At 40.6% G+C, this 144179-nt stretch overlaps 2 protein-coding genes and 1 pseudogene across 6 annotated transcripts; 2 read left to right on the top strand and 1 right to left on the bottom strand.

Moving 5' to 3' along the window:
- Window positions 1-17913: 17913 nt before the first annotated feature.
- On the top strand, window positions 17914-36780 carry BLOC1S6 (biogenesis of lysosomal organelles complex 1 subunit 6). Of its 5 annotated transcripts, none has more exons than XM_063089728.1 (6): window positions 17914-18073; window positions 21326-21467; window positions 31599-31686; window positions 33465-33551; window positions 33968-34090; window positions 34549-36780. In XM_063089728.1, exons 1-5 carry the CDS (start codon window positions 17992-17994, stop codon window positions 34085-34087), a joined length of 519 nt encoding a protein of 172 aa, XP_062945798.1. In that variant the 5' UTR covers window positions 17914-17991; the 3' UTR covers window positions 34088-34090; window positions 34549-36780. The 5 variants fall into 5 exon arrangements, with proteins under 5 accessions (XP_062945798.1, XP_062945799.1, XP_062945797.1 ...); XM_063089729.1 differs by having other exon boundaries at window positions 33968-34101; window positions 36544-36780; XM_063089727.1 differs by having other exon boundaries at window positions 33968-34101.
- On the bottom strand, window positions 23370-25140 carry LOC134371721 (tigger transposable element-derived protein 1-like; annotated as a pseudogene).
- Window positions 36781-56472: 19692 nt separating the features above from the next.
- On the top strand, window positions 56473-114360 carry SQOR (sulfide quinone oxidoreductase). Its single transcript, XM_063091108.1, has 10 exons — window positions 56473-56747; window positions 80513-80763; window positions 83121-83291; window positions 88864-88917; window positions 92149-92343; window positions 94560-94769; window positions 106090-106273; window positions 112564-112631; window positions 112912-113090; window positions 114089-114360. The coding sequence occupies exons 2-10, from the start codon at window positions 80530-80532 to the stop codon at window positions 114144-114146; spliced, it is 1353 nt and encodes a 450-aa protein (XP_062947178.1). The 5' UTR covers window positions 56473-56747; window positions 80513-80529; the 3' UTR covers window positions 114147-114360.
- Window positions 114361-144179: the final 29819 nt, after the last annotated feature.

Genomic DNA, 144179 nt, shown 5'->3' with positions numbered 1-144179 from the left:
TCCAACCTTCAGTCAGAGTTCAACCAGAGAGTATTTCCTACTGGTTCTCTTTCTATATATTTAGAGATTTATTGCACAGAACTGGCTTATATGATTGTGGCAGCTGGCAAGGCACACTGGAAGATCAGTTTGGGACTCGTAGACGCCAGCAGAAGCTGTTATCCACAGAAGAATTTCTCCTTCTGCAGAGAACCCTCAGTTCTGCCCTTAAAACTTTTCAACTGATTGAATCAGGCCCACCCAGATTATGTAGGAAAATCTCCCTTACTTAACAACAACTGATTATGGATTTAATTCATATCTACAAAATACCTTCACTGAAACACCTAAATGAGCGTTTGATTGAATAACTGGGGACTATAGCCCAGCCAAATTGACACATAAAACTGACAATCATACTCTATGAGTATACGATCATATTTCCTATAGGATTTTGATTTTACGTACTGGCTTAACTAGTAACTAAAATGTAACTGATGGGAACTGGATGCTTCTCGGGGGTATTTTTGTTTCATGATGAACTCGTAAAGAACCAAAAGAATGAAACAATCACGAATAAAAATAGCTAAGGTATGTGTGAGTTGGGGTGGGGTAGGGGTGGGATTGAACACCTCTACCTATTCAAAAGGCCAGGCCTACCCACAGGCGTGGCCACTCTTTCTCATTCCTTCAGTCTCCTGGGATATCAACCATTCCTGATCTTTCATTTTATCTTCACATGTTCCTCCACCACCCCCACTAACATACCTACCTAACACCTCTCCACCAGCACCTCCAGGTTTCTTTCCACGAACATACCTTGAGATCACCTAAGATATCTACATTTGGGTTTCCCCCACCCCCACAACCCTGTGCATATATTTATGGACCACACTTTTCTCCTATGTTTAATCTGTCTCCTATAAAGGTCTTGATCATATTACTCATTCATTTTTCCATCAAATATTTATGTAGGGCATTGGCAGTTGGTGCATATAAAATAAACAGATTCAATTCCTAGTCCGAAGGACCTTAACTTCTAGTGCAAGGGACAGAATGAAATAAGCACAGGACACAGAGAAAGGAGCAGTTGTGTTCTGATTTGGGGATTTGGGAAAGCTGAGCAGAGATCTTCAGTTGGTACTTGAAAGTTAAGAAGAATTTTGATGGATAGGTGAGTGTTTCCAGTTAAGTGAACTACATGAGAAAATGCGGGAGTCCTGAAGATGCAGGAGTAGTTGAGAGCCTGCTCATGGGTTTGGATGTAGAATGTAGATGGTTGGATAGTCACATTTGGGGTACCAGGTTATCACTTATATTTAAATGAGTCTGAAGCCCACTGATAATTAGAAGAGAATAAGGCTTAGGACAGACTTAGAAGAGGTGGTTGAAAAGGTACAAGGTCAGAGAATACAACACCCCAAATCGAGGGGAGGATATTATGAATTATGTTGGTTCCATAGAGAGAGGCCTAATGGCTTGTGACCCAGTGTTCAGCTTTCTGTTTTGTTAGGCTACTCCTTTTTGAGTCCTTTGGCTAGAGAAAGCAGGCATTTCTTGTTTTTGTTTGTTAGCACAGTCTTCTCCAGCACACAGTCTGAGATATCTTTTTAAAGTTTTCAATCAATTTATTGAGGTATAATTTACATGCAATAAAATGTGCTCATTTCAAATGTACAGTTCTGTACATTTTGAAAAAATGCATGAAATCATGTACCTATGATCACAAGACATAGAACTTTTCAAACATCAAAAAGTTTCCTTATTTAAGATGTTAACACTACCCAAAGCAATCTACAGATTCAATGTGATCCCTTTCAAAATCTTAATGTTTTTTGCAGAAACAGGAAAAGCCTTAAGGGAGCCCAGATAGCCAAAACAATCTTGAAAAAGAAGAACAAAGTTGGAGGTCTCACACTTCCCAATTTGAAAACTTACTACAAAATTATGATAATCAACACAGTGTGGCTCTGGCATAAAGACAGACACATAGACCAATGGACTGGGATAGAGACCCCAGAAATAGTCTCATATATATGGTAAAACGATTTTTGACAGGAGTGTAAAGACCATTCAGTGGGAAAAGGACAGTATTTTTCAACAAATGATGTCGGGAAAACTAGATATCCACATGCAAAAAAAAAAAAAAAAAAAAAAAGTCAGACTCTTGCCTTATACCATATACAAAAAATTAAATTGAAATGGATCAAAGACTTAAGTGTAAGACCTAAAACTATAAAACTCATAGATGAAAACATAGGGGAAAAGCTTCATGACATTAGGTTTAGCAATGATTTCTTGGATGTAACTCCAAAAGCATAGACAACAAAAGAAAAAATAGATAAATTGGATTTCATCAAAATTAAAAACTTTTGTGTACAAAGGACACTATCAGCAGAGTGGAAAGGTGACCCAGGTAATGAGAAAATATTTGCAAATCATTATCTATCTATCTATCTATCTATCTATCTATCTATCTATCTATCTATCTATCTATCTATCTATCTATTTGTGGGCCATGGAAACCACAGTGCCGCACTGATGCATGCCCCACCTGCAAATCATATATCTGATAAGATACTGATAGCCAGAATATATAAAGAACTTCCACAATTCAGCAACAACAAAAAAACCAAACAACCCAGTTGAAAAATTGGGCAAAGGACTTGTATGACATTTCTCCAAAGAAGGTATACAAATGACCAATAAGCACATGAAAAGGTGATCAACATCACTAATCATTAGGAAAATGCAAACAAAACCACGAGGTGATACCACTTCATACCCATTAGGATAGCTGTTATCAAAAAAGCACAAAATAATGTGTTGGCAAAGATGTGTAGAAATTGCAACTGTTGTGCACTGGCTGTAGGAATGTTAAAAGGTACAGTTGCTGTGGAAAATGGTGTGGTGATTCCTCAAAAAATTAAACATGGAATTACCATGTGATCCAGCTGTTCCACTTCTGATTATATACCCCAAACAAATGAAAGTAGGGACTTGAACAGATATTTTTACATCCATGTTCATAGCAGCATTATTCACGGTAGCCAGGAGGAGGAAGCAACCCAAGTGTCCGTTGATGGATGAATGAATAAACAAAATGTGGCACATACATACTGTAGAATATTATTCAGCCTTAAAAAAAAAAGGAAATTCTGACACATGCTACAACATTGATGAACCTTAAGCACATCACACTAAGGAAAATAAGCCAATCACAAAAGGACAGATATTGTGTGATTCCACTTATATCTCGTAGTTAGAGCAGTCAAAATCATAGAGACAGAAAGTAGAAAGGTGCTATAAGGGGCTAGGGAGAGAGGTGATGGTGACTTATTGTTTAATGGGTACAGAGTTTTAGTTGGGGAAGATGAAAAAGTTCTGAAGACGGATGGCAGTGATGGTTGCACAGCAACCACAAAATGGTATACCTACAAATGGTTAGGATGGTAAATTTTATTATGTTATGTGTACTTTACCACAGTAAAAAAACTTTTAAAAACCCAGAAAGTTTCGTTGTGCCTCTGATTAGTCAACCCCCTTTCCTGCAAGCCCAGGCAACCGTTGATCTACTTTCTATTACTGTAGATTAGTTTTGTCAGTTCTAGAGCTTCTTGTATATGAAATCATACAGAATGCACTCTTTTGTGTCTGTCTGCTTTTGTTAAGCATGATGAATTGGAGATTTTTCCATGTTCTGTATACTAGTAATTTGATCCTTTTTATGTTGTATTGTATTCCATTGTTTGAACAGATTTCAGTTTACCTGTTCTCCTCTTGGTGGATATTTGGGTTGTTTCTAGCTTTGGAGTATGCCTCCTCTTAAGGAATATATCTAACTTCTATAGCAATTAGGGCTACCAGTTTATTTCTAGCACAGGAGAGGTGAAGGATAAAAAGAATAAATTATGAAAGAGGTATTGGAGATCACCTAGTCCCACTAATAATTCAAGCCTTAAAATTTGGTTAATACAAAGAATATGGAATAAACAGGGAGGACTAGAAATTTCTCCTTAAGTTTTTCCTGTGGGTTGACCTTCCCATTCCCTGCCCTCTCCCCTAAATAGGAGGGAAAACAGCTACTCTTGAAAGTTTGGGGCAAATAGCATTTGAAAGAGAGAGAAATCTAAACAGATGAGTTGCCTTGTTATTTGGAGTCACTATTGGCTGTGACAATCTGAATTGTTTCTTATTTCTGACACAAGTCAGAAATGTGAATCCCATTGTAAGACCCAAATAACTTTGAAGGAGTCCTTGCTGGGGGAGGCAAGGCCATCCTATTGGGAGAGAACTGGACCCCATCTGGCCAGGGGCACCTGGTGATAAAGCCAATGGGGAGAGAACACTGATTCTCTCTCTACCCTCCCAATCATTCTCTCTCTTCTAATTCTTATTCAGCAGCTATCTTGTTCCAACTGTATCTACTTTTTTCTTTCTTACTTTTCCCTTTCCCAATTTTCTAGCATACTTCTGTGAGTGAAGTGAATGTTCATTTTTTAAATGTAATTTTTTGAAACAAACACCCACTGATTCTGTGGCAAGACTGCTAGTTGCCTTCCGACATCCACTCTCCCCTTCTTCCCAATACCTGTGTATATGGCTGTTCAGTGAAGACTGCATCTCCCAGTCTCCCCTGCAGGTAAGTGGGGCATGTGACTACGTTCTGGCCAATAGGATTTGAGTGGAAGTGATATGCACAATTCCAGGTCATGGCATGGGGAGGGTGTGTTCTCCCTCTCCAACCCTATGCCTCCATTGTGCTGCCTGACATGCAGACATGTTGGAGCCCTCTGGGAGCATACAGATGAGGACAACACTCAAGGGATGACAGAGCTACAAGCTACAAGGAGCCTGTGTCCTTGTGTGGAGAGATGGGCTTCTTTCATTTCCTTATAGGTATTGTTCCTGAAAGTATCCTCCAATAAACCTGCATGAAAATCTTTGCCTCAGGATCTGTTTCCTGGGGAATCCCATATAGGACAGTTGGTCCCACACTGTCCTAGCAATGACAGATCACTGGCTGGCTAGCAGTGAGGATCCCTTCACTGGTAGTAGGTGGAATACTGATAATACCTGGAATACTGCAGCTGTGCAATTGTTAAAACATTCACTGGGGCTGAACTGGAATAGAGCACTAGTGAAGGTGAATGCACTACAAGTTGTAATAACTCAAAAGTCTTTGAGATGTTTAGGGGAATTGGTAATTATAAGGACCACGGAGTTGAGTGGCTCTTGCTATATACTACTGAAGCACTGGAGAAAAAATAATGAAAGACTGAGGACAACCTCCAATTCAAGATGAAATGTGAAAGCCAGAGGGCCTCCTTGGCAGCATAAAAGTAGATTCTCAAATATTTTGCAGCCAGATGACAGCAAAATTTGAAGATCAGGCTCAGGACTGTAATACTGTAGCAGCAAAGCTCCATAGAATAGAGAATTCTCAGCCTTGTCAAGTCTATTATATTGAGGTCAAGGTCTTGATTGGGAGGGAGTGGGAACCTGAAACTGGGTAAATCTGGGTTGATGAACTTGAAAATCTTGAATAGTCAGGTTCTCCTGGACACTCTGGGCCTAAAGACGGAGCCCACTTCTTCCTGTTAAAGGGCAATGGTCCACTTAAGATGATGCAGAGGCCTTTGTCTTATAAGACAACATGCACCACTCCCCATAATCAAACCTCATCTGTCCATGCCAGACTAACTACTAGGATGAAGAAACAATATAACAGTAGTACATCCCTTAGCTACTAACGAAGGAAATGGACTACATGCTAAAGGAGCTGCAGGATCTAGCCAACATGTATTGGCAGGAGCTGGGAGAGCATATATGGGAGATCAGTGGGGGTGAGATATAAGGTTGGATAAAGAAGAATTTATGGATAAGGGAGCACTTTTCTACAATGCAAGGTTGAACACTAGGAAATAGTATGAACTTATTGCAGGGATGGTTTTTGTAAGAAGCTTTGAAAAAGTGCAATAGAAAATTCAGACTGCTTTGGAAGACAGTAAAGGATTAAAAGGCTCAGAGATATGTGCTTTCTAGAGTGAATATATCATATAAGTCTGGAACCCCCCCCCCCCCAATGACTATGTTTTGTGGAAGAATCTAGAAAATACTACATTTTCTTACAGTGATAAGGAAAGTGCTGGTAAAAGATGCACCAGAATCACTGAGAAACCCACCGGTTACTATCTTCTGTAGGCCAGCACCACAGAAATGAGATAAGCTGTTATAAAATTGGGCTCCCTGATAGCCATGGGGATGATAGAACCCTAAAGTAATAGAGATCAGGTAGTAGCACTTAAACCATCAGATGCAAAGTGGGTGCAATTATAAGCAGAAAAGACAAAGTGTCCTTCAGAGGAGTCTGACACAGAGAGCACTATGGAGATGATTAAGAGGTCATGGGTCTGGGCCGAGCCCGTGGCGCACTTGGTAGAGTGCTGCGCTGAGAGCGCAGCGACGCTCCCGCCGCGGGTTCGGATCCTATATAGGACTGACCAGTGCACTCACTGGCTGAGTGCCCGTCACGAAAAAACGACAAAAAAAAAAAAAAAAAAAAAAAAAAAAAAAAAAAAAAAAGAGGTCATGGGTCTAGGGGCAAGAGAATGAACGACCAATAAGAGTTTGATTATTGCTCAATTTGTAAAATAAAAAGAAATTGAGAATGAATGATCAGGAGGATGAGGGAAACTGCTCAAATAAAAAGTCATGGTCCTTTGCCCAATTTCTGTATTTGAGCCAGTTTTCAGATCCAGAGCTGAATGAGTGAAGTCTGCTGTTCCAGATGTATCCTTGCCAGAAAAGATTAGCATGGTCTCAGGTGTAAATTGTTGTCCTAATGAATACACTCATTTCTATCCTGGTAAGAAAGGACAGAAAGAATCAGTTTGCATTCATGTGGGAATGAACACAGTAATTATACATTTATGCTCTTGCCCTAGGGCCATATGAACTTTTTCATCCTTTGATATAATAGAGTAGAAAGGGACCTGGGCCATCTGGAGATGCAGAATATCTCATTGGTCTATTATATTTACGACTTCATTAGACTGGATGAGCAAGAAGTCACCAGGATGTTTGTGGCCTTCGAAAAACAACAGTGCTCCAGAGGATAAACCCTATGACAATTCAGTGTCCCATGACATCAGTGAAGATTTTAGAGGTCTAGTGGTCTGGGTATGCCAGGATATCCCCTCAAAGGACAAATTATTGAATTTGTACCTCCCATCACTAAGAAGGAAGCACAACATGTGGTAGATCTCTTTGGGTTCTGGAAGCAGCATATACCACACTCCAACCTACTTAATAAGTAAGTAACATGGAAGACTTCACAGAACAGAACATGGCTCTGCAGCAGGTTCAGCCTGGGGTGCAAGTAGCACTGTTGCTTGGGCCTTAAGATCCAAAAGACTATGCTATTGGAGGTGTCAGAGGTGGGAAAAGATGCCTTGTGCAGTTTATGGTAAGCCCTAATAGGAGAATTATCATGTAGACCCTTCTGGAATAAGGCCCATCATCTGCACAATATTTATAAATTTTGAAAAAATCAGCTCCTGGTATGCTACTGGGCCTTGATAGACATAGAGGATCTGATTATGTGACATCATGTGTCTAGAACTGTCCATTATGAACTGGGTTCTGGGTTCTGTAAGACCCACCAAGTCATAAGGTCAGGTGGGCCTCACAGCAACCAAAGTAATTTGGAAGTTCTGCATCTGGATTGGGTACAAGCAGGGTCAGAGGGCACAAGCAGGTAGTCCAGAACCCAGTTACATTTACAAATGTTGCTACTTTATGGTTTTAGCCAAAGTTGCCTGGGTAAAAAGACACCAGCAAAACTTTCCCTTAGTAATGTTCTAACTAGAAAGACAGAAATTATTCTGAGTATTTGAAACAAAGACTTTATTATAGGAAATTGTTAAATATAGGTGATGGAAGAACCAAAAAAATCAAGTGAATGGTGAGGCAATCCAGAGATTAGCAATGATAGGCAGCCACTTTCCCCTTGGCTGGAGAGGAGATGGTGTTCCTGGAACCCAGGGGTTGGGGTTACCTGGTTTGCCAGGATTGGAATATGATTTTAGTCTTTATAGCTGGCTTTGGGGAAAAGGGATTCTGGTTTCTGTGACCCACCTTGGGAAGGAGGAATTTATAGTTTCGGTGGTTTTTCTTAGGGGAGAATGAGGCTGAGAGACAGGAGGGCAGGAGAAAGTAAGAGGAAAACTTTGCTTTTGCTGCTGCTTCTGAGGCCTTGACTTTGGTATTGCTTTTCTGAGCCCCAAAACCATATACCTAGGTGTGTGGTAGGTTTGTGTAAGTACACTCTATGATGTTCCCACAACAAAATTGACACATTTCTCAGAATGTATCTGTGTTATGACTGTACTAGGTTTATGATGAAATATAGACAGACTATATCTCTTTATTAAGTAAATTGCATTAAAGTCTATTTTTTTTCTTGGGAACAAATAGTAGAGACTTTTTTGAAATCTTAGAAGGAAAAATGACATTCTCAAATCTTTAGCTGTTAACAAAAATTAATGCCTTTAAATATGCTCTTTCATCTAGTAAGTTAAATAAGCAGTTTAGAAAGAGTTTAAGATGAAGGTGAGTGAATTATTAATTTTAAAGACAGCTCTTTCATAGGATATTTCAAAAGATGTTGACAAGAAATTTATAGGAAGGCCAAAGACTAGGGCAAAAATTTATAAATTACTTGAAACACTGGCATTTATATTTATTTCTTTACTATGAAAAAATTTTAAATTTTAATTTTTTTTCATTGTTCATGTTTAGTACACTGGCATTTTTAAGTTGAAAAAGGAATTGGAGACTCTGAACTGTATTGTTGACCTCATCACATTAAAAAGAAATTAAATTTTTATATATCATCTCATTCTTTGGTCTGGAGAATCTTTTGGAATTATTTATATTTAGTAACCAAAAATTTGCAAAACTAATACAAGTAGTACTTTTCGCAGTTTTAAATAATTATGATTAATCTACCCTGGCTAATTTAAATAGATCTATCCTAAAAGGAAAGGTGAATACTGTAATAATGTATGATACTTATAGTCATTAAAATCACACTTTCTTCATAACAGAAAGATAATAAAGCAGTAATGATAGGTGGCTTTGATATCTACAAATAAGATTAACAAATGAGTTTTGTAAAAACCGAAAGTGAGAGTTCCAGTCAAGATGGTGGAATAGACGGTCCCCAGCATCACTCTCTCCCACAAATCAACCAATTTACAACTATAAAAATGTAACATCAGCCAAGCTGGGGCTGCTGGAGCTCAGAGGAAGAGGAGGAGAGACCTATGGAGTTCATGAAGGGGGAGAAACCATGATGAGAGAAAGAAAAAACTTCTCTGAGCGTTTTGGGCTGCGGCTGCTTTAAGGCTGGAGCTCATGAGCGCATGGAGCAGGAGCCAGCAGAAGCTGCAGCTGTGCCCTTCAGATGGCGTTACTTGGAGGCAGCAGAGGAGAAGAGGGAGAAGGGAGCCATTCAGAGGCCGGTGAGTCATCACAAGGGACCGGTGCAGAGCCTGTCCTATGGGAAGTGTTTAGAGCACAGGCGGTGGGGAACACAGGCAGGACAGCTGATCCGCCCCCCAGTCAGCACAGGACCACTCAGAGGAGACTGGTCTGGAATGCAGAATTGCAAGGGGTGCAGTTTGATGAAAAAACTCAGGCCTAGATCAGTGATTCTACACAGCCCAGATCCACCACGTCTCTGGAGAGCTGGAAGTACCCAAGGTCAACCATTAAACCCTGAGCTGCACAAAAAGCCTTCCCTAGGGAAACAGCAGCAAAGCAGCAATTTAACTCAACGACACAGCTCAAGTACAGGTTCCCACAGGAAGTCCTGCCACTTTAGAAGTAAGCAAAGGACAAAAAATTAGTTCTGGCCCAGGCACACCACCAGCACCTTGGCCCACCTGGGGACCAGTGGTATGGAGAAGGGGACCAGACACACCCCATAACCAGGTACACTGCCAGCGCCAAAGAACATGCCAAAAACATCACCTCCATATGTGTGGCCCACCACAGCCACCATAATAACCATGGCTGCTGCAAAGTGGCTAGACATCACAGCCACCACGCAGATGGTCCACCAACCACTGGAGTACATTGACACAAGGAGAGTCACCAGCAGACATAAAGAAAAGAAGAGGATGTCTCTCTCCACAAAGCCCATTTCAGAGTGACAGAAGAAGCATCTGCTCTATGATAATATTGGGAGACCTGATCACACCTCTCAGCATTGGACAGATAATCTAGGCAACAAATTAACAGAGTAACCACTTTTCTTTCAGAAGGAGAGAAGAAATCTAGGGTAATTAGAGGGGGAAAGGGGGTAGGAAGTGGGGGATGGGCAGAGATTGGACAAGGGGCATAAAGAATAATTTGTAACAATATATATGCTAGTAATAATGATTTGATCAACATATCTCAATGTTGAACCCCCAAAATATGTATAATCAATTTTGATTAAAAAAAAAATTAAAAACAAAACAACCCAAAGTGAAAGAATCACTGTCTTTTGAACAACATAAGCATGTGAATAGAGAATTTTAAGATTTAAAGTTCTTTGAATGAATAAACACTTGACACTAGTTTTACTAATACTTCAAGAACACTGATATTTCAAATGAATACCACTCAGTATTGTGAACATTCATTTGCTGTCAGATATAATGCAGAAAGGAGGAGGAGGAGAAGGAGGAAGAGGAGGAGGAAGGATACCTTGCTCTCCAATAGAAGCAGAACATTGAAAGTGGAATTGATGGTATAGAAAGCCTTAGTCTTGGTGTTGGTGATGTTCTTTATCCTTCATGACTTGATCTTCTAACTCTGCAGGTCTGGAACTTCAGCTGCCAGCTTAGCCAGTGAACATTTACCCCTAAAAAACTAGCTTATTGTATGAAATTGATTTCTACAAAAGAAGTGAATTTGTAATAAAACATAGAATTGCCAAGCCCTTTGATATTGATTTAAATCATTTAGTCTCACCCCAACAAGGAAGTCTCCTTAAGAAACCAAATTAAGGTTGAAAGGTTACTCAGGAAACCTAAAGTCTATTTAAGAAATTACATTAAGGTTAGTGAAAATATGTAACCAAGGCACTAATAGCAGAAATAATAATATTTCTGGCACATATTTATTAAGTGCTCAGTTAGGGGCTGCTATTATTTGCAATAGTATCTTACAGTTTACAGATCTCTTTTATATGTTGCGTGCTTGATTCTCACAGGAACTATGTCAAGTAATGTGTTTTGGTATTATCATTACCAAACTGATGAGAAAACAGAGGCTCAGAGAAAGTAAATAACTAGACTAAAATCTCGTAACTGATAAGAGTTGACATCTATGGTTTTGTTTGGGCCAAATTCCTTCCTCCTTTTGGTAACAGGACTCTGATTTTCATTAAGAAACTACCCCCATGCCTTTCTATAGCTCCTAGTGGGACTGTCAGTCAAGGGGCTCTGCCTAACTAGTATAGCTAGTAATTATGTTAGCTGGGCTTGAAACAGATCTTTTGACATCAAATCCTTTTCTATTTTCACTACTGCATACTTGAGAAAGATGCCCCTGACTATAAATGTCAAAACTGATCAGGTACTTTTGCATGAAATTTGAGAATCTGTGCTCTTTTCATGGAGACTCTCTGTCCTAGGATCACTTCAAATTTTCATTTAAAAAATTCTATCAAGAGAATGGGAAGACAAGCAACAGACTAGGAGAAAATATTTGCGAAAGACATGTTTGATAAGGGACTGTCTATCCAAAATACATAAAGAATACTTAAAACTCAACAATAAGAAAACAAACAACATGATTTAAAAATGGGCAAAAGATCTGAACTGACACCTCACCAAAGAAGATTATGTGAGGGTACTTCAAAAAGTTCATGGAAAAATAGAATTAAAAGATAATATGAATCTTTTCATGAACTCTTTGAAGTCCCCTTGTATAGATAGCAAATAAACATATGAAAAGATGCTCAACATTATATGCCACTAGGGAACTGAAAATTAAAACAACAATGAAATACCACCACACACACATCACAAAGGGCAAAATCCAATACACTGACACCACCAAATGCTGGTAAGCATGTGGAGCGACAGGAACTCTTGTTCATTGCTGGTGGGAATGCAAAATGGTACAGCCACTTTGGAAAACAGGTTGGCAGTTTATTACAAAACCAAACCTACTCTTATCCTGTGATCCAGAAATCTCACTCCTTGGTGTTTACCCAACTGATTTGAGAGCTATCTACACAAAAACCCACACATGGTGTGCTGCGGATTGATTGAATTGTGTCCCCAAAGTTCACATATTAGAAGCTTAATTCCCATGTAACTGTTGAGGTTGGGAAATCCTATTATGGTAATTGAAAGGTGGGGACTTGAGGAGACGATTAGATTGTAGAAACATGCTGTAGTGAATGGATTAAAAATGGTGGTAATGGTGTGGTTCTGAGGGGTTTAAAAGAACAGCACATGAGAAGTTAGTCTCTCTCTGCTTCCATCGTTTTGCAGTGTGAGAACCCTGAGTCACTGGTGCCAGTCCCAGATACTCCTTGGACTTTGACTTCCCAGCCTCAGAAACTGTAAACAATAAATTTTATTTTCTTTATAAATCACCCAGTTCCAGATATTTTGTTACAAGCAACAGAAACAGACTAATACACGGTATTTATAGCAGCTTTATTCATAATTAGCAAAACTTGGAAGCCACCAAGATGTCCTTCAGTAGGTGAATGTATAAATGGTATATCCATTCGACAGATTATCATTCAGGTCTAAAAAGAAAAGCGCTCTCGAGCCATGAAAAGACATGGAAACAAATTCCTATTACTAAGTGAAAGAAGCCAGTCTGAAAAGGCTACATACTGTATGATTCCAACTAAATAACAGTCTGGAAAAGGCAAATCTATGGTGACAGTAAAAAGATCAGTGGTTTCCAGGGGGTGGGGAGAGAAGGATGAATAGATGGACCACAGAGGATTTTTAGTGCAGTTAAACTGTTCTGTATAATACTATAATGGTGGATATATGCCATTATATACTTCTCAAAACCCATAGAATGTACAATATCAAGAGTGAACTCTAATGTTAAATATAAATTTTGGGTGATAGCAATGTATCAATGTAGGTTCGCTGATTGTAATAAATGTATCACTCTGGTAGGGAATGTTGATAGTGAGGGAGATGTGCAAGTGTGGGGCAGGCAGGAGTTGTATGGGAACTCTCTCTGTTTTCCCCTCAGTTTTGCTGGGAAGCTAAAACTGCTTTAAAACTAAAGTCTGTTAAATTCTGTCACCCGTCTTTTCTCAAATTGCCTTACAAAGAAAGACTCTAATTGTTGGCATCTGTGATAATCATTGATGCTACCTGTATTTTGGGTATGCCCCTACCCAAGCACATGCGAGGATGATACTTCCTCACCCCCTTGACTTTGGGTGTGGCCATGTTCCTGGCTGTGGGCAATGAAGTGTGACGCCTGTCACTTCTGGGTTAAAGTCTTCAAGAGCTAGTGTACAATTTTCCATGTTTCTTCTTCCCACAGCGATGAATGGGGATGTTCCTTATGGTGGAGGCTGTCAACCTGGATCTCCAAGTAGAGACTTTGTGGAGCAGAGCCGTTCATAAAATGGACATGTGTGTGTTAAGCCCCTGAGATGGGAGGGTTGTTACTGGAGCATAACCTAGCCTACCCTGACCAGTACAGTACAGATAAGGTGACTTTAGTAGATAGGGGAAGCTGAATTTCAATCTCTCATTTTAATAAATTAATGTTTATTTAAAAATAAAAGTAAACAAATTTTGGCTTGTATTTTCATATGTAAAATGATTCTAGCAATTATGTTCAGTTTCTTTCTTTCTTTTTAAAAAAGATTACTGGAAAGGGGATCTTAACCCTTGACTTGGTGTTGTCAGCACCACGCTCTCTCAGGTGAGCTAACTGGCCATCCCTATATAGGGATCTGAACCCACAGCCTTGGTGTTGTTATCAGCACCACACTCTCCCAAATGAGCCAGGGGGGGGCCCATATGTTCAGTTTCTAAAATTTTCAAAAGCTGTTGCTTTTGACTTCTACATATATTTCACAAAACTTTTTGGTGGCAGGATTAGGAGGAGGTGTTGGTGAAATAATCCATGTAAAAATATGTTTGTTACATAATTCAGGGAAGGAATGTGGAAAGTGTAACAGAATTGCAGTGGGTGGAAGTATTTCAGCACTCTGCTGATGTGAAAGAATATTTCTTATGTAAATATAAAAGTGGCTAAATGGCTTGAGAAAATATTTTTTCACATTGGTTAACCATAGGCAAAATGGTAAACTGTTTTTCCTTAGTACCCCAACTTCCTTGATTTACCTGCAATTCCCTTCCTTCCTTTTAATTATTTTGCAAGAGCATCACCCTATATGAATATGTTCATATTTTCAACACTTTAATCCACTAGAAGCATAAGGTCATGGGCTGTAACATCTTTCTCCTTTGTATCTTTCCCTTTCCTATCTCTTTTCTCTGAAGCCCTGGTCCTTACATTTTTCTCACCCAAATCTTTTGTCCCCCACAACCCCCATCCCCAATCTTTCTTCTGTTCTTGGAAAAGGATGGAGAGAGGTAAAGGGGGGAGTAGAAATGAATGCCTATGAGAGAAGTAGGTCAAACTGGGAGTAGATTTGATCAGATCTTAGCATATTCTAAATATAGGACATCTGATCCATAAAAGAAATAGAAAATATTCATGAACTAACGTTTCTTTCTTTATTGGTTCTTCTATCTACCTTCTTCCTTTAGGATAGAAAAAATAAATAGGAAAATTTAAAGGAAACAGCAAAACTGAAAGGTGGATAAACAGTTTTGATGAATTTATTGCATTATATTTGCTCTTACTTTTTTGGATTTCAAAATCCTTGAAATCCAATGGCCTTATTTTTGCTATGAATAAATATACAGTCTTTAACACTTTCTGGATACTTTTTTTTGAACTAACTTATTCAGAGCTATATGACTACATTATGTGTTGTCTTTTGTCTTTTTAAATTCTTTTGGTCTAACAGACTATGCAAATACCTTTCTCCATTAGGTTCTTCCACTAACCATTTAATTTGTGTTACTCTTGGCTTCCCCAAAAGACAGCTCCTTGAGTCCCTTGAGTCTTGAGTATACTTCTGCTAGTCACAGTATTTTTTTCCTGCCTGAAAGACTTGACTTTCAAAAAAAGAAGTTTTCTTTTTTGCTGATTACATTTTACCTGTTCTTCAAGGTATGATTTAAGTCCTATTTCTTCTATTACATATTAAGAATTTCTCTAGTTACTTCCCAATTGTGCACTACACAACTGCACATGTGTGATAGGATGAATAATGGCCTTCCAAAGATGTCCACGTTCAACTTCCTGGAATCTGTGAATGCTTCCTTACGTGGCAAAAGATACTTTGCATATGTGATTAAATTAAGGACCTGTGATGGGGAGATTATCCTGGATTATGAAGACAGACTCAATATAATCACAAGAGTCCTTAGGAAGCAGGAGGATCAGAGTAGGAAAGTGGTATGACAACAGAAGCAGGGAGAGAGAAAAGGCCATGTGATGTGGGGCCATGAGCCAAAGAACCTGCAACCTCTGGAAGCTGGAAAAGGCAAATTCTAGGGAAGCAGATTCTTCCCTAGAGCCTTCAGAAGTAAGTAGACCTGCTCACACCTTGATTTTAGCCCAAAGACTAATTTCAGAGTTTGAGCCTCCCTAACTATAACAAATTTGTGTTGTTTTAAGTTACCAAGTTTGTGGTAATTTGTTACAGTAGCCACAGGAAACTAACATGACTCATTATGTCCTTTACATTCCACGAATTATTATATTATTATTATAGGTCCATTTCACTAATTAGTCCACTAATAATCGAGCACTTTACTGTCATGCTCACTAATTATACTATGAATATAAATGGTAGAATATAAATTCCTGTTGGACAAGAACCAGGATTTTTACTTTTTTAAAAATCCCCTACAGTGCCTAGCTCAGTCTTAGGAACTCAGATGTTTGGAGTGGATCATGTGACTTTGGTGCATAAAAGGGAATGGGGAAACGAAGGGCACTTTGAGAGACATATAACTCAACAAACTGTTTAGTTGCTTGCAGTCAAATTCTAACATTTTGTTTTTGAGCTCTGTGTCACATGCAGTATTATGTTAGGTGCATAGTAGCTGTTTAATGGCATAGAGGGTACTCAGCAAGCACTTGATACATTGAGCTGAAATATGTGGGAGTAAAGAAAGAAAAGGAGAAAGAAAAGCAAGATGGGTCTGGTAGAAAGTACTCGTGTATTGAGCTGATCAGGTTTTGTCATATTAAGTAAAGTTAAAATGCTGAAAAAGAACATTCATCCAATTTCTAACATGAATTTTTCCTTAAAAGCAAAATAGAAAAGATGATAAAAATAGGCAGGACATAATAGTTTAATTTAATCCATTAAATTCAAATAACAAGTATTTTTCCAATCCATGTAATATGCCTAATACATGTGCTAAGTGATAAAGATGTTACAGACAACCTGAAGGACTTGGGTCTATTGTAAAGGGCCTTAACTATCTATTTGGGAGATAATATTAACTAAGGTGACCAGGCAGTTTATTAAGTGCCATATTGTGTATTCAGACTTCTGAGATTATAGATATTTGGAATTCGGGGATAGAGAATTAATACTCCATTCATTTACCGAATATTTGAGAGCCTATTCTGGTTCTCTGTGAATAGGAGTTTCTGTTTGGAGTTTGCAATCTAGAAGAAGACAAGGGAAATGAGTGACAAATATAAGACTGTATTTTAAAGTCAGGTAATTAGCAACCTTAATTCCCTCTGCAATCTTGATTATCCTTTGCTATGCAACCTAACATATTCACAGGTTCTGGGTATTTAGCTGTGCACATCTTTGAGAAGCCATTATTCTGCCTACCACAGGCAGAAAGTATGAACTAATCTTGAGAGGAAAAGAGGCCAAAAGAGAAAGGGGTGTAAATGCTTTGATAAGAGTAATGTGGAGCCGGTGCAAGTTTCTGAGACTTGACGTAAGCTCTCATTTTTTTGAAGGCAGCTTTGGCTGCGGGATGCAAGTTCTGAGGCTTAACATAAATTCTCATTTTTTAAAAGACAGCTTTGGCTGCAGCATAGGAAAACTGTTTGAACAGGTAAAACTTAGGAGAAACATTAGGAAGACACCAGTACAGTCGAGATGAGAGGGTCAAAGGTGAAGACACAGCTGATCGTTCATTAAGTCTCAGGCTGTCTCTGCCCATTTCTAAGTGTTTTCCATGAAAATTCATGACATCACCCCACAGGATCTTAACAAGTGCAGTTTCCGATAATTTGGCCGAATTTGTTCAGCAGATGCTGCAACAGAGGCCTTAAATCATTCATCTACAATGAAGCAGGGGAGACCGGAATCGTGGCAAACATCCAATTAGTAAGACAGAAGCTCACAAAGCTAAACACCGAATTTCTTAGTGGTCCAAATCGTAGGTTAAGTACGCAGTCTCCGTTGTTAAGGTTTTTCTTTAACACGTACACAACACTGAGAAGCTGTGCCGCGTCAGGGCTGAAGTTCCATTTTCTACCTAGCCTCAGTGAACAAAGCCTGACTGCTCGCCGCTTCCAACAAGGACAATGCTTTTCCGGTCTTCGCGACCCACCCGAGAGCAGTCCAAACTCTCTACCGCCCTCTCCCCTTCTTCCCCCATGCGAGAAGCAGGAACCCGAGCCCCGCACTGCTGAGTCTAACACGTCAAGGGCCTGACTACAACGTCAGCGTCGCGTCGCTACAGCGCCGAGATGGAGAGCCGACCCACAATCACGTGCCTCGAGCCGGCCGTCTTCCACTCCGTCATTTCCGGGTGCGACCGCCGCTTCTGTCCGGCCGGGCGCTGGAGGAGTTGAGTGTCTCCTCAACGCGATTGCCCCTTACCTGTTCCCAGCGGGAGGGACATGAGTGTCCCGGGGCCGCCACCCCCGGACGGGGTCCTGGCAGGGCCGCCCTGCAGCCTGGAGGCCGGGGAACCGACGCTCGGTACGTGCTGCTGGGCGGGACGGGCGGCCCCGGCGGGGTGCGAGGGGCCGGGACCTGAGTGGGTGGGACCAGACCCTCCCCGAGGGAGTAAGCTTCTTGCTGCAGCTGCGGCCGCGGGGCTCAGGCCCCTGCCCGGAAGTGGGGAACCGAAGTCCGGAGTGGAAGCGGTGTATTGGGGTGCGGTTGGAGGCGGATGGTGCTGAAGTCATTCTGAGTTGGTGTGTTCACTCCGGCACATCGTTGGCTGTTTGTCAAACGGTAGTGGTTGGGGATGAATTTGTTAGAAAAATGATCGGTTTATAATTCAGAGAAGTGATGTATCAAGTATTATTGACCACTCACTCATGAAATGCTCGGTCAGGCGTGGCTTAACGACGGGATACGTTCTGAGAAATGCCTTTTTAGGCGATTTCATCATGTGCGACAGTATGAAAGGAACAGCAGTGAATTTTCGTATTATCTACAATGGCCACTAGTTACATTAGCGTTGCCCACTGATTGTGTTACTAAGTCTCTCTGTGCCTTATTTTCCTCATCAGTTTAGTTGGGATTAGGATAATACCACACCGACAAAGTTATGAAAATTAAATACAGATGGGGATTGTGCCTGGAACTCAGCAAGTACTCAGTGAAAGTGCGGCATATGCCCCGTGCTCCAGACATCTCAAAAGTACCTCTCCTTTCTAGAGCAATCCTATATTCTCACCTTTCCTTATGCTGCTTCCTTTCTCCGTATAGCATCTCTTCCACTCCTGTCATAGAATTATTACCCATTTGGAAATAGTACTCATATATTGTTGATGGGAGTGTAAATCGGTACCATTTCTTAGGAGAGCAGTTTTGCAATGTCTGTTTAAAAACACATAAACCCTTTGTCCTAACAGTCTACTTCTAAGAATTTATCCTATAGAAACAGTGACACAAATATGCAAAGATAAGCAAGGAAGCTTATGGCAGCATTGTTTGAAATAGCAAAAAATGAAAATAAATAGGGACTGGTTAAACAAACTGTGGTATAATTCTATTATGTTAAGAAGAATGTAGTAGATTCATATATATTGATTTTTAAGGATATCCGAGATAGATATTTAAGAGAAAAGTTGTAGGAGAGTATGAGTAATATTTCATTTGTGGTAAAAACAGAGCATATGCATGGGTATGCAAGGCTGGAAGGCTGTGTAAGAAACTCCAGAGGGACTCCCACTGGAGTTAGGGGGGCAAGAAAGAGTATTTTTACTTTTCAGCTTGTGGCCCCCCGTGTAGTGTTTTAAGTTTTTTTTTTTTTTTTTTTTTTTTAAAGATGACCGGTAAGGGGATCTCAACCCTTGGCTTGGTGTTGTCAGCACCACGCTCAGCCAGTGAGCAAACCGGCCATCCCTATATAGGATCCGAACCCGTGGCCTTGGTGTTATCAGCACCGCACTCTACCGAGTGAGCCACGGGCCGGCCTGTGTTTTAAGTTTTTATAATGAGTAACATCTAAAAGAAGAGAGAAAATTTTATACATTCTTCAGCTCAAATGCCCATACTTTAGGAATCCAGACTTCCCTGGTGAAAGTGATCTCTCTTCCCTGAATTTCCATAACAATGGCCCTTCTCATATTCTACAGTCCTCTGTTTTGTGCCTTTCCAGGGAAGATAACTTGCCTTATTGTGTGATCTCAGAACCTAGAACATAACATGTGTAGACATCCAGCAAATGAACTTAGTAACTACATATGTATAATAAAAACATGAGCAACTGAGACTCATCCAGTAATTAACCAGAGGATTGGGGTGAGGGAGGAGGATCCATGTGTAAGTGAATTAGTTGTTATTCCTTAAAGTTGTAATATCCTTATTTAGGTGTTTCTGTTTATCTGTAATACTTACGTTTTCTCTATTTACTTAAAGCAAGTTGCCGTTTGCACTGTTATTGCAATCAAACCATAAGCAATGGCAGTAATTGGCAGATATACTTTATTCTCTTTCCATGTGATGGTAGGTACATCAGTGGCACAGTATCCCTAAATGCTCCTGTTTTCCTATCATTTTTATTTGTGGAGTGTTTCAGTTTCTAGTTATCTCTTAACCTGTTTGAATGTTGCCTTGCAACTCTGAGAATTCTAGAGTTTGTTCATGTGTTTTTCAGGGATAAAAAAAAAAATCATACAATTAAATTTTGATTTTCAAAAAACTTATTTTCAATATGACACATGTTGTTTTCCTCAATCTTGCCAAAATTAAAATCTGTGGTAAGAACTATGCCTAGAAATGTGCTATAAGCAAATGTTTTATTATACATGTATTCTGTATAGTGGTCTGATTTTATGCTTCCGATTATTACCAGGCTATGATTGAAGAGAGATGTTTCAGAGTTCAATATCAATTATAACATGCTTTTAGATACAATTTTAGTAAAGTGACTATCTCTTTCCCCTCCTGCTATTCTAAATCAGTGATTCTAAAATCTTACAAACCAATAATTGAACCCTATTTAGAAGTTGTTTGGTACTTTTCTTGGTAGGAATAGTGATTGATGATTATTCATCTTAGAAATTTAAAAATATGCCTGGCACGGTGCTTAACACTGTTATTATTCAAAGGGAAAGTATGAGGCATAGTTCCTGGTGTCAGATGTAAATTTACACACAAGAATTATTATATACTATTTTCTATGGTAGATTAAGGTGCAGAATCTTGAGAGGAGAAATTCTTAGAAAATTTCTTTTCCCTTCCCTAACAAATGACAAAACAACCCCCCCTTATGTGTAAATAATATAGCAAGCTGTATGCAAAATGAATGTTGACCCATATTTTTTTGTTTCTATAGAATTGAAAACATATTTTTAGGCATTGCATTTTTGTTTATATAATTTCGGCATGCATTTGAAAGCAAGAATGCTTTAGTTCAGTGGCTGTTACCCACTTTTTGGCCTCTTCAGTAATCCATTGAAAACTGTAAATCCTCTGCCCTGAAAAAATACATGAACATACAGAATTTTATATATGATTGTGTTCTTTTACTCTATACTTGACTTTATTCTAGTAGCTTAAAAACATTTATTTGAGTGCTCATAACTCATTTTTTAGAGGAAGCTCAGAAGGTAAAAGTTTAAAAAGAGAGGAAGGATACCTGTAGCTGAGAGAGTGGGTGTGCGCTCTCAACCTCACTGTGGGCCTCCTTCCCTCCTTACCTATGGCTCCCCAATCTTCTTTTAATAACTCTGTCAATTTAAAAGCTTACTAAATTTGATTTTTGCTTGGGGACAGGTTTAAATGACATTTCTCCAGATGAAGGGTTAATAGAGGATTTGACAGTAGAAGACAAAGCTGTGGAGCAACTGGCAGAAGGATTGCTTTCTCACTACTTGCCAGATCTGGAGAGATCAAAGCAAGCCCTCCAGGAACTCACGTAAGCTAACAAAAACCCAGATTTGTACTCATTTTCTCTCTGGCATCATCATAATTTACTGCATAATTGTATATTGTATTAAGATATAATGTTCTGTAGCATTCAATTATAATTGAGACTTCTGTATCTTTAGTGTTAGCAAATGTGAGTGGAGGAGTACATACATAGTAATCTAAATGTAAAAAGTGAAATGAATACTCCTGGAGTATGTGATATCTTAAGAAGTCCCCTGAATCTTATCTAGACTCTGTAATTAGTTTTGGTGTTTTATCATTACTTTATGAAAGTATTGCCTACTGTGGATTGTTGCAGGGTGGATATATACCTGTTTCTGAGATAAGTTGAAAAATTGCCTTCATATGAATCATACTTGTTTTTAGTTGCTAGTTCAAATGAGTTGCCAGAGATTCATAAGTATCTTTTTTGAGATAAACTATTTTATTTCCTGTAGATAACTCTACTAGCTAAATAAAGGATTAGAGGATATGTTAAGAGATGAAGAGGTTAAGGTAGAATGGAACCCACAGAGTGGGATCAGTATACAAAAATATTTACTCTGACATTATCAGCTCCCACCCAGAGACAACAGACTTAGCTTCTGCCTCCTCCCGGGTCAGCACCTCTCTAGATTGCCCAGGCTGGCCTGTCTGTCATTTCTTTCTATAGTCATCAGCTTTAAACTGTGCACTGCTCCTGCTCTAAGAATTACCCTTTGAAAACTAATTTTAGAAGCCTTTGTTACAGCAAAAAGAGAGGAATAATAAACTATGCCCATTTTATAATAATTATTAAGTAATGTTATAATCCTTGACATAAAGGTGCTAAATGAGTATAAAAGTGGTACTGAATTCTACTACATGTGGTACACTACTACAGTGGGAGGGCTGGCAACATTCTTAGTTTTCTGCTAGCCCCAAGTAAGATTTTTTTTTATCCTTAGTGCATGGTATGCCTTGTATTTTGATGCCAGTCAATTCTTGTGGCAAAAAAGTCATAAAGATTTTGTGGAGGAGTTTGGATGAGGTGTGATAGACTGAAGGAAGGTAAGAAACTCTGCAAGCAGAACATATCGGGTAATACTTTACTTACAGGAAGCTGGGAATCAAGGTTTAATTACAGAGTTTGTTTATTTTTTTTTAAAGATGACCAGTAAAGGGATCTTAACCCTTGACTTGGTGTTATCATCACCACGCTCTCCCAAGTGAGTCAACCGGCCATCCCTATATAGGGATCCGAACCCATGGCCTTTTTGTTAGCAGCACCACATTCTCCCAAGTGAGCCACGGGCTGGCCCAAGGGGATCTTAACTCTTGACTTGGTGTTGTTAGCTGACTGGCCATCCCTGTATCGGAATCTGAACCCATGACCTTGGTGTTATCAGCACCACACTCTCCCAAGTGAGCCATGGGCCGGCCCAAGGGGATCTTAACTCTTGACTTGGTGTTGTTAGCACCACGCTCTCCCAAGTGAGCCAACCGGCCATCGCTATATAGGGATCCGGACCCTTGGCTTTAGTGTTATCAGCACCACACCCTCCCAAGTAAGCCACGGGCTGGCCCTTAATTGCAGAGTTTAATTGGTGAGGACATTGGCTAAAATTTAGTGTTTTGAATAATCCCACTTACCTTCCTAGGTACCCAGATGACCATGATGAGGATGATGATGATAGTAAAATCAACTACTGTTGATTACTATAGGCATACATTGGAGATACTGCAGGTTCAGTTCCAGACCACTCTAATAAAGTGAATATCACAATAAAACAAGTCAGACAATTTTTTTGCTTTCCCAGTGCATATAAAAGTTATATTTATACTATACTGTAGTCTATTTGGTGTGCAACAGCAGAGTGTCTAAAAAACAATGAATATACCTTAATTAAAAAATATTGCTAAAAAAATGCTAACAATCATCTGAGCCTTCAGCGAGTTGTAATCTTTTTACCAGTGGAGAGTCTTGCTTTGATGTTGATGGCTACTGACTGATCAGGGTGGTGGTTAACGAAGGATGGGGTGGTTGTGGCAATTTCTTAAAAAGACAACATTGAAGTTTGCTGCGGTTGACTCTTCTTTTTGTTTTTTTTTTTTTGACTCTTCTTTTCATGAAAGATTTCTCTGTAGCATGTGATGCTGTTTGATAGCATTCTATTGACAATAGGACTTCTTTCAAAATTGGAGTGAGTCCACTCAAACCCTGCTGCTGCTTTATCAACTTTCCAAAATCTTTTGTTGTCATTTCAACAATGTTCATAGCATCTTCACCAGGAGTAGATTCCATCTCAAGAAACCATTTTCTTTGCTCATACATAGGCAACTTCACATCCATTAAAGTTTGATCATGAGATTGCAGTAATTTGATCACGTCTTCAGGCTCCACTTCTAATTCTGATTCTCTTGCTAGTTCCACCAAATCAACAATTATTTCTTTCATAGAAGTCTTGAACCCCTCAAAGTCATCCATGAGGGTTGAATTCAACTTCTTCCAAACTCCTGTCAATGTTGATATTTTGACCTCCTTTCATGAGTCATTAATGTTCTTAGTGGCATCTAGAATGGTGAATTCTTTCTAGAAGGTTTTCAACTTACTGTGCCCAGATCCATGAGAGGAATCACTATCTATGGCAGCTATAGCCTTACGAAATGTATATCTTAAATAACACTTGAAAGTTGAAGATACTCCTTGATCCTTATGCAGAATGATGTTGTGTTAGCAGGCATGAACATATTAATCTCCTTGTACCTCTTCATCAGAGCTCTTGTGTGAGTAGGTTCATTGCCAATGAGCAGTAATATTTTGAAAGGATTTTTTTCTGAGCATTAGGTCTCAACAGCAGGCTTACAATATTCAGTAAACCTTGCTGTACACAGATGTGCTGTCATCCAGGCTTTGTTGTTCTATTTGTAGAGCAGTGGCAGAGTAGATTGAGAATCATTCATAAGGGTCCTAGGATTTTCAGAATGGTAAATGAACATTGGTTTCAATTTAAAGTTACTAGATGCATTAGCCCCTAAAGAGAGACTCAGCCTGTCCTTTGAAGCTTTAAAGCCAGGCATTGACTGTTCCTCTCTAGCTGTTGAAGTCCTGGATAGCATCTTCTTCCAATATAAGGCTGTTTCATCTACATTGAAAATCTGTTGTTTAGTGCAGCCACCTTCATCAATGATCTTAGCAGATCTTCTGGATAACTTGCTGCAGTTTCTACATCAGCACTTGCTACTTCACCTTCCACTTTTATGTTATGGAGATGGCTTCCTTCCTTCAGCCTAATGAACCAACCTCTGCTAGCTTCAGACTTTTATTTTGCAGCTTCCTCACCTCTCTCAGCCTTCATAGAATTGAAGAGAGTTAGGACATTGCTCTGGATTAGGCTTTGGCTTAAGGGAATATTGTGGCTGATTTGATCTTCTATCTAGACCACTAAAACTTTCTCTACATCAGCAATAAGGCTGTATTGGTTTCTTATCATTCTTGTTTTCACTGGGATAGCACTTTTAATTTCCATCAAGAACTTTTTCCTTTGCATTCACAACTTGGCTGTTTGGCATAGGAGGCCTAGCTTTTGGCCTATGTTGGCTTTCAACATGTCTTCCTCACTAAGCTGAATCATTTCTAGCTTTTGATTTAAAGTAAGGGACACGTGACTCTTCCTTTCACTTGGACACTTAGAAGACATTGTTGGATTATTAATTGGTCTAATTTCAATATTGTTGTGTCTCAGGGAATACAGAGGCCCCAGGAGAAGGAGAGAGATGGGGGAGTGTCTGGTTGGTGGAGCAGTCAGAACACACAACATTTATCAGTTAAATTTACTGTCTTATGTGGGCATGGTTTGTGGTGCCCCAGAGCAATTACAATAGTAACATCAAAGGTCATTGATTACTGATCACCATAACAGATATAATAATAATGAAATGTTTGAAATACAGTTATGCAGCTCTTAATGACAGAGATAAGTTCTGACAAATGCTTTCTTAGGTGCTTTAGTTGTGTGAACATCATAGAGTGTATTTATGCAAACCTAGATGGTATAGCCTGTTACACACCTAGGCTATATGATATAGCCTTTATACTTGTAATATGGGACCACTGTTGTATATGCAGTCCATCAGTTGACTGAAATGTCATTATGCGGCACATGACCATTTTGCGAGAATTACTAAAACATGACATGGAGACACAAAGTGGGCACATGCTGTTGGAGAAATGGTGCCAATTTACTTGCTCAACACAGGGTTGCCACAAACCTTCAATTTGTAAAAAAACGCAATATCTTTAAAGCACAATAAAGCAAAGTGCAATATGAGGGTACTTGAAAATGTTCTTGGAAAGATTTGTATTATCTTTTAATTCTATTTTTCCACAAACCTTTTGAAGTACCCTAGTAAAACAGGGTATGCCTATATATGTACAACATGCTCAGCACTTTATTTACCATGTTTCAATGAATCCTTCCAACTACCTTATGAAGTATCTAATTTTATCCTCATTTACTGTGTTAGTCCATTTCTGTCACTCATAACAGAATACCTGAAACTGGGTAATTTATGAAGAAAATGAAATTATTTCTTACAGTTTTGTAGGCTGGGATGTCTAAGGTCCAGGGAACATATCTGGTGAGGGCTTTCTTCTGGTGGGAACTCTCTATAGTGTCCCGTGGTGACCAGGGTGTTACACGGTGAGAATGGGCTGAGCAAGAGAGAACTAACCTCCTTGCTTGCTCCCCTTATAAAGCCATCAGAACCATGCTCACAACAACCCATTAAACCACCAACCCATTACTCCATGAATGGATCAGTCCATCGATGAGGGCACAGTACTCTTGATCCAGTCACCTATTAAAGGCCCCGTCTTTCAAATACCATAATTAGATTTCCCACCCTCTTAACAAATTGTTAAAAATGGGGGAAAAGTCTCTAATATATGAACTTTTGGGAGACACATTTAACCCATAGCATTCATAATTGATGAAACTGAAGCTCAAAGATGTTAAGTAACTTGAAAAAGATTACATAGGTAGTGGAATTAACTATTGAATGTGATGAATTAGTAGTTCATGAGTGGGAAAACACACACACACACACACACACTCTCACACACGCACAAACCGTGTTTGCCTCTACTCCCACAGCACAATTATCAGTACAGAAGACTGACTTCTGTGACCAAATGTGTGGGGATTTCTTTCCACTGGCAAGCCGGCCAGCAATTCTTTAGCAGACAAACATTGGGTGTCTTCTAATTCAATTTAGATCTGACGCTGTCTACTTAGAGATAGCATCAGATCCCACAGGGTGAGGGCTCAGTCCCCAAGACTGCCCTCCACTTCAGATGCCAGTCGCAAGTCCAGGCCTCTGGAACTTCTGACCAACCAGCTATAAATCAGTTCCTACAATCCTTTCCTTGGGTCCAATTAGTTTGCTTGAGCAGCTCACAGAACTCAGGAAAATATGTACTTATGTTTGCCAGTTTATTATGAAGGAAATTACAAAGGATACAGATGAAGAGACACATAAGGAGAGGTATGGGGGAAGGAGCGCAGAGCTTCCGCACACTCCCTGGGTGCACCATCCTCCAGGAACCTCTACATGATAAGCTCTTGGAATCCTGTGCTCTTGGTTTTCTATGGAAGCTTCATTGTGTAGGCATGATTGAAGCATGTGTACAACCTGCAACTGTGTAGGAAGTGATTGGACAAAAAGGGTGTAGTCTAACACTAGCAGACTGGGTGGGAAAATGCAGCAAGGCCTATTTGTTCAGGTTCTTCTTGACCTCTCTGTGCATCATTCCTTCCTCCTGGGCATGGGACAGGCTCCCTCCTGAGATGTGGCTCTTATAACCTACAATCAGCTAAGGTAGGTCAGAGAATTTCCTGTTTCAAGGAGAAAAAGGAGCAGGTGAAAGGAGGGCAGGAGAAGTTCATAGAGTATTATGGGCCAGGCACTGTGGATGAAAACCAATATATAAATATCATGATACCACAAGTACTTATACTTCTTAAGTGTTAAGGAACAGTAAACAAATTTCAGAGAAAGGAAAAAGAGAAATGTTTCGTAGTAGCAGCCTCTTTCCACAAATTTCACTATTGGTAAAGATGTAGGGGAATGAGTTCTGGACTGAGAGGCACCTGGGTTCCAGTCCTGGTTCTGCCATCAAACCTTTGGTAAGCATTCACCTTTACAGAAACAGAGGCCTGCAGAAGTACAGGAGAAGATAGTGGGAGAAAGAAGTTAAGTTTATTTTGTAGCTACCAATGAGTAAGGAAGAGCAAGAATAAGATTTAGCTTTATACACAGGTTATAAATTTTTTAATAGGTATTTTTCATTTTAGGACACTGGAAAGGGAAAAAAAAGGAGGTTCTGGGATCCAGGTCCCTAAAGTAGCCAGAGAGGTGCAATTGTGAGTGGCCTCTGTGGAGCTCCCTTGAGATAATCTAGGCTTGGATCTTCCAAGGAAATAGCTTTTCTCTCAGAGAATCATTCCTCAGACCCTGCAGCAAGGCATCACAGATTATACAAAGCTAAACATTCTGTGGAATCTTCTTCTAGAGTGGCTAGACTTGTGGATCAGGAAAGTGCTCTGTTTACAATTACAGTTTTATTATAAAGGACACAGACCAGTACTAGCCAAATGAGACACATAGGGCAAGGTTTGGGAGGGTCCTGAACACACAACTTCTGTGCCTTCTCCCAGTGAAATTAGGGCACCTCACCTTCCTGGCACATCAGTGTGTTCAGTAAGTTCCATTGAGCTGTGGTGTCCAGAGTTTTTATTGGGGTTTCACTATGTAGACATGCTTGATTGAATCATTGGCCACAGAACTGAGCTCAATCTCTACCCTCTTCCCCTCCTTGGAGGATAGGCTGATATCACATGGCTCAAAGCCCCAACCCTCTAATTACTTGGTTGGTCTTTCTGGCATGACCGGTCCCCATCCTGAAGCTCTGTGGGTTCACCATGTCATGTCATTAACATAAACTCAGGTGTGATCCAAGAAGCTCCTGAATAACAAAGATACTTCCATCACTTGGGAAATTCCAAGGATTTTAGAAGCTCTGTGTCAGGAACTGGGACAAAGATCAGACAATTCATTATTATGTAACAGGTGTCTATTTAGATCTTTTGCCCTTTAAAAAATTGGGTTAATTTCTTATTGTTGAGTTTTAAGAGTTTTTTGTATATTTTTTATACAAGTCCTTTATGTGTTTTGCAGATATTTTCCCTAAGTCTGTGGCTTGTCTTTTCATTCTCTTAACAGTGTCTTTTGCAGAGCAGAAGTTTTTAATTTTAATAAAGTCTGACTTAATTTTTCTTTCATGGATCATGTTTTTGGTATTGTTATATAAAAGCTCATTGCCAAACCAAAGTCACCTAGATTTTCTCCTGCATTTTCTAGAAGTTTTAGAGTTTTGCATTTTACGTTAAGATCTGTGATCCATTTTGAGTTAATTTTTGTGGAGGGTATAAGATGTGTATCTAGGTTAATTTTTTTGCACATGGACATCCAGTTGCTCCAACATCATTTGTTGAAAAGACTTTTTTCTCCACTGCATTGCCTTTGCTTCTTTGTCAAAGAGCAGTTGATTACATTTGTGTGGGTCTAAGTAAGGGCTTTCTATTCTGTTCCATTGATCAGTATGTCTTTTCTTTCACCAATACCATTCTGTCTTGATTTCTATAACTTTATATAGTAAGTCTTGAAATTATTGGGTACTGTGAGTGTTCCAACTTTGTCTTTCAGTATTGTGTTGGCTATTCTAGGTCTTTGCCTTCCCATATGAATTTTAGAACTGTTTGTTGATATCTACACAATAACTTGCTGGGATTTTGATTGTGATTGCATTGACTCTAGGTAAAGTTGGGAAGAATTTACATCTTAAAAACATTATCTTCTAATCCATGTACTTGGAATATCTCTCCATTATTTAGATCTTTGATTGTTTAGAGTTTTATAGTTTTTGCATATAGATCCAGTACATATTTTGTTAGATTTATATCAAACTGTTGAATTGGGGGAGTATTATAAATGGTGTTATTTTTAAAATTTCAAATTCTTTTGTATATTAACCTTGTGTCCTGAAATCTTGCTATACTTGCATATTAGTTTGAGGTTTTTTGTTGATTCTTTGGGAATTTCCATATAGGAAATCATGTCATCTGCAAACAGTGACAGTATTATTTCTTCCTTCCCAATATGTATACCTTTTATTTCTTTTTCTTGTCTTATTGAATTCGCTAGGACTTCCAGTATGATGTTGAATAGTAGTGACAGGGGACATGCCTTGGTCCTGATCTAAGTGTGATGTCAGCTCTAAGTTCATTTTAGGTGTTCCTTATCAAGTTGAGGTAGTTCCTTTATCTTTCTAGTTTGTTGAGAGTGTTTTAAATCATGAATGGGTGCTGGGTTTTGTCAGATGCTTTTTATGCAGCAATTGATATGACCATATGATTTCTCTTCTTTAGCCTGTTCATGTAGTGGATTACATTGATTTTCAAATTTGAACCAGCATTGTATACGTGGAGTAAATCCCACTTGGTTGTGTTGTATAATTCTTTTTATACATTGTTGGATTCAATTTGTTAATGTTTGTTGAGGATTTTTGCATCTTTGTTCATGAGAAATATCAGTCTGAAGTTTTCCTTTCTTGTAATGCCTATATCTGGTTTTGGTTTTAAGCTAATGCTGGCCTCATAAAATGAATTAAGAAGTGCTCCCTTTGCTTCTAATTTCTGGAAGAGATTGTGGGGAATGGGTATAATTTTTTCTTTAAATGTTTGGTAGAAATCACCAGTGAAGCCATCTGGTCCTGGTACTTTCTTTTTTGCTTATTTTTACTTATTGTTCAATTTGTCTAATAAATATAGGCCTACTTAGATTTTCTGTCTCCTTGTGTGAATTGGTAGTTTTTGTCTTTAAAGGAGTTAGACCATTTCATTCAAGTTAATCAAATTTGTGGGCATAGAGTTGTTGAAAGTATTCCTTTATTACCCTTTTAATGTCATGGGATCAGTGGTGATGACCTCTCTTTTATGAATGATATTAGTAATTTGTGCATTTTTTCTTGGTTTGTCTGGCTAGAGGTTTATCAATTTTATTAATCATTTGAAGAACCAGCTTTTGGTTTCATTGATCCCCCCCCCCCCATTGTTTTCTAGTTGTAACAGCCTGTTTTTGATGTCCTACGTATATTGGATGGTTGACTTGGCTGGGTTTTCCTGTCATCCTGTATTTCACCTGCTGTGGTTTCTGTTCTGAGCTAAAGGGACAAATTTATGACCTGTGGATTATGCTAGACTCAGTGGTAGATGGTAGAGATGTTGTAATTGCCCTTCAGTCTCTTCATTGCTGTTTCTCTTTTTCATCACTGTTCTCTATTAGCACAGTTTCACAAGCAAATCATATTGTATCTTTCTTTGTAGCATTCTTTAAAATGTTCATTTAGGTGACTCCTTAGTGTCACTTATTCCTGTGATTCTACCAATGATTGATCCGGAGAGGAATATCAGGGAAGTTGGCTTCTCTTCCTCAATAGGTTTTAAATCAGAATTTTAATGAGGAACCTTAGAAGTTATCTGGCTATTGGCAGGGGGAAGCTTGTGATTCCTAGTCCTGTGTTTTTGCCATCTTGGTGCTTATTTGTTTCTTTTGACTTTTTATCCTTTGCTACTGCATCTTTCCCAACTCTAATCTGAAAAGTCATTGCTCCTTATTTCCTTTATGGGAATGTTGCAATTTTAAGATATATAAAACATAGAGTTTCTTAAACAAAGTAAAACTTTACTTTTCTTAAAGTAAACATTTTTATTATAAAAAACTTTTCTGGGGGATAATACAGAGAGTTGCTAAAAATAACAAGTAAGAAAATACTTTCAAATGATTTGATTATTTTAGTTATTAAAGTCTTAAGTTGAGGTGAGAATAAAAGACCCATTTAGTTATCAGAGGGTGGCTTTGGAATATTATTTTGAAAAAGATTATGCTAAAATAAATAACCCTTGGACACTCAATAAATTAATTAAACTTAATTAAAACTTAATTTCTAACCTTTGGCATTAACCGATGAATGTGATTTCTTTTAATGAGCCAGCACTTACAATATGTAGTTTATTTTGGCTGTGTGCTTTTGTTTCAGACAGAACCAAGTTGTATTATTAGATACACTGGAACAAGAGATTTCAAAATTTAAAGAATGTCATTCTATGTTGGATATTAATGCTTTGGTAAGTATCATTTAGCTGATGTAATTTAATGATGTCTTGTTTTAGGGATAGGTAGGTTTATCTTACTTGTAAATGTATCTTATCATACTTGTAAATGTTTAGGATCCTATCATCCAGCTTTTAAAGTTTAGAATTTGTCTTTTTAACCGGAAATCTTGATTCACTTTACTAGGACTTCCATTGTCTTGAATTGTTATCTTTCAGATGTTGAACTTGTAATAGGAAATTGAATTTATTTATGAGCCTGGAATAGATCTGCTCATAATTAAAGACTTAGAAGTGAGAACTAAAAGTAAGGAACTTTGTGGCACTATTTTTCCCCTTACAGAAAGCGTGTCTCTCTTTGAATATCAATTACAAGGTTCTTTAAATTAGCATTTTATTTAATTATATGGCATATTTGTAATGCCATAATTAATTAATGCCATGGGCTGAAATGGACACTTTGAAAATGATCAATTATATCTTTCAATGCAAATAGTTGAATAGTTGAATTTCATCAGAAGCTCAATAGCTTTTTGATGAGAGGAACTGATATTCTTTAAGAAATGGAATTAACAAAAATAAGGAACTTGTTGCCAAGTTTCTTTTCTCCTTGAACATTAAAAATAGCTTGGTTTGCATGATTTTGTAGCCATTCATACATACATCAAAAACAGACTTTTCATTAGGTAAAGGTGATTTACTAATGTTTTCTTTTTATAACAATCAAAAGCAAAGTCCGCATTCTCTAACATTAGACAGAAGCTCATGATAGTAAATACAGTCTTCTGCCCAGAAGACTTCTTATGAAGGATGTTTTGTGTTCCCCACTGAGTTCATGTTGCAACCTAATGGATATTTCTTGAATGAAGGAATGTCAAATGAATGAACCAAGCAGAATGTAATACTATTGTTTCAGTCTGAAGGGGCAGACTGAGTCTTCCTCTTTTTTCTTCTCTTAGCCCAAGAGTGGTTTGGATTATCATCTAGGAACTGAAAACTGGAAGGCCCAGAGAGATTTAGGGTCTGTAAGCTCTAGAGCTCATCAGACTATGGCTTTACTTGCAGCTACATTAAGGTTTTGAATCTCTACTGACACTTCTCTCATTTCTTCTCCTTCTGTTATCTTGTCTGAGAATGAGATGCTTTTTTCCTTCTCTCCCACCTATCTGGGTCTTCATCATCTGCCTGTATTCTGATATGAGACTTCACTTTAGGCTATTCAGGCTGGCTGAGATGTAAAGTTTGCTCTTATAACTCCATAGGAAGGCAAGTGTCCTCACAGAGGCACAGAGGTTGTTCTGCTTGGTCTGACTTCAGAAGCTCTAGAAACAGGATTAAATCTGTCCACAGTCCTCTCAGGGCTCTCTGGCCACAGCTTGGGTTTTCCTTCATGGGCAGACACTTCACTTAAATTGTCATATTTACCCTGGCTTGGTCCCTTGTAAAGGCGGTAGAGAGTATTTTACTTTCCTTAAATAAAACTGATTACATTATTGGATAGTTTTATTAAAATTTTAGGATTATATTGTATGTTTTTAAACCAAAATGTTGTCTGTACCCAATTTACTATATATGTCTATTTTATGTTTTTTGTCAATCTGAATCACATGTTTTAAAAAGCCTGCTAATGGTTTAAATGAAATTTATATTTTGGAATTAAAATGTGGAGAGAATTAAGGCTCTAAAAAATTTGACCAATTTAGGAAGAATGAACTGTAATTTAGGCATTGAATTATGTATTTATTTTGATATTTCATCCTGTTTTAACTTTTCATTTACTTTTCCATGTTAAGTTCACTGAAGCTAAACACTATCATGCCAAGTTGGTGAATATAAGAAAAGAGATGCTGATGCTTCACGAAAAGACATCAAAGTTAAAAGTGAGTTGAAAATTCTTTCACATTCTTTACAAAAGTAGAAGTTTAATTGCTTTTCTGCATTAATCATTTTTTGACTTTTTATACCTCCATATACAATAATATACTTAATCGGTTGTACATTTTCTTATAAAAAGTGTCTTTTTTTGAATCCCACTCTGAGCTTCTTTACTAATAGCTAGACTGAAAGACTCATGTTCTCTGGTTACATAACTGCGATTCTCATTTAATAAGAGTTTGGAATAACCAAATTTGTTTGACTCAAGGGGACCTTAAATTACCCAGAAACAATTTAAAAGTTAAATATTAAATTTATTAATACATATTGATTACCTCAAATCAAAGCACTATTACTTTTAAATTAGGCCATGACCTATAAGTCTTGACTGCTCTCTTGCTTTAAAAATTTTTTGACACAGAAAAGAGCACTGAAACTGCAGCAGAAGAGGCAGAAAGAAGAGTTGGAAAGGGAGCAGCAACGAGAGAAGGAATTTGAAAGAGAAAAGCAGTTAACTGCCAAACCAGCTAAAAGGACATGAAAAGTTGTGTTCACGTGTGTTTCCTTCCCCTATTCCATATTCTTTGGATTTAAGACGACTTAAGTGTAGACTGAAAATAAGATAGTGCCTTATACCATTGTGTTATGTTTTGAAATTCTTATCCCAGGATTGCTATTTCTCCATATCTTCATTTCAGCCATTCAAAAAGTCTTTCTAAGTAATAGACATAATGTCATTTGGTTTTGATATTTGTATATAATTTTTTCAACTTTTGTTTTGCTTAATTTTAAAATTCATTATTTTGTCCTTGAATTCTTTATAAACTGGAAAACAATTTGATTGTTATAAAAGTCTAGACTCTAAGTGCTAAAGAATTAGTATGAATTTTTAAATTTCTTAATGAATGTAGATTTAAAAGTTTCAGTTTCTTATTTTTTGAAATGACTTGCCTTTCTGGTAATACAATGCTGGTTTTTTGTAATTGCTTTTTCTTTGCTTAGTTAAGAAGAATTGCCAACTGTTTAGTCACATATGTGTGGCGTGTAAGCCTTTGTGAAGAAATAATGGAAAAGTGTGTATACAGGAAATCATGGCACTTTAGACATATGATAGGTGAGCAAGATGCCAGATAGATTCTACTAACCGTGTATACTCTGCCTCTTAGTGGTGTCGTTGCTTATGTAGCTTTTGGGTTTAAAGCAGATTACATCTATTTCTAAAGTTTGGTGAGGGTGGTGAAGCTATCACATATTCAGATGTGCTTATATATTTATAATACTTAATAGCAGTCCTCACACACTGAGATACCGTTTCTGTGCTTTTAAAACATTCTTAAAGTAGAATGATACATACCAACTATCCACTTTACAGATATTGACAGTTGTGGTGGAAAATTAGTAAATAGTTTCATAAAAGAGACAGTATGAAACATTAGTGTTCTCTAGAATTTTTTCTTGATATTATATGTAAGAACTTATTATATGAAGGAAATATGTTTCATTGTTTAAAATCAAGAGTGTTTTATTCACTGTTTTAGTATTATTTAATATCCAACTGGTCTCCAATCTCTGTATGTAGTGACTGTACAGAACTTGTAAAGGTATATGATTAGAATGTGTACACATCTTTTATAATCTACATGACATTTTTGGTAAGCTGGAATCACTACCTCTGATCACATATCAGGCTAATGATGGAGAAAGCATTGATTGAAGTTGAATGTTAAGAACCAGTCTGCTTAAGGGTTAGATTGTTTGAAAGAGCCTTTATCTTTAATGAATGAATTATAGCCTCACAATTCACTTGATTTTGACTTTGTAATTAAGAATGTAGATGTATTTTATTTGAAAAAGGCTAAGTGTTACCTTCGAACTTAGGGCAGGACTCATTAGGGCTTGCAGGACAATGTCACCTAAATTGATGAATGTACTCGTTTATAATAGGATATCTGACAAAGGCTGTGCATTATTTCTCAGAGTGGCTTTGGATCAACTGTAGTGGTTGTTTAAAATGCTGGTTTCTAGATACCACTCTCAATCTACTGAAGCAAGTCTGTTTGTTTGTTTTGCTCTGTTTTTTGTTTTCAAAGTTTCCTCCAGTGATTCTGATGCACCTTAAAATTTGAGAACCACTGGTCTAGTGATGTAGTTAAGGATTTCCCACACTAGGCTGCATATCATTATCACCTGGGAACTTTAAAAAAATACAGACATTCTGGATTCTTACTCATTAGTTCTGATGTGGAGCCCATGTATTTTTAAAATAGCTCCCCAGATAATTCTGATGTAAGGAACCACTGGTATAGACTATTTAGTGATTTATATTTATAAGCAATGAAACAGTTTAGAAGCTAACCAGTAACTCTCGGGATTTAGTTTATGAAGTATATTCTGAATTGCTGATTTTGATATGCAGTTAGATTTAAGACTGACCCTTAGCAGGCAGGAAATATAGAATTCTGGTTAGTTAATTGAGCTTTTGTAATCTGTATTAAAATAAGTTATGTTTCTCGAATGACAAAGCACATACACTTTCAGAATTATATTAAGTTTTAAAAACTATGAAAAATGTCAGAATGAATATATATTAGCATCCACTATTTTAAGATCAGTTGTAAATCAGAAGTACTATTATCTTGGTAATTAAAATCTAAAACTTTAGCTGTCCTTCAGTAACATAGAAACATATCTTACTGAGTAAATCTGAATGGAACCCTTGTAATTAGTTTTGCTGTATTTTTGTACAAAATAGTGAATTGGTACTTGGGAGACTTCTGTTTTTGGGTTGAAAAAATTGCCTTTATTTTGAAACTATATCACATATGTGCTGTATTGAAATGATGAGAGTTCATTTTATGTTTATTGTGCAGTAAGTACCATGTAAATATGAAGGCATCGAGTGTAATATAGATTGTGTCAGCAGTGATTTTTTGGGTGGGTACAGTTTATAAATATACCAATTTTTTTTTTGTCTTTTTTTTTTTTTTGACCGGTAAGGGGATCGCAACCCTTGGCGTGGTGTCGCCCGCACCGGGCTCAGCCAGTGAGCGCCCTGGCCATCCCTATATAGGATCCGAACCCACGGCGGGAACACCGCCACGCTCCCAGCGCTGCACTCTCCCGAGTGAGCCACGGGGTCAACCCAATATACCAATTTTAAACCCTCATATATTTGTCTGATTTTGAGCTTGTAAAATGAGGACTACTTTTTACCTGTTCAATAAAAAAAAAGTCTCTGAGTTAGTTGATGTCATTTATTAAGCAACATTGTATACATAGCATTGTATATACTTCCTTTTATGTACTTTATTTCAAACATTCTCTTCTTTTCCTCTCTTCTGTTGTCTTTCCCTTAATGTTCTCCATATGTTGTGTCACAAAATTACTGGCCCACTCATGCTGGCCCTTTCAGAAAGGTGCTAGAAGGTGCTGTGAAAAGATTGTAGTTGAAATAACCAACTTCTTTACTATTCTTTGAGAATAAAAATAATAGATCTACCCTTAGTGATTTGGTAGAAAGTGCTCCAGAAGGATCCCTGAATGTATAGCCTATAAAGAAGGGAAATTTATGATTAATAGAATAGTTTAGGTCAGCTTTTTTTTTTTTTTTTTTTTAGCTTGGAGTTCTTGGACCCCTGAAGAAGAGACTTCTGTGGATGACTTTTGGAGGGGATATGAACTCTCATAAATGTCTCACAGAATTTTGTGTACATGTATTTCCCAGGACTGGGTTTATAGATTTCATCAGATATGTATATGCACATGAGTTTGTATGTATGTGTGTGTATATGTGTATGTATGTTTGCATGTGTGTATATATGTATATAGATGTGTATGCACACACACAACATTTCCTTCAAAGCAATGATTCTTATTCAACCTCCAACCTCACTGTGCACATATTTTAAAAAGTTACTTAGGTTCTTTTGGTTGGAGATAGAAGAACCTATATTATATGTTTGTTCAAATTAACCAGATATTTAAGACTGGTTTTGTTGCTAGCTTATTCATACTGTTTTAGCTCAGTTTGCATGTGTGAGGCCAGATGCCATCTCATCTTCAGGTTAGCATTTGAGTGAGACTGTTTATTTTCAAATCCAGTAAGAGACTAAAATGAGTAGTCAAGGGAAACAGTTTTAACGATTGTAATTTAAAAAGCTGTTAAAGAAAGAATTCCAGAGAAACACAATGTAAAGGAAGGGCAGTCAAAGAGAAGATGGGTAAAATCTGAGCGGTGTGGGGGAATAAGAAAGAGAAGAGGCCCAAGACCAAAGTGGAAGGTCAAGGTTATCTCCTTTGTGTACATACCCTGAATGAGGGAGGCTTATAGGCAAATAAAGAATACTAAATTCATAAAAGCCACCTATTTTAGGATAAAGGTTGGGAAGGTCACCCCTACTGTCACTTCACTGTAAACTGTAGAAAAGGTTGTAGTTGTTCATTCTGGTTTAGACCATAAATATATTCCTAATGTGCTCCAGGAAGCCTGCAATGCTCAAATCCAGATAAAGATGGGGCTGAAAATCACTCTGAGAATGTATGGGTGCTGCACACACTTTTTTAGGTTTGACTATTAGTCCACGAGAAAAGACAGTGAAAAAGTGCAAACAAAACATGAAACAAAAACATGTCTGTAGACACGAAAGTTCCTGGTCCCTGCTTTTATCATAAAGTTTTTAATTTTAAAGCAAATAGGGCTTTAGCAATACAGTGGTTACGACTGTGGACTCTAAGTCAGACTGCCTTGGTTCATATTCTTGCTTGATTTGGGGCCTTTGACAATTGCTTAAACCTTGTGTACCTCAGTTTCCCAAACTGTAAATTTGGGATAATGAGAGTTTCTAGGTTTATAAGGTTGTGAAGTTTCATGATATCTATATGAAAGACCTTAAAATAGTAAGAGCTCAAATGTTGTATGTTATGCCTGTTGGACACCTATTCATTCTTTGCAACTCAAATGTCACCTCTTTGTGGTTTTTCTCACTGCCTCCCAAAGAATTTCTCTCTTTTTCTGTGTTCCTGTAGTACTTTTATAATACATTTATTTGCCTTAGCACTTATGGTATTAGTTATGTGTTCATGTGTCTCAAAGTATAAAGAAATGTATTCTGGGTACGTGACCACAAAGGGAATTGTAGGACACAGCAACTGGAGGACTAAGATAACTGCTGCTACCTGGAACCTTTCCCCCTCCTTAAGAATGTTGACCAGATTGTAGGGAATCCAAACAATCCTTCTGAGTAGAAAGTAAATAGATTAAGAAAGCAACCAGGTGGCTTAACATGCCATCAGTGACTTTTTTCTTTTTTCCCTTTCCTTTTTCTTTTCATGGTAGAAAAGGCTAGACAGGCATGTATTGCAAGTGTGGAGATCTACCTCATCTTGCTGCCACCCAAGACTGGCTGCTATGAACGTTATCCCTGAATAAATCTTTGACTACCTACCAACTTGGAGTTGTCTTCCTCTTTCTTTGGTCTAACCTTGCCCTCCTTTTTAGTGCCTGGCGTATATTTGTTGTGTTATTGTTGTGTAGTCAGGGTTCCCCAGAGAAACAGGACCTATATAACACATCCTTTTTTTTCTCTGAGAGAAAAGGAATTTAAGGAATTGACACATGATTATGGGGTCTGGCAAGTCTGAAATTTGCAGAGCAGGCCGATAGGCTGGAGACCCAGGGAAGGATTTATGTTGCAGTTCAAGTCCAAAGGCAGGCTGGAGGCAGAATTCCCTCTTCCCTGGAACCTCAGTCTTTTTCTCTTAAAGCTTTCGATCTATGCTGACTTAAATTTAATCTCATTTATACAATATCTTTACAGTAACATCTAGACTGGTGTTTGACCAAATATCTGGGTATGATGGCCTGGCCAAGTTGCCACATAAAATTAACATTGACAGTTGGTCTTCGGTATTATTGTGAGACTGAATTGAATCTTGTAGGAGAGAGATACACATATATTAAATAGCTATAATAAAAAATTGTATTAGATAAACACCAAATAAGGAAAATTATGATAAAAATCGAATTCCTGCAGTTCAGACATGACTAGCCTGTAATCCTTGGATAAGCTACTGCTTCCATGCCTAATTAACATATTTAATTAGACCAAAACAGTGATAACATGTCTCCAAATTTGGGGGACCAAATGAGCTCAGAGATAATGAGTGGACTGGAGACTGTTTAGATTTATACCTTCTCCATCAACTAGGGACTGTTCAGATCTCAAAAATAGCTTCAGGCAAGAAGGCTCTCAGATGAGCACATCTCAGACCTAACAACAGGATAATGCACAGATGGGGTAATGCTGCCATCTTGTGGCCATTTCTACAAATTCTAGTATTGTCTCAACAGGTTTGATGATGAAGTTTGGCCTAAGCCTTTTCAACTGTAGTTTTTTAGGTAAGTCGGGATTTTCTGCAAGGTCTGACCTTTTGTTTAAACAATGAGATGTTTGAAAGCTATTTATCTGAAACATTTGATAGGATTTAAAACTCCATTTTTCTAACTGTTTGAGTCCTTGAGTTTGATGTTGGGCTTGAGGTTTTTTTTTTTTTTTTTTTTTTTTTTTTTGTCGTTTTTTCGTGACGGGCACTCAGCCAGTGAGTGCACCGGTCAGTCCTATATAGGATCCGAACCCGCGGCGGGAGCGTCCCCGCGCTCCCAGCGCAGCACTCTACCAAGTGCGCCATGGGCTCGGCCCTTGAGGTTTGTTTTTTATTTGGTTTTGGTTGCTTTTTCTTTGTCTTCCAACCATGGTCAATTAATCATCTATCATTATTGATCTATCATCAATCATGCTCATAATTCTCTTCTAAGAAAAACATTCCAGTCCAGAGATCTCACTCTGAGCAAAGGTCCTGGGAGTTCTGTGTTTTTATTCACCTGACCCTACAATGTTTACAGCCTTAGCTGATTGGATCTAGGGTGGACACCTGATCCAAGGACACCCAACCCATGGGCTGGTCAGTAATGAATTGGCCTGGCAGGGGAAACTCTGCCTAGATGAGGACTGTAGAGAATCCCATTGGCTTAGTTACTGTCTTGGGATATGCATTAGAATACTTCCTCAGAGAGAATCAGCCCTTTAGTAAGTAGAAGTGAGAGGAGACACAGATGCAGAGAGCAGCTGAGTGTTAAGTGGGGAAGAATAGCGATCCAGGAACTTCTACTTCTGAAAAAAGGGCAAAGTAATCAGACCCCTCAAAATGCCTTGAATACTGAGCAATTTTATTTGTGAGGCTCTGAGACCTGAGTGCTAGACTTGCCTTGGGTTCCTATGGGATTTGATTCCCATAGGAACTCGGGCTAAGATTCCTGTTTTCCACTTTTCCACAAGTATTTTTACAATACCATCCTCCTGTCCCCTGCTTTTCCCATTTATGAGATAAACTTAACAAATTTCTGTTTATTGCAACCATAAGCGTTTAACATTATCATTGTCTTTTAGGTTGCTCTAGCATGTTATATTTTAAAAAAAGTTTTAATGGACATTATGTAATTTAATAATAAGGATGCTGCTTAGGAGCTTGTGTATTTCCATGTCTGCTAATCCAGGAATTCAAGGAAGAAGAAATCAATGACCAGTACCCAGATGCAATCCTGTTGTCAGCCACACACCTGTTTTCACTGTTTGCTGGGGGTTTCCCTTATTTTATCCAATTTATGTTCTTAAATTATTCTTATCATCTCTGGCTGGATTTCTAATCCCAGATCTAATTCCAATTCATTCCTGCACCTAAAATTCAGAGCCCCAGCTCTGTTGAGCATTTGTTATATGCTGGGTGCTTTACACGTTATCTTGTAACAGCCACCTTAGGAAGTAGCTACAGTTATTACCATTTTATAGACAAGGCTGAGACACACTGAGTCTGAGTAACTGCTCAGGGTCACACAGATGTAAGTGGTGGGGCTGGGACTTGTATCTCGGAAAAACTCAAAGCTACCACATTGCAGGGAAATTTTCTTAAGCTGGAGATCCTAGGAGCAGAGATAGATACCGACCTCAGGAGTTTTACTTTAAATTTCTTGGTAAAACTACCTGTGATGGGGAATTATATGAATATACCACTTTGTCTGCTAATTCCCTTAATCTAGCCTGACAGTATTGGAAGAAGAGAAGTGGAGGAAGTGTGAATTTCCCTTTTAAGAGAGAGCCCAGTGGTAAGGATTGCCAGAACTCTTCTCTGCTTTTCCTGCAAGGCTGCCTTAATTCTAGACAAATCCTAAAGCTCCACTCCTCTTGGGATAGAAACAAGCAACAGTGAGACTGGAACCGGGTGATATGTAGCTCAGGAGTCATCCTTTGAGATGATAATGATGCTGGAGCAGATAGAAGGGAGACAAAGCTGCTAGGAGAAATGAGCAACTCCAGAAATGGCTGAGACATTCCATACAGGCAGGGCCATTTTGAGAGGTTTCAACACTACCACCACATGGAGAAAGCTATCTTTGAGGTTGCCTGCCTTGGCCTGCATTTCTGGGTGTGCAGCCTACCACTCAGCTTCATCTCTTTTCTATCTTCATAGCTTTGGGGGAAGAGTAGAGCTAGGACTGGAAGCCAAGTTATCTCACCCGAGCAAGTTCCCTCAGGGGTAGATGTGCAGACGGGAGGTGATTCCTAAGACTCTTCCAGCATGACATGCTGAGCTGCCTTGCATCCCATGTCTCTCAAGGAGCATTGGCTGATGGGCTGTTTTCACTTAACAACAGCACCTGTCTGTCCTCTTGGTGCAGTGGCAGCATCTGGGCAAATGCACTCACCTCAAGTGGGCTGTTTCTGGCCTTGAGCCAACTCATAGCCTGGGCCTCAGATGATGAATCCTTGGGTCTGTGAATTCACCCTCTCAATGGAAGAGCAGGGGAGAGATTGCTTCTGAGTGAGGGCAGATGCTCGTTTTTAGATTGAAAGTATAATAGCGAGGAGAGAAGAGGTGAGGCACGCATGAGTCACTGTGCCTCTCTGCAGTCCTTCTGGGAACTTTCTTATTCCCCTGACTCACCCTCCCCTCTCCAAAGAGAGGCATCATTCAGAGCAGCAGCTTGTGCCACCTTGCAAGTCAGACCTGTTATTAAAGATGCAGACTGGCATTTAAAGCAGGCTGTGTCATACCACCCCAGTCTTCATTCTGGACTCCTATGATGGCCATGAGAGTATGGCTCACACACCTCCAGCTATAGGGAGCACAAATGCCCAAGGGCCCCAGCACTGTGCTCTGAGACCTATCTGCATTTGCACTGAGGCTCACTTCCTACAGGCTGCTCCTAGTGAGTGGCGGAACGGGGCAGGGATACTCCTGGGAGATGTGGGACTTCTCTGATGGTTGACTTTAGCTCAGGGACTCCCCATCGGCTTTGCTGCAGCTCTGGTCAACAGTTTAGGATGCTTCTCCCAACCTTCCTTCCTTCTCTTCTTCACTCAGGCAGACAATACAGGAAAGAATAAAAATGCTGAAGGAAGTGGGCATGTTGGAAGGGCTATATTATGTAAGGCCAAAAGACCCACTAGAGGATATGTCCCATGAGAGGGCACTCAGGACACACATTCACCAAGCCATCAAAATGCACTGGTGAGAAGGGCACCAACATCACTAAGAAGTTCTGCAGGCCAGGGCTGATGGTAGGAGTGGTGGTTACAGGCTGAGCTTATCATCATCTGTGGGCATAATAGAGGCCAGGAGGTGGCACTTCACTGCCTGAAGCCAGTAGGCTTTAAGTACCTTACTGCCCAAAGGGAGGGTTTGATAGGCAGTCAACGGGCTCTTGCGGAAATGACTAAAGGAGCAAGATAGGCAGATGGTCAACAAGAGTGCTGTTTAGCATCTATGACGAGTCACAGACCTTCACCTACAGGGAATCTAAATGACCAAGGACCGCAGTTACTTCGCTCTGAAATCCATCACTACATCTGTGCTGAGGCATGCTTCCCATGGGCTGCTTCTAGCCAGTGACTGTGCTCATCAGGGATACTAAGGCAGGCCCGTTCCTGAGAGCAGAGCTGGCTACGTAATTTGCAAGGCCCAGTGCAAAATGAAAATTTGGCGCCCCTTGTTCAAATATGATTAAGTGTATTAGTCCATTTCCTGTTGCTTGTAATAGACTACCTGAAACTGGGTGATTTATAAAGAAATGAAATTTATTTCTTACAGTTTCAGAGGCTGGAAAGTCCAAAGTCCAGGGACCATGTCTGGTGAGGGTCTCCTTTGTGGGAACTCTCTACAGTATCCTGTGGCAACTAGGGTACCACATCGTGAGAATGGGCTGAGCAAGAGAGGTAACCTGCTCACTTGCTCTCCTCTTAAAGCCATCAGAACCTTGCCCATTACACCATGATGGATCAATTCATTCGCAAGGGCACAGCCCTCACAATCTAATCACCTCTTAAGGGCCCCACCTTTCAATTACCATAATAGGGTTTCCCACCCTCTTAACACTATCACAGTGAGGATTAAGTTTCCAATACATGAACTTTTGGGAGATACATTTGACCTATAGCATTAAGAATTTCAAAATAGCAGCAGCAGAGTACTAAGCATGGGCCTGGTGTGACTGTGGTCGCATTCTCATTACGCTGCTTCTGTGTGGGAAATACGGGATTCTGCTAGTGGCTGACTTTGGCTTGCGGACTCTGACAGTTTTGCTGAACCTTCCTTAGACTACACAGCTGTCTAAAAAACTTCCACTCAACCTTCCTTTCCTCTCTTTTTCTTCTGGGGTCAGACTTGCATCACAGTCTGAAGGCTATGCCACCCTTCTCTGTCTCCCTCCACATTTTCTCTCCCGAGAGTCTGCTAACAAAATCCTTGCATGTTTAATTCTGTCTTTGTGTCTGCTCAGAGTACCTGGACTAATACAGTTCATTAATCTTTCCATCCTATCACGTATATGTAACCACCTTTCCACATGGCTTTGGGTTTCTTCTTCCTAATGATAAAAACAATTTAGGCTCCCTATCCTGGGTTCTAGCTGATACTGCTTATCCATAAAATGACCTGATCTCAAATGTGCAGTGCAGGTCACACAGAGTTTAAACTTCTTTTATATCCCGTTTCTATCATAGCTTCTTCCCTGACAGACAAGGCTGACTGCATTTTGGGCATGGGGTAGAAGTAGAGCTTCCTGGGAGAGGAAGAGGTACAAAGCCTCTGAGGGGAAAGAGAATGGGAGTAAGAAAGGGGGAGAAAAGTAAAGGGTAGTTGAGAGGAAACGAAGAAGCCTAAAGTGGCATTTCCTAGAAAATGTCCCTGGGTAAGGGACCCTCTGGATCCTGATGCTGGCAGCCCCAGGGACAGTGCTATTGATTGGCAGAAAGAGGATGGTTGCTTTCACTCACTTGCTGCTCTCTTTGGGCTCCAGCAGTTTTTTCAGGGTTGGGTCAATCGCCCAAGTGTCATAGAGTTACAAAAATCGGACCCAAGATACCTCTATTCTTAATGCTCCATCTGGAAATATGGGAGCCCCCAGGCCCTCCAGGGAAATGCTCACTGCCTAGAACCCCAACTGTGTAACTTCACAGCCACCGTGAGCTCCCTTCTAGATGGACTTTTCCTGTATTCAGAACATGCCTAGAAAAGAGAGAGTTGAACAAGCAGAGAACTGCTGCCTGCTCCAGGGGCCAGAAAGGCCGTAGACCCGTGCATTCCCCCCAACTCCCGAGTTTTTCATTGAATACCAGCCTTCCAGTTGCTTATCAAACGTGAGTTATAAATTTACTGGATTTTTGACAGTCCTGTGAGGCAAGCCATTTTAGCTTCTTTTTGGTGCTTATCCTCCCAGAACCATTCTGATGAACCCAACACATTTACATTTTTATTGGGGAAAAGACAGTGCTAAGGCCTGGGGCCGAGGAGATGAAGAAGACACAGTTCCTGCTCTCAATGGGTTCATATTTTCCTTTAAGAGACACAATTTATCACATTAAACATAACTTTATTAAAGAGAGTGATAAGTAACCATGCCATAAAGGACCAAGGGAACGAGAGACCGGGAATCATGGACTTGCTGCTGGCACTGAGGCAGGTTTGGGAAGAAAGAAGCATCTTTTTTCTTTTTTTTTTTTAAAGCTGACCAGTAAGGGGATCTTAACCCTTGGCTTGGTGTTGTCAGCACCACGCTCTCCCAAGTGAGCTAACCGGCCATCCCTGTATAGGGATCTGCACCCGTGGCCTTAGTGTTATCAGCACCACACTCTCCCAAGTGAGCCACGGGCCAGCCCTAGAAAGAAGCATCTTGAAGGAACCTACCCTGACAAGGAACCAAATATCAGCTTCAAAGGTGCCCTTCCCACAGCTCTTGCTCTTGAGGAAGAAGTCACACCTGCACCCAGTTACCTGCCTGAAGGAGTCTGAAGGAAAGACTGGCGCCTCCTCTACTTTTTGTTTCATTTCTTGTGAATTTCGCTCCCACTCTCAGATGCAATTTTTTTTCCAGTTTTAAAAATTGTGATAAAATACACATAACATAAACTTCACCACCATAACCATTTTTAAGTGCATGGTTCAGTGGTATTAAACACATTTATAATATTGTACAACTATCACCACTATCCATCTCCAGAACTCTTTTATCTTGTAAAGGTGAAACTCTGTATTCATTAAACAATATCTCCTCATTCCCCCTTCCCCCAGCCCCTGGCGACTACCACTCCGTCTCTGTGACTTTTGACTTCTATATCTACCTATGTAAGTGGAATTATGTGGTATTTATCTTTTTGTGACTGGCTTATTTCACTTAGAATAATGTCCTCTAGGTTTATCCATGTTGTAGAGTGTGTCAGAATTTCCTTCTTTTTTAAGGCTGAATATACCATTGTACGTATATGCCACATTTTGCTTATTTATTTACCTGTTGATGGACACTTGGATTGCTTCCATCTTGTGGCTATTGTGAGTTATGCTGCTATGACCGTAGATGCACAAATATCTCTTTGAGATCCTGTTTCCAGTTCTTTTGGGTATATACCCAGAAGTGGAATTGCCGGATCATATGGTAATCTTATTTTTAATTTTTTGAGAAACCACCATACTGTTTTCCATAGCAGTATTTTACATTCCCACCAACAGTGTGCAAAGGTTCCACTTTCTCTACGTTCTTGCCAATGCCGATTCTTTTATTTTCTTTTTGTTTTTGATAATAGCCATCCTAATGGGTGTGAGGTGGTACTCACTGTAGTTTTGATTTTCCTTTCTCTAATAATTAGTGATGTTGAGCACCTTTCATGTACTTATTGGCCATTTGCACATCTTTGTTGGAGAAATGTCTATTCAAGTGCTTTCCCCATTTTTTAATCTTTTTCTTGTTGAATTTTCAGAGTTCTCTATATATTCTGGATATTACTACCTTATCAGATGCAAGGGCACTTCGAAAAGTTTGTGGAAAAACAGAATTGAAAGATAATACAAATCTTTCCATGAACTTTTTAAGTACCCTGATATATAATTTGCAAATATTTTTTCCCATTCTGTGGATTCCTTTTTACTCTGTTGTTATTGTCTTTTGATGCACAAAAATTTTAAATTTTCATGAAGTCCAATTTGTCTATTTTTTCTTTACTTGCCTGTGCTTTTGGTGTCATATCCAAGAAATTATTACCAAATCCAATGTTGTGAATGTTGTGCCCTGTGATTTCTTCTAAGAATTTTATAGTTTTAGGTCTTACATTTATGTCTTTGATAAGACAAACTTTAAAAAGATTGACTTTAATTTTTATATATGGTGTTAGGTAAGGGTCCAACTTTATATTCTCATATCCAGTTTTCCCAACATTATTGGTTGAAAAGACTGTCCTTTCCTCATTCAATAGTCTTGACACCCTTGTCAAAAATAATTTAACCGTATTGTGAGGATTTATTCTGGGCTCTCTATTCTATTACATTCCATTGGTCTATATGTCTGTCTTCATGCAAATTCCATAATGTTTTTATTACTGTATGTTTGCGGTAAGAGTTGAAATCAGGAAGTGTGAGACTTTCAACTTTTTCTTTCTTTTTCAAGATTGTTTTGCTAATTGGGTCCTTTAAGATTCCATATAATTTTAGGATGGGTTTTTCTATTCCTGCAAAAATCATCATTGGGATTTTGATAAGGATTGAATCTTTAGATCATTTTGGGTAGTATCAACTTCTTACTGATATTGAGTTTTTCAATCCATGAATATGGGATGTGTTTCCATTTATTTATATCTTCTTTAATTTCTTTTAGTAATGCTTTGTAGTTTTCATTGTGTACATCTTTTACATCCTTGGTTAATTCCTAAGAATTTTATTCTTTTTAATGCTATTATAAATGGAGTTGTTTTTGTAATTTCCTCTTCAGATTATTCATTATTACTGTATAGAAGTGCAACTGACTTTTGTGTGTTGACTTTGTATCCTGCTACATTGCTGAGTTCATTTATTACTTTAACAGGCTTTTTTAATCTGTAGGGTTTTCTATATATATGATTATATAATCTGCAAACAGAGAAAATTTTGCTTTTTCCTTTTCAATTAAGAAATCTTTTGTTTCTTTTGTTTTCCTAATTGCTCTGGCTAGCACTTGCAGTAGTATGTTGAATAGAAGTGGTGAAAGTGGGGATCCTTGCCATGTTCCTGATCTTATAGGAAGTTTTCTGTCTTTTGTTGTTAAGTATAATGCTTGCTGTGGGTTTTTCATATATGATTTTTATTATGCTGAGGTAGTTTCCTTCTATTTTTAGCTGAGTGTTTTTTTCATGAAAGGGTATTGAATCTTGTCAAATGCTTTTTCTGCATCAGTTGATATGATCATGTAGTTTCCCCCCCATCATTCTCTTAATGTCATGTACTACATTAATATTTTTATGTTGAACCATCCTTGCATTCTAGGAATAAATCCCACTTAGTCATAATGTATAATCCTTCTAATATGCTGCTGAATTTGGATTGCTAGTATTTTGTTGAGGATTTTTGCATCAATTTTCTTAAGGAATGTTGGTTTATAGTTTTCTTTAAGTGTTCTCTCTTTTTTCATAGTCTGTCTAGTTAAAGGTTTTCCAATTTTGTTGATCTTATCAAAGAACAAACTTTTGGTTTCATTGGATTTCTCTATTGTTTTTCTATTTTCTTTATTTTGCTTATCTCTGCTCTAATCTTTATTATTTATTTCTATCTGCTAGCTTTGTTTCTAGTCTATTATATTTATTGCTCCATAAGTTGTAAAGTTAGATTGTTTAATATTTTTCTTGTTTCTTAATGTGAGCATATATAGCTATAAAATTTCTGGTTAGTACTGCTTTTGCTGTGTCCCATAAGTTTTGGTATATTGTGTTTTCATTTTCATTTGTCTGTAAGTATTTTCTAATTTCCCTTGTGATTTCTTACTTGATCCACTGGTTTTTTAAAAGTGTGTTGTTTAATTGCCACAGTTATGTGAATTTTGCAGTTTTACTTCTGTTACTGATTTCTAACCTCATCCTGTTGTGGTCAGCGAAGATAATTTGTACAATATCTAGATTTTTAAATCTATTGAGACCTAATTTGTGGTCTAACTTGTGGTTTATCCTGGAAAATGTTCCATGTGCACTTGAGAAGTATATGTATGCTATTGTTGTTGGGTGTTTTGCATATGTCTGCAAGATCTAGTTGATTTATTCTGTTAAGTCCTCTATTTCCTACTTATCTTCTGTATGACTGAAGATTCCAACTATTATTGTAGAAATATCTATTTCTCTCTACTATTCTGTCAGTTTTTGCTTCATATATTTTGATGGTCTGTTGTTAGGTGTGTAAATGTTTATAACTGTTATATGTTTTTTCTGTATTAACCTTTTATTAATACATAAAGTCCTTCTTTGTCTCTTGTAATACTTTTTGATTTAAAGTCTATTTTTTCTGACATTAGTATAGCTACCACTGCCCTCTTTTGGTTACTATTTGCATGGATTCTTTTTTCATCTTTTGACTTGCAATATGTTTGTGTCTTTGGATCTTGAGTCTCTTGTAGACAGCACATAGTTGGATCATATAGTTAATTCATTCTGCCAATCACTGTCTTTGATTGGAGAGTTTAATCCATTTACATTTGAAGGAGGGACTTTATTGATAAGGAGGGACTTTATTTAGTCATCTTGTTATTTGTTTTCTCTATGCTGTCTAGCTTTTTTTGTTTCTCATTTCCTACATTATTGTATTCTTTTGTGTTTAGTTGATTTTTTTTGTAGTGAAACATTTAAATTCCTTTCTCATTTCCTTTTGTATATGTTCTATAGCCATTTTCTTTGTGTTTACCATGGGTATTACATTTAACATCATAAAGTTCTAACACTGTAATTTAAATTTATACTAGGTTAACTTCAATAACATATAAAAACTCTGCTCCTTTAATAGCTCTGTCTTCATCCCTTTCAGTTGTTGATGTCATAAATTTACATCTTTATACATTGTGTGCCTCAAAATATAAATCAATATTTCTTTTAAATGCATCAGTCTCTTAAATTATGTAGAAACAAAATGTGGAGTTATAAGCTAAAGTTACAATAATACTAGCTTTTAGTCTAATAATTTTTTTTGAGCAGGAAGGTCTATTTTTAATGAATATTTTAAAAAGCCTTTGCAACAGCAGACAGAGCCCAAGACAGTTGGCAAAAGGGCTCTCATGTTTCCAGATGACCCTGAAGAAACCACCCATAAGCTAATAATTTTTTTTAAGTATTAGTCTCTTAAATAATGTAGAAAACAAAAAGCGGAGCTACAAACCATTGCTACAATAATAGTAGCTTTTATAACTGCCTGTGTAATTACCTTTATTGAGATCTTTATTCCTTCATATGACTTTAAGTTACTCTCTAGTATCCTTTCATTTTACCCTGTAGAACTCCCTTGAGAATTTCTTACAGGGCAGATCTAGAAACAAACTCCCTCAGTTTTTGTGTTATCTGGGAATGTCTTAATTTCTTCCTCACTTTTAAAGGACAGTTTTGCGAGCTATAAAATTTTTGGTTGACAGTTTTTTTTTAGCACTTTAAATATATTGGCCTATTTTTCTGGCCTCCAATGTTTCTTATGAAAAATAGTATGCAATGAATTTCTTCTCTCTTGCTCCTTTCAAGATTCTTTGTCTTTCACAATCTTGATTACAATGTATCTTGGTGTGGGTCTCTTTGAGTTCTTATTGCTTGGAGTTTTTTGAGTTTCTTATATGTCTATATTCATGCCTTTCATCACATTTAGGAAATTTTCAGCCATTATGTCTTCAAATATTCTTTCTGCCCCTTTCTCTCTTTTCCTTCTGGTACTGCCACAATGCATATGTTTGTCTGCTTGATAGCGTCCCATAGATTTCTTAGGCTCTGTTCACTTTTCTTCAATCCCTTTTTTTCCTGCTCCTGAGACTTGATAATTTCTGTTGTTCTGTCTTTAAGTTCACTGATTCTTTCTTCTGCCTGCTCACATCTGTCTTTGAATCCCTCTGGAGAATATTTTATTTTAGTTATTGTACATTTTTTCTTCCCCCCAGTTATTGTACTTTTGAACTCCAGAATTTTGTTTTGGTTTCTTTTTTAGGTTTTCTATCTCTTTACTGATATTTCCATTTGTGTGTACGTCATTTTCTTGATTTTCTCCATATCTTCCTTTCTTTGAGCATCTCTAAGACAGTTGTTTTAAAGTCTTTACCAAGTAGGTTTGTCATCAGGTCTTTTTTGGGGACAGTTCCTATTGATTTATTTTTTCCTTTGAATGGGTCATACTTTCCTATTTCTTTGTATGCCTTGTGATTTTTGAAAACTGGACATTTGAATCTAACAATGTGGTAAATCTGAAAATCAGATTTTTTCCCTTTCCCATAGTTTGTTGTTTTTTGTTATTGTTTTTGTTTTATTGATTATTGTAGGCTGTCTCTGTGCCATGGATCAGCCCGAGGTGTAGAATTAAGGTCTTTTCAGGTCTTTTCTGAGCCTATACTTTTCCCTGGGCATTTGTGGTCACTTTTTAATTTTCCCTGTATATACAATTGCTTTTAAATGTCTTAATTTATGATGTCTGGCTCCCAAAAGGGGAAAAAGAAAAAAATAAAGAGAATAGGTGAATCATCCCTTTAAATCACCTGGAATTCAGTTCAGCTGAAGGAGAAGGGGTTGCAAAAAAGGTACAACAATGGCCACCTATCTCTTTGTCCACACCTCTGTGACCAGAAGCAGCACTCAGTGATCAGAGCACATGTCCTTGATATTTGGATAGTGTCCTTTCTGCCCACGCTGGCTCCCACAAGCTGTATGCAAGCTGCTCCTGGACCATGAGCACAGCTGCCTACCATGGCCTGACAGGCAGGGAATGGGTAGCTGCTACTGTTCTAAGAGCTGAAATTGACCAAAATTAGCTGCAATTTATGGTTCAAGGCCTCCCCTGGAAGTTGCAAGCCTTCAATAGATTACAGAGTTGCAAAATGGTCACATCAGACAGATTCTGCCAATGCACTTGTTGTCCACATGGGAGACAGATTACTGTTGCTTCCTACTCCATCATCTTCCCAGAATCCTACTCACAGTTTCAATTTTATGTCTAAAGGTGCACTCTATAGTATGGTGTACCTGCCTAAACAGTAAAGAGTTAGCTTTCCCACGTCTCAAATCATTCCCATCTTTGAGAAACTGGGCCCAATAATCATAAACCAGGCTCAATATTTATACCATTCCACTTGTCTTAGGGCAGAGATGTTGAACTTCTTTCTCTTTGCACCTAGTACAACATCTGCCTGAATATTTAATAGCAACAATAACTGTCTTAATCCATTTTGAGCTGCTATAACAAAATACCTGGGACTGTGTAAATTATAATAAACACAAACTTTTTGGCTTGCAGTTCTGGAGGCTGGGAAGTCCAATATCAAGGTGCCAGCATCTGGCGAAGGCCTTCCTGCTGTGTTATCACATGGTGGATGGTGGGAGGGAGAGACAGGGCAAGAGGGGGTGGAGCTCACCCTTTTATAAAGGTACAAATACCACCCAAGAGGGTGGGGCCCTCATGGCCTAATCACCTCCCAAAGGTCCCACCTCTTAATACTGTTACAATGGCAACAAAACTTTAATGTGAGTTTTAGAAGGACAAACATTCGAACCACAGCAATAACATAATACTACAATAATTACAATACAGACAATCCCTGACTTATGATGATTTGACTTACGATTTTTTGACTTTACAATGGTGCAAAGGTGATATACATTCAGTAGAAACTGTACTTCAAATTTTGAATTTTGATCTTTTCCCAGGTGAGCGATATGGGGTATGATACTCTCTTGTACTGCTGGGCCGTGGCAGTGAGCCGCAGCTCCCGGGCAGCCACAGGATCATGAGGGTAAACAACTGATACTGGTATCTTCCTGAAGAACACTACGTCAGTGCCCCAGCGCTTTCTACCAGCTATTCTTGAGTCTCATCAGAAGAGGAAGAAATTGATGACCCTGCCACGGTGGCATCCCCTTCATCCAGCAATTAATTTTAGTTCAATGTTTCAGACATTTTTAGGCTCAGTGTGCTTTCAGCTGTGTATGCTAACTGTGAGTACCCATGCAGCCATTCTACTTTTCACTCTCAGTACAGTATTCAATAAACTAAAGGAGATACTCAACACTTTATTATAAAACAGGCTTTGTGTTAGATGATTCTGCCCAACTGTAGGCTAACGTTAAGTGTCCTGAGCACATTTAAGGTAGGCTAGGCTAAACCATGCTGTTTGGTAAGTTAGGTGTATTAAATGCATTTCGACTTATGATACTTTCAACTTATGATAAGTCTATCAAGACGGAACCCCATTGTAAGTCGAGGAGCATCTGTATATGTACTTAGCAGAACTCCTTGCGGTCCTAGGAGTGAGGATTGTCGCTGTACACCACCTTGCTTATGCATACATGCAGAAAACAGTCTATGATAAGAAGACCTTATATTTATGGAGCTCATAGTAGACATCTTCCTTCCTCCCTCCCTTACCCTGCCGCCTAGTATTCAGCCCCTTTCCTCATTTTTGGGCGGGTGGTGGGTGGTGGAAATATCCATCATGATAGTCCTGGTGGAACTCAGAGGGGCCAAGTATGCACTGTCCCTGCTCTGATAGCTATGATGTTGGCCTTTGACATACAGTTGGTCAATTGGACACTCCTACTGAGGACTTGAATTCCCTTTATATTTGTTATTCACTCTAGAGTAATTTGTGGTGGTAGTGGGAGTATCCTGGGGGCAACCAGGCTGTTCCTGCTAAAAGATGGTGTGTGCTTTCTCCTTTTTGATTCTTCAGAGCTGTTCTGAGTCCTTTCCACTTTTCTTGCTATCACTACTCCATCATTTTGATGGTTCTGTCAACCCCCGAGAGGCTTTTAATATCCCCTTTCTATTTAAGTATCTAAAACTGGCTTTTTGCTTGCAACCAAGGATGCTGACTGAGATAGAGCACTTTGTAGTTTGTGTTTATGAAACAAACACATCTACACAAATGAGGAAACTCTAGCTGCCCTGTAGACTGATAGCAATTTTAGTAATTATTTGATAAGCAGGTTGTCTGTGAGGAAAACAGCACATTTGGGAGGTACTGGAGCTGCTTTTTAAAAATCAAGCATAAGGGCCGGCCCATGGCTCACTCGGGAGAGTGTGGTGCTGATAAAAATCAAGCATAAAACACAATCATTATCCTCGAATTGTCTGCCCACTTCCTGTTGGTTCTGAGACTGCCTGGTGGCCTGGCAGGATGCACACGGTGCACAGCTCCATCCCTGGTGCACAGCAGAAACTCCTCTCTAGCTCCCCTACAGTCTCACTGCAGCTCATCAGAAGCTATGTCGCTTTGACCGGGTTGCTGTTCTAGCCAGGAAGGGTCTGCGGGGGCCGTGGTGTGAGCTGCTACTAACCCAGGTAAGCATTTGCTGCAGGGAAGGGGTGAGTGTGGGGCTTGCTGAACAGGCCACCAAGAGGGTGCTATTAAAGCTGCATGCTGGCAGGATCAGCCTCTTTACTCTACTCTTCCTCCTCTGCCTTCCCTTTCTTGTGATACTTAGGGACCCTTTCTCTGTTCTGTTCTCTATTCCCATCCATTCCTGTTACAAGCCCTTCCTGCCCATGAGCCTTGCACGTCTTCCCGGAGCCCTGTTAGTTTGATTTTCCTTCTCCTGGATGTTCTTGAATTAAGGTATACTCCTCTTAGTGCCAGCTCCTCCTATGAATTCCTCTTCCCACCCTTTAGTAATGCTTCTCCTAGTTTATCATCTTCCCAAGTGCACTTTCACTACTTTGCAAGCTCCACATGGGTAGAAATCAAGTCTGATTTTTTCAACAGCGTATGCCCAGACAGCAGGCACAGGGCTTGCTTGACACATAGCAGGCAATGACTCAGAGACTGTCCAACAGATGAAACATGACTGCATGAGTGGATGAGTAAACTCTCAGCCCCCTTCCTTGCTGTCTGACGGGCAGGTTACAACCTCTGCTCTCCTTTAAAGTGTTGTCTTTTACAGTGGAAGGAGGAATCTTGGGTGAGATAATAGAATGAATACAAGAGAAGCCCCCAGCATGTGGGATCTGCTCAGGACATGTTTCTTTTTAAAATTTTTTTATTTATTTTTATATTTTATTTTTAAAAAATATGACCGGTAAGGGGATCTTAACACTTGACTTGGTGTTATCAGCACCACACTCTCCCAAGTGAGCCACGGGCCAGCCCCAGGACACGTTTCTCAACTTAATCTAATTCCACAACCACCAACCTCAAACCAGCCAGCAAGTAGCACATCTCCTGTAGTTCCTGCCTGCCTGCATCCTTCCCATCTAAACCAGGGCTTCTTAACTGGGATGGGTAAAGTGGTGAAATTGGTAGGTGGGGTGAGGCATTTTGAAAATATGGGGGGGGGCATTATTATTTGTCAAATATTTGGGACACAATCCATTGGCATTTAGAGGCATACCACCCTTCTGCGCTATGAGGACAGTGCCATGCAACACTAACTGTCCTGAGCCCTGCACAATTTCTGGTTCCCCAACCTTTGCCTCAACATTCATGCAAAAAAATTTTTTTGGGGGGGGTAAAATAAATTAGACTGTACTTCAGATAATTACAAACATCAAGAATTTTTGCATGGTGTTAATATACTGAAAATGTCGGGAATGGATCTACTGGTAAAAACAAAGAGAACATTACACTTCGTTTTGTTCAAAGCTTCTTTATCAGAGTTATTCACCATTTCAGAAAATCATTATACAGGAGCAATGCTTCAGGTGAAATTGAGTTGCCAATAAATGTCTGCCATCTGCATTTGTAGCTATGGTGTTCATGGTGATTTTACCACGGATTCAATCAGTCTCTCTAAAGATAGAAACTGTTGATTGATACAAAAAATTTTAAAAAATATTCAAAATTTACAACACCAAATAAGTATAAAAGAACCATAAATAATTACATTTTCAAGGGTTTTTAAAAAAAATAAAACAACTTTGTAGCACTTGCACTTCTGAAGCTCTTAGCGCTGAAAATTGCAGCAAGACTTTTGGAACACCTGTATTTATTACGAAGAGGGCTGCTGGCTCTGACACGGTGGAGAGCCGCTCATTTACACTTTGCACCCCCTTAGAAAGAACAGCGGATTGAAAATGTCCAGTCATGAAAATGGAATGGAACCCAGTGTGGAGGCCAGTGGCTGAAAGCCAGCTGACCCGGCCTGCTGGCTCTGAGGGAAGCGCTCCGGACTTAGCAAGGCAAGTCGCTGAATTCTGAGCCTCATCTGTGAAATGAGCGGGTTCTAGCTGTCTCTCCTCGCAGTCGTGGGAACCAGCCGACAAGCCCAGGGCTCACTGGAGGACCGAGGGCAAACTACCAGGGCCCCCATCTACAGCACCCCGCCTCCACCTTTGCCCGTCCCGATTACGCCACGCTGTTGGCACCCAGGGGCAGCAACATCAGGTGGCCTCCTGTCCTCTGCCGGCGCGCGGGAGCCCGCGAGGCCGGCTGTGGCCGCGTCCCTGGCTCTGTCCCGGTGCGCGCTCAAAGCCCGGTGCGGTCTGCCCTGGCAATCGTGCCCAGGCTGCGGCGTCAGGCGGGGCAGAGGCGACACCTTTCCGGACCTTTCCTGGTGGGAGCCTCGCTCTCCCCGCCTCCAGCCTCCGCCCGGAGCGCCCGGCGGGCGGGGCCCCAGCCGAGGCCGGGAGCCGCAGCAGAGAGAGGCGGTTTCTGCTGCGCCAACGCTGTGACCGCAGGCTCCACTTGCCCCCGGGTAAGAGGCATCCGGCGGCCCATCTCGGGCCCTCGGCCAGGGGAGGGGGACGAGGCGGGACGGAGATCACCCCCCGAGATTGGTTGTTGGCCCAGCTGCGTCCCCGCAGCCGGGACTCCGCGCACCCGGTGCCCCGCGCTCCACGCCGCTTCTAACTTTCCTTCTACCGCTCCCCGGACGTCCGCGGCTCTTGCTGCCCTTGTCTGAAACCCGGGTCTTGGGACTCTTGCTTCCTTCTTGGAGCGTCGGAGCCTCGGGGCACTGAGAGGCCGACTTGCGGTGGGCGCTTAAAAACCGAGGTATCCGTGATCTTGGTGTGCGGGAACTTCTGGAGCCTTCCACTTGCTGACTGTCACTCAGCGCTGTGTCGGGGCGGGAGTGGTGCTCAGCCTCTGGGGGTCAGGGATTGAGGTCGGCCTGTGTGCCCACGACTGTGACACGTTTATCCACGGACACTGTGTGTGTGACAGAGGGGCGCTCGAGGAATCAGCTGAGGCTGGAACCCGCAGAAGAGAGCACTTAGGGCGCCGCTGAACAGGAATTGGTGGGAAGGGGAGAAAGGGTCCTCTGGTGGAATCGGGGCTCCTTTCCTTTCCCTTCATCCTCTCTTTTAATTATCAAAATCTCAACCTAACTTCTTGCTCGAAGACACAGTGAGCAGAGTCTCTGGATTTGCCTGGACTACCCATTATAATGCAGGGTTCTGACCCATGTTTGTGCCATGTACCCCTTTGGCAGTTCTAGGAAACTAAGGACACTTTTTCAGAACAATTCTTTTAAAGGTATGAAATAAAAGGCACAGTATTACAATAAAGAAAACCAATTGCAAAACACTTGTCGAAATATTAAAAGAATTTATGATATGGTAATACATGTGCTTTTAAAAAAACCTAATTATTATTAAATAACAAGATCTAGAATTGTATCTAACAGCTGCCATAATTTTGAAGCAGTAAAGAACACAAACAATGTTTCAAGATTATAGGCAACACCTCTAATATGAGAAAATAGCTGTGATGTCTATTGGTGACAAAGTCATAGGTACTGCTGATACTGCTGTGGTTTGTTGCCTGTGTATATAATTGAAGAAAATGTTAAATTTCAATGAAATATTAGTGAAAATAAAGATGTAAATATTTTTTTCGATCCAAGTTCATGTGCTGCAGGTTAAGACAGCAGAAAGGCACTGCCTGGGTCAGGTGACTTGGCTTCTAGGCTTGACACTTCCACTGACTAGCACTGTGGCCTTGGCTTTTGAATTTCTTTGAGCTTCAGCTTCCTCACTGTAGAGTGGAAGTAATAACACCTTCCCATGTATTTAAGACACCCAGAACTGCACCTGGTACAGGGCAGTGAAATAAGTACCATTTATTAGAACTTATCTGCCTCCTTCCCAAGCTTATGGCTATCACCATTGTTTCCCCAAACCTGGTACATGGAAAGTACTCAGTAAATATTTATTGAATGAGTGAATAAGTGGGTTGGAGAGGGTTGCTTATGACTGACTACATTTAAAAAACAAAATTCATCAACAAGACAGCTGGTGGTTTGGGAAATGACTTTAAATTTTGGGATTTCTTTTTTTAAAAACTGGCTGAACAAATATATAAACACATCCAGAACTGGAGTGTTTGAAATGTCAGACAGGGCCCATGGGCCTGTGTGTATTGGTCTGTGTGGCTGGTGTTTTGCCAGAAAAAACAAAATTTAGTGTTGATAGGAAACCAGTACTCTTTTGCGAAACATTTTCTCCTCCATCTTGCCTGTGTCTAGGCTTGTTAATCTGATGTGTTGTAACTCAGGAAATGTCTTGTAATCAGTGGAGACAGACCATGACGAGGCATTTCTGGACTTAGATGTACAGAAATCTTTCTTCTTTTCTTTTCGCCTTTCCCTGCCTACTACCCACTACATAACTCCTCTGTGACTCTGAAGATTTGGTAAATAAGAGCAGTGTGGGTAGTTTACCAAAAGCTGCCCAGACTAGGCCTGAAGCCAACTAGTTGCTTATTAATTCTCAGCCTTAAAAGTCTATGTAATCCAACAAATGTGGATGGTAAAAAAAATAAAGAAAAGTAGATCCAGCCAGCTGACCTTGTATGACTCCATACTTTGTGAAAGTGGTAAATTAGGGCAGGAGGTGGGGAGAGAACTTTGTAAAGAATAGGAAATTTAGAACACCCTCGGGCTATCTATGCCCATAACTTTGGGAAGGGCCAATACTGGTATTATGGATTGAATTGTGTCCTCCCTGCCCCCGTTTGCATATTGAAACCCTACCCCAGTATCTTAGGATGTGACTGTACAGACAGTCCCTGATTTATACCATGGTTTGATGTAATGATTTTTTGACTTTACCATGGTGCAAAAGTTATATGCATTCAGTAGAAACCATACTTTGAGTACCCATACAATCATTCTGGTTTTCACTTCCATACAGTATTCAATAAATTCCATGAGATATTCAACACTTTATTATAAAATAGGCTTTGTGTTAGATGATTTGCCCAACTGTAGGCTAATATAAGTGTTCTGAGCATGTTTAAGGTAGGCGAGACTAAGCTGACATGTTCTGTAGTGTATTTAGGTGTATTAAATGCATTTTGACTTCTGATATTTTCAACTTAGAATAGGTTTATCAGGATGTAACCCCTTCATAAATCAAGGAGCACCTATATTTGGAGATAGGGCTTTTAACGAGAATTAAGTTATATTAGGTCATGAGGGTGGGATGCTAATCCAATGTGAATGGTGTCCTTATAAGAAGAGGAAGAGACATCGGGGGCATGTGTGTGCAGATAAAAGGCCATGCCAGGACACAGCAAGAAGGTGGCCATCTGCAAGCCAAGGAAAGAGTCCTCAGGAGAAACCAGTTCTGTCAGCACCTTGCTCTTGGACTTTTAGCCTCCAGAAGTGTGAGAAAATAAATTTCTGTTGTTTGAATCACCCAATCTGTGGTATTTTGTTATGGCAGCTCCAGCAAATTAATACAACTGGGCACCCTCTCTTCTAAGTCGTGATCATGACATGCCCATCATTTGCTCTTAGGATCCCTTACCCCACCTACCCGGAAGAATCTTATACTCTCTTTCTACAGACACTCTGATGGTCCCTATGGTCCTGTCTGAGGTTACTAAAGCCTTATTCACCTTCATGATTCTCACTGTTAGGAAAAGAAGAACTTGGCATCTTTAGCAAATGGCCCACACTAGCTGTTGTGTCCTATACAAGGTAGGTGATTTATAAGTGCATGGAAGATAGGGTGATAATGTCGATGATCATCCCTGAGTACCTTGGGGTGACTGACTTCTAATAATAATGAATTTTTAAGTTTTGACCCTAGCCTAGCCTTCAGGGAGCTTTCATTCTGTCTATCTGGAAACCAGCCAGCTCCAGCCCTATTTGCATTAATGGAGAGGAAATACTTGTGTCTTTATTCTGGGACCAATTCCTGACATCTGGAGGGGTGATTTCACTCTATGATACTTTCTTCTTTCCTTGGCCATTTTTCCAAGGCATACCCATAATGACTCCATAAGAAAAAGATCTGGTTATGGTATAGATTGTGAGGGTTCCCCAAGAAAATTCTGGGTCTAGTAATATGGTTTTGTGTTTCTGTGAGCATATGAATGATGCTTGAGATGATGAGGGGCCATCCCATTCTCTGGCCATCTGAGTATGGATGATAATCATGAGGCTTTCAAGGTATATGTATTAGTCTGTTTCTGTTGCTTATAACAAAATACCTGAAACTGGGTGATTTACAAAGAAAACAAAATTTATTGCTCACAGTTTTGGAGGCTGGGAAGTCCAAAGTCCAGGGAGCAAATCTGGTGAGGGTCTTCTTTGGTGGTGGCTTTACAGTGATGCAGGGATCTCACATGGCAGAAAATGGAGGAGCAGAGAGAGATAGAGCTCCTTGTGTGCTGTCCTTTTAAAGCCCTCAAAACCATGCCCATGATCGCCGTTATTAACCTATTCACTATGGCATGGTCCTACTATTTAATCATCTTTTCAAGGCCCCACCTTTCAATTACCATAAGAGGATTTCCCATCTTCAACAGTTACAGTGGGGATTACGCCTCAATGAGGTTGGGGGCAGGGCATCCAATCTATAACATTCTGCCCCTGAGCCCCCCAAAACTCATGTCCTTTTCACATACAACTACATTCATTTAGTCTCCAAAGTCTTAACTTGTTTCAACTCAAAAGTCCAAAGTTCAGAGTCCCATCTGTGAAAACAAAACAAATTACCTACAGCCAAGATACAATTGTGGGATAAGCACAGGGTACATATCTCCATTCCAGAAGGGAGGTACAGGCCAAAAGAATGGGGTGACAGTTCCTAAACAAGTCTGAAACCCAGCAGGGCATGCACTGAATCTTAAAGCTGGTGAATCATGTACCTTGACTTCATGTTTGACATCCTCTGCACACGGGTGGCATGCTGCTGTGGGGAATGGGCCCCCAAGTCCTTGGGAAGCTCCATTCCTATGGATTTACTGGTCTTCGGCCACAGCTCTTGCAGGCTGGCATTGCACACTGGTATCTCCACAATTCTGGGGTCTTCATGGCAGTCCTGCTTCTAAGGCTCCACCAGACATGGCACTGATGGGGTTTCTCCACTGCAACTCTGACCCCACATTTCCTCTAGGCATCACTGTAGCGAAGACTCTGTTTGATGAATCCACCCCTGTAACAGATCTCTTTCTTGGCCCCCAGGCTTTTCCGTACATCCTTTGAAATAGGGATGCAGGCTCCCAAGCTTCCACAGCTCTGGCATTCTGTGAGCCTGCAAACCTATTACCACATGGATGCTGCCAAGGCTTCCAGCTTGTATTTTCAAAAGCTGTGGGTCCAGCCACACCTGGGGCCAATTTAGACACAGCTGGAGCAGCCAGAGCCAGCTGCTCAGAAGCAGCTTCCCAAGGTGGCCTCAGGCAGCGAGCCCATGGAGGGTGCCTCGGGCATGTTCCCTGAGACCATTCTGTCTCCCTAGGCCTTTGGGCCTGTAATGGAAGTGTTGGCCCCAGAGGCTTCTGCAATGCCTTCAGGGCCTTTTTTCCTTCTCTTAATAATCTCTTTCCTTCTCTTAATAATCCCTAATCTCCTTAGCACCATTGCATTTTTATCCTGAAAATGGTCTCTGCTTCTCTACCACATGGCCAAACTGGAAATTTTCCAAATCTTTCTTTATGCTCTTGCTGCTCTTTTAATTATACATTCTGGCTTTACATCATGCCTTTTCTGCTATAACTCAGCATAGACTGTTGCAAGTGGCTGTGCAGCTTCCTGAGTGTTTTGCTGCTTAGAAATTTCTCCCAATGAATAACCTAGTACCTTGAAGTTCCACATTCTGTAAATACAAAATGCAGAAACATAAACAGAATGCAGCCAAGTTCCTTGCCAGTTCTTAGCAAGGGTAATCTTTGCTTCAGTTCCCAACAAGTTCCTTCTTATTTATATCTGAGATCTTCACAGAATGGCCTTTACTATCTATATTTCTATCAGCATTCTGGTTGCCACCATTTAACCAGTTTCTAAGAACTTCCAAACTTTCCCTTGTTTTCTTGTCTTCTAAACTCTCACCAGCAGCTAGGCTTTTTCTAGCCTGCTCCTATAAATACCTCCAGCTTCTCTTTAATACTCAGTTTCAGGGTCACTTCCACATTTAAAAATATTTGTTATAAGTAACACCCCACTTCTCTGATACCAGTTTTCTGTATTAGTCTGTTTCTGTTGTTTATAACAAAATACCAGAAACTGGGTGATTTATAAAGAAAATGAAATTGATTGCTTGTAGTTTTGGAGGCTGGGAAGTTCACAGTCCAGGGAACAAATCTTTTTCTTGGCAGCAATGCAGAGATTTCACATGGCGGAATGGTGGAGCAGAGAGAGAGACTCCCATGTGCTCTCCTTTTAAAGCCCTCAGAACCACACCCATGACCACTGTTTTAGTCCATTTTCGTGTTGCTATAACAGAATTCCTGAAACTGGGTAACTTGTAAAGAAAAGAGGTTTATTTGGCTTATGATTCTGGGACAGCTGCATCTGGTGTGTGCCTCAGGCTGCTTCTACTCATGGTGGAAAGCGGCAGGCAGCAGGCGGGTACAAGCAGATCACATGGCGAGAGGAAGCAAGAGAGAGGGAGGGAGGAGGTGCCAGGGTCCTTTAAACAACCAGCTCTTGCAGGAACTAATAGAGCAAGAACTCACTCACTACCCCCATCCCCCAGGGAGAGCATTAGTCCACTCATGAGGGATCCTTCCCCATGACTCAAACAGCTCCCAACACTGCCACACTGGGGATCAGATTTCCACATGAGTTTGGGGGGACAACACATCCAAACTCTATCAACCACCATTATTAATCCACTCACTACAGCCATGGTCCTTATAATCTAACCACCTCCTTTTAATTACCTTAAGAGAGTTTCCTACCCTCAACAGTTACAGTGGGGATTAAGCCTCAGTGAGGTTGGGTGGGGGGCATCCAATCTACAGCAGTCTATGTGATCAAGTCTGAGCTTGTTTTGAATCATAGAGTAAGAAAGGCCTTTAAAGCCACCTAGAAACATTCACTTATTTTATACTCAGGGAAATGGACTCAAAGTGGTTAAATGACTTGCCTATGGTCCCACAACCTCTGTTTGCTCATTTATAAAATGGGGATAATAATTCCCACCTCTCTGGTTGTTGTGAGAAGTTATGTAAAGTGTGTATCCCAGTCTCTGGCACACAGAAAGCCTTCAACAAATGATGTTTTTTCCTGATGCTTTTATTATGTCTGGTATAGTGCATCTACCCCTAGCAGCTGCCCAGAGAATCAGTGGATAATGGTGCAGGTGTGGGACTTGGGGGACGCACCCAGGAGATACAGTTTCCATTCTGATTGTGTTCCAGGTCTGGTTATAAACCCCTGACATTCTTTGCACAATAATTCACAGCTCTGATTAATCTAAGGAGTTAGTAGAACAAATATCCCCATTTGAATGCCTGCTTGTGAAACTCCATTTCACGTTTCTCCTTATTTAGAGGATCACAGAGTTTTAGAGAAGGAAGGGAACTTTGAAGCCACCCAGCCCAATCTTTTATTCCACTGAAGAAGACAGCATGGCCCAGACTGGTTAAGCATGAGCCCTACTTGGCACTACCTGGCATGTGGACCTGGGTCTCCTGACTCCTGACACACCCTCAGACAAAGCTTCACCAGGAACTGGTAATTGTGTCATCTAGTTGGACACAGGAAGATGTGTGCTGGCAGGGAACCTGGCACACCTGTTACTTTGTCTAGACGTCATTCTGTCCTAACCATTAAAGGATTGAGTTTAGCGTCTCTCCAACCATGTTCAAACAACAGATGTATAACTTTTAATTAAAGAGTCTTTTCTCGTTGTGGTAAGACCTCACACACTGGATTTCAGGGAATGATATGCCTGACTAATTGGCTAGTCCCTGTTTACAACAAAATTCCACCCTTTAGAGTCTCCTTGCGTATGAGACTCTGAATGGGAATCCCATTGCTCCTGAGGCTGATGAGTAATTTTATCGTGCTCATTTAACAGATTCAGGAAACCAAGGCCTCAATTGATCCCTGCTGTGTGACTGGAAGCAAATTAATTCCACATCAGACTTCCCTCTCCTGTGACAGTCTGCATTCTACAGTCTGCAGATGGGCACACACAGGCACATGCAGATATTAAAAGGAAACCTGAGAAATGCTTGACTAGAGGCCAACCATGAATGATGGAGTTGAAAGGGAGCAAAGTCATGCTTATTTATACACTAGAATGTGAGAAGTGAAGCTCCGACTGGCTAAAGCAAGCAGGGAAACATGGCTTTTTTTTTTTTTTTTGGTTTTTTTCTTTCTGTATAATACAGTCAAAACCCTTAACTTTTGATTGAAATAATCCAATTGACTGACTTTCTGACCCCTTCTTTGGAGCCTTCATGCAAGAATTTTTCTTATGTAATTTAACTTTTTTTTTACTGCTTAACAATTGTATTTGTTTGGTGAAATTGTCAGTCCCCCAATTATAATGCTTTCTCTGACTGTAAAATATGTGTAGGCTAGGGAGACTTATAGGACATTTCTCAGTAGCAAAGGCAGCCACTGTTTCGTGGCAAAGTCCTTATTTGTAACTCAGAATCAGTAATTGTTGAGAGAAAATTTCTACAGTTTTCCCGTAACAGGTAAGGGAACTAAGGTACCCAGATGCACTCTAAGCTTTGAATCATCAGAGAGCTGTATAAAACTGTTGCTGTTTCCCCGGTGACTTCCACCTGATGACTTCGACTACCGGAGCACTTGCTTCATGGCTTAATATCCAAACATTTGGATTTATAACAGCTCCAGAGGGAGAGTTCCAACATGGCCCTGCAGGGCTAAGCAAAGATTGCTCCATTTTATTTGTTAACAATATAGTAATCCAGTTCCTGAACACACAGCTGAGGATAAGTGCTGCAGTTACTCAAGAGGAGATGTGCCAAGAGGAAGGTGTGCCTACATAATCCTTGCACAGGACAACACTCATCCCATTTTCAAGGAGGGTGGATTCCTTCTCTCTCTGGACTTTACTGCACTTTAAGTAATCCAATGCTGTTACTCACATCCTCTCTTCATCATATCCACTTGAATAAGTGGATATAATGTCATAGTTCACATTCTTTCTTCTTCTTTATCCCCTATAGCTAAATTGTCACAGAAATTCTTTCAACATGTGTCTCGTATTCATGCCTTCATCTCTGTTCCCATTACATAGACCCAGCTCTCACTGGTGCCTGAATTTCTGAAACAGCCGCTTAAGGAATCTTCATATTCCCGGTCCTTCCTGTTACGAAAGAAAGACTGTTATTCATTGCTGGCTCTGCAGTGCCTAACACAATGTTTGGCGTATAGTAAACACTCAAAAATGCTGAACTCATTTGAATTGCTGCAATTCATCCTCTCAACTTGCCCTAGGGAGCCTTTCTAAGTCTTCCTAAGTTTAGTTTTATTAACTCCCAAGGACTCTGCCATTAGCAGGGACCACAGGCTCAAATGCACACAGGGCTGAGTAGGTAGTAACTTAAATGAGTGACACAGGCTGGGTGGGGCTGGGGTAAACTGGAACCTTGTGCAGGGTGGAGATGGCTGATGACTACTCAGCTCCAGTCACATGTTTCTGTGTGAGAATGTGGGCCTGGTGTTATCACCGAGCCCCAACCACCTGGATTTTTTTTTTTTTTTTTGGTGAGATCTCCAAAATTTTAATGTTGGCAACTATCTCAAAATTTAACAAGACATTGTGAGCCAAAGAAAATACAGCTTTGGTCTTCATTTGGCCTGCACGTTGCTGCTTTGTGACCCCTAGATGGGATTAAGATAGTCTAGAATTCAGTTCTCAAACCTAAACTTTAGTAACATATGCCTTTCTAATCTTATTTCTCCCTCTTCCCAGGGCACACCTACCCTTGGCTGCTCTCTGTTTTGTCCACAGTTAAGCAGTTCTCATCCCAAGTTCCAAGTTCATTCTCATTCCTAAACCTCAAACCCAGTTGTCCCAAACTAGCCCAAACAAGCCCTTGCCTTAACTTCCCTGTTTCTGTTCCCACGAGTCCTCTCTCTTCAGCATCCTGGATGTCTTCTTTGACTTGTTTTTCTCCAGAGGCCCTTCTTACTTCTCACCCAACCATTCTCTCTTCCCGGCCTTGTCTTATCTGAATCTTTATTTACATTTCTAGTACTAGCACCTAATACAGGCCCTTCTCACCCACACTTGGACCACTGCAGTGGTCTCCCAATTTATTGACCTGGTTTTGTTTCTCCTCCAGCTTAATTTGCTTGACACGAGATTCATATTCTCAAAGCTGCCCCTTTCTTCTATCATTTCCCAGAACTTTGTTTACCATGTAAAGCCTCAGTTCCCAGGCATGGCCCTTTATAATATGGCTAAGATATTTTTTTCTTATTTTTTTTTTGTTATATGTATATATTTTTTAATTTTAGTTTTTTTTTTTTTTTTTTTTTTTTTTAGTTGGCCTGCCATTGACCAAACACATTCTGGGCCTTCCTATCTTATCAGGTAGGGTCTCTGGGAAAGAGTTTGCACACTCAAACAGTGCTATTAAGGAGGGTTTAATGAAATAACTATTTACAAAGATGTGAACAGGCTTAAGGGAGATCAACAAGAGTGGTGAAGCAATTGTACTGGTTTGGGGCCTGAGGATGCAAGCAGAGGGAGTGGTTAGAGCTATAGTTGAGAAGAGGGCCCCCACAGGAGCCAAGGCCTTCAGCTGAGGAATACAGCCATAGCCGAGCCGAGGCTTGGCGGGAGGGGGCTGGGGAATAAATATCCTGACCTCCCTCTCTTTCCATCCTCTAATCTCCTACTGATGCTTTCCCTTGGAGGAACCCAACGGAAGCTAGAGGACAAGACAGGCCAGCTGATGCACACATTACAGGTCCTCTCTTGGGCTCAGAGCACAGGCAGAGAAGGGTGGAGAGAGATCTGGAGGGCGGTCACCATCTCTTTGATTCATTTCCTTATGCTATTCCTTCCTTTTGGTGTACCCTCCCATAGCATTTCCAGTTATCAAAATGCTGCGGATCTTTTATCTTCTGCTCAGACTCTACCTGTTTCACCAAGCTTTCACTGATTACTCGTCTCATCAAAACACCTAAGGTGTTTGGTTCATATTGATTACATGGAGCTTTGCTTTTGCCACTGGAGCTAAGGGTACTTAGATGTGTGCTCAGCTTTCTCTTTCTAGGATGAGTAGGGATGTGTCCCAGCACTTTGTGTTTTCCTCCACAATGAATTTTTTTGAATGGATAAAGTTCATTTACTGTGTGCATTTCCAGCTTATACAGTTGTTGAATAAATCCACCCATCAGTTAACTTATTTTTTAAATTTTTATTTATTTTTCAAATTGTTTTTATTCAAGTTGATATTCTTTTTAGCAAATATTACTGAGACCCTTCTTGTAGCAGGTACTGTGCTAAGTACTGGGTAGTGACATATCAGGCCCTTGCACTGACAGAACTTACATTCTAGTGGAATGGAGTACACGTTTGTCCTCCTCCCCCGCCCCCAGCTATTATGCCCCCTCTGAAATGCCCTTTCCTGTTTCCTCATCTTAGTCATGGTCCAAAGTCCAGCCCCAGTTCCAGCTTTTGTAGTCCCTCCTGCCCATATTGATTCTACGAGTTGTATTACCTACCTCACCCTTGTGGTCACCAAGTTATTTGTTAACATTTTCATGCATCTACTTTCGCAGACAGATTGAAACCTCTTGGTGCTTTCAGACTCTGGTTCTAGACTCTGGTCTTGTCTATCCTCACCAACACTTGTGGAGTATTTGGGCCCTTCTTGTTATGCTCTGGGTGGTCTAGACAGTTGATGGTCCAGGCAAAAAACCTCTGCAGTCTGCCCAGAGTGTAACACTGAGCTTTTTGGCTACCTTCTTAGGAACAGTTGCCAAAAAATGGGGTACCTTTATTTTCCAGCACCTACATCATCTCTGGAGTAGTGGAAAGATGGTAGGGATTGGCTTCCAAAAATCTAGGTTTATATTCCAGCTTAGATTTAACTAGCATGTCATTTAACTTCTCTTAACCTCAGTTTTAGCATCTGTAAATGAGAATAACAATACCTACCTCATGAGATTGTTGTGCAGATTAAGATGATGTATGTATTAGTTTCCTATTGCTGCTGTAACAAATTAGACAGACTTGGTGGCTTAAACAATACAGATTTATTATCTTACTGTATTGTAGTTCAGAAGTTCAGGCTAAATTTAAGGTGCTGGCAGGGCCCCGTTCCTTCTGGAAGCTCTAAAGGAGAATTTGTTTTCTTGCCATTTCCAGGTTCTAGATGCTGCCCACATCTTTGGTTTATGACCCTCTTCCTCCATCTCCAAAGCCAGCAAGTTTTCATCTTTCTTACCATTCTTCCATGGTCATGTCTTCCTCTGACCACAGCTGGGAAAGGTTCTCTATTTGCTTTTTGAAAAATTGTTGTTTATTTTACTCCTTTAAAAAATTAAACAAAACTTATAAATACAAACAATTCACTGAGGTCACACTTTTTGTGATGTTACTATTTCTTCGTTCAAAAAATGTTATGATGTAAATATGCAAAAACTGATTAGATTGCTTTGTTCTTTGTTTGTTTGTTGTCTTTATTATTGTTTAAAGTTTATTTATTTATTAATATTATTCTTTTACATTCTGTGATATTGTTGTGGAGCAGTTGGTGGGGAGGTGGAGGGGGAAGGGGAAAGAAATAGGGTGGGAGAAGGAGGAAGGAAGAGGGGCAAGGGTGAAGCCTGTGCACCCCCCTCATTCCTGCAGGGGAGACCAGGGGGCTTCCAGCCATGTCTTGGTCATTGCTGGGCTGGGTGCAGATGTCAGGGGGGTGTGGCTGAAGCACTCGCCCCCCCACCCCCCCAGTTCAGGAGCCTGGGGCTCTTCCTGTGGTAGCTTGGTGGTCGTTGCTGGGCTGGTAGTAGGTATCGGGAGGGCATGGCCGAGACCCTCAGCCACCCACCACCCTGGCTTGGGAGAGCCTGGGGCACTTTTTGTGGCAGCTCAGTGGTCATCACTGGGCTGGTTGTGGGTTTCGGGGCATGGCTGAGGCCCCCAGCCCTCCCTTCTCCTTGGCTTGGTAGCCCAGGGGAATTCTGGTCCTTTTAGGTTTTACAGGTATTCTTCGGTGATGTGAGACCTTTGCTAGTTAATATCAAACTTTGTCTCTGGACTGTGGTTATTTTGTTTTTTCTTCCAGTTTTGTGTTGGATTATTTGCTATTCCCACCACTTAAACTCTGGACTGGAACTAATTTGTTGTCCTTTGCTTACTTCTAAAATGGGGGAACTTCCCGCGGGGACCAGTACTTGAGCTCTGTGGTTGAGCCAAATTGTTTCTTTGCTGCTGATTCCTTGCAGAAGGCTTTTTGTGCAGCTCAGGTTATAATGGTTTACTTTATAGGTACTTATGGCTGTTGTGAGATCTAGTACACCTGGGTTGTGTGGACAGTCTGGTCTGGGCCTGAGTCTTTTCAGCAAACTACACCCCCGTCATTCTATATTCCTGACCAGTCTCCACTGAGTGATCCTACGCTGACTGGGGGGCAGATCAGCTGTCCATGCTGTGCCCCAGTGTTCCTCCAGTGGGCCCATCTCCCCCATTGCGTGCACTCCAAACACTTCCCTTGGGGCGGACCATGTGCCGGTCCCTTGCAATGACTCACTGGCCTCTGAGTGGCTCCTTTTTGTCAGTTGTTGTGGTTTCTCACTCCTATGTAGGTCCATGGGAACCCTATCAGTAGTCTTGCTGGCCTGGGGGCCACCAAGGCCCTCTTCTCCCCTGCCACTTACAAGCAACTTCACAGGAAGGGCACAACTGCAGCTTTTGCCAGCTCCTGTTCCATGTGCTCACCAGCTCCAGCCTTGAAGCAGCTGGGGCTCCAAATGGTTGGAGCAGTCCTTTCTCTCATCGTGGCTTCTCCCACCTTCATGCACTCTGTAGGTATCTCCTCCTCTTCCCCTGAGCTCTAGCGGCCCCAGCTTGGCCGTGATTGCTTTTTAATACTTTTAAATTGGTTGATTTGTGGGAGAGAGTGACACTGGTGATCGACTATTCCGCCATCTTGACCAGAAGCTGATTCAGTTCTCCATTTTTAAGGATCCATGTGATTAGATTGGGCCCATCTGGATAATGCAGGATACTCTCTTTATCTCACAGTCCTTAACTTACATCTACAAAGTCACTTTTGCCATTCAAGGTAACATATTTACAGGTTCTGGGGATTATGACACCTTTGGGGGGACATTATTTTGCCTATCACAGTCCACACTCTGGCTCCCAAAGATTCATGCCCATCTCACACGCAAAATATATTTACTGTAGTCCAAGTTCCCCCATTCAAAGACCAAGTCTCAACCCATTACATCATCAACTTGAGTCCAAATTCTAATTTGTCTCACTAGTTCAAAAGTCTTGATTTCATCCTCTGAATAATCTGAATTATGTGTGGATGAGGTTCTGGATATGATCTGTCCTGGGGCACAATTCCTGTCTGTTTGTGAACCTGTGAAACTAAAGAAACAAGTTATCTGCTCCCAAAATACAATGCTAATATAGGCATAGGATAAAAGTTATAGATATTCTGCTTAAAAAGGGGAGAAAATGGGAAGAAAAAGGAGTCACCAGTCCGAAGAAATTTCAAAATCCAGCTGAACAAATTCCATTAGGTTTCAAGGCCTGGGAATAATCCTCTATGGGTCTTAGCTTTGTCCTCTGAGCTCATGGCTGTGCCCTCTGGGACATCCTCCCTTTATCATGAAATGTAGCATGTATTTGCAGGTGAGTAGTTCTAGCTCATTTTTGTTTAATAGTTATTCTCTCAGTTTTTCTCTTTTCTCTCATATTTTATTAAAAGCAGCAATAAGAAATCAGGCTGTACTTTCAACACCTTGTTTGAAAATCTCTTCAGCTAAATGTTCAATTTCATCTTTTACTGTAAAAACTCTACTTTCCACATAACTGCAATTCTGTTAAGCTTTCTTAACAGAAAGAAAAGGATCCCTTTTCTCTAAAGTCCAGTAACATGTTCCTTATTTTATTCTGACCCCTTACCAGCAGTAATATCCATATTTTTACTAATAGTTTGTTCATGATGGTTTAGATATTCTCTAAGGTGATTTATGTTTTCTCTACCATGATCCTCACTTTTTTCCTGAATCTTCACTAACATAGTAGTTAACATTTATACTTGTACAGTGTGTTCAAGAGAATTTAGGGCTATTCTATTATGCTTCTTGTCAGATTCCAAACACGGTCCAAGCAGGGAAAAAGTGGAGAGGAAATACCTCAACTACACTTTCCACTCCTTTTGAACTACTGCTACCACCTCCCACTAGCTGAACCCAACCAGAAGCCAGAGGGCAAGGGAGTCCAGGTGATGCTGTCAGCTTCTCAGGGATCGAGCATGACAGAAGAGGGTGTGGGTTGGATGTAGGTGGAGGGAGGAAATGGAGAGTAACTGGCATTTTAGTTAAAAACATTTTTAAACTACTCAAATCATTGATTTTCTCATTTCTGATTTATGCCTTTGGTGTTATGCTAAGAAAATTTTATGATGTAAATGTGTACTTAAATTTTCTTCTAGCTCTTTTGTGGCATATTTTTAACATTCAAGTATTTAAATTATACCTTCTAATGTTAAAAAACACTTTCCCCTGAAATTTGGCTCACTTTATTCTTAGCCAACATTATCAACAACTGGAAAGCTCTACTGTTTTTCCCTTAGTACCTAAAGCTAATGCACTGGGAGTTGGAGCAGGACTCGGGTAGGGAAATTTCTCTACATCAGTATGGGTCCATGTATACAGCAGATACTCAATGAATACTTGTGGAAGCATTCTTAAACAGCATGCAGATTTCATGTAGCTCTATTCTTTCATAAAGATATACTTACACATTTAACATTGTTAAGTGTGGCTTAATTTATATGCATTTTATACAGGAAATAAAATCTCTAAATAAAAATGCAGCTTAGGTTATATTTCCTGATTTTCAGTTCTGAAAATTTAGCCACTGTATGATTGAGACAAGTTTAGGATAGGTATAAACCTGAGTTTGCATGTACATGAGGGTACTTCAAAAAGTTCATGGAAAAATAGAATTAAAAGATAATATGCGGCCGGCCCTGTGGCTCACTTGGGAGAGTGCGGTGCTGATAACACCAAGGCCGTAGGTTCGGATCCTATATAGGGATGGTCGGTGGTGCGCTCACTGGCTGAGCGTGGTGCTGACAACACCGTGCCAAGGGTTGCAATCCTCTTACCAGTAAGGAAAAAAAAAAGATAATATGATCTTTTCATGAACTTATTAAAGCACCCTCGTACTAATATCCTGCTGAAAACTGTCTCCTTAAACACCTTTCTGAGCACTTTTGGATGATGACACATCTCCTTTATCAAGGTCAAATGGATAAAAGAGATGTGAAGATTTTTCCTGTGGAGAGGATATCTCAGGTTTCAATAGAGCGGGTGAGAGTGTGACAAAGGAAAGGAAGACCAGTGCTGTAGTCACCCAGAGTAATTAATTATTGCATTAAAAAATTAAACTGTAGCTATGTTTAGTTGCCAAAATTTAGCCCTATCACCCACATAATTACAACATTCTTCAGTAATATGTAATTAAATTGCTTTTAAATGCCACCTGACAGTTCCATTGATATGTAAGAAGGAGCAGAGTAAAAATTTTTTAAACATGTAAAATTTTCCATCTGAAAATAGTTGGGACATGTGTTTTAATGTAGGTTTATTAAAATGTACCTGGGATTTGTTTTAATCAGGTGTAGCGAGGCCAACAGACCAGGAGGTCACTGCCACGAAGGGAGAAGTTTTTACTCATAGTTCCCTAGAAACAGGAAGCACAACATACCACATAGGGCTGTATGGGGAAGCATCAGAGGCAGGAGGCACCAAGCATCAAGAGGCAGAAAAAGTGAAGGAAAAGCATGGGCAAAAGCCTGTGTTGTGGCTTTTGTGAAACAAAGGGAAAGGGATGACCAGGTTTGGGATTGGCTAGTTTAAATAATTTTGGTGGGCTCCAGGGTGCAGGGGCTCCCTCTAGTTGTCTGATGCACGGCCCTGGGATGTTTAAGGCAGAGGAATATTGCCTCCTGGAGTTTAAAAGCTAGATAGAGGAGGTGGTTCAGAGTTTGGACTCTGGTTTGGTTGGTTTACGTAGCAAAGGTGTGCTCACTGGCAAGTCATTTACTATCTCTAGGAGTTAGTTAGCCCTGGAAAGGGCAGTCTCTCTGGGATTAGCAAGGCCCCAAAATGTCACACTAGCATAAAATACAGAAAATAAAAAACATGATTAATACATGATTAATATTAGGACTCAAATTATCTCCAGGAAGAAGAAACAGCCAGTTGTCTTCTGGGTTTCATGAAGCATATAATGCAATGCCATTGAGAAGTGCCATGAATATTACTGCATGATTATTTGCATGTACTTCAGATTAAGACGAGATCATGTTAAGAAAACATAGTATTTATGGGGTAATGTTTGATATTTTCTGGTTATCCAAAGCAGTGCTAATCCAGTGACAGTAACAATTTCCTTCCTGAGATTTTTCCAGATTTAGGCCTGCCCTTGTATAGTTTAAGTCAGAGAATATGATGGTTAATTACATGTGTCAACTTGACTGGGACATGGTGTGCCCAGAAATTTGGTCAAATAGTATTTTAGGTGTGCCTGTGAAGGTGTTTCTGGATAAGATTAACATTTTGATTGGTATGTCCAGTAAAGCAGACTGCCCTTCCCAATGTGGGTGGGCCAGTATGTGTATTGCTCTTATCTTGCTATTACTTGAAATATTTTCAGACCTTAACATTTCAGTGACTAAATAGCAAAGCCAATGTCTAGTCTTGATGTACTGTTTTTTATTTTTGTTTTTTACTTTTTCATTCATTCATTCATTTTAACTCCTTATTGTGTAAACTTTCAAACATATACAAAAATAGACTATCACAAGGAATGCCCACATATATCCATCAGTTGACTTCAAATTGTTATCAACTCACTTGCTATCTTGTTTCATCTACATCCCCACTCATTTATACCTACTGTAGTATTTTCAAGTGAATTCCAAATCATTTAAACTGTAAGAATCTTGGTGTGTATTTCTAAAAGATAAAGATTCTTAAAAAATAAAATCAGTACTATTATTGCACCTTCTCTCCCCCTGCCAAAAAGCTTAAATATTCTTTTTCGTTTACTTAGTAAGTTAAATTTAATACCATACATTCCCTTCTACCCCACTCTATGGAATTCAATCAAGCTTCTTTAAATTTGAATGAAAATAAAATTCGGCCAGTAGGTATTTTTTTCTTGAATTATTGAGGAGTCAGATAGTTTGAATTAAATTCTGTTACTTAATTAGTGATGTGACCATGGGTAAGTTTTCTAATCATACTCTAAGCCTCAGTTTTCTCATCTGTAAAATGGGATACTTTTATAAAGTTGTGAGGAGTCTCTGAGACAGCCTAAAATGTTAGCTATTATTACTATGATAGTCTCTCCCTACTTTTTCCTATCAGATCCTGTCTTCTGGAAATAATTTGGTTGAGAGGTTTATAAATGATATAAATAGCCTTAGGGCCGATTCAATTAAATTGTCCCAAGCGGGAGGATCTAGTTCAGGAGGATGAGTCTTCCAGGAGTCTCACCACCGGGGTACTAGGTGTAAGCCTGACCTGTGCTGTGTAGACAAGCCTCACTCTTGCCTCAGAGACTGGGATCCACAGGGATCTAGACCATGGGAACGTAACAGCTCAGAGTAAGCTTATCCTAGATCTATTGGGAGGAACTGGGAGGGTGGCAAGAGCCAGAGGCTGTTTATTGTCTGTTTTCCTCTTTGATTTTTGATGTTTTCTACGAAGGTGATCTGTTGAAGGTTGGCCCTGTGGTTATTGAAGCCCAAAGCAAAGAGGGCCCAGCCTGGCCTAGGCTTGAGATAAAACAATTGTGAACCATATAAAGACCACCTGTTTCCTCAAAAGCAAATACGGCTGAAAGGTTGACTACAAGCTTTCTGGCTTGGTGGATCTTTCATTAAAAATGCTCTGAATAATCCTTACTTAGAGGCCAGCTCTGTTTGAACTCAGCCAGGTGTCCTTGCTGCTCACAACCCAGGGAGTGGCATGTCATGTGACGTAATGTCAGGGAGCTTTTGACACACGCAGTTCGTGCTGCTTGTCTAGGAAGGGCCCACGAGGGAAAGGTGTGGAGTCCCAGAGACTTGTCCAGACCAGGCCTAGAGCCCGTGGCCAGTGATGTGAGTGGGAGATGCCCAGGCAGCCGTTGTACTTTTCAATCCGCAGTTAGACCTTAGATATATCAAAGCATTATTGTGATCTTTTGAAGAAGGCACTCAATTGATTTAGAATTAATTGAGGGACTTTTTATCTAACTTAAAAGTACAATATTATTTAATTATAAAATATGTTTTATGTGCCACTTGTTAAATGAAAGTTAAGTTTGACTCATAGATTTTAAAGTGTTTTTCACCGCGTAAGAATGTAGAAATAAAGTGGGTGCGTTCTTCTGTATCATTGGTAGTTAATTCTTATTTCTTAGACTAACAAGTATATATGTCTCTGAGGAGACTAAGAAGCCTTATTAGATTTACGCTCCGTAGTTATTTTGTTGACAGAGGTTTTCTATTTCTTCTCTGCTGACTTAAGGGTCGAGTTTGGCCTTCCTTTCTTTTTTCTCTTTTTTCTGCCTTCTGGGTAAGATTGTTTGGCTGTTGCCTGCTTCAATGGTCTGTTTTTCTGTTTGTAGCTATAGACTTGGTCCAGGTCAATGTCAGAAATTCCTGTTGATTCCCGAGTGATGTTTTCTGACACTACTTCTAAAACCAAATGTATGCTTTTTTCCCAATACCATTGAATTCTCTGATAACAACTGGATGCCTAACAATTCAATTCTGACATTAACTCCCAGAGTTAGCTCAGACCCCATAGGTTAAGGCTCAGTCTCACTTCAAGTGTCAGCACAAATGAGGCCCCCAGGCAGTCCACACCTGTGTCTAGCTGCCTACGAATTGGGGGTTCCCACGATCCTCCCTCAGGTTCGATAATTAGCTGGAACTACTCACAGAACTCAGGAAAACACTTATGCTTACTGGCTTATTATAAAGGACACAACACAGGAAAGGCCAGATGGAAGAGATGCGTAGCAAGTTATGGGGTGGCACAGAGCTTCCATGCCCTCTATGGGCACGCCACTGGCCCAGCACATCCATATGTTCACCAACTTGCAAGCTCAAGAGTTTTTATAGAGCTCAATGTCCAGAACTCCTCCCCTCTTGGAGGTCGGGGGTAGTGCTGAAAGTTCCAACCCTCTAATCACAATTATGTCTTCATATTTTTCTGGAGACTAGCCCTATCCTGAAGCTATCTAGGGTTCCCACCCTGTCACCTCATTAGCATAAATGCAGGGGCTTGTTATGAACAATAAAAGACACTCCTATCACTCAGGAAATTCCAACAGTTTTAGGAGCTCTATGCTTGGAACCGGGCACAAAGACCAAATATATATTTTTTATTATACCACAGTTCCAAAATGGGATATTAAAAAGCTATGACCATGCATTATTGCCCTGGGCTGTTTCTAGTCTTCGACATGCTATCATGCTCCACTTTCTCCTCAAACTGCTCTAGTTTATGGTTCTAGGTTTTCTGATCTGGACCTTTAGATAATGTTACATTGTTAGAATGAAAGAGTTATGAAAATTTTTGGGTGCTATGAAACTTGGGACATTTTCTCTAACACATTCCTTCATGTTTCTGAAATTGTTGTTTATAGTTCAAAAGTGAAATTTGCCTGCAGAGGTCAGGGGAATCTGCTTGATGACTTATTAATGAAGCTGATAAAGCTGGCTCAGAGGACTTTGTGTTTATAAATACTGAATACAGAAAAAGGCCACGGGGAATCACTGAAATAAAACAGGAACGGCCTTCTTGGCTGAGTGAGGGAAATATTTGCATAAACTTTCAAGAGAAGAACCATGGGGTGTTAGGCTGGAAGGGGACTAGGATGTCAAATAACTTTAGATGGAGTGGCTGGAAACCAGAAACTTAGCCAGGCCTTCTCCCAGACTTTTTTATTTTTATTTTTATTTTTTAACTCCATGGGGCTAAGATGTAGTCAGAACTGTGAAAAAATGGTTTTCCTTTACTGGGAAGTGAAGAGTTTTGCTGTGATTCTGTTATTCTGTGGACAGTTAGAAAAAAACGCATGACGTGCTGACTGTGTATTCAACATAAAATATCTTCTTCCTTCCCTACTGTTAGTGAAAAAAAGAGATTAACACGGAGGTCAAAAAAAGGCATTTATTTGGGAAATAAAGAATTACAATTCGGGTACACTGAATCAGGACAGCCATGAATAGTGTTCTGTAAGACAACCACAAGAAAGGTTTTTTATAGGGGATTTCCACAAAAGGTTATTCTTTGAGGCAGTTCACTGGCTGGGCAGAAATACTAAATTGTAAACCTGCTCCAATGGGTTAATCAATTAAGGTACTTCCAACTGAATGATATTGAAGCAGATGGTGACTTCAGTTGTTATGCAAGTCTACTGAAACATCCTGTGGTTTGATCTTTAGCAGGTGTGAGTGTAATCCTTTTGTAATCTCCCGACTCTACCTTAAAGCCTTACCTTAATTACTTAATTTTCTTCCATACTACCAAACAGCAACACCTTACTTGATAATTTCCGCCAATCTTCAATAAAAAAAGAAAAAATCTATTTGAGTAATTTTTAAAATTTAAAATGCAGAGTTCATTAAAGAAAACTTGAGAAAAGTTCACATAAAGAAGAGGAAAATCTCAGCTATAGTTATAACAAAACCATTGCTTATATTTAGGTGTCAGTATCATGCAAAATGGTTTCCTTTTCTGGGAAGTTGTGGAAAATATATCTGGTTTCTTTTTTCTACTTAACATTATCACACAAGCATTCTTTTCTTGATATTGATATATAGTGGTTCTAAAGATCACAGAGATACTATAGTGTAGTGGTTTAAAGCAGAGGCTCTGACACCAAAGTACCTGGCTTCAAATCACATCACTTCACTGCTATCTGCCTCAGTTTTATCATCTGTAAAATGGGGATGATAATGGTAGCCAACACACTAGTTAAATGCTTATATAAAGGACTTAACAAGTGTTAATTATCACTGAAATGAAGATTTTATTAACATTAATATAAATATGTATAGTAGAAAATTTATAAAATATATAAAAGCAGAAGAAATCAAAATCACCCATTATTCTAAAAGCCAGAGAAAACCACTTGCCCAGTGTTAAAATTTTGGCTATTTTTCCCCCTCATTGTATTCTTTCTTACATATTGAGGTAATATTACACTTCCGATTTGTATCCTGGTTGCAACATAAGCATGTTGTGTATTCTTTGTAACCATGATTTTAAAAGACTGCATGAGTCGTCTTGTGCAGCAATGTTTTACTCAGCTTTTCCCCAGTGTTTTGACATTCTGACTGCTCTCCACCCCACATTAAATCGAAGTAGTCATAGATGACTGCAGGGATCTGAGCCTTCCCTGGCCTGTGTTGAGCCTGCAGTTGTGTTTTCTGTCTCCAGGATATAATCAGGCCTAATCCACAAACCAGTTAACAGAGGGTTGACCATATTGTGAATAAGCATGAGAGAACTATATAATAGTTTTTCTTCCTTAATATTAGAGATTATTTCCTCAGACTAGCTTCCCAGAAGTAGAAATGCAGGGTCAAAGGATGATACATATTATTTTCTAGAAGGGTTGTATTGATTTTAGACTTGCAGCAACAGGGTATGAGCCTACCCCATTACTGTGGACCTCCAAATCCCCTCCCTCCAGCTCTGGGTCGCTTCTCAGATCTGAAATATGGAGGAAGTTGTCAGGGGAGCCAAAACTCTGGAATAGAATTAAATTTCATTAAACCTAGCACCCTGGCTCTTTCTTCCCGCTTCCCATCACTTTTTCCTCCTCCAGGGCCCTTTCTTCCTTTCATATTTTATAGCCCCTTTTTCCTCTCAGCTTTCTCTAACTCCTCCTGCAGCCTTCCTCTTCTCTAGTTGAGCGGGGAAATGATATAATTCAGTGGTTGCCATTAAGAAATTAGTGACCTTAGCAGCTCAAAGAGTTATTCCCCAGGGTATTTGCATTTTAATAAAGGGTTCTTGGAGCAGTGCTGACCCACAGGACTGAACGTGATGGTAGAATTTGGGGCACTGTAATACCCAGAGAGGGTGGTATCTTGAGTCTGGTTCCAGTTATACAAGTAGATGGTGGCCTGGAGGTCAGACCAGTTCTGTGGATGGGGTGAAGCAAAGGCCAGTCTCTGAGAAGCCTTTATGTCCTCTCTGTCAAAGCACTAGCTGCTCAGAGTAGAAACATGTTTTCCTAGAGGTAAAGTGCGTTTCTGGGAAGGAACTATTAAGCAGAAATTGCTTACTGAATTGGGTATAATAAAAGACTGGCCTGTAGCATGTGCAGATTCATTACATTAGTATAACTTTATGATACTAGGCAGGGCTCCTTTTATGGCTTTTTAAAAAAATCATCTGGTTGAAATTGCTAAAGGTGTGGAGGAATTGCTTGTGTGTCTGTAGCCAGAGATTTGATTCAATTGTACATTCCTGGGTGAGTAGAGCCAGGAGGCCTCTGACTGGTGGAGGCCCTGGTTACCCTGGCTGGAACTCTGAGCAGCCTGGGGTAGGTTTCTTGCTGGACTATTTCTGTTTCAGCAGGGTTGTGGGTGCCCTTTCTGGCAAGGAATGTTACAGGTCTTATTTGTGCACTCACCATCAGTTTAATAACTGAAAAGCCAAAGGAAGAGTTGAGGGGTGTGCCTGGAGGAGATGATGCCCCAGAACTTACGGACAGATGAGGAAGGGGACATAGGTTATTAGGAAGAACTTAAAGCGTGGGAACCCTGGTTCAAACAAAGTCCTAGATGGCCTGAAAATAGGAGGGAAGGAAGAAATGTCAAGCTGAGCCAGTTGTTAGCTAACAATGGAGAGCTCTAAGGAAACCTTGGGACCACAGCCAGAGGGGAGAGTGCTCTTGATGGGGGCTGGTGGGTAGCAGCTGGAGCTGCCCGAATGCCAGCCTCACTGTCCTCCCTGCAAGAAAATGCTTCAGTCCTATAGTGGTCTCTTCCTTGGCACTCACAGCCTTGTCTGTTCCCTTCCAGCCTGATCCAGCCTGAAGATGGCCCCGCTGGCTGCCGTGGTGCCCAGCCCCCACACCCGGCTCTTGGCCTGCTTCCTCAGGCTGGGCACCCAGCAGGGCGGCCCCCTGCAGCTGCACACGGGGGCCAGCTGTGCCGCCAAGAGCCACTATGAGGTGCTGGTGCTGGGTGGGGGCAGTGGTGGGGTAACCATGGCCGCCCGCATGAAGAGGAGAGTGGGTGCAGAGAATGTGGCCATTGTTGAGTCCAGTGAGGTAAGTCTCTTTTGAGTGCATGAGTGCGTGTGTGTGCGTGTTGGGGGCAGGGATAGGCATGACCGTCAGGCACTGGGCTTTCACGTCTCCAGGTCAGTCCTTCTCCTTCTGGGCATAAAACACAGCCCATCCAAAAGGACTGGGAGAAAGTGGAGGGAGGGAAAGGAGGAGGACTTTTTGTGTTCTCCTCTGTATTAGTTTCTTAGGGCTGCCATAACTAATTACTACAAACTGGGTGGCTTAAAACGATAGCCATTTATTCTCTCTCAGTTCTGGAGGCTAGAAGTTCGAACCCAACCTATCGACAGGGCAACACTCCCTCTGAAGCCTGGGTGGTAAGGATGGGCAGGGGAATTTGTCCCATGCCTCTCTTCCAGCTTCTGGTGCTTGCCACTCTGTGGCTTGCAGCTACATCACTCCATTCCCTGCCTCCATCTGCACATGTTTTCTCTGTGTGTCTCTATGTCCTCCTGTCTTCACATGGCCTTCTTATGAAGACACCAGTCATTGGCTTTAGGACACACCTTATTCAGGTATGACCTCATCTTGACTTGATTACATCTGCAAAGACCCTATTTCCAAATAAGTCACATTCACAGGCACTGGGGTTAGAACTTCAACATACCTTTTATAGAGACACAGTTCAATCCATGATAACTGTGTGTCCAGAGGAAATCAATGGTCACTGCACTTTCCTATCTCTGTTCCAGTCTGAGAAGGGATGATGAGTTGGAGGGCCGGGGGGCCTCTGCAAAGCTGTTGGTGGCCTTGAGAAATTTAAGTGCAAGGGGATGATAAGCAGATTATAAGGAAGGAAAGGTAGCTGATACTAGGAGGGTAGATTAAGTCACTGTTTCATAAAAACCTTTAGGATTTCCCAAAAGCTTCAAAAAAATATTCAAGATTTTTTGGTGGTTTGCCTAATGCTTCCCAAGGAACTAGGTGTGCACCAGTTGGGAGCTGTATCCTTGGGAGGGAAAAGCAAAATTGATCTGGTGCCTATTTTGGGGGGGAGGTGGGATGAGAAAGGCATACTTCCTTTCAAGATGTCTCCCCAATAGAGAATGAGGCTACCCAGGGCCGTGATCTGAGAGGAAACTAGGTGGCGCTATCACTTTTCTTCTTAAAGTGGCTTCTCTTCAATTCAACGACACTACTTTAAAGGACAATGATCTGAGAGTGGTACGGGTGGCTATTCTCTCTGGCATATGTTGTATTGTACCTAACCTATGGGCAGGTGTCACAGTGAGGCTTCTCTCTATACTGAGACTGGACACAGGTCAGGAGGCCAGAACCACATCTGTCCTGCCCCCACGTCTCTTGAAGGAGCTGCCAGTGGCTCAGGCTTTTAGCACCTTCCCCGCCTGGTTTAGTGGTTGCTGGAGCTATGTTTGTTGTTAAAAACAATCTGAGCTTGTATTTTTGTTCCTCTTCCTGTTCAAGATGGACTTAAAATTGATGAGCTCTCACAACTGGAGGCTTCTGCCCTCCTGCTCTTTGATCACATCCACCATTGGTTGTAGGGAGATTGCAAGGCCATTCCTGGTGTCCTCTTCATCTCTCTGTGGGTTTCGGGAGTTCTGGCCAGTGAGTTTGAGGCATTTTGACAACATCAAGAGCTCTTGGTCCCCTAGTCCACTTGACTAGTGAATTGGAATTTTCAGAGGTCATCAATCAATCTGCCCTTCGACCCGGAGTCTAGAACTTTAACAACTATTTCAGATCAAGAGTGAAACATCTGAAGCAAGAGAACTGCAAAAATAGTGAAAGTTTGGACATGCGTTGCATTACGGGTAGAGTATGGTGCCTTCTGGCTTTGGGTATAAAACCTCTGAGAAATGAGAATAGTGTCTGCTCATCGGGAGTGTCTGCAGTCCTCCACCGGCTTGAAAAACACGGTCGGAAGTTACTGAAGTTTCGAGGATCTGCAGAAGTTGCTGTAAACTTTCCACACTTACCACTGTCTCTGCATACTTCGGAGGAATCATATTTAGGCCGTCAGGCTTAATTTTTCTTTATATCTATGCACATAAGTGTATCCATAATGCATACAATATATAAAACACGTACACATTAAACACCAAATTACCTTTCAGCAATAAATTATACAGCAGTCACTAAACATAGTGTATGGATTTTTCTGATGATCTTAGAAGAATTCTTGTGTTGGGTGACTGTCCTTCATAGACTAACATGATATGAGACATCAGCGGGAGAAACTAACCTTCTGGAGACTTTTCTGTGTGATGCTGCAAGGGTCAGGAGGGAGTAACTGAGAGTCTAGCTGATGTGCCTTTAGCTATGACCCTTTGATCAGCCTCAAGTTGAAATGACTCTCCAAATACTTTGTTTCTCAGAGACATTTCTACCAGCCCATCTGGACGCTGGTGGGTGCTGGTGCCAAACAGCTGTCCTCGTCTGGTCGTCCCACAGCAAGTGTGGTTCCATCTGGCGTAGAATGGGTCAAAGCTAGAGTGGCTGAGCTGAACCCGGACAAGAACTGCATCCACACAGACAATGGCAAGGAGGTAATTATCAGTGGCCTTTGGATTTTGTTAATCTGAGGGTTTGTATTAATGCACAGTCATTCACAATCTGGTCAGCTTCATGGTGAAAGACTGGAATATATATATATATATATATATGCATGTGCATGTATGTATGTGTGTTGAATACTGCACAAGATGGGAAGGTGTGTGGTAAATGGAGGATAAATGAAAAGACTGATGTTAATTAATAAATAGACAGCTAAGACAAGTATTTGTTGAACACCCACTGTGTACCCTATTGCTTAGTGTAGTATCCTGCATCTGAATGTTTATTGAATAAATGCTATTGCTACACATTAAAATAGCAGGCACCGCCTTTCTCCTCTTTTCTTTGAAGCAGCCAGCTCTTCTACTTGACACCTGGCTTCTCAGAGGAATGGATGTTGGAAAACATCCATCCTAGTAGCACTAGGGGGCTCTCTGCCAGTAGGGGAATCCTGTGACTGAGGTTTGTGCGGGGCTAAGGAGAATTGTTGCTGCCAGAGCTTGAGGCTCACAATGACCCAGCACTGTTTAGCAGTCTCCTCGAACCACCACCAGCCACGGATCAAAACTTTTCAGCAACTGCTGCCCCCGTGTATGACTGAGGGGACGAGAGCAGGATGGTGAGATGGCAGGCTCAGCAGCCATCTGCAGATTCATGTCCCCTCATCTGCTGCTGAGCCTAGGACCCTGGCAGGCAGTGCAGCCATCATGCTTTGCGCCAGGTTCCTGTTATTCTTGGGCCCCCAGGGTATTATTGGCCATAATACTCTGCCCCTTCTTCCCTAAAACTGGGGACTCTGGCATTTCCACAGAACTGTAGAATCTGAGAGTTGGTGGAGATCTGAAAGGTTTTCAAGTCTAAGCTCCGCACCTAAGTAGGGATTCACTTGCTATAGGCATTCTTAAGCTTCCCTCAGATCTTAGATCATTCTGAGCACCTGATAAAGCCCTCTTTAGAAACATGCCTGTATGTACCAAATTTTGTATTTAATTTCAGTGAGTTCAGAGATTCTTTGGAGCCTTTCCCTGAATCCTGATCAAGTACCTGCCTTACAGCATTCATGATCCTTGACTATTCAGCCTCCATTCATTCACTCACTAATTCATTCATTCATTTCTTTCTTTTGCAAATATTTATTAAGCATCTACTAAAAGCTAGGTACAGTTTTAGGCATTATGGATAAGTGAGTGAACAAAAACAGGCAAAAACCCTTACCATCCTGGATTTTATATTCTAGTGGGGGAGGACATACAATAAATAATAGACATAATAAGTAAATTATATAGTAGGTTAGAATGTGATGAGTATTAATGAGAAAAATAGAGCTAATTGGGATGGGGCACATGGAAGTGGGGGGTTGAGTTTAGATGGGTTGTTATTTATATAGCTCATGGCCCAGGAGTTCTCTGACAAGTTAGCCCTCTTCATTTTGGTAGACAGGCAGGTTGTATGAAAGTTCTGCCTTTGTTCAGTCAGAACCACCTTCCTGTAACTTCTTTCTTGTCCTTTCTTGGGCCCCCAGGGTGTTATTGACCTTGACACCCTTAACAACTTTCTTAATACTTCTCTTGTTCCTTGTTCCATCCTGTAGTCTGAGAAAGAATGTCTTCTCTCTTTTCTGTGGAGAAACTCTTCCACTATTTAAGATGGCTCTTGATCTGCCATTTCCACTTCCATGTGTAAGTTTTCTCTTCAGGTAGACTTGTGCCCTGTCCTCATGTCCCTCAACATTTCCTCATGTTTCATAGTTTCCAGTCCCCCCAGTCTCCTCTTTACTGGGCTTTGGACATCATCTAGCTTGTTAGTGCCCCCATGAACGAGGTGCCTGGAGGAGAAGGGAACTCTACAGATCAGCCCAGAGCAGAGTGGGACCATTCTTACCCACGATCTGATGCAGCCTAAGCTAGCATTTGCCCTTTTAGTGACAGTTACCACAGTGCTGATTCATGCTGGGCTTGAGATCAGGTCAAACCTCTGGGTCCTTTTCACATGACCCCCTGTCAAGTCAGATTTCCCCTATCCTGGAAGAGTGCAGTTATTATTTATTTTACCTAAAGGCAGTAATGAATATATATTCATATAAATATAAGTAAATACATATATATATTTATTTATTTTAATTAAAAATTTTTAAAAAGCTATATATATTTTTTCCCCCATTGATGGTTCAGAATTTTACTTTCTTCAGTGTGTCCAGGAGACCAGACTGAATTACACACAACATGTTCTCAATTCACAAGATAGAGCTTGGTGCTTGTTTACCTTGTCAGTCCTCCACTGGCTTACAGAGCCAGGAGGCCTGTCTAATATAACCCACCGCACCCCTTTGGGACAGCAGGGCCTGCCTCACTGATTAGACCCCTTTGAGTTACAGGACTAGCTCAGCGCCCTCTGTGGCTGGGTTTATGCTTGTCTGAAGGATCATAAACTTGTCTCATCTCTTGAGAAAGAGAAGCGCTAGTAGATGTCCTCACTGCTGAGCCTCACTCATTCCTCCTAAGGCTTCGACACTTAGGGAATCTGTAGTGTCTTGTTTTAGGGTTGGGGAAAAAGTTGGTGGAATCTGGTGGAACTTTCTCCCAAGATTTTATTAGGCAAAAGTATTCCATAGCCAGGTATCGGAAATCAGCACATAACATCTCACGCGAGATTATTACCTTGTTGGTTTTTGGTCAGCCTCCCAACCTGTCTGGATCTTTTGGATTTATGATTCTGTCACCCAATGAGCAATTTTTCTGAATTGTTATTCACAGATGGCTTCATTTAAGTTCAAGGTTTTAATTCTGTAACATATCCCTAGAGAGCTTTGTTAGATTATATAAAGTAATCAACATTCTTTAGCAAATATTATTCCAGTTATGAAACAATTACATTCTTAGTTTATACTTTCCTGTCTTATTCTCAGGATGAAAGACTGACTTGAAGGCACTGCTGAAACCCAAACTCAGTGTGTCTCTGACTCTTCCTTGACCCAGGGTTTATTTGTCTGGAATGTGTCCCACAAGCCTGGTGTGAACTGGCTCTTGCTGCTTGTCCAGACTTAACCTGGTTCTATTCTCTCTCTTGTTCCTGCTCTGGCCTATCATTCCCTCAAATGCCTCAGCTTCCTTCTTACCCCAGGACATTTGTACGTACTGCTTACACCTTACACCTAGCTAACTCCTACTCACCTTTAGCTTAGAGATGACCTTAATGGGCAAGACTTCCTTGACCTACCAGGCTAGGTTACTTCCCCCTTGGTATGCTATCACGGCATTCTGTGATTTGTAATTACTCGTGTGATTATCTGGTAATGCCTGCCTTACTCACTAGCCTGAGTTTCTGGAGGTCAGGAACTGTGTCTTTCTTGTTCATCTCTATGTGCCCAGGAGCTAGCATAATATCTGGCACATACAAGGTGCTTTGTAAATATTTGTGAGCAAATTGTGTCTCAGTTTCTAAATACATAAAACGGAAATAATAACATCTATCTACTTCACTGGGCTGTTGTGAGCATTAAATGAATCAAAACATATAAGGTACTTAGAACAGTGTTGCACAGAGTGAATGCTCAAGGAACATTGCTGTTATTATTTTTCAAAAGAATACTCGAAAAAAAGGAAAAAGAAATATTTATTGAGTATCCACCATGTGCCAGCATAGTTCTTGACTGCTGACTGAAAGTAGGCTTGTCTTCTGAGCCCATGTGGGTGCTCTTCTTTTTCTAAATTACCATGAGACATCCACGTAGTAGATGGGCCTGGGATTTTGCAAGGAATTAGCCTATTTACTAAGTTGTCAGTGATAGAATTCACCTCCCCTACCCCCTGTATAAAATGAGAATACTTGCCCATATTCAGCCTTCTGGTGAGGTCTGCACTGTTCTCTGTAATTGCTCAAAAGTCTTGTCTATACGTTTTTGCAGTTTCTTAGGGTTTAGAACATATGGCCTGCAAACTTGAACTCATTCAAAAGACTTGAGGCTTTCTTTTTGTTCTCTTGCTATCTGGAGTTTATTCTTCCATAATGATTTTTTTCCCCATAATATTAAGGTTGTCTGTTCGTAGTCTTTAGAATTTATATTATGCTTTAATAAAACCATCAAGGCATACACAAGCTGAAAGTTATTGTTGACAGTGTTCATGTGTTTCACCTGTAGATCATCACCTCCAGACCCCATGCTACGTCTTACCTCACATGCCCCCATGACTCAACATGGTTCACTCAGTCATTTAATGGGCCTTCTTTCCTACAGAACAAGAAATTTCAAGGTACCAGCTCTCAATGAATAAGCAAAGCTTACAGATGAAGATGCGTATATTATCTATCCAATTGATAAATTGTATTTTTCACAAGCAACTGAAATCATCCATCCATCTACCCATCTATCCATCCAACAAACACTGAGTTCCTCACTTTAGTGACTGTGCTACATTCCAGGAATATAAAGAGTAAGACATAACCTTTATCCTCTAGGAGTGTTCCATGTAGTGGGGAGGACATGACTCCAATATAACATGTGCTATAAAGAGTCATGCACATTGCGCTGAGGGAGTTCTGGGAGGGGCCCATGGAGAGTCACTGAGTCAGAGGAAGGCCCTACTGTGGAGGTGACTTTGGAGCTGAGTCTCCTGGACTCTAGGGCAGGACATCTTCATCAACTTGCTCCCCTTGGCTCCCCCGATGGAGTCACACACTCTGAAGTCTTGGAGTCTTCTTTCTCCAGCTGTGATTTGCTCAGCTTGCTGGCTCTGCTTCTGCATTTAGTATGGGATCGTGGTAACCACCACCTGTTGCTCCTCTCTGGGCTCCTGAGTCTCATTGCAATCATTCTCCATCTCCAGTTTTCTAGCAAGTTCTTGTGCTCTACATCCTTCTTGCATATACTGTATAACCTTGACTTGTCTTCTTCCTGATCCTAAACCCCTGCCTCCATCACAAAATGTACGGATACTTTGTATTCAGTGTGAATAATCAAAATACCCATATATGAAGAGAGGACTTTTTCATCCCATACAGACGATTAACTAAGATTAAGTATACTGTATCACATCCTTTACAATAACCCTCAAAGTGCAGTTTCCCAATTATGACATTGATCTAATCCATATGACAGGTCAGGTTTGTTTGGGATTCACACATTACCTCATAGATTTTAAAGAAACTTGATTGTCTTTTAAGATTAGGAAGACATGCTCCACCCCTCAATATGAAAAAGTGTTAACACAAGCACGGCACAAATAAATGTGGCCTCTCTATGATCGTTCTCCATTGAGTAGAAATACAGGAGTCCCAAGCTTTCAGGGACCAAGCATGTTACACAATAATGAGGCAGTGAGGTGTGAGGCAATGGGGGACAGTGGGCATGGTGGCGAAATGGAGTGTGCGTTCCTCCTGCTGCCTGCCCACCACCCTCCACCCCTGGACATTCACGTGACAAAACCACCCTCCAGGCCCCCGCGGACATTCTCATGACAAAATGGAAACATAGTGCTGACCGCAGGCATCGGGGGCCTGAGTCAGCCCGTGGGCTGCTGCCTTTTGGGTCCTGCTCTATAATAACAATAACATCTTTTTGTTTTGCAGATCTCCTACAAATACCTTATTGTTGCTCTCGGAATCCAGCTGGACTATGAGAAGGTACTGTTTTAAACTGTTTCTGTTATACTGGCCTGTTTATGCCAAGTTCAAACACTGCATTTAGTTGCTTTATATTCATTTTTACAAGAAAGAGGTTCTAAGAAATTCTCTCCTAGTTTTACTTCTCAGTAGTCCTTTTATGGCTTTAAGAAAGAGTCTTCTCTAAGATTCTGTCAATGGTAACAATATATTCTAGCTTTAAGCTTTAATCAGAGTTTAGCATGTGCATACTCTAATGGTAATCCTTGCAAAACAGCAGCCTTTTCCACACTCATAAGAAAACTGCTTTTCTTTGTGGGACTGAGTTGGCTATATTGAAGATTAAAATTTCCTTTGGAAGTAAGATTTAGATTGAGAATTCTTAAGCAGACTTCTGGGGTAGAACACTAGCAATTAGTTATCAGACTCTGGAAGGACATCTGGGTTTTGTTGTGTAGAGGCTAGGTTTTTGGTATAAAGTGACTGACACAATATAAATGCCACCCTAGAAGTTCCTTAGATCTCCCTTTACAGTGAGTTAGGGAGTCAGATGCTATCTGACAGTTATAAGATTCAAATTTATTTTTGTAAAACATAATGGAGTAAGTCAGTTAGTACTATGATTTCCAGAAGCTTGTTGGGGACTGTGGATAAATAGTTGGAGCACATAAAACATAGTGCTAACCAGGTCACAAGCTGCAGGAATGTGATCTGGGCAAGGGCCTCATCTGAGTTGGCCAGTAAGGGTCTTTGAATTGTGTTTCTGCATAAAAAATCTGAATCATGACATGTATAGGGTAAGGGTAGTGAAAATGTCTTGGGAGGTGTGGGTGAAGATTCAGGGCAGCCATGAATCAGTGTAACTGTCATGAGATGATTTTGGGTCTTGGTGCCATGGGTTATGAGTCTCATATAATGACAGCCAAGTATGGAGTAGGCTATATGCAGGAAGGTGCCAATTGCAACTACTTTTGGGAGGTTCATGCCTCTCAAAAAAAGCCTCCACAGTGTTGACTTAGCAAAGACAGCACATCTCCATGGTATTGTCTCCCAGCAGGCCCCAATGCTAGGTGAGACTGAAGAAGACTAGTGCTGAGGGTTCTTAACACTCTCTTGCAGCCACTAAGAAACAACAATATTCAAAAGTAGCTATTATTATGGAGTCTCTACTATGTACTGGGAATCATGCTAGGAATCTCATATTGATTCTTCACAACTACTTATGAAGGAGGTATTTTTGTCTCCACTCAGATGAGGAAACCGAGGCTAAGAGAATGTAAGTAACTTAACCATGGCTACTATGCTACTTGGCATTCTTTGACTGCAGATACTAGAAAACTACCCAGGTTAGTGTAAACAAAAAGAGGGGGTCATTTGATGAAAATACTGAGATGTTTCTGGAACTCTAGGGCAGGAATGTAGGTGGGCTTCTGGCAGGACTGGATCTGCAATCTGGGTTCTGTTGGGCCTGCCCCTCTCTGTGTGCCTATCTCTGCCTCTTTCTCACGCCAGCTTTAGAGGTCCTCTGCAGCGTGGCATCCTGCTCGCTGGTCCCTCCCCAGCGCACAACCTGCTACCACGTAGCCACAGTCTCCTTCTCTGACTTTCTCTGCTCCAGAGTTCCCAGGGAAGCAACTTTGATTGGACAAGGGGTCACAAATCACCCTGTGTGATGAGGTCTTCATGACCACTTTATGGCACCTTTTCCCTTAACAGTGGCTTCTTCAGACCAAAGACAAATAATGAAGGTGACAAGAGATCAGACGTTTCTCTCTTGAGTAGTGAGTTTTGCTTTGGGAAACAGGAGGAATGGCAGTACTGCAGGAAGAGCCCTAGGTAGGAGGTCAGAGGCCTCAGTATCTAGTTCTGTGAGGTTCTGGGCAGATCTCTTGACCTTGCTCTGCTTCAGTTTTCTCATCTGTTCTATGGGCTAATAATATTTTCCTACCACCCTCAGAGGTGTATAGTGAATATCCAATGTTAGCATAGATGTGAAACTTTCAAAGCATTAAAACGAGGTTATTTTATAATAATGATAATTATTATTGATTGCTAATATTACTACTATCTAAACTGTAGTAGACGTGATCCCTAACAAAGTTAGTCACTCTTAACATCAAGTATGGATAAATAATGAGCCCAGGCCACTGATGAGGAGATCTTAGCACTGTTCCCTTAAGACCTGAGGGATAGGTAGGTGTCTACAGTGACTATCAAGACTGGCCTGGGGAGGCTCTGAAGGATCAGCCCACCTTGACGACTGTGTCTTGATGGTTAAAATTGAGCCTCCTCCTACTAAGCACTGGGGCATAAGTCTCTAACTCAGCCTGTGACGTCTTCATTGCACTCTATGAATCTTAAGTACCTAGCTAATCTCATTGGCAGTAATAAACTAACATTTATGGGGCACTTACCATGTGCATCGGTCATTTTTCTAATCCTTTTACATGCATGGTCTCATTTACTCCTGCCAGCAACCCTACAAAGCAGATACTCTTTTACAGATGATGAGCATACACTTCTCAAACCTCAATGTGAGTCAGAATCACCTGCAGGTCCTCTTAAACACGGATTGCTGGGCCCGCCCCACCGTTTCTGATCCAGTAGGTCTAGGTTGGGGCCTGATAATTTCATTCCTAGCAAGTTCCCAGGTGGTACTGGTGCTGCTGGTCTGGGGACTGCACTTTGAGACCCACTGGCTTAGAAATGTTAGGCAATTTATTGAGGGTCACAGCGCTAGTAAGTGGAAATGCTAGTTCTCAAATCAGGCATGTGGGAGTATAAAGTCCTTGCTTTTCATTACCTGACTTTACCGCCTTTCCCAAGAGTTCGGTCTGGTGCCGCCTGATAAAGGGTAATATAAGTTTGCTGTATTGACAGTGTGAATGGCTCTCCGTCCTGCCTGTCATCCTTCTTCCCAGTAAGGCAACTGGTTCTCCTAAAAGGAAGAATGGCTGGCTTCTTGCTCTCCCTCTGACAGTGGGAACAGTTATATTGAAACCACAGCCCCAAGGCCAGGGAGTTAGAGGGGTTCCCCTGGCTGAGCCCATTCTGCAGTTTGACAGTGACCTCAGCCACCACAGCTCTGGTCTTAGAACCCTCCCTCACCTGCCTGCTCTCTGTGTGTGTCTGCCTACTGGGGGGTAATAACAGTACTGGGGGATTTAAAAAGTCATAGAAATGGCAAAATCAAGGACCGTAAAGACATTTGCACTTTTTATTTAAAGAATTTCTTTTTGTGCTTTGTTGCAGATTAAAGGCCTACCTGAAGGTTTTGCTTATCCCAAAATAGGGTCCAATTATTCAGTTAGGACCGTGGAGAAGACGTGGAAAGCTCTGCAGGACTTCAAGGAGGGCAATGCCATCTTTACCTTCCCAAATACTCCGGTGAAGTGTGCTGGAGCCCCCCAGAAGATCATGTATCTATCAGAAGCCTATTTCAGAAAGGTATGCTTCCTTTCCAGGGTTAGAGAGGAGGGGGACTAATTCAGTGATTGCCAAAAATCTCTTTTTATCTCTATCATGAAACCTTTTTATTTCTAAGTTTTTATTACAAAATCATTATATAATTTGATGGAAGCTTATAAAATAGAAAAAAGGAGGAAGTCACTCATAATTCAATTGCTATAACAAAGCTGCTGTCACCAATCTGACATACTCTTCCAGTTTTTTTTTCCTATATAATTATAAAAAAATGGCTATAATCACACTATATGTACAAATTTAGTCATATTATATGTTATTAAATAGTCTTTGTAGCATTCTTTTTCATATGTATATAAAAGTCTACCGGGAACATAGGTTAGAGATCATTTGAATATTTCCATACAGTTAGACAGTTAGTTGCAAATTGTTCATTTTTATACATAATGCTATCAACAGTTTCCACTCAAGTTCAAAGTTATGAATATTTCCTGGCTCTTGATACACAATTTTGCAAATATAATAGGCAAAACGACAATTTTAAAGTCAAAAAATTGTTCACATAGAACTTAGTGGAAAGAGGTATTTGGGCAGTTTGGCGGGGGGAGGGGGCCTTCTCAGCATTCTCCAAACACCCTCTGTGTAAGAGCCGGTGGCCGCAGCTCAAGTGTACCCAGCACGAGGTTGTGAGGGAAGCTGTTCCCTCCCTCCCCGCATTTGTCTGAGATGTGACCTTTGGTTTACCAAAGCACGGTTGGACTTGAGAAGTGGCAGGATTCCAAGCAGGATGTGACTCTGAAGGGACAGATGGGAGAAGGAGTGGGGAAGATGGGACTGAAGATTTGTTGACTGTGTGCTTGGAACCTGGCACTGGGCAAAAAGCCTTCACCTGAATTCTGTAAACTGCAACAACCCTGTGGCGTGGGAAATTAGGCACAATTCCAGTAATTGTTTCTGATGCTGTAGGGAAAATACAGGAAAAATGGTCAGGGCCCCTCAGATGTTCAGAATCTTGCTGAGCATTTGATGTAAATATGCACGTGCACCCAGGTGTTCCTTGGTTATTGTCTAATGTAATCGTGCATGTGCACCCAGATGTCCTGGTTTATGGACTTAAGTATAAAGGACAAGTGGCTCTGATCCACAGGGCCTCCCCTCCCCCTCCCTTTTCCCTTCCCTTCCCCCCCCTTCCCCCCTCCTGGGGCCCACAGGGAGGCTGCTACTGCTGCTGAGAGGCCACTGCTGCTACTGCTGCTGCTACTGCTGAGGACTGAGCTTGTGACATCTGCCAGTGGCTCCCGGGATCTTTCCCAATTACCTAGCTTGTGGACCTGCATATGAAGGCTCTGGTGACCCAGCCTGGCATGTGAAGGGTCTGTGACTCAGTTTGTACAATGGGTTTGAAGGGTCTGAGCCCTAGCCCTGACAATACAAATGGAAACAGTATAACTAAAATAATGAAACGTTTTCGCTTTAGTTGTGAATTGCTTTAACAGTATAATTGCCTAGCCAGACAATTAGTGTAGCTATTGCTGTAACCTGACAGGTGCTAAGAATGTTCATTCTGGGTCATAAGGGGTTGGCACAGCCTTTTGAGGTTCTCACTGTCCTAACTTCTTCAAATGGGGAGATCCAGGTGAGCAGGTCCTAAAGGACCTGAACAAAGGAAAAGAGTAAGAGACCAGCTGTTTCTTCAGTCCTGGAAATTCCCTTTGCATAATACTTTTCTCCCAAGTCTTGCATGCTAGAGAAGGAATTACTCTTTCAGGTGCCAAAAGATCGTAGGCATTTGGGAGAATAGTGACCTCTCTGAAACATATGAACAATACCAGGGGGACAGGAACTTTGTTTTGTTCACTGCTGTTCCCTCAGCACCTAGAACAGTACCTGGCCAACTCTAGGACTTCCTGAAATATTTATGGATGAATGAATACGTGAATATATGAATTAACGATTTGGCTCTATTCTATCTTCACCCGGACTTGACCTTCACTTCTATCCTTCAGCTGAACAGTGCCCACCTCAACCCCCAACTTAGCCGTGCACTTGGTTGCTGTGTCATGGGCAGAAAATAAGGAGGCGGTGGATTGGTCCACACATCTTCTCCCTGGGTACAGTGATGGAGAGAGCTGGTGAAGTCTCTTCTGAGGGTTTTAATTCTTGTCTAGGTTTGAAAAAAAAAAAATGTGGTTGGATTAATGCTTTGCTGTTGGTTATTTTTCTTCTTTTCTTTTTTTCAGACAGGGAAGCGATCCAAGGCCAATATTATTTTCAACACGTCTCTTGGAACAATTTTTGGGGTTAAGAAGTATGCAGATGCCTTGCAGAAAATTATCCAGGAGAGGAACATCACTGTGAACTACAAGCAAAACCTCATTGAAGTTCGAGCTGATAAACAAGAGGCTGTTTTTGAGAACCTGGACAAACCTGGAGAGACCCAAGTGATTTCAGTGAGTGGAGAGGTTAAGCCATCGGCCTGAAGCATCATCTGCTGAACTGTGCGGTGGGTGCAGGCGACCCCACCGCTCCCCGCTCCCTGTCTGCCACCATTGTGTGCTGGGGAAGGCTGGTTAGAATGAGCATCTTAGGGCAGTGAGAGGGCGAGAAGGTGGACCGAAATGGGTGGAGAAGAGAAAGACATAAAATGCTGTGTCCGTGGGAGGTGAGGAGAGTTTATCTACTGGTGCCAAGTCAATTTTTGTCCCATTCCTTTCTCTACTCTTCCTGGCACTAATTCATTTGAAGTAGCCAAAAATATTCCACAACTTTGGTTATTTCCTAGAATTAAAAGAAGGACTTCCTCAAATGCAGAATCCATGGCATGTAAGGAACAGCTCTGCTTGTGAGCTGAAAGCAGCAGGAATAACAGGGATGTCTTTCACCTGTGGAAGAGGCTGTCTCTAAACGTCTTTCACCTGTGCATAAAAGCAAGCACTTAATTCTTGAAGGCTCTGGCAGAGCTGCCGCCCATCTTGGAAAGATCTAGCCTTTGTTGTATGGGCTTGGCCTTTATGTGTCCCGGCTTCTTCTTCTGAGAAGTGGGAATAGTTCTTTTGTAAAGGCATTATGAGGATTAAGAACAAGATGTAAAGGCATCTGAAGAAGCATGCATGGAAGAATTTTTGTTTACACTATTCTGGCAAGAGCTGTGAGCAATGAGAGAGAATTACACAGTTACGTTTTATTCATTCAGCATTTTTTGAGGAAGGAAGGGTTCCGTAAAAAAGAATTTTGAAGTGAACCAAATTTAGTTTTCTAAACATTAAAGCTTCAAATGTTAAGCTTTTTAGCTCAAGCTCTTTCTAAAATGTATTGCACACATCTTTCCTTAAAGTATTGAATATCATTCAAAAAATGTTACAGATAGCCCAGGGGTCATAATTTTAAAAAACTTTTATCTGAAAACAATCTCATACTTATAGAACTTATAAAAATAAAAGTAGTATGAAGAGAATTCTATATAGTCTTTACCTAGATTCACTTATAGAATGTTATCCCATTTTTTTAAGCTTTATCTTTGATCCCTATCTATCTATTTATGGATAATTTCCCAAAAGTAAGTTACATACAACATACATCATGTCCCTCTACTCCTAAATACTTTAGTGTAAATTTCTTAAGATAGTATTCTATTACATAACCAAAGTATAATTATTAATTCAGTAAATTTAGCACAGTTGCAATATTTTAATCTACGATTTGTATTCCAATTTTGTTGGTTGACCCAATAGCGTTTACAGTATTTTTCTCTCTCCATTACAAGCTACAGACAGGTATTGCAGTTGATTGTGATGTCTTTAGTCTCTTTTAATCTGGGACATTTCCATAGTTTTTCTCTGTCTTCTATGACACTGACATTTTGGAATAATACAGTTCTCCTCCCACCACCTTTTTTTTTTTTTTTTTTTTTTTTTAAATACAATGCTCCACATTTTGGGTATGTCTATGTTTTCTTGTGATTAGTTTCAGTCTCTGCTTTTTAGACTGGAGCATTGCATAGGCAACATTATATCTTTCTAGGATATCACATTTGCAAGCACACTGGGTGGTTCATCCACCCTTAATAGATGATGCTAATTTTGATCACCAGCCAAGATACAGTCCAACTTTTCCATCGAATAATTACAATTCCTTTCACCCCATGCTACTAATAAGTTTGTGGAGAGACACTCTAAGACCATGTTAACACCCTACTCATTAAAGTCTCCCCCTAGACTTAGCATCCCTTGATGATTCTTGCCTAATCTAATCTTTACTATGGTGGTTGCATTCCCTCCGCATTTACCAGTAGGCTTTTGGCATTCCATCAGCAAGAGGCTTTTCTTCTCTCTTAATTAATTATTGGTATGAACTCATGAGTTCCTACTTTTCCCCAATGGCCTATCATTCATTACTGTTCTTATTTTGGTGCTCAAATTGTTCTAGATTTGGTCAGTAGGAGCCCCTTCCAGCTGGTTCCTGTGTTCTGTGACATGCCACCACCGTGTTTTTGAGCACTGCTTACTTTCTGGTGTCACAGCATATCCCCGGCTTATCTAGTATCTACTGACCCAGTTCAGGGTCATCATTTTTTTTTTTTTATTTTTTATTTTTTTTATTTTTTTATTTTTTATTTTTTATTTTTATTTTTTTATTTTTATTTTTTTTTATTTATTTTTTTTTTAATTTTATTTTGTCGATATACATTGTAGCTGATTAATGCTCCCCATCACCAAAACCTCCCTCCCTTCTCCCTCCCCCCCTCCCCCCCAACAATGTCCTTTCTGTTTGTTTGTTGTATCAACTTCAAATAATTGTGGTTGTTATATCTTCTTCCCCCCCCCCGTTTGTGTGTGTGTGTGTGTGTATGTGTGTGTGTGAATTTATATATTAATTTTTAGCTCCCACCAATAAGTGAGAACATGTGGTATTTCTCTTTCTGTGCCTGACTTGTTTCACTTAATATAATTCTCTCAAGGTCCATCCATGTTGTTGCAAATGGCAGTATTTCATTCGTTTTTATAGCTGAGTAGTATTCCATTGTGTAGATGTACCACATTTTCCGTATCCACTCATCTGATGATGGGCATTTGGGCTGGTTCCAACTCTTGGCTATTGTAAAGAGTGCTGCGATGAACATTGGGGAACAGGTATACCTTCGACTTGATGATTTCCATTCCTCTGGGTATATTCCCAACAGTGGGATGGCTGGGTCGTATGGTAGATCTATTTGCAATTGTTTAAGGAACCTCCATACCATTTTCCATAGAGGCTGCACCATTTTGCAGACCCACCAACAATGTATGAGAGTTCCTTTTTCTCCGCAGCCTCGCCAGCATTTATCATTCATAGTCTTTTGGATTTTAGCCATCCTAACCGGGGTTAGATGGTATCTCAATGTGGTTTTGATTTGCATTTCCCGGATGCTGAGTGATGTTGAGCATTTTTTCATATGTCTGTTGGCCATTTGTATATCTTCCTTAGAGAAATGCCTACTTAGCTCTTTTGCCCATTTTTTAATTGGGTTGCTTGTTTTCTTCTTGTAAAGTTGTTTGAGTTCCTTATATATTCTGGATATTAATCCTTTGTCAGATGTATATTTTGCAAATATTTTCTCCCACTCTGTTGGTTGTCTTTTAACTCTTTTAATTGTTTCTTTTGCTGTGCAGAAGCTTTTTAGTTTGATATAATCCCATTTGTTTATTTTTCCTTTGGTTGCCCGTGCTTTTGGGGTCGTATTCATGAAGTCTGTGCCCAGTCCTATTTCCTGAAGTGTTTCCCCTATGTTTTCTTTAAGAAGTTTTATTGTCTCAGGGTGTATATTTAAATCCTTAATCCATTTTGAGTTGATTTTAGTATACGGTGAGAGGTATGGATCTAGTTTCATTCTCCTGCATATCGATATCCAGTTATCCCAGCACCACTTGCTGAAGAGGCAGTCCCTTCCCCAGTGAATAGGCTTGGTGCCTTTGTCAAAGATCAGATGGCAGTAAGTGTGTGGGTTGATTTCTGGATTCTCTATTCTATTCCATTGGTCAGTGTGTCTGTTTTTATGCCAGTACCATACTGTTTTGGTTATTATAGCTTTGTAGTATAGCTTAAAGTCAGGTAGTGTTATGCCTCCAGCTTTATTTTTTTTGCTGAGCATTGCTTTGGCTATTCGTGGTCTTTTATTGTTCCATATAAATGTCTGAATAGTTTTTTCCATTTCTGAGAAAAATGTCTTTGGAATTTTGATGGGGATTGCATTGAATTTGTATATCACTTTGGGTAGTATGGACATTTTCACTATGTTGATTCTTCCAATCCAAGAGCATGGGATATCTTTCCATCTTCTTGTATCCTCTCTAATTTCTCTCAGCAGTGGTTTGTAGTTCTCATTATAGAGATTTTTCACCTCCTTGGTTAACTCAATTCCTAAGTATTTTATTTTTTTGGTGGCTATTGTAAATGGGCAGGCTTTCTTGATTTCTCCTTCTGCATGTTCACTATTGGAGAAAAGAAATGCTACTGATTTTTGTGTGTTGATTTTGTATCCTGCTACTGTGCTGAAATCATTTATCAATTCCAACAGTTTTTTTGTAGAGGTTTTAGGCTGTTCGATATATAGGATCATGTCATCTGCAAACAGGGACAGTTTGACTTCATCTTTTCCAATCTGGATGCCCTTTATTTCCTTCTCTTCTCTGATTGCTCTGGCTAGTACTTCCAACACTATGTTGAATAGGAGTGGTGAGAGTGGGCATCCTTGTCTAGTGCCTGTTCTTAAAGGAAAAGCTTTCAGCTTTTCCCCATTCAGGATGATATTGGCAGTGGGTTTGGCATATATGGCTTTAATTATGTTGAGATACTTTCCCTCTATACCTAACTTATAGAGGGTCTTTGTCATGAATGAGTGCTGAACTTTATCAAATGCTTTTTCAGCATCTATAGAGATGATCATATGGTCCTTGTGTTTGAGTTTATTAATATGGTGTATCACATTTATTGATTTGCGTATGTTGAACCAACCTTGCATCCCTGGGATGAATCCCACTTGATCGTGATGAATAATTTTTCGTATGTGTTGCTGTATTCTGTTTGCTAGTATTTTAGTGAGGATTTTTGCATCTATATTCATCAAGGATATCGGCCTGTAGTTTTCTTTTTTGGTTATATCTTTACCTGGTTTTGGTATCAGGATGATGTTTGCTTCATAGAATGAGTTTGGGAGATTTGCGTCCGTTTCAATCTTTTGGAATAGTTTGTAAAGAATCGGTGTCAATTCCTCTTTGAATGTTTGGTAAAATTCTGCTGTGAATCCATCTGGTCCTGGGCTTTTCTTTGTTGGGAGCCTTCTGATAACAGCTTCAATCTCCTTTATTGTTATTGGTCTGTTCAAATTTTCTACGTCTTCACGGTTCAGTTTTGGGAGCTTGTGTGTGTCCAGAAATTTATCCATTTCCTCCAGATTTTCAAATTTGTTGGCGTATAGTTGTTTATAGTAGTCTCGAATGATTCCTTGTATTTCAGATGAATCAGTTGTAATATCGCCTTTTTCATTTCTAATTTTTGTTATTTGAGTCTTCTCTCTTCTTTTTTTTGTTAGCCATGCTAATGGTTTGTCAATTTTATTTATCTTTTCAAAAAACCAACTTTTTGATTCGTTGATCTTTTGAATTGTTTTTTGGTTTTCAATTTCATTCAGTTCTGCTCTGATCTTAATGATTTCTTTCCGTCTGCTAACTTTAGGATTGGATTGTTCTTGTTTTTCTAGTTCTTTAAGGTGAAGTGTTAGGTTGTTCACTTGCCATCTTTCCATTCTTCTGAAGTGAGCATTTAATGCAATAAATTTTCCCCTCAATACTGCTTTTGCAGTATCCCACAGGTTTTGGTATGATGTATCATTGTTTTCATTAGTTTCAATAAACTTTTTGATTTCCTGCTTGATTTCTTCTTGGACCCATATGTCATTAAGTAGAATGCTGTTTAATTTCCATGTGTTTGTATAGTTTCCAGAGTTTTGTTTGTTATTAATTTCTAGTTTTAATCCATTGTGGTCTGAGAAGATACATGGGATAATTCCAATTTTTTTGAATTTATTGAGACTTGATTTGTGACCTAATATGTGATCTATCTTGGAGAATGATCCATGTGCTGATGAGAAGAATGAATATTCTGAGGTTGTTGGGTGGAATGTTCTGTAGATATCTGCCAATTCCAATTGGTCTAGAGTCTTGTTTAGATCTTGTGTTTCTCTACTGATTCTTTGCCTAGATGATCTGTCTAATATTGACAGTGGAGTGTTCAGGTCCCCTGCTATTATGGTATTAGTGTCTATTTCCTTCTTTAGGTCTAATAGAGTTTGTTTTATAAATCTGGCTGCTCCAACATTGGGTGCGTACATATTTATGATTGTTATGTCTTCTTGATGGATCAGTCCTTTTATCATTAAGTAGTGTCCCTCATTGTCTCTTTTTATGGTTTTTAGTTTAAAGTCTATTTTGTCAGATATAAGAATAGCCACTCCAGCTCGTTTTTCTTTTCTGTTTGCATGGTAAATCTTTTTCCATCCTTTTACTCTTAGTCTGTGTGAATCTTTATGGGTGAGGTGGGTCTCTTGTAGGCAGCATATAGTTGGGTCCTGCTTTTTGATCCAGTCAGCCAGTCTGTGTCTTTTAATTGGGGAATTTAAGCCTTTAACATTAAGAGTTGTTATTGAAAGGTGTTGATTTATTCTTAGCATTTTATTGGTTGTTTGGTTGTCTTAGGTGTCTTTTGTTCCTTGCTTTCTGATTTACTGTTTGGTTTCTTTGTTTGTTGGTTCCTTAGGTTGTAGATAGTGTTTTTGTTAGCTTGTTTTCTCTTCATGAATGCCATTTTTATTGTACTAACGGGTTTAGATTTTTCTTAGGTTTTTATGGCAGTGGTAGTTATTTTTCAGGAACCAAACCCAGTACTCCCTTGAGGATTTCTTGTAAGGGTGGTCTTGTGGTAGTGAACTCCCGCAGTTTTTGTTTGTCTGAGAAATATACTATTTGCCCCTCATTTCGGAAGGATAGCCTTGCAGGGTAGAGTATTCTTGGCTGGCAATCTTTGTCTTTTAGTATTTTGAAAATATCATCCCATTCCTTTCTAGCTTTTAGGGTTTGTGATGAAAAGTCTGATGTTAACCTGATTGGGGCTCCCTTATAGGTGATTTGACGCTTCTCTCTTGCAGCTTTTAAGATTCTCTCTTTGTCTCTGAGTTTTGCCAATTTGACTATGACATGTCTTGGAGAAGGCCTTTTTGGGTTGAATACGTTTGGAGATCGTTGAGCTTCCTGGATCTGAAGATCTGTGATTTTTCCTATACCTGGGAAGTTTTCTGCCACTATTTTGTTGAATATGTTTTCAATGGAATCTCCATTTTCCTCCCCTTCTGGAATACCCATGACTCGGATATTTGAGCGCTTGAGGTTGTCTGATATCTCTCTCAGATTTTCTTCCATGTCCTTGATTCTTTTTTCTTTCTTTTTGTCTGCTTGTGTTATTTCAAACAGCCCATCTTCAAGTTCAGAGGTTCTCTCTTCAACTTCGACAAGCCTGCTGGTTAAACTCTCCGTTGTGTTTTTTATTTCGCTGAATAACTTCTTCAGTTCAGCAAGTTCTGCTACATTTTTTTTCAGGACATTGATTTCCTTGTATATTTCCTCTTTCAGATCCTGTATACTTTTCCTCATTTCATCATGATGTCTAGCTGAGTTTTCTTGTATCTCATTCAGTTTCCTTAGAATTATCACTCGAAATTCCTTATCAGTTATTTCAAGGGCTTCTTGTTCTATAGGATCTAGAGTATGAGATTTATTAACTTTTGGTGGTGTACTTTCTTGATTTTTTGTATTTCTGGTGTCTTTTTTTTGGTGTTTATTCATTGTGGCAGGGGGTTTCACAGTCCACCGGTTTAAGACTAATGACTAACTAGGATGTTGCTGTGGTTGCCAATTTGGTATGGCTCCCGCCGCGACTGCTCAGTTGGCCTCTAGTGTCTTGTGTGTGTGGTTGCCTCGGGTCTTGGGCTTCTCCGGGGATCCACCTTTCTGGTCAGCTTGTACTCTGCTGGGCTGGTGGATCACGTACCACAGGGTGTGTGATCTCTGTTGAGCTTTCACTTTCTGTACAGGACTTCTCCCCGTTCAGTGTGCTCTGGCCCAGGCTGTTAGATCGTGCAGTGGCGACCCCACCGGGTGTGTGGTTTCTGTCGAGTCTCCGCCTCCCTGGCCGCACGTCTCCCCCCTCTGTGCACACTGTGCTGGGTTGGGGCGTGTCTTCTGCACCCCTCGTCTATCAGCTGGGCCTTCAAGACCCTGCTCAGCACCGCCTCGCCCAGGAAGTCTACCAGGTTTCTGCTAGGCACAGACGACCAGTCTCTCTGGGTGCCTTTGTAGCACTGTGTAGATCTTTCTCGGGTCTTGTTCACCTTTGTATCCCCCCGGTATAAACCGAGTCTAGTGCCCGCCTGCAGCCTGCTCTCCGGCAGGTTCAAGCAGACCTGGGAACTCTCCTACCACACTATTCCCAACCAGAAATTCGTTAGGCTTTTTTCCAAACTGGTGGTCGCAGAGATGGTATCTGCCTCCCAGTAACAGGAAGTTTACCGGGGCCGGAGTCCAGGGTGTGGTGGAGTGACAGTCGGCCCGCCCGTACTTCCTAGCCCTCCCAAAACTGGTCGGGACGCCCCACACCCCCAGCCCTGCCAGAGAACCGCGGAGGGAGTGGGAGAGGAGGTCGGCCCGCAGGGTCCGGAAAGCCCCGCGCCAGGCCAAGCAAATGGGCTCAGTGATGGCCGAGCAGGGCGGAGCTGCCCGCACCTGGGAAAATGGAGGCAGCACCGGGGCAATGAGTGGCCTGGTGGTGCAGGCGGGGAGCCGCGTGGGCATCCACCCCCCGAACAGAGCTTTGCCAGGGATCACTCACAGTGCTGTGCCAGGTCGGGCGCTCGCTCTGTCTCTGGTTTGTTGCCTTCCGTGTTCTCGGCGCTGCCCCAGGGTCATCATTTTGAATAGCTCTTATATAGATATGCTCACATGGCCTACTGGGTTGTTTAGGGCTAGTTTTCACCTTACAAAAGTGTCTCACACTACCCTGTTCTTTGTTTTTATGTGTGTCTTTTTTTGTAGTTTTCCAGTTTTTCTTTTTCCTGGCTGTCAGGCAATCGTGAGGGACTTTGGAAGGCCCTTCCAGCTTTAGCACTTTTAAATTGCTGCTTCAAATTATTTATTGGCTAGAAAACAAGAGAGCCAAACTTGTTAAATTTTATGTTTTTATGTAAAGTAAAAGTGAATGGGCTATGAGTGGGGGCCCAAAGCATACATTTATAAGCAAAGTGTATGAGCTTAAATGCATGAAATTAACTTTATTATTTAGACTTTTGCACTTTGGTTCTCAGCTGTGCTCTGGATAGTTGAGGTTGCAGATAGGGACTTAGATAAATGCATGGTTATTGTTTTTCTGAAGTGTTGCTAAAGAAAGAAGATATTTGTTTCCCTTTTGAATTATAGGACTTCAGGTCAGGTATTCTTTCAATTCCGCTCTTAAAACCTGAATTTCTGAAAATCTACCAGAAGGATTTAAAACAGTGGCTCTCAACCCTGGCTGTGCATTGGAATCACCTGGGGGAGCTTTTAAAATGTGCTGATGCCTGGGTCTTACCCAGAGATATTTTGATTTAATTGATATTTAATTGGTCTGGGGTGCAGAGTGAGGATGGGGGAGTTTCAGAAATTCCCCTAATAGTTTTTATGTCCCACCAGGTTTGAGAACAAGTGCTGTAAAGAATTAGATGTACCCAAAAGTCTTATCTTGGATCTTTAACAGAGAGCTTGTGAAGTGATCCAAGTCTCCTAAGTTTTTAAAAATCTAAACTTGTTTAATGTCATAGAGTCCTAGAACTAGAAGGGACTTTGAAGATTATCTAGTCTAATGCATTTCTTTATGGAAAAGCAAATCGAAGACCTGAGAGGTGAAGCGATTTGTCCAAGTAATAGCATTCTATTTTCATTGTAAACAAACCTTTTCCTTCAAGCCAGAGCTTCTAAGAATGTTATCCACAGGTTTCATGTGTCAGAATGACAGTGGACTTTGTTAAAGTGCAGATTCCTGTGCTTCATGATGACTTACTAGATTGAGATCTTGGGGTGATGGGGCCCAGGAACCTGTGTTTTCTACAAGTCTTCCAAATGCCATGTGTAATCACTAAAGTTTGAAAACCACTACTCTGAATGGATTATGTTTAATGAAGGAGAACCAAGTTATTTATCATGTATAGTTTATGGAAATAAATAATGGATAAAGAACAAGCTACAACTGAGTGCCAATGTTAATTTTTAACAAACTCATAAAGCATACCCTAGTATTTATTTTGTGTAGGATGTTAGCTCAAGTAAAACTCCATGCCTTTATGATTATTATGTGAAAACATTTAATTTTTCTTCTAGAAAAGAACATATAGAATTCATGTGTACTTGTGAAATTCAAGCACATTGGCTCCATCAGATAGTAGTAAGGTGTAGACCTCAGACTGTAGTAAGGTGTAGACCTCAGTTCAGAAAAGTAGTTCTAGTTGACTGCAGAAATATGGACAGGGCCTTAATAATTTGGTGGATGATGGTTGTTGACTGTTTCATCCATTATTCTGCAGACATGCATTCAGTCCCCACATCCATTAACAGACCTGTCCTCAGGGACCCATGCCCCCCAAAGCCACCCTAGATTACCCTGTAGAGGAGCACAATTTGCAGCACTGCTTCCTTAAGATTAATTAAGCTTATAATTGTCTGAGAGTTGGAATAAACACCGTCATCTTCCTAATTCCTATTGCCATCAGTGATTGCTGAGCCCTGGTGAGGACATGGGCCTCCTTATAGACACCAGGGGCTATTGACTATCACAAGGTTAGAATCGTCTTAAAATGCTAAAGGTTTTACCCTAATGAAATGTTATGTAAATGTTTGAATCAGTGTGTCTTCAAGTGGACACACTATCAAATTGAAGTTGCTAGATGGAGTTCATTAAAACTAAATACAAAGAAAGAACTACAAAAAGTGGAAGAGTAATAAACAAAAAGTTAAATAAGCCATCAAAAGTGATTAGGGTGGGTCAGTGCACTATTTCCACAGGGTAAACTTGATACAAAGTGTTTTGGAAAAAGAAACCCACCCCTGCCCTCTGCACGGCTCAGTAAACCCAGTACTGAATCAGACTTTTCTTTCCTAACATTCTTGTCACTCCCCTTTTCAGCTTAAATTGGTATGTTGACAGTTTCCTTTATGTGTTTTGAGAGCTGACCATTTTTGGGAATGATGCTCACTTTCAAGCTTCTCATGTGGTCTTTACAAGTCTTAGGGACTCCGAGCATCTCCTTACAGGATAAAACTGAAGTGCTGGACTTTGCAAGTTGACAGCTAAGGGTCAGGGAGAGAGCAATTGAAATATACCATGTCTTTAATTTTATTAATAACAGAAACATCAGTGGATTTTTTCAGAGTATTAGTGTTACTCTAATATCTGATTCCCCATGCCAGTAGCCACAGGGATCACGTGGACTCTATGGGGAGACTATGTTCACTGAGAGAATGGCTATTTAGTTTATCACCATCCTTCATGGGAACACATAAGATCTAGGAGAATGTACAGATTGGTATAAGCACTAATTGTATGAAGTTCCATGCAGCCATGGTACAGTATATGGAGTAAGGAAGGTCAGGGGAGAGCTTGTGGGGCTGTAGAAATATTGAAAAAAAATGCAAATTTGGATGCTCTCCTTTTGTGTAGTATGAAATGCTTCATGTCACACCGCCAATGAGCCCACCAGATGTCCTCAAGACAAGTCCTTTGGCTGATGCTGCTGGCTGGGTGGACGTGGATAAAGAAACCCTGCAGCACAAGAAATACCCAAATGTGTTTGGGATTGGGGACTGCACCAACCTTCCTACATCAAAGACCGCAGCTGCAGTAGGTAAGATAACCAGCTCTGTTTCTCCTCCTCTCAAAATGATGTGACTCCAAGACACCATCATAGCAAAAACAAAAAATAGCATTCTGCTAGTAATGAAGACAATTTTGTGGCCTAACAGTGACTTTGACCTCCCTCAGACAGAACGAATGAAGCTAGTGTTGTATAAAGAGGAAAATATCTTTTGAGAGCTTTCCCCCAGAGCAGCATGATCTTATCTGCCTTTTCTAGGTCAGAGAGGTTCTTTTCAGGAGAAAGGCAACACTTTTCCAGCTCTCTGGAATTGAGTTACTTGTCATACTGCCATACTTGCATCTCTGGCATTCTTTGCCTCTAATGCCTGGCAGGTTGCCTGTTTTTCTTCTGCCTGAAACACCGTAAAGCTAGGGAAGCATTTGTTTCTCCGGAAAACACATGCGAGTCAATGAAACTTGCAGACCAGAAAATTGTTCTTTTAAGACAAATACAGTGGAGCATGCCCTCATTGGTACAAAATTAAGGCCTCAGCTTGGGAAACTAAATTCTTCACCTTGATATTCTGCACTAGCAGGGAGTGATGGGGAAAATTGCCTTTTAGATCCTGTACTCCCCAGACAGGAACTATCTTCTCCAGAAGCTATAAAACACAGACCTCCCTGCTGACGGGTATGGTTGTGTTTTGTGTGAATCACACACCTGTAGAAACATGTTACTTCCACTGACTATTTCAACCTCAAGAAAGACTTTCTAGGAAACCCACAACACTGAATGTCTTCTTCATTATTCATAGTAATTTCCTCCCAACTTTTTATTTAAAAAATCTCAAACCTATGAGAAATTTGAAAGGAAGTACTATGAATACTCATATACCCTTCAGGCATTAACCAATTATTAGTATTTTGTAACATTTGCCTCATCACTCTATTTATGTGCATTTTTCTTGCTGAGTCATTTGAAAGTCAGTTTAAGCATCATGCTCCTTCACCATAAATACTTCAACCTGCATCTCCTAAGGGGGAGGACATTTACCTCCATATCTACAAGACAATTATTGTGTCCAATTATTTATTATCCATTGTATAATAAAATCATCTCATATACTATCCAGTTTGAATATCCCCAATTTTCCTAAAAAAGTCCCTTGTAGTGCCCCACTCCCCCACCTCCTTAAATCCACTAGCCAGTCAAGGACCACTGGCTGTCATGGCTCTGTCTCTTTACCTTCTTTAATCTAGAACAGGCCTTCTAACATTTGTTGTTTTACTTTTATGACACTGGCATTTTTGAAGAGTTCAGGCTGGTAATCTTGTGGAATATCCCACAATTCAGAATTGTCTAGTTGTTTTCTTATGGTTAGATTCAGGTTATATTTTTTGGCAAGAATCTCCATACATGAGGCTGTACCTCCTGGTGAGGCACCTCAGGAGCCTGTCGTGTTAATTTGTCTTATTTTTGGTGGAGCTAGATTTCATCACTGGGTTAAGGGTTGTCCACTGTTTTTTTCTCCGTTGTAAAAGTACCTTTTGTATTTGTAATTTACAGGTAGTCTGTGGGATGGTACTTTGAATTTACATTCACTTAATGTAAATCTGCTGAATTTATGTGGTGAAAATACCTGTGATGTGAGGCCCAGATTACCCAGCTTTTAGCCTACTTCAAACAAGCAAACATTTAATTCAATGTTTCAAATAGATGACATTTAATATGATTAAACATAAAGTTATAAGTGAAAAGTCTTGCTCCCTGTCCTGCCTTCCATCTGCTCAGCTTCTATATTCCCCCTAACCAGGTAGAGAGCATCCCCCTTGTTTTAACATCTGTTTTTTTTAGTCTGTGTTCCATTGTATGGTTGCTCCAGAACTTATTTGATGAGTTCACCCTTAATTTATATCTGGGTTGTTTCTAACCCATTTTTATTTCAAGCAGTACTGCAGTGAATGCTCTGTTACTTCTTTTTTTTTTCTAAAAAAAACTTCTAGAGCTGGTTAATAACTTCAGAAACATTGCAGGATACAAAATAAATGCCTCAAAATCAGTTGCACTTATATACTCAAATAATGAACTAACAGAAAGAGAAATAAAGAAAGTAAGCCCATTTACAACTGTCATGAAAAAAATAAAATACCTAGAGATCAATTTAACCAAGGAGGTGAAAGACCTCTACAATGAGAACTACAAAGCACTTCTGAAAGAAATTAAAGAAGACACAAAAAGATGGAAAGATATTCCATGCTCTTGGATTGGAAGAATTAACATTGTGAAAATGTCTATACTACCCAAAGTGATCTACAGATTCAATGTAATCCCCATCAAAATACAATGACATTCTTCACAGAAATGGAAAAAACAATCTTACTCTCTCATATGGAACAACAAAAGACCCCAAATAGCCAAAGCAATCCTGAGCAAAAAAAAATAAAGCTGGAGGCATAACACTACCTGACTTTAAATTATACTACAAAGCTGTTGTAACCCAAACAGCATGGTACTGGTATAAAAATAGACATTCAGACCAGTGGAGCAGAATTGAGAACACAGAAATCACCCTTCAGGCTTACAGCCATCTGATATTGGACAAAGGCAACAAAAATCTACATTGGGGAAAAGACTGCCTCTTCAACAAGTGGTTCTGAGAAAACTGGATATCCATATGCAAAAGAATGAAACTAGATATGCACCTCTCACTATGCACTGAAATCAATTCAAAATGGATTAAAGACTTAAGTATAAGTCCTGAAAGTATAACATTATAAGGGAAAATATAGGTGAAACACTTCAGCAACTAGGTCTGGGCACAGACTTTATGAACAAGAGCCTGAAAGCACAAGCAGTAAAAGAAAAAAATAAACAAATGGGACTATATCAAACTAAAAAGCTTCTGCACAGCAAAGGAAACAATCAACAGAGTGGAATGACAACCTACAGAGTGGGAGAAAATTTTTGCTAACTATGTATCAGGCAAGGGATTAATATCCATAATATACAAGGAACTCAAGCAATTATACAGTAAAAAAACAACCCAATTAAAAAGTGGGCAAAGGACCTGAATAGACATTTTTCAAAGGAAGACATACAAATGGTCAACAAGTACATGAAAACATGCTCAACATCACTAGTCATCAGGGAAATGCAAATTAAAACTACATTGAGATACCACCTCATCCCAGGTAGACTGGCTATAATCAAAAAGACAGTGAATAACAAATGCGGGCAAGGGTGTGGAGAGAAGGGAATGCTCCTGCACTGTTGGTGGGACTGTAAATTAGTATAACCACTATGGAAAACAATATGGAGGTTTCTCAAATAACTACAGATAGATCTTCCATATGATCCAGCTATCCCACTTCTGGGTATAAACCCAGATGAATGGAAATCATCATGTCGAAGGGATACCTGCACTCCCATGTTCATCACAGCTCTGTTTACAATAGCCAAGACATGAAACCAACCTAAATGTCTATCGATAGATGATTGGATAAGGGAACTGTGGTATATATACACCATATATAAATAGAAATACTACTCGGCCATAAAAGAGAATGAAATACTCCCATTTGCAACAACATGGATGAGCTTGGAGAAACTTACATTGAGTGAAATAAGCAAAGCACAGATGGATAATACCACATGTACTCACTTAGATGTGGGAGCTAAGAGAGAAAGAAGGAAGGAAAGAAAGACCACAGCAGTGCATTGGACTTGCAGAGGGAGAGAACATACCTAGGGACACAAAGTGGAGTTGGGGGGAAAGAGGCAGGGAGAGTGAGGTTGGGTATAATTGGGTGGGGGTCATGGGGCACAAATGCAATTTGTGGTAATGGGTATGCTGCCAGTATGACTCTGGCCCTGACATCATGGGCACCACGAGGGGTGACAATCAGCTTTGTATTCATGAATATTCATAACCAATAAGAAAATGAATGCTGTTCGTTATTTCATATATGTGAAAATGTATTTGCTCTTTAATGTCTAAACAGTAGTTCTAGCTGTCCCCAAGTAGATCTGCACTTCTTATTAGATTCCCCTCCCCGAAATCTCTGAGTATCCCTAGGCAATGCTTATTACACTCATTCCACAAATCCATCCTTGGATTTACTTGCCACACAGCCTCCCTCCAGACCACTATGCTATTGTGAGTGAGACTCCATCTTGCCATGTTGGATCTGGCTTTTCTGGGGCTCCTGCCTCTTGCTCTGCTTCTCTCTGCCTCAGGACTCTTCCTTAATCACCTGCAGCACAGCCAAGACCAGGGTTTGGCAAATTAGTCCATTTCTGTTGCTTATAACAGAATACCTGAAACTGAATCTTACAGTTTTGGAGGCTGGGAAATCCACAGTCCAGAGCACACATCTGGTGAGGGCCTTCTACAATGATGCAGGATGTCACATGGTGAGAAAATGGCCTGAGCAAGAGTGAGTTAACCTTCTCACTTGCTCTCCTTATAAAGCCATCAGAGTCACATGTATCGCTCTGTGAATGGATCAATCCATTCAGGAAGGCACAGTCCTCACAATCTAATCACCTCTTAAAGGCCCCATCTTTTAAATACCATAATCTGATTTCCCACTCTCTTAACACTGTTACAATGGAGATCAAATTTCAGTGAGTTTTGGGGGGCCATTTCCATCCACAGCAGTGGTTTTGAACAAAAGTTAACTGAAGGCTTAGGTGTAACAGAAGGGGATTGCGATAAAAGAAGAAAACCCACAACTCACATATGCCTGCACACAGACACACTTTAAACCCGGACACTGAGTATGATGCTTCCTGCATCCACAGGCCTAACCTCTCTGCAGCGGTACTCACCTGCCATCTTCTCTCCTTCTCAGTTGACCTTGGTGCTGCTGCAGGGGCCTCCACAGGTCTCCTCAGTACAGATTCCAAACTGTTTATGACTCCCAAAGAGGAATAAAGTTTTCTGAAAGGGAAATATGATCTTTAGAAATATTGCTTTGTCTACAATAAAGACTTAATATTTTTAATTACATTTAATATTTTTAAGCAGAGATATTTACTCATTTTTTTGAACCCCCTCATTCTAGAAAAAAACTCATTGCTTTTTTGATTTGAGTGTCAGCAAACTACAATCTGCAGCAGATATATTCTACTGCCTTTTTCTGTACAGCTGGCTAAGCATGGTTTCTACAGTTGAACATTTATAATCAATTGGATAATAGGGGTCATGAACTCTTTCTCTTCCTAAGAAAAAGAATACCATTCTTCTCATTAGTAGTCCTATACTAGAAAAGATTATTATATTTTGAATTTTATTAATAAGATTTTTTTTTGTGAAAATCTTCATTTTTTTCTCTTCTTATGTAATATCTTTGATTTTGCCTCTTAGCCTGTAAGGCTTATCATTTTTCTTTATTGAAAATGTTTGCTGACCCCTGATTTGGGTGATTACAGAATAATACTTTTATGAGCATTTTACAATATAAAGGTAAGCCATCTTTTCTCAAAAGTAAACCCCATGTTCTAGCTCTAGAGACACAAACTGTTTGTATCTTTAAAAAGACAATCTTAATTACCCAAAATTGAACACAGATGATATTGAGGAATTATTGCTAATATTTCTAGTTGTGAAAATGCTATCGTATTGTTGTTAAAAAAATCCCCAATCTATCATAGATACACATAGAAATATAGGTGAATTGGTATGATGTCTGCTCTAAAAATACTCCAGAAAAAACATGACGTGTGTGATGGAATAGATGAAACAACAGAATTTGAACATTTTCATAACAGAAAAGGCAGTCTCCCCACTCTTGCCTTTGAAAAACAAATATATATATTATATACATATATATTACATATATATATATGTATAGAGAGAGACATGTATAAATATACTATACCTGTCTGGTCCAGCCTCAGCCAGCGCGATCCAGTAGAGAGGAAAGCCCAGCGCTTTGCCCAACCGGATATGCCTGGGGCGACCAGTCCAGGCTGTCTGTGAACAGGAACACAGGGATATCCTGGACGGCCAAGGGACACTGGCACACAGCCAAGCCGACAGCCATCCACCCCCAGGAGGAGGAGTGGGGCTGGGGCAGGGCCATCCTTTCAGTCCTGCTGGAGGGAGATAGCTCTTTCATTTCAAACCTGCAGAAACATCTGTGTGGGTCTTTGATGAATCCAAGAACCCCCTCGGTTAGTCACAACTTCAAGTAAGAAGGTCATGTTTTAGTCACAATCTAGAGGAGCGGGGAGTGGAATCTTCTTAACTTGTTGACATTGAAGTTATTAGCTGATTAGTTTTCGTAGAAAATCTAGGTGCTTATATTTTTCTGACTTTTCCATTTCTCTTGTAGCTGCCCAGTCAGGAATCCTGGATAGAACAATTTCCATGATTATGAAGCATCGAACGCCAACGAGGAAGGTTTGTATGCCTTGTAAGAATCATTATCTTAATTATCTCCCATTTTACATGAAAGCAGTGTTTTCTCACAAGTTTGACACTTTCTTAATTAGTTTCTTCAATATGGGCACTTCAATTTTTGCCTTTAGTACTATTTTTTTTTGTATATAATTGACATTTTTCACAATTACAAAAAAATTAGAATGTCCAAAAAAATTACAATCACTCAGAGCAGTTCTAACGTGTTTACATAATACCATGAAAAAAAATCTTTCCAACTCAGTCTCATTTACAATTTCAGTATGATGGCTACACATCGTGTCCACTGGTGACCAGCTACAACCGGGTGATTCTTGCGGAGTTTGACTATAATGCTCAGCCGCTGGAAACCTTCCCCTTTGATCAGAGCAAAGAGCGACTTTCCATGTACCTCATGAAAGCTGACATGATGCCTTTCCTGTACTGGAATATGTTGCTAAGGTTAGTGCATCGCCTGGTTCCAGGGTGAGTAAAGGGGCCTGTAGCACACCTACCACCCGCAGGGATACAGCCTGTTCTCTTCATTGGCAGTGACCATGTCTTTTGTCTTCCATGATCTATCTGGCCCTTCCAAGATCTGACTTTCACATGTCAAGTATTTCTCCTCTGCTACCTTACTTTTGTTTCCATTATGTTGCAGGAAAAATAAAACGTGATTAAGAGCGTAGGCTTTGGAGTCGGACCTGTATTTGAGTCCGCCATTTACTAGCTTTGTGTCCTAGAGCAAGCTGCTTAAAGTCTGTGTTTAAGTTTCTTATCTGCAAAATGAAAGTAACATTGTTTACCTCACCAGATGGAGATTAATGAGATAACACATAAAGAGATAACCCGTAGTAGGCATTTGATAACTAGAGTAATGAAAATTAATAGTTCCTCTTCTTTGTTCCAGAAAATGATCTCATTTGACTTTTCCAAACCCATGTGAGATAGGTAGGTCAGGATATCTACACCAGTGGTCCTCACCCAAAGGCAATTTTGCTCCCCCAGGAGACGTGTGGCAATATCTGGAGACATTTTTGGTTGTCACAACTGAAGGGGTGCTACTGGCATCTAGTGAGCAGAGGCCGGGGGTGCTGCAAATCATCCTACAATGCACAGGTCAGCCCCCAGAACAAAGAATTATCTGGTCCAAAATGTCAATAGGGCCAAGGTTGAGAAATCCTGACCTACAGTTAATTTATGAGCAAAGGAAAGCAGAGAGGACAGCAGTTTGCACGTAGTAGAGGCTTCGTGCAGGTTTGCTGAATCACACAGCAAATCAGTGTCAAAGCAGATTGTCCCTCCTGGCCATGGGATCTTTCTACCTCACTAGACAAATCGTGCTTTACGTGCTGATAAGTACGCTCTGTGAGCAGCCTGGCTCCCCTTTCAACATCCTGCTGGCTGAAGTCACTCCATCTCTTTTGCTGTGAATATCTTTTCTATGTTATTTCTTACAGGGGTTACTGGGGAGGACCAGCCTTTCTGCGGAAGTTGTTCCATCTGGGTATGAGTTAAGGATGGCTCAGCCCTTGTTCTTTTTGGATGGCTTCTGGAACAAAATCAGTCTCTGATGGATCAACAGCAGCATGAACTACTGGGAACCTAACACTGTAAAGAGTTTTTTGCTGGATAATGGTGACCAAATGCCTCCCTCTTCAGTACCCATGAACAGCCACCATGTAGGCTGCCCAGGATGGGCTTTATTCTTTGGAAACATTCAAATGAAAGAGTAGACTTCTGTTTTCTAAATAAAAGTTTGTCATTGATTGAGTTCTATGAGAAAATTTTATCTTGACTGGTGGGAATGAAAAGTTATAGTACTTGGGAGAAAAAGATGGTGGTGGTGGGACAGATTACTTGTTAGCTACTATGACTATTCAACTTATATCTGGCATAATTTCACAGAGCCTATTTGGATTGACAGAAAAAGAGTCATTCCAGGGACAATATTGTTTCAAACACAGTGCACGGTAGGCCTGAACATGTGCTGCTTAGAACTCCTGCTGCGGGAGCTTGGTGGACTGTGAGCCCAGCTGCCACTCCTCTGGTCCCACCACCCTATTGGTGCTGAGTTATGCTTTCTCCAAGCCAGTGATTGAACATGGTGGGGTACTAGTGCCAGCCTACTCCTTGGGGAGCGGGACTTCTCTGCAGGGCAACTTTGGCTCCAGGACTCCCCATCAACCAGGCTGAAGCTTTCTTAGAACTGCGCTAAGACTGATATTCTCTTATCCAGTCCTCCTTCCTTCCCCCTCTCCCTTCTCAAGGGTTTTACCTCTATGTGATCTGAAGATCAGCCTTGCCATCTCCTGTTCCTTCTCCTGTATCCTTCACTGGCATTTCCCCCACTAAATCTCTTGCAAATATATTTCTCTCATGGCACCTGTTTCTTAGAGAACTAACACAATGAGATTGGGGTTAGAGGAATCCCGATGTGTGTGGCAAGCATTTGCTCAATTTAGTAAGAACTTTGGCCAATAGAGTTTTGAATAAGTTCACACTGGACATATTGCAGGAAATAATTCCAGTTTATTTGAAGCTCAGCAGTGCCTTCAAAATAATTTGTTCCCAATCAGTTTATTGTGGAAGTTTACAGCTTCAGTTCAATCTGACATTTTAAAGCTGGGTACATTTCATATTTACAAACTCCCCCAAAGGGAAGGGCATAGCAGTCTATGCAACAAGCCCTTTTACGTGTTACTAGGGTTGTCAAGTCTCTCTGGTTTCCTGAAGTTCTCAATGACTTTAGAAACTCCATTCATTCATTCATTCATTCATTCATTCAACAAATATCTACCGAGCACCTACCACCTGCCAAGCACTACTCTCTACCCAGGTGATGCAATGGTGAACTAGAAAGATAAGGGCCCTGCCCACATTCTTGTGGATCCAGTGGTAGTCTCCCACTCTTACTTTCCTGGGATGCCAGGAATCTTGCTGAGTGAGGCCACAAATTGATGTGGGAAGTAGGCTTTCTTCAGTGGCACACATTCTGGGACAGAGCAGGGTACCAGCCTAGCAGCAGGCTCCTAACCTGTCAGCAGGGGTGGAAGATGTTTTCTCGGGCAACCACACATTCTGGTTTGTCTGGGAGCTTCCTATTTAACAGCTATTGTCCTGGCATAACTTAAAGTGCCCCCTTTAACTCTCCCAAATGTCCTAGTTTGGACAATAGATTATGATCACTCTAGAGATCACTCTGCTTCCACTGCTTTCCAGTCCCAGAATGAGAGAATCGTGCACAAATGGGACTAACTCAGGTCTTGTCCTCTCATTTGCTTTCACATGGTGCTAGTGAAACAAGCAGGGGTGGGATTATTTTGCCCTGTTCTCTGAGTCCTGGCAAAGAAACTCTGTGCCTTTCTGGAGTTCCTGCTGGAGACTGCTGTGACCTGGCTCCTGGCGGGCTGCTTGCTCTCAGTGTGGGAATCTGGGAGAGTTGTGGGCTATTCACCCCAAATGATACAGCCAGGACTGTCTACTTGGATGTGGACAAAAGTGCTGGCAAGGTTGGTTTCTGCATTTTTGGAGAACTGGGATATGATTCCTGGGAATGGCTGAGGCATGGGTGGAGTAACTTTGAAATCCTTGGCAGAGTTAACTTGAGCCTCCTGGGTCTGTTTCTCAATAAAACCTCCAAGCATCAGGGAATTGCTTCTGTGTTCACATCATGCTGGACAGAATTCATTGCCAAGGCAGGAGGGAACGGTGACTACTGTTGGCCAGCACGTTAGTCTCCAGCTTTCATTCCTCTGAGCTGGGTAATGTAACAAATATGCTGAATTCTAGAATAGCTTAGCCTCAGAAACCTTACCACCTTATCCACAAATTTGGGGTTAGCAAAGAGAGAGGCTTTCCCTTGCGACTGCCTCCATGATTAGGAGTGGGCAGCAGGAAGAGAAGGTAAGACTAGGGCAGGGAGAAAGGGAGGTCCTGCTCTGTGGAGGGCTCCCAACTCAGACAGATGCCTTCGGAGCCCAGAAGTGACACAGTGCTGGGACTGCTGACCTGGGGAATCCCCCTTAAACCCTTCATGCCTGTCTCCAGAGCTTCCTCCTGCTCAATTTCTCCCTCGCTGAGGGAGTTTTTGGAGGAATGACAGGAGATTGTAGCAGTGTGAGTGAGGTATGGACTGGGGAGAAGACTCCAATTAGGGTGACCAAGGCCAGGGCCAACTAACTTCAAGATGATGAGGGCTTGATCTAAGGTAGTGGCACTAAGAGAAGGAAAAAAATTCATAGGTATTTAGGTTGTCATATCAGTCAGGAAAACAGAAACCACTATATAATAGTTTAAGCAGAAACAAATTAAATATCACAGAGTTTGGCAAATTATGACCTGTGTGCCAAATGTAGCCTGCTGCCTGTCCTTATAAATAAAGTTTTGTTGGAACACGGTTGTGCCTATTTGTTATGTGATGTTTGTGGGTGCTTTTGCACTAAAAGGCAGAGTCGAGCAGTTGTGACAGAGACCACATGTAGCCTGCAAAGCTAAAATATTTACTATCTGACCCTTTACAGAAAAAGCTTGCTGACTTCTGGAACACTGCTAAGTAGGTGCTTACAGAATTCTAGGTAGGGCTGGGGAACGAGAAACATAAAAAACTACTGTTGGTTTTCAGGAGATCAGAAGGCTGCAGGTGCGCAAATACTGGCTCCGTAATCTTGGCTGTTTGTTGGCCACATCAAAGTAGGTGATTGCAGAAGGTTGCCTAGAGCTGACTCAAGCCTCCAGTCTACAGATGCAAATGCTCTCCTGCCCAACCCCGCACCATTGCCAGAGGGGGAAGGGCTTCTCTTCTGTCTTCCAATCTGGCACTAGTGTCCCTTATTGGCTGGGTCTAAACTCTAAATGGAACTGGATGTTTTCCAGCATTTTCTCTTGATACAGGGATAAGTGTAGAAGGGATAGGGATAGGGAAGTCCAGGGCCTTGGGGTGACTAGTGAGGGTAGATATTTGGAGGCTGGGATGACTCCCAGCTTGGGTGACTGTGATGAATTGTGTTACCACTCACGGGAAGGAAGAAGAGCAGAAAAGAAGAAGATTCTGAATAGAAGGGGAAGCCCTGTCAGGAGGTTAAATTCCCAAACCCCTGCCAACTGTGGAGTGGAGTCACAGCCATCTGCCCCAATGGGACTTTACTCAGATTTATTCACAGAGTAAAACCATATAGTACTTTTGACTTAAGAAAAATTGGCATTTCAAGCCTGTGATTAACAGATCCTGCTATGGCTGATGAAAGCCAGCTCACAGGCTAAAGCAGTTATAAATATTCCTTTTGGTAGGTTTAAAGGAGACCTTCCAGGAGTTGGGAAACTTTGGCAATCTCTTTAGGCCAGAGGCTCTGCTGGCACGCATAGTCTGTAAATGACAGAGAGAGGCCTGAAGTAAAGCAACAAAGTGAGAGGAATAGACTGGAGGGAGAGGTGGTAAGAGGCAGGGGGGTGGAGAGGAGAGAAGGGGATGCTCTTAGGACAGGCCTTATTAAAAAGGTAAGAGGTCACCTAATTCCCTTTGGGGGCAATGGGAGGATATGGGACAGGGCTCTGGGACCACAACTGCTGACCAGCCCTAGGCGTCTCTCCCCACCTTGTATACTGTCAGTCAGGGCCCCTCCTTCTCCCACAGCAGGCTCCTTGCTGTTGACTGGGGACCATGCTCTGAAATTTAACACAATTGTGGCAGAAAACTCTCCTCACCCTATACCCTTATCTGAGCAGAGACTCAAGGACCTCAGTTGTGTGCTTTTTCACTCCAGCAGAATTGATTTCATTAGCTTTACCTCCCTAATTTGGTAATAGTTCAGCTCACAAATCCATCCTTACATCCTACTAATTCACCTTATGCTGACTAATTAGTGGTTGTTTTCTAAGTAAGTATCGCCCTCTAATGGTTTTTCTGTGCAAATACAATACAGTAGGTGCTTAAACATCAATAACTGTAAAAACACATAGTAATTGCTTGGGAATGCATCTTTGTGTCCCCCTAAAATTCTTATGTTGAGGATCTAAGTCCCTTTGTGGCTGTGTTTGGAGACAGAGCCTTTACAGATGTATCTAAGGTTAAATGAGGCCATAGGCGTGGGGCCCCGATACTATAGGATTAGTGTCCTTATAACAAGAGACACCAGAGAAGTCTCTCTCTCTCTCTCTCTCTCTCTCTCTCTGTCATGTGAGGACACAGTGAGAAGGCAGCCTTCTGCAAGCCAGGAAGAGAGCCCTCACCAGAATCTGACCATGCTGGCAACTGGATCTTGGACTTTCAATCTCCAGAACTGTGGAGATTGAAATTTCCATTGCTTAAGCAACCCAATCAATGGTATTTTGTTATAGCAGCTTGAGCTGACTAAAGCAGTAATTGAATGGTTATCAAATGGTTATGGTTAAGATAAAACTTTTCTAGAATCCAATTTGCAAATCTAGAATTTATAAATCTACATATTTAAGGTAACATGTCAAATGAGAAGTAGAACTTGGATTTGAACCTTGGTAAGTTCTCACAGTGTCTTGGGAAAATTATAGACATCAGGATTACTTTGGAACTTTCCTTCCGGTTCAGCACTGTCCTATTTCTGCTTAGAGAGTAAAAGAAAAGAAAGAAATGCATTTGTTCAAATTTTCTCACTTGCAAAAAAAAGTAATTTATTGGGCTTAAGTATGTAGGAAGTCTGGGAAAGACATCGGGCATGGCTGGATTAAGAAGCTCAGTTTTGAAACAGAGCACACCCAGGGTCCTAGGCATGCCAAAAACACCACTTCCTTGTGGGTGGCCCACGACAGCCACTGCCACAGCCATGGCTGCTGCAAAAGTGGCTTGATGCCACAGCAGTAGCTACAGCTGCTGTGCAGGTGGCTCGCCAGATACTCAACTGCAGTGACACCAGCAGAGACTGGAAAAAGAAGAGGACGTCTCTCTCCTCAAAGCCCACTCCAGAGTAATAGAAGAAGCAAGTGCTTACCAAGCCCCTGCTTTATTTCTGATTTTAGTAATTTCTGTCTTCTCTCTTTTCTTTTTGGTCAGTCTAGATAAAGGTTTGCAAATTTTGTTGATCTTTATAAAGAATCAACTTTTGGTTTTGTTGATTTTATCTATTGTTTTTTAGTTCCCTATTTCATATATTCCTGTTGTAATCTTTGTTATTTCCTACTTACATTTGCTTTTGGTTTAGGTTGCTCTTCTTTTTCTATTTTCTTAAGGTAGAAGTTTACATTACTGATTTGAGATTTTTCTTATTTTTAATATAGGCGTTTACAAGTATAAATTTTCCTCTAAATACTGCATGAGCCCTGCATCCTATTAATTTTGATATGTTGTACTTTGATTTATTATCTCAAAGTACTCTCTAATTTCCCTGTGATTTTTCTTTTTACTTTTTGTTTATTTAGGAGAGTGTTGCTTAATTTCCACACATTTGTGAACTTTCTAAATTTCCTTCTGTGATTTTGGTCAGAGAACATATTTCCTATGCTCTTAGTCTTTTAAAATATGCTATGACTTGTTTTGTGGCCAAAAATAAATTTAAAAAAAAGGAAATAATAAAGTTTTGGTAGTTACTGCTTTAAAAAAAGAAAAAAGAAAAAGATAAAGAAGCTCGGTTTCTTACTTCTTTCACCTTTCAGCTCTGTCTTTCTTTGTGGGGGTTTCTTTCCCATGTAGACTCACATCACAAAATGGGACCTGGCAGGGTTACACTTACCTGGTCCTTACAGCCCACAGTCTAGACACTGCTCTTTTCTGTGACAGTAAAAGTCTGGAGAGAGCTTTGATGATCTAAGCTGGGTTTCTGACTTTCCTGAACCAATCACGTGCCCATCCTTGAGGGAGAGGGTTGGGTCAGCCCTGTGTGAGCCTCCTGGACTGAGGTTGGGGGTGCTGGTGGTTCTCCATTGCGGTGCTAAGCTTAAAAATCCATGTCTACTACAAGGATAAGAAGGTGGACACATCTGTCTTCTCCATTATCAGTGTTATTTATTCACTCATCCTCCCTCTATGGATCGTATGGGGCCTGGCTGGCTGCTGGGGGTCCTCAGGTGTGAATAAGATGGGCTCCATACTTGGTGGAGCTTCCCGTCTAAGGGAGCCCGAGTTCACAGGGGAGTCCCCTTGGGCACTCGCAGGCAGAGCATCCTCCTGTCCAGGAGAGGCACAGCAGCTCCTGATCAAGGAGGATAGGTTTTTGGCGTCTGACACCATGGCTTTCTGCCAGCACCCGCGTACAATGGCCCTTCTAGGGTCACAGGGCCTCCCAGTGGCTCTGTGACAGACCTAACGAAGCCGTGGCTCAGGCACTGAGGGCGCGGGACGGGGAGAGAGCGCCGGCTCGTCCCTGGAGCCCGGGCTGTGAGCGCCCCCTGCCGGAAAGCCGGAGCACCTGCGTGCCGCCGACGCCTGCGGCGTCCCTGTCCTTCCTGATCTTCTTGCAAACTGCCTAGAAACGCTTGGTTTGACCAGTTAGAAGCAAAGCCACGCTGTGAAATGACCGCTGTGCGCGGCCAGCGCTGGGTAGAGAAGGCCAAACTCCCTCAGGGGGAGCCCTGCCCCTCCCACCAGCCACCTTCCTGCCGCCCCACGACGCACAAGGACCCAGAGTTTCCAGAAGTGCCCCGCGCTCTGTCCTGCCGCCTCTGCTTCCCCTCGGTCGGAACGCCCCTCCTTCCGTTCAGCGGGCTCCCACGCCCTCTCGAGGACGCTGGCCGAGAGCCGCCCTGCTGCGCCCGCAGGGCATCGCGCTGCCCGGCCGGCTGCCGCGCCCTCGCTGCCGCCCCGCCTGAGCCGGGGGAGCGCGGGCTTCGCTTTCCCCGCAGGGCTCGGCAAACCCTTCTCAGAAACGAGTGCACGGCCAGACATCGCAAGGGGACGTGCTTTCCGCTGGACGCGTGCACACAAATGCGGGCCTTTATTATTTCACTCCAGCCCCATATTTAATGATAAAGCATTTGTGAGCCAAGTACAACCGATTAACACTGATTTCTAATCTCTCTTCTTGACGCTTGGGAGACAAGACAATATATAAGATGAGGGTCTTACGTTTTCAGAGGCGAGATTTAATGTACATGAGGGTAAATGGCAGGGAACAAAACTAACTGTAGGTAAATATGGTCGTTCTGGTTAAGTTCCACGGGAGCTGGGAGGAGGACCATACCGTGTCCTGCTGAGTTTGCACAGCCATAGTCCTTATCACAGTCATAATCAAAATAACATTAGTAGCTACAATCGATAGAGCGCTTTGAGGCGGCCACCGGGTTAAGCGCTTTGCATACAATTTCTTCTTTGGAAGACCACCTTACGGGAGGGCATCTCACCCGTGTTGTACCGAAAACTGAGGCTTAAAGAGAAGTAACTTGCCTAGGTCACGTGGCTAGGAAGCCGCAAGGTCAGATTAGAGCCACGAGAGGGCGCTCCTCCCTTTTCTATAATGTCCTGTGGGTCTCGCTTTTCTTCAGGGGCGCCTTTGACAATGTAAAAACCCACATGAACACTCTCTCTCTCCTTGTTTGTTTATATCGGGATGGGCAGCACTGGAAATATGGGTTGTAGGTAGGATGAGAACGTTTCTGGAGCTGGAAATTATGCTACATCTGGTCTAACGAGAAGCAACATATTTTAATTTAGGAGTCTTGTAAAATCTGGGATGTTGGTCATCAATATTGAGATGAAACTGTAAAGCTATGAGAGGCCTTTGTGTGTCACGGCTGGCGAGCCACATTGTGTGTGTGTGTGTGTGTGTGTGTGTGTGTGTGTACGTGCACACGTGAGCCTGCACACTCACCCAGAGCTTCCTCCAGTTAGTCCTGGGTTCTTCCTTGCCCTGAGTACACTTAGGACTAAAGCCTCATTCACCTGTGTATTTGCCTATTCTGTTCCTGTCCCTGGTGTTAATGTCCCCTGAGCCTCTGCGTGTTTAAATTCTACTTATTCTCTACAGAGGAGTATTCCCTTCACCAAATATTAGACTTCTTGAGGGCAAAGTGTTTGTTTACTTTATGAACTGAAGACTTACTATGCACTCATGTTGGGTCTTGATGCTGGGTGACTGCATGTGTCTGTGGTTCCCAAACCTGGTGGTACATCCCAATCAGCTCTTTTCAAAATATGGCTTCTCAAACCTTCACCTGGAGGTTCTGTCTAGATGGGTTTGGGCCGAAGCCTGGCATCTGTGGTGCATGAACAGTGTGCTCCCATTTCTGTGGCTTCTACCTCTGCTACACTGATGCCTGCTCCAGCTCACATCATGGCTTCGGGTGGAGGGGCAGTTCCCTATGACACTTGGAGAAAAGTTTGGTAGGAGCTGTAGATGGGCTGCAGCCACACTTCTGTTCTGTTAGGGAGTGGCTTTTAAGGACAGTGATGAGGGAATCCTCTCAATGGGCAGAGCTGTGAGCTCTTGTTTGTCCATTTTGTATAGAAGGACAAGACATGGACCCCTGAGCAGAGGAGAATAATTTGGTTTGGAGTCTGGAAGCAGCAGGAGCGGAAGACCTCTGACCAGGAGTCTGGGGATAAGGCGTGTGGATGTACCTACGGGAGTGGGCACAATGCAGGCAGGCCTTAACCTTGACCATCAATACCCAGATGAAGGTAAGCACAGCAGAGGAGGCACTCACAGCCAGGTGGACAGAAAGACACATCTGATAGATGGCTGTCAGCCTCTGTCCTCGGTCACTCCCTGCTCACACAATGGGCCCATGGATGGAGGGCTATAGTATGGTTCATGCTCTTTATCTTCTTACCTCTTTTGAAATTTATGTAATGTGTGCATATATTTATATGTACATATATACATTTACATACATGTATACATACACATATATTTACATATACTATACATATATAATTTATGTATGCCCATTTCTTCTGAATAATTTAATGGTAAGTTACATCATTACCTTTAACCCTTAATACTACATTACACTAAATACTAAACTACAATAAGAATAGTCTCTTACATAACCACAGTACAGTTATCAACCTCACAAATTCGCACCAATACAATATTTTATCTAATCTTCTGTTCATATTCCAATTGTATCAGTTGATCTAGTGATGTCCTTTACAGTATTTTTTCCCCTCCAGTACAGAATTCAGTCTAGGGTCAGTTTAAATTTAGTTGTCCTATTTCTTCAGCTTTCTTTTATCTGGAACATTTTCATAGGCTTTCTTTGTCTTTCACAACACTGACATTTTTGAAGGACACGTCCCCTCCCTCTCCTGTTTAAAAAGGTCGTTCCTCACGTTACATCTGTCTGGTGTTTCCTTGTGATGGGGTTGTGGTTGTGCCCTGCGTGCGGTGTGGTCCCAGCCTGCAGGACCACCATTTCTGGTAAGACAGGAGAGCCGACGGCAGACGAGCCCAGGGCTGCTCTTGCTCCATGCCTGGCTTGGAGTCAGGGAAGCCAGTAATGCAAATGAAGCCGTAAGCATCAGGAAATCTCGGGTGTCATTTCATGTAAACTACACTACCGGACAAATGGAAAACTGGGCAGCTGGAAACGCAACCAGAAAATCAAGCCAATAAAACTGGCAGAGCAGTGTCATCCGAGACTAAAGCAGCTGCGCATTTCAATGATGAAATGTTTGATTTGTGAATGATGACACTTGCTGGTTATGAAGTAGATGGGGTTGGTTTACATATATTTTAGCTCTGAAGTTGCTATCATTGTATCCATTTCACAAATGAGGAAACTGAGGCTTGGGGAGACAACTAACTTGCATAAGTCCACATAGTAAGCATTGGAGCTGGAGTTAGAATCCAAACCTGTCTGAATACCCTATGCTGTCTCCACGAGAATAGTGCTTTGTGTAAAAAGTTCTCAAGTTTAGTTTGAGGAAGGGCAGCTGTGAACAAATCAATGAAACCATTGATAAAACTGGTTCTCTGCAAGTGTTACTAACTCTTTTGGTTTCTTTCTTTAATCTTCACTCCTGACAAACCAGGGACTTTTTATTTTGGGTTCAGGGACTTTTTTTTTTTTTAAGGGAAATTTATTTAATATAAATGCATACATCAATAAAAAAGAAAGATCTCAAATCAACAATCACCTTTTCACCTTAAGAAACTAGAAAATGAAGAGCAAACTAAGCCCAGCAAGCAAAGGAAGTAAATAATAAAAATTAGAGCATAGATGAAAGAATTAGAAGATAGAAAAAGAAAATAGAGAAAAATCAATGAAACTAAAAGTTGGTACTTTGATGAGATCCACAAAATCGATAAACTTTTACCTAGACAGACTAAGAAGAAAGAGAGAAGACTCAAATCACTAAAATCTGACAGGAAAGTGAGGTTATTACTACCAAATTTACAGAAATCAAAAGTGTTATAAGAGAATACTATGAATTTTCTGGTAGACAAATTAGATTATCTAGATGAAATGAATAAATTCCTAGAAACATACCACCTACCAAGACTGAATCATGAAAAAACAAAGTTTGAACAGGATTATTGTTAGTAAGATGAGTGATTATTGTTTTTTGAATTCCTGATGCAGAACTCCTTTGAGGATTTCTTGCAGAGCTGGTCGTGTGGTGGTGAACTCCCACAGTTTTTGTTTGCCTGGAAAAAACACGAAATAGTGAAATAGTGTATCCCTCATTTCTTTTTTTACAAAAAGATGACCGGTTAGGGGATCTCAACCCTTGGCTTGGTGTTGTCAGCACCACACTCTCCCAAGTGAGCCACGGGCTGGTCCCATATCCCTCATTTCTGAAGAATAGCCTTGCTGGGTGTAGTATTCTTGGTTGGCAGGTTTTTTTTTTCCTTTTAGTGTATCATCTCATTTTCTTCTGGCCTGTAGAGTTTCTGTTGAGAAGTCTGCTGTTTGTTTGGTAGGGGTTTCCTTACAGGTGACTTGATGCTTTTCCCTTACTTCTTTTAAGATTCTTTGTCTTTGAGCTTTGCCAGTTTGACTATAATGTGTCTTGGGGAGGATCTTTTTGGGTTGAATCTGTTTGGGGATCTTTGAACCTCCTGGATCTGAATGTCTGTGTCTCTCCCTATACTTGAGAAGGCTTCTGTTATTTCATTGAACAGGTTTTCCCTGCCTTTTCCTTTCTCCTCCCCTTCTGGCACACCCATGATTCAAATGTTTGTGTGCTTAAGGTTGCCTGCTAGTTCTCTTAGATTTTATTCATTTTTTAAAAATTCTTTTTTCCTTTTTTTTTTTTCCACCCAGTTTATTTCAAAAAGACTATTTTCAAGAACAGAAATTCTTTCTTCTACTTGTTCTAGACTGCTGCTTAAGCTCTTAATTGTGTTTTTTTATTTCATTGAATGAATCTTTCAGTTCCATGAGTTCTGCTACATTATTTTTTAAGGTATTAATCTCTTTGCAAATTTCCCCTTTCACATTTTTTGGGTTTTTTTCCCTCATTTTGTTATGTTGTTTAACTGAGTCTTCTTGTATCTCAATGAGTTTCCTTAACATTGTTGCTCTGAATTCCTTTCAGTCATTTGAAGGGTTTCCTGCTCTATAGAGTCTGGTATTTGAGAATTACTGTATTCTTTCAGTGGTGTCATATTTTCTTGGATTTTCACATTTCTAGTATCTCTATGTTGATGTCTGGTCATCTGGTAGAGCAGTTGCTTCTTCTATTACTCTGGAGTGGGCTTTGAGGAGAGGGATGTCCTTTTCTTTTTCTGGTCTCAACTGGTGACTCTCCTTGTGTCAATGCAGTTGAGTGTCTGGTGGCTGCCTGCATGGCAGCTGTGGCTACTGCTTTGGTGCTGAGCTGCTTTTGTAGTAGCTGTGGCTGTGGCTGTGGCTATGGGACATGCACATGGAAATGGTGTTTTTGTCATGCTCCTTGCCTGCTTCTGGGTGGGAGATGCTGCCCTCAGCTCCTTCCTAGGACCCTAGTCGTGCTTTGCTTCTTGCCTGCTTCCAGGTGGGCGATACTGCCCTCAGCTGTTTCCTAGGACTCCGGGCATGTTCTGCAGTTTAGGGACTTTTTGTTACTTCAAACTGGTTTAATTTTCTTGAGTTCTCTATGTGTGACCTTCTGTTCTTTGTAGGTGCACTCTTCTAACCTCAGCTCTAGAGCTAACCTCATTGAGCAGGTGTGCTGTATTGGAAGAGGGTCTAACAAGGAGGACGGCATGAGTGAAGGTTCAGAAGTAGGTTGTGGAGCTCTGTACAGAAGGTCATGGAGCCCACTCTAAGGGATGTGAAGATCAGGCTGGGCCAGCTCTATACCAAGGCTGATTGCACAGCTCTACCATTTTCCTTTGGAGCCTGAGAGATGCCTCTGGGGTCCAGAGAGTATTAGGGCTTGTGATCCTATATATGTGTCATGCAAGTCATGAGTACAATCTTGCTTATCTCCCTGAAAAGGTAAACCACTATTTTAATTATTTATGTAGCCCTACTCTGAGGTCTCTGAACTGCCATTTCTTCATAAGAATAATTATAATAATAATATAAGAATACCAGTAACAATAATGATAATTGCCTATCATATTGGGGTACTGTGGGGATAAAGGAGACAAGAAACTCAAAAGTGCTTTCCAGTCCAAAAGAAACTATTACTGGCATGTTGCTAAATACCTGTTATTATCGCTGCTGGCCAGATGTTGCAGGGGTCAGCTGACTTGGTCATCATGTGGGCCTGGCCTTCTTATGTTGAAGAGAGTTTATGTAATGTTAGTTTTCATTTCAGACAGAGTGGTAGGCTTGAAATTTCTCGTCTCTTTCTTGGAGAGACAACTAACTTGTAATGAGGATCAACCATGTACCAGGTGCTTTACATATACCATCTTATGTAATTAAAAATAAAAACCTTGTTATTACATATTGTCATTATTATTATTCTTTTTTAATGATTAAATATTTAAAAGCAAGCTGCAAACATGATATCCCAACATCTCTAAATACTAAATCTGGTGGGTCTTTCCCCGCAAAAGGCAATTTTCTAAATAACTACAATACATTCCTCCAAATTAAAAAATCGACATTGATACATTTCCATCCAGTTTAGAGACCTCATTCAAGTTTTGTCCACTGTCCCAACAATGCCATTTTTCCCTTTTTGGTCCAGAATCCAACCCAGGATCACACCTTGTATTTAGCTGTCATATGTCTTTAGTCTTCTTCAGTCTGGAATAGTTCCTTAGTATTTCCCTGTCTTGCATGACCTAGAAGGATTTAAGGCATACTGACCTTTCATTCTGAAGGCTGACCTGGGTCTGTCTGATGTGTCTTCATGGCCAGACTCAAGCCATGCATTTTTGGCAGGAATCCCACAGAAATGATGCTTCTAGGTGCATCACAGTGGGCAGCACTTGGTGCTAACCCTTTCCTTGATGTTAACTTTGACAACTTTGTCAAGTTGGTTTCTGTCAGATTTCTCCACCATAAAGCCACTGTTTTTTTCCATTGTGATTAATGTCTTTTATGGGGAGAAATAATTTCAAACTTATAAAAAGTTGCAAACATAAAATAATGCAATGATAGTAATGTGATACCCTTTACTCAGATTCACCTGTTGAAACATTTTACTCCCATTAGCTTTATTGTTCGTGCTCTTCATCTTTCTTCCCCTCTCTCTAAATTTATGGAATATAAGTATGTACATATTTACACATACATATATTTACATTCATGTATACATATACACATTTATATATACTGTATGTATATAATACATATGTATGCACATCTTTTCCTGAATAATTTAATAAGCGTATGTTCCATTACGGTCTTTAACCCTCGATACTACATTATAATAAATACTAAACTAAATAGTAGGAGTTCTAAATACATTTATTACCTGGAATTCACTGCAAAGAAGAGCTTTCCCTTCTCATCCACTTTTATTTATTTTTAAGGTCTTATTTATCTTTAAGGTCTCATGGATTTTCATTTTATCCAATGGATTGTAAATCATCACTATCATTATTTTAAAGTTCAAATTTTCCAAGTTTGGCTAGTGGGACCCCTTCAATACGGCCCCTGAGTCCTTTTGACATGTCTTCATTAATCTTCAAGCACTTCCTTACTTTTTGACACAAAATATTCCAGACTCATCTTGTACTTGCACTCATTTATTTGTTTATATCTTTAAGGTCTCATAGATTCCCATTTTTGTATATTTTCCCTGCTCTGTCTTCTCTCTCCTTGTACCACATAGTAGATACTTGATCAGTTTCAATGAAAACATAAATAAAAGGACCTGTGAAGATGGACTCTAGAGAGAGGGGAAATATGGGGGACTTTTGGGAGTTAGTGAGAAGATGATTGTATCAACACTTTCCAGAACTCTCCACTATGATCAACCCAACTCTAGCTTCTGTAAGTTTGTAGACTCTAGAACTAGGATGGTATTTTTTAAATTTCAGAGATGGCAGATGATTGACTGACTGTTTCATGTCATATTTCAGTGTCAACTGCTTTTGACTGTTCTTTCTTATTGATTTTACTCCCTGGTGAATTCCTGTAACAGATCTTGAAAAAAAAAAAAATCACCCTGTTAGAATTTAATGATTTTAGCTTGAAACAAGCAGGAAATCAGACAGACAGGCATATAGCCAATCAGCCTCCCTGCTATCGCAATTTTCTTTTCTTTTTTTTTTTTTTTACCACCCTCAAATAAACACAATACCAGTCAAGTTTAGAGTCTAGGTCAGATATTTTCTGCTCTGTGTAGGTAGCTGAAGAAGTGTTCTCCCACATTTGTTTCCCTGATTGCAGTGCTGCCTTGGGTGCTGTAGGTGGCGCTCTGTACTCGGCGCGTGGTGGTCCGCGTGTCTCTAAGATTTCGTTTGGAGAAGGGATGGCGTATGGCACCTTTTTAGTTAAACTTGATTTATCTGCTCAGCTTCTGTGGAGCAAGTCTGAGAAACAGATTAGCCGATTTCTGACCCTAAACGGAAGGTCAGCTGTTTTGTGCTCAATAGTATTCGCCGCAGGCTGGATCATGTTCCGGGCTGAGCTCTGGATTTATGCCCATAAGGTAAGGCTGCGAAAATGACCCTAAGGTGTTTTCTTCCCAGCCTTTGCCTGAGAGGCTTTCCTGGGTTTTGTACTTGGAAACAGAATTACATTAGAGTCACATGCTATGCTGGGTCGGACACAACCCATCAGCTTCCTTGTAAACAGCAAGGCTGCTTGCTGTTTTAGCTGACATAGCTCCATTTCTAAATCCAATATTAGTCTACGGCCATACCACCCTGAACGCGCCCGATCTCTTTCTAAATCCAATATTGCCCTTTAAAGTGGGCACCTACTTGAATGAAGCCTTTATTGCCTCCACCCCATCCCCAGGTCTTTGAAATTCTTCCTTTGTTAAAAACCTTTATGATCATTTAGAAAAACCGGTCTCACAACATCATAGAGGCTCTGTAATTGTGTATTGCAGATCACCTAATAGCAGGAAATTGGATGCCCAGTGTATCATTTGTCAGCCAAGCTGCAGGATCTCGAATTCCTTAATTAAACTTGCAGTTTTCAGGGTTCATAGAATGTGTTTGTGTCTTACAGAATTTGAACATGTAGAATGGAGAGAACTGAAGAACACTTTAGAACCATGGACTAGATGACCAGCCTCCCAGAATATTACAATTCTAATTCCCTAAACACATTTACTAAATGCGTGTCTGACTTTGGTGTCTCTTCCATTTTCTTATGGTTAAGAAATTATTCTCCTATATTCATATTGAAGGGAATGAGATGACACGCCCCATCATATTTCTATAATGAACTTATTAAAGTTGAATTTGATTCTTTTCTTTCTGTTCACTGTTTTCAGTTGACGTCTCTTCTAACTTGTGACCAGTAGATGGCTCTATGACTTTCCTTGAGTTGACATGTTTTACTTTGGTGCCTTGCAAAGTACGAGGTTAACTCTCCTTTGCCCTGGCCTTCAGGGAAATCTTGAGCTGTTTCATTCTCCACAGGTGGAGAACGGCTGATGAAAAAATTTTTTCTCCCTGGCACCATTACTACCCCTACCCTCTGCCTCTTAGGTTGTATGTGTGTGTAGTGGCGGGTTGTCCCCTGGAGCAGTCAGGTAATGACTAAGTTTGGGGGCACACATGGGCATTAGTCCTGGATGGTCAGTGGGCAGTGTGCTGGCTACTGTTCATCAAAGATCCTCCCCAAATGCCAAAGGGAAGGATGGCTAGCATGGCTCCTTGGCTCTGGTGGCACAGATCACCTACTCAAACAGAATGAAGTCCAGCCATCTGTAGCACTGACTTAGCTTACATTTGTCTCCCTGGTGCTGAGGCTGCTGCTTAAATGCAGCCAGTGTGGGGGTGTATCTATGGATGCTGCCAGACTGTGCTTTTGTCCACATATTTCTCCAAATGAACGACTTGTTAATTCCCCTTGTCACTTTCCTTTCATTACCTTTCCCTATCGCTCACCCTAAGGGTGGGGAAAATGGTTTGTGCCCAATCACATATTTTTCTAAATCTTTTTTTCTTACCTTGTTGAGAAGAGATTGTTAGTGCTCACCCATTCCTACCTGGTTCTCTGTTCTTCCCTGGCACATGTGAAGACGAAGCTTTCCAGCCACCTGACTTGTTCTAGACAATAAAGTTTGAATGGAAATGGTTCTTCCCGATTCAAGGCTGTTATGAACTGAATTATGTACCCTGCTGGAGTACATATGTTGGAGCTCTAACCTTCAATGTGACTGCATTTAGAGACAGGGCCTCTAAAGAGACAATTAAGACTAAATGAGGTTCATGGAAAGACTCATATAATCTTTTTTTTTTATTATTGAAACATAGTTGATTGTCTATACCTGTGAGGTACGGAGTTGAATATCAATACCTGTGTGCAATATGTGATGCTCAAATCAGGATAATTAGTGTGTTTAACATTATACAATGTTGAATCAATTTTTATGGCCCTTTACCAATTCCTTTCTTACCCTTCCTCCTCCCCCTTTTCCACCTCTGGTAACCTCAGATCTGTTTTCTTCTTTTGAAAGTTCAACATATTATTTTGATTGTTGTATCTTTCTTTTTAAATTTTTTTTGTTTATTTTTTTGCTCCCACTTATGAGTGTGGTATTTCTTTTTCTGTGCCTGGCTTATTTCACTTAACATAATCTTCTCTAAGTTTCTTCCATGTTGCTGTGAATGGCAGTATTTCATTCTTTTTTAAGTCAGAGTAATATTCTGTTGTGTAAATATACCACATTTTCCTTATCCAGCAATACAACAAAGGACATTTAGGTTAGTTCCTACTCTTGGCTATCATAAATAGAGCTGCAATAAACATGGGAGTGCAGGTATCCCTTCAATGTGATGATTTCCATTCCTTTGGGTATATACCTAGCAGTGGAATTGCTGGATCGTACGGCAGTTCTATCTGTAGTTGTTTGAGGAAACTCCATACTATTTTTCATAATGGCCACACCAATTTACATACCCATCAACAGTGTAGGAGGGTTCCCCTTATCCTAAAACACCCCACTCAATGGCCAATATAAAATACATCTGCAGGAGGAAGTCTCTCTTGTCAAAGCCCACTCTAGAGTGATAAAAGAAGCAACTGTTCTATCAGATGACTAGACATCAATGTAGAGATATTAGAAATATGGAAAAAAAAAACAAGAAAAAAATGACACCACTGAAGGAATATAATAATTCTCAAGTACCAGGCCCCATAGAGCAGGAAGCCTTTTAAATGACTGAAAAGGAATTCTGAGCAACTATATTGAGGAAACTCAATGAAATACAAGAAGACTCAGATGACACAACAAAATGAGAAAAAGTACCCAGGATTTGAAGGAGGAAATGTACAAAGAGATTAATACCTTAAAAAAGAATGTAGCAGAACTCCTGGAACTGAAGGACTCATTCAACAAAATAAAAATCACAACTGAGAGCTTAAGCAGCAGGTTAGAGAAAGCAGAAGATAGAATTTCTGATCTTGAAAATTGTCTTTTTGAAATAACCCAGGTGTACAAAAAAAGAAAAAAAAGAGTAAAAATAATAACAAATGAAGATAATCTAAGAGCACTAGCAGACAACCTGAAGTGCACAAACATTCAAATCATGGGTGTTCCAGAAGTGGAGGAGAAAGGAAAAGGTATTAAAAACCCATTCAATGAAATAAAAACAGAAAACTAACTTCCCAGGTACAGGGAGAGACATGGACCTTCAGATCCAGGAGGCTCCAAGATTCCCCAAGCAGATTCAACCCAAAAAGATCCTCTCTAAGCCACATTATGGTAAACTGGCAAAGCTCAAAGGCAAAAAAGGGATCTTGAAAACAGCAAGAGAAAAGTGTCAAGTCACCTATAAACTAATCTCCATCAGACTAACAGCAGACTTCTCAACAGACACCTTAAAGGCCAGAAGAGAATGGGATGTTATATTCAAAATACTAAAAGAAAAAAATTGCCAGCCACAAATACTCTACACAGAAAGTTATTCTTCAGAAATGAGGGAGAAATAGGGTATTTCCAAGACAAACAAAAGCTATGGGAGTTACCCACCACCTGACCAGCTCTACAAGAAATCCTCAAGGGAATTCTGCATCTGGAATCCTAAAAACAACTCTACTTTTATCTGTTAGAGTTTTGTGTGAGATTTAATTGAAATGAAGAGTTCTGTTGCTAAAAAGAAAGTTTAAAAATCACTATGGTGGTTCCACAGTCAAAGATATACAGATCTTATGAGCATATGAAGCCTTGGAGCTTAAAATTTAGTTTGACTCAGCCAGAGCTCTGTATTGATGGATTCAAGGTCATAAGCCTAGTCCAGCACAGTTCTTTGATCTTCTAGGTGACCTGAAAAAAGTCTCTGGCTCATGGAAATAGATTTGCATGAAGTGCAGGATTTGCACAAAGTACAGGACTCATTGTGGGTCTTCATATATTAATTTATGTTTTAAAAAGGCATTATGAAAGGCACTGATGTCATACTATGATGCAGCAGTAATACTAAAACTATAGTCTGAAGTGGCACATATGTGTTTCAAATGCTGCTACTCCCCCTCCTGTGCAGACATTGCTAATTGATCACAGAAGTCATACCTTCACACAGAGTCCAGATATAGCCCTACAGTTCTTTCCAATACAGTGCTCTAGGCAGCCTCTTCCCATTGATTAGTGTTACACATGAAATGAGACACTTTTTAAAAATCATCTTTATTCATAGTCTATAATGATTTGGGGTTCCTTTATTTTATTTATTTATTTATTTTTTTTTTGGGGGTTCCTTTATCTATGTGTTTGAATACTGGGTTTTAGAGCTGTGGTAAAGTTGGCAATTGAGAGATCAGGCTCTCTCTCCTCTCTCTGCTTCCACCATCTTGCAATGTGAGACATGTAGGTCACTGTTGCCACGACCAGATGGACTTTAGACTTCCCAGCCTCAGACACTATCGAAGAAGGGGGCAAAGCCGACTTGGTGAGCTCCAAACTGCGGGCCGGAGGTCATGCACATCAATGAAGTCGTGCTGAGCAGCTCCAGGAGGGAGGCCGTCTCCCTGGTGAAAGGATCCTACAAGACCCTCTGGCTGGTGGTGCGCAGATACACGTCTGCACATAAAATGTGAGTGGTGCATGAAGGCAGGAAGGCAAAGCCTTTTCTTCGTGGAACTTCATGCTAATCTAACTCTCAGGCTGCTTGGACATCACATCTGGGCATATTTATCTTAGAGAAGACTCAGAAGGTGTGTGTCTGCCTTTCAATACTTGAAAAGACTGTTATGTGAAAGCAGACTTAGGACCAACGGGTAGAAGCTAAAGGCAGGCAGAAGTCAGGTTTGACATTAGGAAGAATTTTCTAACAATTAGATTGTTTAAAAATAGAAAAGGCTCTGTATTCTCTCTGCTCCACCGTTTTCACAATGTGATCCCCTGCCATCACTGTCACCACCACTGAGAACTTCACCAGCTGCGTTCCCTGGACTTTGGACTTCTTAGCCTCAGAAACTAAACAGAGAACATAAAGCTGAGAAGAGCCCTGGAGGTCATATAATTTTGCAGATGAGCAAACTTTGGACCAGAGAGCCAAGTTTTGATGAAGGATGAAGAGTCTGTAGTCACAACGACATATCAACAAGTGGAGAAGGACACAGTCAAAACTGAACACATAACCACATAACTGCTGGAAGCTTCTGGTGCCAGCGGCAGCAGCAGGGGAAGTGGCACTGGCGGTAGCGGCAGCAGCGGTGAGAGCGGGGAAAGAGGCGGCAGTGGAGCTGGTGGCAGCGGAGCCAGCGGCAGTGGTGCCAGCGGCAGCTGCGTGAGTGGCGGCAGTGGCAGCAGCGGGGGAAGCAGCAGCGGCAGGAGCAACACCCTGCAGTACTGCCCCATCACGCAGCAGCCCGGCAGAGTCCAAGCTGACCAGAGAGGTAGCTCCCCGGAGAGGCCCAAGACCCGAGGCAACCACACATGCAAGGCACTAGTGGCCAACTGAGTAGTCACTGAGGTAGCCATACCAAATTGGCAACCACAGCAACATCTTAGTCAGTCGAATAGTCTCAAACCTGTGGACTATGAAACCCCCTGCCACAATGAATAAACATCCAGGAAAGATACCAGAAATATGAAAAATCAAGAAAGTACACCACCCAAAGATAATAAATCTCAAGCTCTAGATCCTATAGAACAAGAAGCCCTTGAAATGACTGACAAGGAATTTCGAGTGATATTTCTAAGGAAACAGAATGAGATACAAGAAAACTCAGCTAGACATCATGATGAAATGAGGAAAAGTATACAGGACCTGAAAGAGGAAATGTACAAGGAAATCAATGACCTGAAAAAAAATTTAGCAGAACTTGCCGAACTGAAGAAGTTATTCAGCAAAATAAAAAACACATCGGAGAGTTTAACCAGCAGGCTTGTGGAAGTTGAAGAGAGAACCTCTGAACTTGAAGATGGGCTATTTGAAATAACACAAGCAGACAAAAAAAAAAAAAAAAAAGAAAAGAAAAAAGAATCAAAGACATTGACGAAAATCTGAGAGAGATATCAGACAACCTTAAGCGCTCAAATATCCAAGTCACGGGTATTCCAGAAGAGGAGGAAAAAGGAGATTGCATTGAAAACATATTCAGCAAAATAGTGGCAGAAAACTTCCCAGGTATAGGAAAAATCACAGATCTTCAGATCCAGGAAGCTCAATGATCTCCAAATGTATTCAACCCAAAAAGGTCTTCTCCAAGACATGTTATAGTCAAATTGGCAAAACTCAAAGACAAAGAGAGAATCTTAAAAGCTGCGAGAGAGAAGCATCAAATCACCTATAAGGGAGCCCCAATCAGACTAATATCAGACTTTTCATCACAAACCCTAAAAGCCAGAAAGGAATGGGATGATATATTCAAAATACTAAAAGACAGAGATTGTCAGCCAAGAATACTCTACCCTGCAAGGCTATCCTTCCGAAATGAAGGGCAAATAGTATATTTCTCAGACAAACAAAAACTGCGGGAGTTGACCACCACACGACCACCCTTACAAGAAATTCTCAAGAGAGTACTGGGTTTGGTTCCTGAAAAATAACTACCACTGCCATAAAAACCCAAGAAAAATCTAAACCCATTAGTATAACAAAAATGGCATTCATGAAGAGAAAAAAACAAACAAAAAGGCTATCTACAACCTAAGGAACCAACAAACACAGAAAACAAACTAAATCAGAAAGCAAGGAACAAAAGACACCTAAGACAACCAAAGAACAATCAATAAAATGCTAGGAATAAATCAACACTTTTCAATAACAACTCTTAATGTAAAAGGCTTAAATTCCCCAATCAAAAGACACAGACTGGCTGACTGGATTAAAAAGGAGGACCCAATTATATGCTGCCTTCAAGAGACCCACCTCACCCATAAAGACTCACATAGACTAAGAGTGAAAGGATGGAAAAAGATTTACCATGCAAACAGAAAAGAAAAAAGAGCTGGAGTAGCTATTCTTATATCTGACAAAGTAGACTTTAAACTAAAAGCCATAAAAAGAGACAATGAGGGACACTGCATAATGATAAAAGGACTGTTCCATCAAGAAGACATAACAATCATAAATATGTACATACACAATATTGGAGCAGCCAGATTTATAAAACAAACTCTATTAGACCTAAAGAAGGAAGTAGACACTAATACCATAATAGCAGGAGACCTGAATACCCCACTGTCAATATTGGACAGATCATCTAGGCAAAGAATCAGCAGAGAAACACGAGATCTAAACAATACTCTTGACCAATTGGACATGGCAGATATCTACAGAACATTCCATCCAACAACCTCAGAATATTCATTCTTCTCATCAGCACATGGATCATTCTCCAGGAGAGATCACATATTAGGTCACAAATCAAGTCTCAACAAATTCAAAAAAATTGGAATTATCCCATGTATTTTCTCAGACCACAATGGATTAAAACTAGAAATTAATAACAAAGGAAACTCTGGAAACTATACAAACACATGGAAATTAAACAGCATTCAACTTAATGATATATGGGTCCAAGAATAAATCAAGCAGGAAATCAAAAAGTTTATTGAAACTAATGAAAATAATGATACATCATACCAAAACCTGTGGGATACTGCCAAAGCAGTATTAAGGGGGAAATTTATTGCATTAAATGCTCACTCAGAAGAATGGAAAGATAGCAAGTGAACAACCTAACACTTCAACTTAAAGATCTAGAAAAACAAGAATAATCCAAACCTAAAGTTAGCAGACGGAAAGAAATCATTAAGATCAGAGCAGAACTTAATGGAATCGAAACCCAAAAAACAATACAAAAGATCAATGAATCAAAAAGTTGGTTTTTTGAAAAGATAAATAAAATTGACAAACTATTAGCATGGCTAACTAAAAAAAGAAGATAGAAGATTCAAATAACAAAAATTAGAAATGAAAAAGGTGATATTACAACTGATTCATCTCAAATACAAGGGATCATTCAAGACTACTATAAACAACTATACACCAACAAGTTTGAAAATCTGGAGGAAATGGACGAATTTCTGGACACACACAAGCTCCCAAAATGGAGCCATGAAGATGTAGAAAATCTGAACAGAACAATAACAATAAAGGAGATTGAAGCTGTTATCAGAAAGCTCCCAACAAAGAAAAGCCCAGGACCAGATGGATTCACAGCAGAATTTTACCAAACATTCAAAGAGGAATTGACACCAATTCTTTACAAACTATTCCAAAAGATTGAAACAGACGCAAATCTCCCAAACTCATTCTATGAAGCAAACATCATCCTGATACCAAAACCAGGTAAAGATATAACCAAAAATGAAAACTACAGGCCGATATCCTTGATGAATATAGATGCCAAAATCCTCAATAAAATACTAGCAAACAGAATACAGCAACACATACGTAAAATTATTCACCATGATCAAGTGGGATTCATCCCAGGGATGCAAGGTTGGTTCAACATATGCAAATCAATAAATGTGATACACCATATTAATAAAATCAAACACAAGGACCATATGATCATTTCTATAGATGCTGAAAAAGCATTTGATAAAATTCAACACTCATTCATGACAAAGACCCTCTATAAGTTAGGTATACAGGGAAAGTATCTCAACATAATCAAAGCCATATATGACAAACCCACTGCCAATATCATCCTGAATGGGCAAAAGCTGAAAGCTTTTCCTTTAAGAACAGGAACTAGACAAGGATGTCCACTCTCACCACTCCTACTCAACATAGTGTTGGAAGTACTAGCCAGAGCAATCAGAGAAGAGAAGGAAATAAAGGGCATCCAGATTGGAAAAGATGAAGTCAAACTGTCCCTGTTTGCAGATGACATGATCCTATATATCAAACAGCCTAAAGCCTCTACAAAAAAACTCTTGGAGGTGATAAATGATTTCAGCACAGTAGCAGGATATAAAATCAACACACAAAAATCAGTAGCATTTCTATTCTCCAATAGTGAACATGCAGAAAGAGAAATCAAGAAAGCTGGCCCATTTACAATAGCCACCAAGAAAATAAAACACTTAGGAATTGAGTTAACCAAGGATGTGAAAAATCTCTATAATGAGAACTACAACCACTGCTGAGAGAAATTAGAGAGGATACAAGAAGATGGAAAGATATCCCATGCTCTTGGATTGGAAGAATCAACATAATGAAAATGTCCATACTACCCAAAGTGATATACAAATTCAATGCAATCCCCATCAAAATTCCAATGACATTTTTCTCAGAAATGGAAAGAACTATCCAGACATTTATATGGAATAACAAAAGACCACGCATAGCCAAAGCAATGCTGAGCAAAAAAAAAATAAAGCGGGAGGCATAACACTACCTGACTTTAAACTACACTACAAAGCTATAAAAACCAAAACACTATGGTACTGGCATAAAAACAGACACACTGATCAATGGAATAGTATAGAGAATCCAGAAATCAACCCACACACCTACCGCCATCTGATCTTTGACAAAGGCACCAAGCCGATACACTGGGGAAGAGACTGTGTCTTTAGCAAATGGTGCTGGGAGAACTGGATATCAATATGCAGGAGAATGAAACTAGACCCATACCTTTCACCATACACTAAACTCAACTCAAAATGGATTAAAGAATTAAATATACACCCTGAAACAATAAAACATCTTAAAGAAAACATAGGAGAGACACTTCAGGAAATAGGACTGGACAAAGACTTCATGAATACGACCCCAAAAGCATGAGCAACCAAAGGAAAAATAAACAAATGGGATTATATCAAACTAAAGAGCTTCTGCACAGCAAAAGAAACAATTAACAGAGTTAAAAGACAACCAACAGAGTGGGAGAAAATATTTGCAAAATATACATCTGACAAAGGATTAATATCCAGAATATATAAGGAACTCAAACAACTTTACAAGAAAAAAACAAGCCAACCAATTAAAAAATGGGCAACAGAGCTAAGCAGGCATTTCTCTAAGGAAGATATACAAACGGCCAACAGACATATGAAAAAATGCTCAACATCACTCAGCATCCGGGAAATGCAAATCAAAACCACACTGAGATACCATCTCTCCCCAGTTAGGATGGCTAAAATCCAAAAGACTCTGAATGATACATGCTGGCGAGGTTGCGGAGAAAAAGGAACTCTCATACATTGTTTGTGGGACTACAAAATAGTGCACCCTCTATGGAAAATGGTATGGAAGTTCCTCAAACAATTGCAGATAGATCTGCCATATGACCCAGCTATCCCACTGCTGGGAATATACCCAGAGGAATGGAAATCATCAAGTCGAAGGTATACCTGTTCCCCAATGTTCATTGCAGCACTCTTTACAATAGCCAAGAGTTGGAACCAGCCCAAATGCCCGTCATCGGATGAATGGATATGGAAAATGTGGTACATCTACACAATGGAATACTACTCAGCTATAAAAACGAATGAAATACTGCCATTTGCAACAACATGGATGGACCTTGAGAGAATTATATTAAGTGAAACGAGTCAGGCACAGAAAGAGAAATACCACATGTTCTCACTTATTGGGGGGAGCTAAAAACAAATAAATAAATTCACACACACACAAAAAAAAACTGGGGGGGGGGGGATAAGACCTAACAACTACAATTCCTTGAAGTGGATATGACAAGCAAACAGAAAGGACATTGTTGGGTGGGAGGAGGGTTTCGGTAATGGGCCACAATAATCAACCACATTGTATATCAACAAAATAAAATTAAGGAAAAAAAAAAAAGAAAAAAAAAAAAAGAGAGATCAGTACTCCTTGAAGTTCATAATGAACATGCTGACCATGTTTTTCAAACTTAAATTAGAAATGTTTTCCATATAAAGGTCTTAGTGTGGTTGAGTGTTTGAAATAAGAATGTATCAGTCAAGACCCTAGCTGATTACAAACGTCACACCCAAAGTGATGAAACTGGAGAGTTACACTGAAGGTGCTATTGACCAGAGGTGAGGGCAGGCCAAACCACAGAGGGTGGAGAAGCGCTCAGGTACCAGCAGTGTGAGAAGACATTCTTGTCCCTCAGCTTGGGCAAGCGAAAGGAACAGTGTAACGAGATATCCTGGGAAGAACTGGAGACCCGGAGGAGGGGTCCCTCTGTAGGGACTGTGGCCTTAGGCTGAGGAACACAACCACTGCTAGCACTGAGGCAGTGAGTCAGAGAGCAAGCTTGGAAACAAACGCTTTGACCTGTCTCTCCTGCCATTTAGTCTTCTGGTGCCTTCTGGTGTCTGAACTCTGCTCACTGAACAGCCCTTTAGCGAATTTTCAGCAGTTTAATGAGGAAGCCAAAGGGCGAGGAGCTCAGGTGTTGCAGGACATGAAGGTCAGCCAACAGGGTGCAGGAGAATGAGCTGGGGGTGGGGTGGAGAGGAGCCAGCACCAAAAAGTATCTCCACGAGAGCTGCCTAAGGTTACACAGGGAGTAAGTCAAACTGGCCTTGCTTCATAAAGGATTTATGACGCTTACCACCACAAAACAGAGTAAAATAAGTTAGAAAATCACAGCAGAGAGATAGGCAAGATGAAGTGGGATGGGAGGTTATGCACACAGTGCCTGAGACAGGTGTTGCCTGGGGGAACTCGCCTGGGGCTTGGCCACACATTTGGCTTTAAGAAGTCTAGTAGCCAACACAACAAAGGAAACATGAACAGTGTATGCAAGAGGGAGGAACTAGTGTCACTATTCCTATTCCTGATGCCAAGCTGAGGGAAACGTTTCTCTCATGGGTCCTCAAAAATGTAATAAGCCTCATTATCAACAACACTCATTGTTTGGTTTTCTAGGGCTGTTTTTTAAAATACGCTTCAATGTAGGCTGAGGCTTGGGGCAGCCCCAAATCCAAAAGTATGTCCCTAAACATGAATTTAAAAATATATATGGGATAACATGAGATGTCAGGAAGCAGTGCCCTTTAGTAAACCCACTGTGCCCACCGTCTTAATCCCAACCACTCAGAGAATGTTTGTCTTGGGGATGAGGGTCTCTCAAGTCTCCTTAAAAGGGCTGAGGGATCCATCACCCCTTGAAGTGTGGGGTCAGGGGTGCAGCTGTAGGGAGAACACACTGGGGGAGAAGCTTTCCAATCTATGCCTGAGGGAAATGGGATTTTTCTCTATCTACTACTCCTGCTAGTGATAAAACTGTAGGGGAAGAGGAAAGGAGAAAAACTTAAGCAAAATAACAAAAACAGGGTAGAAGGCTAACAGAATATTAAAAATAAACATTGAGATTTAGTAAGAGAAAGTTAAAAGAAAAAGAGCAGAATAAATATTGCAATAAGAGAATAAAAGCCCAGTACAGAAAAAGGTCAAGACATAAAATCATAGTGAGAGAAAAAATAAACAAGTTTTAAGATGAAGGAAACAGAAAAGTGGAATCACTAAAAGAAAGTGGAAAGAGTGAAAAAATAAAGCTAAAACCAAATGAAAGTTAAAAAATAAAACTAGGGAGCTATGAAGAAAATTTAAAAGCAAAATGCAAATTAAGAATTCAAAAGTAATGACAAGGTAAATAAAATTTAAGATAAAAGATACAATAATATAAACCAACAAGGTAAAAGGTTAAATATATCAAAATGAAAGATAAAAGATTAAGAGGATAACCGACTAAAACCCATGGGGGAAAACATTAAAAACATAAAAGTAGAAGGGTTTGAAGCTTAAGTACAAGATTAAGGAATTAAAATGCTCTTTTGAGTGTTAATACTTTAACAAAGAGGATTAAAAGAAAAATATTTTTAGGGGAAAATAAAAGAAAGAAGTTTGAATTTAGAGGAATAGATAATAAAATAAAGTCAAGTAAAGGAAAGGAAATTTAAATTAGCACTAATCAAGACAACAAAAATCTCAGTAATGATAAGAAAAAAAGCTAAATAGGAAGCCCAGAATGTTTCTCTGGTAACAAAAACCCAGCATCAAAAGCAACATCTATCTATTACTCAGCGTGGGTCTGGGTTCCTGCACTGGGGAATCCCTGCTGTAGTAGCTGCAGTATCTATGACAAAGCGAAGGCAGGGTATGTTTTGAGATGCCCTTTATTTACTTATTTATTTTTAAAGAAATTTATTTTTTAATTGATACACATCAATTGTACATATTTATGGGGTACAGAATTATATTTCAATACATGTATATAACGTGTGATGGTCAAGTCAGGGTAATTAGCATATTCATCATCACAAAACTTTATCATTTCTTTGTGATGAGAACATTTGATATCCTCTCTTCTAGCCATTGGAAAACATGCAATAAATTATTGTTAATTACAGGTGCCTAGCCATACTCTACACCACTAGTTTTACTTTTTGCCTAGAAGCATGCACTCTCTGCTTTCAACACTTTCTCTTGCAGTAATGACATGGCAGTTGCTCTACAGCTCAACCAGCTTGAGTTGGGGTTGAGCACAAGCATCGGCCAGCCCAAGTTATACACACATCTCAATGCAAAACCAAATGAGAAAGTAATTTGTTCTCCAGAGATGTAAGGAGAAGATGGCCAGAAGAGATGGGGGTGTACGGAGGGAGGGATTAAAAGTAGCTCTTCTTTGCGAAATAGGAGTTTAGGTCATATTTTAGAGTGAGAAGGTAGGACCAGGGATGAGTCAAGAGAAGATGATTGGGTACAGCTGAGGGGTGGGGAAGAGGCTTGAAACTCAACACTTCCCCCCTAGTTGGGCCCCAACTGTGGCTGGACAGTTTGACTTTGCTCGATGTTGCCAGGCGACATAACACTTCAATGCTGATTCTTACAAAGTGGGGCATCAGCGAGTGAAAGTCAACAGCAGTCCCAATCCTGGGGTATTAGTAGAAGCAGAGTTAGGTATGGTAGATTTTGAGAGAGAGAGAGAGAGAGAGAGAGAGAGAGGACTGGGGTCTGGGGAAGAGGCAGTTGAGTTGTCAGATGGGAGTTTCAGAGCAACAGCCCTAACTTTGATGTTTTGGAGGTAGAACAGGCCCATCTCACACAGTGCATGAGGGTGGTTGAAGGAGAGGGAGAAAGCCACTGGGCTGTTTCTAGACCATGGGTGATATTCATATCTCTGAGGATGATCAGAGAGGATATTGGCTAAGAAGATGGGAACAATGTTGGAAAGTCCCTGAAGAAGGTAGGAGAGAGCTCTGAATGGCAGGACACAGCAGGGATGGCAAAAGCGAGAAGGTGGATTTATTTATTCAAGAGGATATGAGAGGAGGTGGGCAGTAGACCGAGGAAGGAAGCAGATGTGGATCCTTCCTTTTGGGTCCCTGAATTGGACTGAGGAGGAGAAGCAGTGGTCTCCCTTGGAGAGCGTGGAGGAGGACATCCGGCTGCTGGGGAGACGGAGTGGAACAGGGCTGAAAGCAGTCTGGAAGGAGGATGTGCAGAGTCATTTGAATCTAGAATAGCGACTGTGGGTCACAGGGGCGAAGAGGCAGGCCCTGACTGAGTCAAAGGGAGGGATAAATGTGAGGGGCGTGTTGAGAGAAGTTTGTTTATTGGTCATCGGACAATTTAGTGTTGCTTATCCCATTCCAAGGTTTCAATATGGATCTGGAGGATTCTACATGTGCTGCATACACTGGGAATCCAAGGGCAGGGCTTTTACTCTTGTTGTTTT

The sequence above is a fragment of the Cynocephalus volans genome, chromosome 3 (assembly GCF_027409185.1).
Source record: "Cynocephalus volans isolate mCynVol1 chromosome 3, mCynVol1.pri, whole genome shotgun sequence".
NCBI classification, from domain to species: Eukaryota; Metazoa; Chordata; class Mammalia; order Dermoptera; family Cynocephalidae; genus Cynocephalus; species Cynocephalus volans.
The sequence above is the reverse complement of the archived record's forward strand: the minus strand, read 5'-3'. Positions and strand labels throughout refer to the sequence as shown.

Excerpts from the sequence above, each read along its gene's own strand:
- BLOC1S6 (XM_063089725.1), top strand. The coding sequence starts at position 17,992 with ATGAGTGTCCCGGGGCCGCCACCCCCGGACGGGGTCCTGGCAGGGCCG. Across the intron at positions 18,074-21,325 it reads GGCCGGGGAACCGACGCTCG|GTTTAAATGACATTTCTCCA; the intron begins GTACGTGCTGCT and ends GCTTGGGGACAG. Across the intron at positions 31,687-33,464 it reads TGTTGGATATTAATGCTTTG|TTCACTGAAGCTAAACACTA; the intron begins GTAAGTATCATT and ends TTCCATGTTAAG.
- SQOR (XM_063091108.1), top strand. The coding sequence starts at position 80,530 with ATGGCCCCGCTGGCTGCCGTGGTGCCCAGCCCCCACACCCGGCTCTTG. Across the intron at positions 80,764-83,120 it reads CCATTGTTGAGTCCAGTGAG|AGACATTTCTACCAGCCCAT; the intron begins GTAAGTCTCTTT and ends TTTGTTTCTCAG. Across the intron at positions 94,770-106,089 it reads GAGAGACCCAAGTGATTTCA|TATGAAATGCTTCATGTCAC; the intron begins GTGAGTGGAGAG and ends CCTTTTGTGTAG.